This window comes from Zingiber officinale, chromosome 5A, assembly GCF_018446385.1.
Source record: "Zingiber officinale cultivar Zhangliang chromosome 5A, Zo_v1.1, whole genome shotgun sequence".
In the NCBI taxonomy this organism is placed as follows: Eukaryota; Viridiplantae; Streptophyta; class Magnoliopsida; order Zingiberales; family Zingiberaceae; genus Zingiber; species Zingiber officinale.
The window spans coordinates 145,085,393-145,229,571 of NC_055994.1; the positions used below are offsets into that span (position 1 = coordinate 145,085,393).

At 39.2% G+C, this 144,179-nt stretch overlaps 6 protein-coding genes and 1 pseudogene across 7 annotated transcripts; 2 read left to right on the forward strand and 5 right to left on the reverse strand.

The window, feature by feature from the left end:
- Window positions 1-2,799: 2,799 nt before the first annotated feature.
- Window positions 2,800-13,496, forward strand: LOC121982228 (protein LNK2-like). Of its 2 annotated transcripts, none has more exons than XM_042535195.1 (11): window positions 2,800-3,039; window positions 5,934-6,315; window positions 6,399-6,519; window positions 6,593-6,698; window positions 6,815-6,910; window positions 6,987-7,052; window positions 10,332-11,057; window positions 11,150-11,307; window positions 12,722-12,864; window positions 12,986-13,075; window positions 13,180-13,496. In XM_042535195.1, exons 1-11 carry the CDS (start codon window positions 2,845-2,847, stop codon window positions 13,188-13,190), a joined length of 2,094 nt encoding a protein of 697 aa, XP_042391129.1. In that variant the 5' UTR covers window positions 2,800-2,844; the 3' UTR covers window positions 13,191-13,496. The 2 variants fall into 2 exon arrangements, with proteins under 2 accessions (XP_042391129.1, XP_042391130.1); XM_042535196.1 differs by having other exon boundaries at window positions 2,903-3,039; window positions 5,938-6,315.
- Window positions 13,497-15,689: 2,193 nt separating this feature from the next.
- LOC121982229 (pentatricopeptide repeat-containing protein At4g02820, mitochondrial-like) lies at window positions 15,690-20,297 on the reverse strand. The gene is made up of 2 exons (XM_042535197.1): window positions 19,924-20,297; window positions 15,690-17,127 (listed from the first exon to the last, which is right to left on the reverse strand). The coding sequence occupies exons 1-2, from the start codon at window positions 20,215-20,217 to the stop codon at window positions 15,871-15,873; spliced, it is 1,551 nt and encodes a 516-aa protein (XP_042391131.1). The 5' UTR covers window positions 20,218-20,297; the 3' UTR covers window positions 15,690-15,870.
- Window positions 20,298-56,829: 36,532 nt separating this feature from the next.
- LOC121982230 (pentatricopeptide repeat-containing protein At3g26782, mitochondrial-like) lies at window positions 56,830-59,259 on the reverse strand. Its single transcript, XM_042535198.1, has one exon. It carries the CDS (start codon window positions 59,241-59,243, stop codon window positions 57,132-57,134), a length of 2,112 nt encoding a protein of 703 aa, XP_042391132.1. The 5' UTR covers window positions 59,244-59,259; the 3' UTR covers window positions 56,830-57,131.
- Window positions 59,260-61,060: 1,801 nt separating this feature from the next.
- LOC121982231 (sulfite oxidase-like) lies at window positions 61,061-72,063 on the reverse strand. The gene is made up of 12 exons (XM_042535199.1): window positions 71,889-72,063; window positions 70,433-70,545; window positions 70,282-70,344; window positions 70,147-70,183; window positions 69,960-70,041; window positions 67,791-67,909; window positions 67,542-67,637; window positions 64,399-64,509; window positions 64,225-64,326; window positions 63,478-63,525; window positions 63,181-63,396; window positions 61,061-61,470 (listed from the first exon to the last, which is right to left on the reverse strand). Exons 1-12 carry the CDS (start codon window positions 71,961-71,963, stop codon window positions 61,342-61,344), a joined length of 1,191 nt encoding a protein of 396 aa, XP_042391133.1. The 5' UTR covers window positions 71,964-72,063; the 3' UTR covers window positions 61,061-61,341.
- A 13,295-nt stretch (window positions 72,064-85,358) lies between these two features.
- LOC121982232 lies at window positions 85,359-106,975 on the forward strand (annotated as a pseudogene).
- Window positions 106,976-107,359: 384 nt separating this feature from the next.
- Window positions 107,360-108,661, reverse strand: LOC121982234 (ribonucleoside-diphosphate reductase small chain-like). Its single transcript, XM_042535200.1, has one exon. The coding sequence runs from the start codon at window positions 108,611-108,613 to the stop codon at window positions 107,570-107,572; it is 1,044 nt and encodes a 347-aa protein (XP_042391134.1). The 5' UTR covers window positions 108,614-108,661; the 3' UTR covers window positions 107,360-107,569.
- A 10,743-nt stretch (window positions 108,662-119,404) lies between these two features.
- Window positions 119,405-120,593, reverse strand: LOC121983346 (ribonucleoside-diphosphate reductase small chain-like). The gene has a single exon (XM_042536280.1). It carries the CDS (start codon window positions 120,547-120,549, stop codon window positions 119,518-119,520), a length of 1,032 nt encoding a protein of 343 aa, XP_042392214.1. The 5' UTR covers window positions 120,550-120,593; the 3' UTR covers window positions 119,405-119,517.
- Between the last annotated feature and the right edge of the window lie 23,586 nt (window positions 120,594-144,179).

Below are 144,179 nucleotides of genomic sequence, written 5' to 3' on the forward strand. Positions count from 1 at the left end.
ATTAGAACTAATCTAATTGGACAGGGATTTTTGGCCTATGTTCTGTTATTGTTTAAGCTCATTTGAGTCAATCTCAGATTTATTGATTAAACTTATGTTCGTTTGATTCATCCAATTACTCATTGGATTAAGTCTGACCCATTAGAACAAATCTAATCTTTTTGATCAAATTTGACACAACAGAATTAATCTGGTCATATTTGATCAGCCCAACATCTGTAATCAAAATCACCTCAATTAATTTAATAATAAACCGAACTGGTTAAACCAACAAATAATTTGAACCAGTTCTAGGTATTACTGAATCAAATTGGTATGCTTAAAACACCTAATAATTTAAACCAGACTTGGGTTTGATTTGACAAGTTGGTCTGGTTCAATTTTCAGTTAATTGAACCATAAATTAATTAAATATTTATTTGTTAATTAATAATACATTTATATATGTATTTAATTAATTAATAAATATATTTAATTAAAATATAACACATGCATTGTTTGTACACGTGAAGAAAAAAATATGCATGCACTGCTTTCTACATGTTTTTCCTTTTTTTTCACCGTGCTTTGTCAAAACGAAGCACTGTTCACCTTTTTTATTTTTTTCTCTTCAATCGATTCATGAATTGATTGAAGAACTGTGCGCGATTTTGAATCGATTGAAATGAAATTTTAATTGATTCAATTGAATTGAATCGATTGATTAATCGATTCAATTGAATTAATTTGACAGATGAACAGTGCTCACTGTTCATCTTCTTCGCGAAAAAAAAACGCGAGCTTCTCTCACACCGATTTTCACCGGTACTAAAACACGGTCGTCGGCACTCTTCTGCCGCGACTCTATGTCGCCGAGGACTATGCGATTCCGGGTGAAAATTGCAGAAACGGGATCTGGCAGATCCCAGAAATTGCAACTTTGCAATTTCTCAGCCGCAGGGATTTACATGCTTTCAAAACTTGCTCTGATACCATTGTAGTATGTTTGAGAGCATGAAACAGAAACGAAATAAATTATAATCACTCACAGTGATCTCCCGAAGAAATCGCAGAAGAAGACGTTGGTCAACGAAAACGTTGTCGCTGTCGGAAGTACAATCACGGGTAACCGAAAAGTCCTTTAAAATTCACGAGCCAAATCCTAAATGGTCTGCTTTGCTTCTCTGCTGATTACCACCAAAGTTTCTACTTCTTTCTCTTATGGCTTGGACGCACCTTTTATAAGAAGGTTAAGGAAGATGAACAGGAAAAGACACCCCCTTCGTCTGCTTGATGTTATGCAACAAGGAGGGAGATGAAGAGGAAACGATGCTCCTTCATTTCCTCAACGTCTAACATAATTATGAATAAACACATTCTATTCACTCAAAAATCACATCGATTTATCTCCACCGATATGATGAAAGATAAAAGTTAAAATCCTTATGTTTCAGAGATAGATCTAGATGAATTCATCCGATAGGTAAATCAAGAGTTAAGTTAACAGCCATCAGAGTAATAGTGCAATGATTAAATATTACAATGGATAATTAAGTGATATAAAGTTTGAGTCTCAGTTATGGTATATTATAGAAAAAATTTTCCTTTAATGAAAAACAGACCTAAGGACATTGGTAAAATAAAATTTGAGTCTCAATTGTGGTGTATTGTAGGAAATTTTTCCTCTAATGAAAAAAAGACCTAAGGACATTGGTAAAAGAGGTTTTTTGTAGCTCCCAATTAACAACATTAATATCACATAAAAATGAAAACTAACTATTCGTTCTACAATGAAAAATCCTCTATAATTTTTTTTATGAGTCATATATTACAAATCATATCTCTCTATATTACAAATTATAGATCACAAATCACAATGTAACACTAGTTTATTATTAATTATAAGTTTCATTTTCAAGAGAAAAAGTAAATTTAAGTTTTCAACACTATTCTTTAATTACAAACCTTAAATTTTACCTTTACAATGGTTTAAATTTTTTTATTGAGATTTTTTTATTTTACCAACCTTTCATAAAATTTGCATTAAAGATGCTCTAAGAATATTGATTATCTGGAGGAGTTTTTATAATGCTTTTTGATTTACTTTGATGACCGATAATAAATTTATGTGAGACCTAATACTTAGATTATCACAAAAAAAAAAAAAAAAATCAATATAGCAAGCTGGAATAGATAATGTAGTCGTATTATCATAAATAAGTCTAAGATTAATTTTCAATAAATATAAAAATCCCACGTATTGTCTTGATGTGCTTCTATTCCGGAGTAAACCAACACATTTAAACCCAGAGGTCGATAATATTAAACCGGTTTAAAATAAGCATTATTATTTTTTACCCCGTGAAGCCAACACTGAGCTCGAAGACTTGATTCACTCGACAAATACAACTCGTTGATTATTGAATTTTGGTTCATCAGAACGACCTGATTAAGCTGGTTGAGTCGAGCCTAGTTCGGCTCATGCTCCCAGAATTTTGCCAAATTTCTTGAATGAATCCCATCGCAGAATAATATTTTTCTTGGTGAGGAAAAATTAAATAAAAATATTTATTATACATGTGGAGTGGATAAGCACGCAACCAGCGGCTGACGTCATGAAAGCGACAGCCCACTCACTTTCCACCATCAACTGCTTGCGGTCCAAATTAATCTACGTTTAAAAATATAATTTATTTAATTTTAGCAAATGAAATGAAACCCAAATGCCTACAAAATGCCGCCCGAAACCACGGCTCAGCCAATCACGGCGCCGCATTTGATCGACCCGGCGAAGCCACAAACAGAGATGCGCCTTCCACGTGTCGCGTAGCCGATGCACCAGTATCCGTGCCGATACAAGCAGAGATGCGGCGCGTGCTTCCTTCGGCACCCTGGTTCACAGTCTCTTCCAAAGGGGAAAGGAGGCGGGCAAGCTCTTGCGACAGCGCCGTGGGGGTTGTCTTCTCCGATACTGGATCCGCTGGAACTGCCGATTGGATTTGGGGCCGGCCGTCTCTTGTTGCTCGGAGAATGTTTGATTGGGACGACGACCAGGATCAGGTTCTTCATTATTCGCGTCTCTTTACTTTGTAAAATTTGACCTTTTTTTTTTTTTCAAAAAATGGGGTTTTTACTCCCTTTGTCGACTTGGTTCTGGAATTAGGGCGGAGAATAATTGACTGGTTTTGCTATCGCTGTATGTTCTTTAGGTTTCTGGGACTTCTCTTCTGGAGAAGGAAAAGGCCGTATTTTGAGAAGTTTTTTCTACATGTTCATGTCTATGGGCTTTAAAACGCTAGGATTTCGAGTAACTTTAGATCTGCTTCTTCTAGTTGGGCACTAGACGATTGTGCTGGAGCAGGAAGTTTCATACATCATAAACTTCTTTAGCTCATCCCAATTAAATGGAAATGAGGAATATGTGATGTGAAATACAAGAATATGGAAAATAATGTAGGAAATTGCATAGAAGGTCTATTATCTGCTGGAATGATATTTCATTGGCAATATGCTAAAGGTTCTTCTGGAGATATGTTTACTAGATCAAGACTCCTTCTGTCGCCATTAATTTGAAGTTTAGTTTGTTTCTGCAATTAGATCCAATCTTCTACTGCCTTCTTGATGAAACGTTGATTGCCAAAGTCACCTCCTCTATGGAGGGTTGAAGAGAGACCTACTTTCACTCACTAGTCACTGGAAGTAGATAATATTTCCTTTTTATTTTGAGAAGGGATAAATTCCATGTAAATGATGAAGGGATTTGATCCCATGATATTATGGAGCACTACGGAGGCCTGACCAACTAAGTTAGTTTGCACCTTTAATCTACAGAGTTGTTTCTATCATGATCATAGTGTGAAATACCCTAGGCTAAACTAGATCCAGCCGGATGTGATATTAATTTTACTGAGATCTTGAGCAAGCTCACACAAGTCCAAATGAGGTTGAGAAAAAGGCCAGAGTTGCATCATAAATGGCAGAAGTTGATAAGAATCTATTTGAGTCAAGATAATTGGAGATCTAAACTTGTAATTAGGCAAGAAACTTATAGATTAAGATGGGATAGCAAGACTTTTAGTAGTGCTTCCAATATATTGAATTACAGAGGATTTGATTCTCTATCACGCCATTCTTTTGCTACAAAGAAAGTTAAAATCATAAAATAATTACAAATGCGATGGATGCTAAGGTGGATAGTTGTTAAACTCATAGATGTGACTTGTATCTCTTCCCATTCTATCTTGTATAGTCTTGCTCACCTATTCCAATTATGCAAGCCGGTTGTGACCCACTGGAATCACATCAACATCCACTTTGATATCTCCATTCTCAACTTCTTCAAGTCTTTTATCCTAGGGACCAAGATGAAGGCTTTCAAGGTATTGAAAAACATTTTTACCACTATATGGCAAGGGCGTGGTTATGGGTGCTTTGGATACAATAAATTTGGATCATTTGCACACCTTCATTGCTGAGGTGGTTCTATTACATCTCATCATGGATTTGTGGAGCTTCGATGACGAGGTAATATAAGATCCCAAGGCTCTTCTAAAAGATGAAGTTCCAAATAGGCTATTCAACATCTTGAACTAACCATGATGCTGAAGCTTCCAACTGCAACAACAAAGCTTCCACAAGATTTTCAAGATGATGAAGCAGCTGGAGGCTTCTGTTGTCATAGAAAAAGCCACTCTTGGCTTCCTCCTTTGAAGGCAAAGTGGTTGAGACTTCCAATGCTTGAAACGAGGCCACTTGAGGCTTCCACTTTTGAAGATGAAGTTGCTCAGGCTTCCGCCATCCAAAACAAAATTGCTCGAGGCTTCTACTGTCTGAGATGACGAAGCCACTTGATCATAAACTTTATCTCAAATCTTATACCACACTTGCTTGAACTAACACAAAATTATATCCATATGGACTTGATATGTTTGACAAAACTACATGTGTTAGGCACTAAACTTGTTGCACTCCTACAGAACCAAATGTCAAACTATTGCCAAGATGCGAATTCTTATATGATCTAACAAAATTAAAGGTTAGTTGGAAAGTTGAGTTGCCAAGCCTGGCATATCTTTTATTGCGTGTGGTCAGCTAGTTCGTTGAGTCTTTGTTAGGTAATTGGGAGGTTGCATGAGAATTCTTCAGTAGGAAATGATTAACCCAAGCAAGGGCCTCCTTTGTTGAGATCAAGTTCACTTCCAGATCTATTGATGTAGATGGGTAAATTTGCCCCACGGATGGACTATCTACATAAGTTTATTGTGCCCTTTTGGGAGGAAATCTAACTATCTTAGATAAGTAAGATAGCATAACATAGAAGCTAGATCAAGTGCACAGGTATTCAACAATGACTCTTGCCACATTTATGCTTTGTTTGGCTTAAACACCTAGTGATAAAACTGAATGTGGATTGTAATGCACCAATGAAATTATGTCGTGTTCATCAATCTTCCATGCATATGGACTCAAACTTAGTGGTTTATTAGACGACAGAATATGAAGATAAATTGTCATTTTGCAAGATAACAAGTCCAATCTTGACAATCGATTGATAGATTTACTATGTCCTAGAGTAGGATCTAACTGTAATTATGCAAACGTACAAGGGTCTGGATGTAAATGTTGTTTATCTAATACATACATAGGAAAGAGGGGACTGCTTAAGGTATGTGTATTCTAATTCTTCCACTATTGAATTATACACTTTAGTTAGCAAAATGTTGGATGCATGCCTCACTTTGAAATCGTGGCGCAGATTCTTAGCCTATAGTTTCTTAATTCTGACACGTGTGCATACTGAATTTAACAGTATTTAGAAAGCAGTTAATTTTCTCTTCTTTTGTTAGTGAGAATTTTTTTTTTGCAAATGTGATTTCGGTATAATCTTTTCTTGATTCCCAAGTACATTCTTCTTTCTTTTAGTAGTTTTTTTTGGTTAATGTGAGTAATTTCAGATAGGGAATACAATGTGGTGTGAGTTTTCTGAGAATGAAGCCAATATTATGCCTTATCCTAATGGTGCTGACAAGAATCCATTACCTCCTTTGGGTAATTATAAAAGAAAGAAAAATGATGAAGCAAACACTTCCTTAAGGTCAAGTGAACACTCTTCAGGATCTAAGAATGATATTCTGGGGATTAATCAGGACAATAGTTCTACTTTCATTACAAGTGAAGAACTTGTTGCTGCACAACTTGATGTAGATTCATGGCCTGATTTGCCTTCTTTAAGTGCTTCTCTTAGTAAAGAGTACAATGATTCTTGTAATAGAGATGCTATGGAAGCACAATTAATGCTCGATATCAGTGGAACAAAAAAGCTTGACAAAATAAGAGGTAAAATGATGTCAATCTAGCACTATGCTTTGTCACTGAGGTGTAGAATATTCCAATAAAATATAGTTTTTGAACATCTACAGTGCAGTTCGATAGTCCATCTGAAATCTTTAATAATGACAAAGATGACGAAGAGAATGGTACTTTTCTTGATTGTGACTGGGCCAATATTGGAGATATCGAGGATCTTGACAACATATTCAGGTAACTTATTTAACCATTTCTAATCATTTTCACTGGTCAACAGTAGCTCTGTATCTCCCTTTTCCTCCTGCAGTGGAAATGATTCCATATTTGGACACGAAATGGTTGGCAATGTAGATGAGTTCTTGACTGCAACTTCTGATGTAATTAGCAGCACTGTACAATCAATTGCATTACCAGTAAGTTGTCCTTTTTGTTAGCAAATCACACAAGCAAATTATTATGCAGTTTAACATTCTTGATATTGCTTGTCATAGAAACAAAGATCTTAAATTCCTATATATTATGTGAACAGGACATGCCACTGTGCAAGGACCAACCTTCTGGTTATGATTCTTCCTCTTTTCATCTTGATGAATTATCTACTGGAAAGGAAGCATTGGAAGAGAAGGTACATATATGGATAATGTTCTTTACATACCTTGGTATACCTGTTAAACTACCACTTATCTTATTCGCCTCAACAGAGAGGAGATAGTACTGTGAGAACAAGAAGTGAATACTATGAGGAACAGAACCTGTTCTCAAACCAGGTAATCTATTTATTCTTAAATTTGACATAAATTCTAATAAATTTTTCTTTGTTGAAGTATGTACTGTTGTTTATACCATGTTTACTTAAAACCTTAAGTTGCCACTAGCATATAAGCTGTTAAATATAGAAAATGTTAGAGGAAAGAAGCCTAAAGGCCTATGGTGATGCACTAAGAGTCTAAGATTATCTTCAGGTATATGTAGAGTGATAGAGGAATAGGCTGGATGTATTCTATATGCTAGCACATTACAAGGCAAGTTCTTCCAAATCAAAAACAACTAGATCTGATAGTTGAGAAAAACACAAAACGGTGGTACAAGAATCTATTGTTTCTTTCTTGCTATGTGCCCAAGGTCTATCTCAACTTCTCTGTGAATTTTAACTTTGTCAGTTATAAAACGTAGAAGGCTGATAGGACGTGTCTTGAAGTGGTTCCGGAGTCCATGGGTTCATTAGGTTGAACTGGTTCCTGTCCAGGAATACCCTTCTCTAGGACATTCTTAAATGAGGTGGTTTCACGTCTTTTCCTCTAATCAGTATATATGCAGAAGGGATCGCAAATGATGTTTTGGCAGTAGATCAATTTCTGTATGTGCAAAATTATATCGTAAACAACCCATCCAAATATAATGACTTTTAGGGGGACATATACAATAGCATCTCTGTCCAACTGTTTTTGTTACTTCTATAAACTTGAGATGTGTAGGCACTTTTTACCTAGAATTTACCCAGGGATTCAAATGTTCATATGAACTTGATCTATTCATCAATTGTCTGGTTTCAAGACGCTGAAGATTTAATAATGTGGTATAGTTTGTTCTATTGGAAAATTAGTTTTTGTAACCAATAAATTGAATATGGGCATAGATGACTATTTCATGAGTAGACCGTTTTAAGCCAATTTCTCAAGTGAATGAGAAATTAATGTCTAAGATTATTCGAGTAGTGAAGGGTTGGTCAAGTATGATCAAACAAAAGTATTGGCTCACACACGAGCTAGGTTCATGGACGCGAATACATGAACGTTAACTCGAGTATGCGTGAATATCAATTCTTGTGAAACCATTTAAGGGGGCGATGAGATATAGATTAATTAAAATATTAATTGATCAATTAAATGTTAAAAGTTATTGGACAGCGACAACAACAAAATAAATTAATAAGTGATTAATTAACTAAATGATTCATGTTGAAATGTGGGTGTAAGAATTAATTAGTTGATTAACTAATTATCCTAATTAATTAATCAATAGAATGCATGCAAACTAGAATTGATTAATTGATTGCTGCATGCATTTGACGGCTGCCAAGGCCAAAATTAATTGATTACGACGTTGCAACATAATTACAGTAATGAAGATTAATTAGCTCTTGTAAATTTAAGAGAATATTAATTGATTTAATTAATTAAATCAATTAATGGCTCGCTGTTGGCATACCCCTTCATCCCTATAAATAACCACCCTTCTACTTTCTTAATTATCACAAGCAATACAATTTGTGAGCTTTCATCTCTCCCTCTCCTCTCTAAAAGAGTTCCAAGATTTCAAAAGTTCGCCAAAACTCAAAATTTGGAGTGCTACTATTTTGAGTCTTAGATCGCTGTATCTTGGGAGGCGAATGCCAATATATCGTAAGAAAAGAAGATCTAGTCCTTGCCTTGACCATAAAAATCTTATCCGAAGGGATAAGCTTACCCAAAGGAATGTATCGACATCCGAAGGGATAACTCAACAACAGATGCTATTAAGTTGGTGATAGACAAAACCAAGTCAGCGATAATGATACCGACAAAGGTATGTTGAGAATCTAAAGGGGAATAGATTCATGTTGTCATATCAAGCTCCACTTGTTCGAGCTGTTGATTTATCGACAAGCTAACTGATTGAACCCAGGCTATTGCATCAACATCGACAATTTTCAACAAGATGTTCATCTAATGTTATTGAAACAGATCCATCAGAGAACAATAGTGCATTGGTTGTCTCTATAGATTTCCCACCATATTTAGAATTTAAGATAGTGTTGTCCAACATGTGATCTAAGGTTGATCACTTCAAGCTTATTGTCAGATCTTGGTTAGATGATGTGACCATCATATCTTGCATTGGACTACCGAGCGAGATTCAAACTAGTCCACATACATGCTCTTGGGTGACTCATCTAGGAAGCAATGGCGTAGCCAGATTGAACAATTACCCTGGGCTAAAAATGTTGAACCCAGTAAAGCCCAGCCCAGCATAGCAAGGTTAAGGCCTAAAATTGCTGGGCATTGCTTACTAGGTGAGGCTAACCAAAGTTAAGACCTAAAATTGTTGGGCATTGCTTACTAGGTGAGGTTAAAATTGCCGGGCATTGCTAGGCTGCACTGGGCTAGAGCCCAGTAAAGCCCAGCCCTGGCTACGCCATTGCTAGGAAGTTCTAGGACAGGCTTAACAAGAGAACCAATTCTCCCATATGAAGATAACAATCTTGCCTTCAGAGGTACGGATCTCCTATCTACTTTGTTTATGAGGTCAGTGTATTACCCTTCAATCATTAAAAACAAATTGTAAAGATATATAATTTAATACTAGGAAGGATAATTTTTTCATTTGATTTGAATTTAACCAAATGGAAATTGAACTGAAAATTTATTTAGGATTTTGTATGATTCTATATTTGAGAATTTGCCAATCACAGAGTACCTAGCATTGATACCTAGTTCATAGGCTTTATAATGAGATTATCTCCCGTGTATATATAGCCTCTAAGACCCAATAGCAAATAAAAATGTGGGACTGAAGGCAATGTTTCTAACATATGACTTAGCTTTAACGAATATATCTAGTTCCTAGTTCAGTTGTTTCCTTCTTGACTATTTAGATTGTCATCAATCCTTTCACTTTGTTTAAGAAAATGATGTTTATGCTTTCTGTAGCCTCCTTGAGACCTTCCCTTCTCCATATCAAAGCAAAAGAAATCTATAGTTTCTGGTTTAGGAAGGCAGTTATATCGTTGTGATACATGAAGTTCTTGAGTATAAGGCATTAGTTCTTGTTTGAGAAAATTTACATAGTTCTAGATGCACATGTTGTAATGTCTGAACATGGTTCTGAAAAGTGAAAATTGATAGTTTTTTAAAAATAAAATGTATATGATAATATGATTATTATGTTACTGATTGGTTGTATCAACCTTTGCACATTAAATTTTAGTGCTAGCACAAACAATAGAAAGTTTTGCAAACCATCATTACTGTCCCAACATGACCCATTGGGATCATCAATTGTTGCAGCCCAATATCCATAAGAGAACTCTGACGTCTCACAAGAAATCAGAAGAAAAAGGAAAGTGTAAAGAATTAGATGATACAAGTGCCATGTGGTCCTGCAGTACAAATGAAAGCCGGCAACTTCTAAGTTCCACAACAGATGCTCGTACCAAAACAGTGATGGACAGTTTCGAATCATCTACAGAAAGACAAGTTAGAGCTCCTGAAGATGTTGAACAGCTAGACTCCCCAAATCAATTTATGTTATCTGGGTATGCTTACACAGCATATCCTTTTCCAACTATTCCAATTTCCCAGAATGTGTATACTAAAACGAACCAAGAAAAACCACTTTCTGTTGGTCATAAGCTTTTAGCAGATTTCTCAAAGCGTCCGAATGGTCTAAGTAGACTATCTGATTCAGCTTCTAGACCGCTGACTCCCCAAGAAAAAATTGAAAAATTGAGAAGGCGTCAAAAAATGCAGGCAATGCTTGCCATTCAGCAGCAGCAACAACAATTTGCTCATCCAAGTACTAGTGATTCTGGGGTTCCTCAGTCATGCTCACCTAAGAAACAACCTGTAGAATCTAGGACTAACTCTGCAGCTGATCTTATCAGCAATAAGCATTTTCCAGCAGAGCGGAACATACTAGCTGACCAAGAAGAACCCTGGACAATCTCCTCCATAATTGATGGTCAGTCATTGGAAGAGACGATATATTATCAACTTCAAGATGCTATTGAACAGGTAATAAATACTATTCTTGTTTTGGTTTCAATTTCTTGGTTTAATTCCTTTTAGTTTTAATATGATAGCAAATAATTTTTAATTTTACTCAGTTGGATAGTAGAATAAGGCTTTGTATACGAGATAGTTTATTTCGTCTAGCACAAAGTGCTATGGAGAGACAAAGTTCTAGCGACAGAAATAGTACAAACAAAAGTGACAGAGATGAGGATGAGCTTTCAGCATATGATGATACAAAGAAATCGTGCAAGTGAGTTTTTGCTGATATATATATTTACATCTGATTTTTATTAACTGAAACCTGTATTTAAATTAGCCTTTTAAGATTCAATACTTTTGGGCTATTAATGTGCAAGCACTTCTATTCTACCAAGTTTATTCTGCTAGCATCACTTATGGCTGTTAAGAATTTACAATATATGAACTAAACTTTCCTATTGATGCATTCAACCTGGTTAAGTTCTAATTCAATCTTGTTCATTGTTTTCTCTTTTAAGTTGGTAGTTGATTTTTGATGCTATCCACACTTCTCATTATTTTAAAAAGCAGTGGATTCAACCCTTTATCACATGGAGGGTCTTTTCTATATGACATATATACCATGTATCCATATTTAGAATCATACCCATAGTTGTCATATATGGAGGGGCTTTTCTATATATCATATGTGTAATGATGGTATGGAGCATCTAGAGTAGATTATGGAGGAGGTCATTAACTGCTCAAGTGAACACTTCGTGATGCCTAGAATCCCCACGTGACCACTCCGTTGCCAAAACCCTCGCATGAACACTTCACATTACCTAGAACCCTCATATTATCGTCGTCACCAATGTCATGGAACGCTCACTTGATCCTTGCCAACATTGCGAAAGCTCTCGCACAAACTTCACCTGTAGTTGCCAGCTGTGCATGGGTCATGAGGTTGTTTCTCATGTCGGTCGGCAAGTGAAATGAATCACTTTGCTTGTGCTTTCCAACACAATGGTATTTAAAACCTTCTTGTGGGTTGGTATGTCTCTTTGTTTTGAGTTGAGACAAAACAAACTTCTAAGACATGGAATAAAATCTCTTTAAGCACGACTCCATTATTCATTTAGTGCTAGAATGTTGCAATTTCTCATTCTAGTTCCATACAAGTTTTTAATTATTGGAAAATATTTCTCCAAGTTCTCATCCACTGATGGGCACTAGGCCATTATATGAATCATCAGCTAGAGGAATCATAAGCTAGAATCTTCTTGTAGGGATCCAGTTAGTTGAATCCAGAAGGCCATTCAGAATAGCCTCAAAATTATCATTGGAGGCTAAGTAGTATTATGTTGGTCATTAACGACAAAAATATAGGTGGAAAGAGGTTTTAAAGTATAGATTAAGAAGTAAATGTTCCTTGGTAAAAACTAGATTAATATTCATGTCAAAAGGCATACCAAATTTATATTGCATTCAATTCAAGTTTTTGGGTAACCAAAAAGATTAAATACTCATATGAAGCTTTTTGGATAAGTATTTGCCAACTCATTTGCTTGGTTACTATCTTGTTGACTATGACAATGGCATTTTGTTTGTTCCACTCATCAAATGAAAAGTTTCCTATCAAATGGAATGCATCTCTATTCTTGAGGAACTATATATGATGCTAACTTAATTCATGCTGTTCACAGAAATTCAAAGTGGACAAGTGTAGAAACAGGTACAAATCCCATTGATCGGACTGTTGCTCATCTTCTCTTTCATAGGCCATCGGAATTATCGACTAGAGCTGTCAAAGAGGAAATACCACAATCGCCTGCTCTGTATAACCCCGGTAAAGTCTTCTTTAATCTCAGCACTTGACAATGTTTCTTTGATTATTATGCTCCAAAAAACTTCATTTTCGCAAAACAAAACATGCATCATGACTCCTCACAGAAAATTATTAACTGCAGCTTCGGATGCATCTTTACAAGCTCAAGCTTGCATCTCCAATGATCATATGGAGAATGGCAGAGAGATGGAAAGACAACCTTCGAAACAAAGTAAGATATATTAAAAAAAAGTTCATACCGATTTGATTCTAAATCGTCCTCTTTTTGTGTCTATGAGACTTGTTTTCTGTTAATGGATTCTTTCCTTTTCTCAGTGAACCGATAGAATCACAGAAGATGTTGGAGCTATTAATGATCTAGTCTCGGAGCCTAATGCTTATGAGCTCCCCTACGTCTTGTGTTAACTACAACCCTTGTGTGATTTTGAATCAACCTAGATATGTTCCAGATGAATCGACTGGTGCCTAGAAAGTCCAAACTGTTAATTGCAGATTGGTATTTACGAGCTTGTATATTCATTAGTTAAATCCCAATAACAGACGAGTGATTCACTTCATTAGTCTGGCTTCAAGCTGGCCATCGTCAACTTCTTAGAGGAGCATGTCAATGAATACAATTTTCTTTTCTTTTCCCTTGGTAGGAAGTTCCTGTAATTTTGTAGCTTCTTTGGCAAATATAGAACAAAGTGGGACATCCATGTCTATGTCATAAACTCATCTAAGTTTTGATGTTGGGATAATTTACAAAAATGGAGCAGAAAGGTAGGTTGAGAGTTGACTAATACTGAAAATTAAACAAACTAATAAGATTGTGGTAGCAATCTTTTAAAACATATCTTTCTTGGTGTTTATAGCTATTTGGATTTTCTTGACTTAGTTGAGGTGACATGAAGGGGAGCTTTGGTGTACAGTGGTAAAATTATTGTCAAATGATATGATGGTTCAGGTTGCAGTGTCTCTTGTAATGTAAGGTAAAATTATGTATAATAGATTCTTCTTAGGAACGGTATGGATTGCCCTTTTAGTTGAGGTGACATTGTACTATAGTGTTGCTTGTATAATTTTTCATTAATAGTATAGAGAGGTAGTGAGAGCTACCTAGGGTTATGAGGAGCAATTCTCTTTAAATTAACATGGTGTTAGAGCCGCCATTGTTCTTGAATGTAGTGGTTATATGGCTCGTGTGTGTAGCTTCTTGATTTGAGATGCTCATTGATCCATGCAAGCACCAAATACTAGCTTTCAACTCTTCTCAATCGTGTGCCACCGGCAGTTCTTGATGCTTCTTGGTTCGCAACTGTCGGTTCCTGCATTACTGCAGCTAATGTGCACCCTCCACAGGTGCACATAACCCAAGTATTGATTCCCACTTCCACAACTTCTCTTTGAATCTCTTCTTAGAATATTCACGCCAATTTTTCTATTGTTATATCTAAAATTTAAGATAAATAATTTATTTTATTAAATTTAGATAATTATTTTTTACTATGCACTACATCAAATATTTTATAATTTCTATCGTCCTTAATTTTTTTATTATTTTCTTCTCGTTCTCATATTTTTTATTATTATATTTATGGAATAAGTGGAAGGAGAAAGATTGAAAAGATTGAGGGAAAGAAAAGATATTAAAAAGAAATATTATTTTATTTTTAAGATAGGGGTTTCATTTTCTAAATTGAGAGAATCACTATTCATCAAATCTAAATTTAGGTAATGGATAGGATAATTGATGTAGAGGATTTTTAATTACCCTATCTAAAATTTAGGGTAACATCTTTGGATAGGGTAGTTGATATGGATGCTTTTACATAAGGACGGAGCCGGGCATTGATGTACCCGACTGTAATCGGGGGGCCCACCGGATATCTTTTATTTTTTAAAAATTATTTATTTTATCATACCTAATTTTTAAGTCAATTTTTCTTATTAGTTTGGGTTAAATTTTGTCATCAACCCACTATTAGCTCGGTTTCTTTTTTAACTCAGGTAGAATTCAATTTCGGGCTCCGTCACTATTCTTACGGAGCTCCTAGTTATCAAAATCTACCCAAATAATTAGACTAATAATTTACCTCATTCAACTAATCTTAGCTCTATAGTGCTTACAATAGTTAATGACTATTTGAGTTAATTGATCTGTTGTATCTCTTCCTATATTCAAGGAACAAACACTTACACAATAAGATATTTGGTGGATTCATAGAGTACCATAGTTTGAAATCCAATTGAGACAAATTTTATCGTGAATTTTTAGCTCTGGAGGTCAACAGTTAGGGCAAATTGTCATGAACACTTTTAGATTTACTTGATGGACGAATAAGAGGAAAGTTTCTCACTTCTAGGATTAATCGGTAAGAATTTGGATATTAAAAAAAAAGTTTCATTTTTTTTATATATTCTTTGGATTTAGCAAATTCACAAAATATTGGATATTAGTATATGAATATATAAACTAATAAACTTAAACATTAAGCATCTCAAATCATTAATATTCATACGTAATATTGTAAATAATTAATGAGGCTTATATAAAACTTGATTCTAATTTTGTTTTTTAAAAAATTATATATACTAATTTGTTTATTATTTTTTTTATATAAAGCTTGATTATGATGTTATTACATATACCATTTTTTGTTTATTATTTTTTTATACTTTATAAATTTTAAATCATCGGCAATGATAAAATAAACTTCATTTATTGGATTATGCTTTAACTAAATTACAAAGACAATCTTGAGCTCAATAAAAGCTGTCACTTGACTCATTGAACATGCTTTTGTCTCCAATTTATTCTCTAGCATATCAGTAGCAATCAAATATTATTTTGAAGTAATCAAATATTTTAATAACATTATCATTACATTTTTTTTTTCTAGCTTTCTTGGTCTTTTGAGTAAAATAAAGTGCAATACAACAACAACAAAAATAGTTCTTCAACAAATGAATACCTTGGCCTTTTGAGTAAAACAAATCCAATGGAGCAACAGTTAAAAAAGTTCTTCAAGAAATCAATGCTGAAACTTCACCTATACAAAGCTTGCTTGTTAATCTCAGCAAATGTCGAGTGTTTTCATCCATCACCACATTGTCCTTCTCCATGCGTTCTGCAACTATCAGCGGCATCCTGCCAGCTTTCTCATAAGTGCGAAGCAATGAGTTGTAGATCTCAGTTGTCACGTATCCTGCACGGCGGAGAATAACCAAGAAATTCTCTGCATCTTCGATGTTGCCTGTCTCTTCGATCTTGGAGAAGACTGCTTTAACTAGTTTAACATTGGGTTCCCACTTCTCCAAGCTTGACAAAGCTTTCCTTAAGCAATCCAACACCTTGGCCATTCTGTTTTTGTCCAAGTTACCCCAAGCAAATAACTCCCATGTAGTGTAGCTCGGCTTAACACCCTTTTCCAGTATCTGTGAGAGAAACTTCTCAGCCCTTTCGAACATATCATTCGTGATATAATAACCAAGGAGGATGTTTGGAACCCTTGAATCTCGAGTATCAGACATCGTCTCCCACTCACTGTAGATCCTCTCAGCTTCGTCAATGTCGCCTAACTTTGTTAAGGATGAAAGCATGCACTTATACTCAGTGTCACTCATCTTCCTAAATGTTGCTTTAATTTTCCTCCACATTCTGTAAACATTGTCTTTATCCGATAGGCTTGCATGAAGACTAATAAGGGAGCAATAGGCTTCGCGGTCTTTTCTGAAGACCCGTTTCTCCATCTCCGCCAAAGCTTCTCGTGCTTTGTCATGACAAACTGCTTTAACATACATGTTAGCTAATATGCTGTATGTCACCCAGCCAGGCCCTATCTTGTCTTTACTCATCTGATGAAGAACCTTTTCTGCTCCAGTGACATCCACTTTCTTGGCAAAAGCACTTAACCATAAATTGTAGGTGATTTCATCAGGAGATGCATATTTTTTCAGATCCTTGAGTAAATTCGGTATCTTACTCATTTCACCCTTCGATATGTAGAGTGTCAACATATGGTTAAATGGAAGAGAGCATCTAAGTAAACCATGAGACGACATTTCTTCCATTAGAGATTCAGCCTTATCCAACAATTCATGCTGGACATAAGTATGAAGGAGAGCAGTGCAGGTAGATTGCCCCTTCATCCTAATAGGAAGATCTTCAAAAAACTTCTGGGCACTAGCCAGACCGCGAACCTTTGAAACTAAGTCCAAATGGACAGCATAATCGCCAGGAAGAAGCTTAATTTGTTGTTGGGTTGTCATCCACTCACATATCTGCATTAGCCAATGGAAAGTTAGGACCGTCAAGAAATCTATTTACCTTGCAAAGCATAATAAAAAACATGTATTCAACCTCTACTAATTTTGAATCAGAGAGAGTAAACAAGGGATCAGCTTTCCAACAATAAATCAAGATTTGTTCCGACATAGATAATAGATTCATGTTCATCTAGCACAACTGCACAACTGGTAGGAAAAATTCTAGCTAAGGACTAAAATGAAATGAATCAACTGCACTTATTCATTAAAAATAATCAATTGTTCACAAAAAATAGTTCAGAATTGGAAACAAAACCTATAAACAAGAAACAAGAAGATGAATTAAATGAAAAGCACATGATCAACCACTTTGCCTGCTTTCAACCTTCTTCAAGCCTCATGTTTTATAATGCATCTCCTGCAGATCCAAGTACTCTGTGATTTTCAAGTGTAATAATTGAACAAAACACCCACCATAGAGCAGTATTTGTCTACTTGTCACCAAAGGTTTATTCCTCGTATAAAAGATAGAGAGCCATCAAATATCAAAATGCATCATATTTTCCTATAACCGCAAGCCCTATATTTGGGGTTTTAGCTAAATTTCAAAATATAGCATCTATTTTTGGATTTGTTTCAAAGAGAATATATTTTGAAAAGTTACAAGCATATGCACCAAGTTGTATATTGATTCGATTCTAACATTTATTTTAGAAAATTTCTCTATTATATTTTATAAAATGTATTTTATAAGTTTAAATTATATGTGCCAAATTAAATTATCTTTTTAATTTATATTACATAATAGTATGTTAAATATAGTGAACAATTCCAAAAAAATTAATTAAAACATGAATAGTTCTTGAGACAATCAGATTTATAATGTGATTTAAGTTTACAAATGTAAACTAATTCTAGAAATTATTTTATCAAAAAAAATATTTTAATAAAGATATCTTATTTTTCTTATAATTTGTTTACATTCCAATGAAAATTTACTTTATTACTTAAACTTAGCTTTTAATCATATAAAGGAAAAATATTTTTTTATTATTTGGCTAATCGACATATTTACAATATAAATATTACAACAACAACCAAGCCTTTTCCCACTAGGTGGGGTCGGCTGTATGAATCCTTTTACGCCATTGAGCTCTATCTCCTATTATATCATCATCTATATTTAAATAAATTTTATCTTGTTTTATTATTGTTAACCAAGTCTTTTTTGGTCTTCCTCTTCCTCGTTTTATATGCATGTTTATCATAGTTTCACATCGCCTAACTGGAGCATTTATTGGTCGTCTAAGTACATGTCCATACCATCTTAAACGTGTCTCTCTGATTTTTTCCTCAATAGATGCAACTCCTACTTTCTCTCTAATGCTCTCATTTCTTATTTTGTCCATCCTCGTATGTCCACACATCCACCTTAACATCCTCATCTCTGCAACTCTCATCTTCTGCTCATGTGCTCGAGTCATAGCCCAACATTCAGCTCCATATAACATAGCAGGTCTAATTGCGGTTTTATAGAACTTACCTTTACAATATAAATATTAATGTAAAAAAAAACAAATTACAATAAGAAATGAAATTAATCAATGATTTTTGAAACGATAGATATTTAAACTATTTGTTCATTCTCAACTAACAACTAAAATAGATGAATTTTCTATAAGAAGCAAGTAGATGCTGTAACTAAAATTCTGCAAATTCTGTGTTAGCATTTTCTGTTTAGTAGATGCTATAACTAAAAGAACTTTAACATAATTTTATTATTTGAAATAAAATTAAAAATCGGTGTACCTGACTGAAAGAGAAACAACATTACTACGCTCTGCACATAATTGAAATTTCTTAAAGTATATGCTATGTTGGATACAAAACCAAAAGCATGTACTATATTTTGAAATTTACCCAAGTTTTCTGAGGCACGTAAAGCAGGCTTGCTGAATATACAGTTATACATGGAAAATGGTTATCAGATACATCTTGTGTTTTAATCTAAGTGTAGCAAGAATAGTCATCTAGAGGCCGAAGAAACAGAAAATGGGAGAATATGACAATTAACAGAGTTATAAATAGTGGACAACATTTAATCCTGAGTTAGCAGCACTTGTGTCTGATGCATTGTTTTTCCTGTATCCTACATCCTAGATGCTACACTATAGGCTGATGAACCTGCGTGCCTGTGCTAGTCAAGTTGAAAATATAATTATTCTGCGCAGCAGATATACGTCAAGACTAGAGTCTTTCCACTCTAAATTCAAATTGCTTAGTATCAAGCCCAGGTGTCTTTGATGACCAAGTAGGAGAAGGTGGTATATGCGTCCACCCCCATTGTGCAAAAGGTCATTGCAAAATGAGGTCTTCAGTAGACTCTCTTCCATCTACACATAAGACGCAAGTTCCATCATTTGGGATTCCATGCTGCTGAAGAAGAAAGCTTGCCTTCTTGCGCAGTATAATCCAGCTGAGAAGTTTAGCTTTTGGCAAATTGTAGTGAAAGAATTTGTAGACGATGGAAAGAGAAAAAAAAAACATCCTTTGTTCCATCTCCAAGTGACCGGGTCAGTGAAAAATGCAGTTTGCCATTAATCTTGTAGTTCATTTAACATGCCCAATTTGTAGAGGTAGATAACAGTAAGTTCGACCATACTGAGCCGCTGGGCTTTCGACCTATTCATCATATAAGATTATGATGGGATAACAGAAAAACTGACTCCCAAGAAAATATTACGGCGATCAAGCAACGGGAATCAGCAGGAAAGGGAAAAGAAGGAAGATTAGAAGTAGAACGGGGCGTACTTCGAGGGCGTGCTTGTAGCGCTTGTATTTGCGTAGTTCGCGGACGACGCGGTTGAGCTGGTACTTTTGAATGGTCTTGCCCTCCTCCGCCCACTTGCGAAGGACCACCACGGCGCTACGCTTGGGGTAAATGAGGCTGAGCAGTCTCCTCCCGAGGGTGTCGCTCCCGGCGCCGCGTCTGACTTTGGTTGTCGGAGCCACGGGAGGGACAAGGTCGTCGGGCAGAAGCGAAGAGGAGAGAGCGCGAGTGGCAGCGGAGACCAAAGGGAAGCGGAGTCGGCGGGCCGCAAGCATGTCGCCGCCGGCGCCGCGCGTTTCTTCTCGTTTCCGAACAAATGGCCGCCCTGGCTCATTTGAGGGCGGCACATCAGGGATCAGGGATATGCACGAACGTTAGCGCTGATGTAGACCGTCGATGGTCCAGTTTTATATCTATATAATATGGTTTTTTTTTTTAACTTTATACCCTGATATCAATTTCTCAATTCCCAATTAGATTATAATATTCTGTTAAAATAAAATTAAAAAATAAAATTAAAAATAAAATAAATTTAGATATATATGAGTTTAGATTTTTTTAATTAAATTATAGTTTTCAGTAAATAAAAATTTAGATCTTTACGGATATAATAATATTGATCCGGTGGTAAGAGCCCGGGACCCCCTAACGAGGGGTCAACGCCACGTGGAGGTCAAAGGGTCAGGTGGTCCGTCGAAGAAGGGTGAGCCGACCGGACGCATGAAAAAAGGGCAGGCCGATCGGCCTGCCCGTAAACGTCTGATAGTGAAAGACGCCCTGACAGGGGTCGGGGTTCCGACGTTCAATGAAATAGTAAATAATGACCGAACGGAAGACCTAAGAGAAGCAGGACATAATGGGCGTGTCGGCCGGCTGGCGCAGGGAATTAAGACCGTACGGACGACGCTCTTCGCGCCGGCCGGATGGACGTCCCGGCGGGGCGGTGGGTGAAGGTTAGGAACATCTTCTGACAGCCGTCAAGTCCTATGTCTAGGCCATATTCTAAGTATGACAGGTGTTCTGTTGTCCCATCGAAGACGTGATTGGACTGTAGCAGTATGGTGTCAGGTAAGCTCTCTGACAGGTACATACCGAGGTATGGGCTGCGGACACGTATGTGCCTCGGTGGACGTGCATTAGTTCTTTCACCGCTCTATATAAAGAGCCTCTTACTTCGCCGGAGGTACGCATTCTACAAGTTTCGGAGCCACTTTTTCCACCACTCGCTTACCTGACTTGAGCGTCGGAGGGTCGCCGCCTGGAACCCCTTCCCGGGCCGACTTCTGTGCAGGTTCGCCGGAGATTCGTGTGACCAGACGGAGGCCTACACCCTCGACTAGGAGTGCGCCACGTGCCCAGCGTCCTTTGGTTCGGCGATTCGGACAGGATCAAATTGGCGCCGTCTGTGGGAACGCTCCTGCATCCGAACGGAAACAATGGACGAGGCTGGACGACAACACACGATGACGCTTTCGACGGAGGAACTCGACGCTCTGATCGAGATAAGGGCCGCCAAGCTTGTGGAGGAGAAACAGAAAGCCACGGCCGAGCGGCCGGAGAAGCAAGCAACGTCAGCGTCTGGCGGTCGAGCGGGAACACCACCGGCTACCGTTCTATTCCGTCGGGCCCTATTCCGCACTCGGATAACAGAAAAGGCAAAACCCTCCGAGCGGACGCTTCCCCCGAGCGGAAGCACCGACTGCCACAGTTCCATTTCCCTCAAAAGCAGATACTTCATCTCCCGAATTCGACTTATAGCAAGCCCCTCCTTCTGGAACCTCAAGAGCGGGAGTTTGATGTCAGGTGATGAATCGACCGCATACGAGGAAGTTGGGTGGACGAGCCGCCGAGCTGATGAAGATGGATTGGCACTTGGATCCACCATGAAGCGCAAATTATCTCCAGCCTGTCCGGGGCAGGGCGAGAGGTGCACCAATAGAATATGTGTTGTATATTCTCCGTTTGGTTGTATATTTGAATTGCAGAAGGCAAAATGTTATAATGTGCGCAATTGGAATTATCGGTCGAGCGGCCTATCTTCATGGTGTATAAGATCCGAGCCAAGCGCTCTTGGCTCGATGAAGAAGGCCTCGAGCCGTTCGGCTGGAGGTATAGTATCCGAGCCAGGCGCTCGATGACGAAGGCTCGTGGAGCAATGGGAGCAGAAGGCTCAAGTAAAAGGATAAAGTAGCAGGCCGCCTCCACCTCTGGTAGGCCGAGCGGCCATGGAGGACCGACCGGGAAGTTTCGCCATCCTCCTGGCCTTGATAAATTTCGACGAGTACATTGTATCCACCTCACTCCACGGGTATTCGGGAGTTGAGAAATTGAGTCAAATCTTATGTTGATCGGCAGGTTAGTCTTTCAGATATAGTTTCTTTCGGGCATAGGAATCATCGTAATTTTCCGAACGAAGGCCCCGAGCCATTCGGCCGGAGGTATAATAACCGAGCCAAGTGCTCGACGAACGAAGGCCCCGAGCCATTCGGCCGGAGGTATAGTATCCGAGCCAAGCACTCGACGATGAAGGCCCCGAGCCATTCGGCCGGAGGTATAGTATCCGAGCTAAACGCTCGACGATGAAGGCCCCTAGCCATTCGGCCGGAGGTATAGTATCCGAGCCAAACGCTCGATGCCGAAGGCCCCGAGTCGTTCGGCCGGAGGTATAATATTCGAGTCAAACGCTTGACGAGGAAGACCCCGCGCCGTTCGGCCAGGAGTACAGTATCTGAGCCCAGAGCTCGACAAAGAAGACCCCGAGCCGTTCGGCCGGGATGTTATCCGAGCCAAGCGCTCGACGAAGAAGACCCCGAGCCGTTCGGCCGAGAGTATGTCATCCGAGCCAAGCGCTCGACGAAGAAGACCCCGAGCCGTTCGGCCGGGAGTACGTTATCCGAGCTGGGTGAAAGGTGCGCTAAATGTAAATTTATATACATTTCGGTCGCCTATGTCCTTGTAATGCAGGAAGCAAAATTATAAAGATGGCAAATATCTTCGCCGACCGGCTGTGTTAAAAGTAGCCTTAAAGGTCGTCGAGCTCCGACGTTAAATATCGAGAGACGAGCCGGCGTCTATAAACGTCCGAGCGGAAGACCGTCGAGCTCCGACGTTAAATATCGAGAGACGAGCCGGCGTCTATAAACATCCGAGCGGAAGACCGTCGAGCCCCGACGTTAAATATCGAGAGACGAGCCGGCGTCTATAAACGTCCGAGCGGAAGACCGTCGAGCCCCGACGTTAAATATCGAGAGACGAGCCGGCGTCTATAAACGTCCGAGCGGAAGACCGTCGAGCTCCGACGTTAAATATCGAGAGACGAGCCGGCGTCTATAAACATCCGAGCGGAAGACCGTCACGCTCCGACGTTAAATATCGAGAGACGAGCTGGCGTCTATAAACATCCGAGCGGAAGACCGTCGAGCTCCGACGTTAAATATCGAGAGACGAGCCGGCGTCTATAAACGTCCGAGCGGAAGACCGTCGAGCTCCGACGTTAAATATCGAGAGACGAGCCGGCGTCTATAAACATCCGAGCGGAAGACTGTCGAGCTCCGACGTTAAATATCGAGAGACGAGCCGGCGTCTATAAACATCTGAGCAAAAGTTGGTCAGTAGAAGTTAAAAGATATTAGCGTGTAAACGCCGAGCGGCTGCTCAGTCGCATGATAAAAGACATTAAAAACAATCGACTTGTCTGGTAGAGCGTGGTGCCGAGCGGAAGAGTTTTAAAGAACACTTCAGTCGTGACGAGAGAAACTGGTTGAAGGAAAAAGATTATCTACAAAAAAAAGTTGGGCCGAACGGCTGGAATACAGAAAAAACGCTTATCACGCGTCAAAGTCAAAAAGAGTGTCGGGGATGGCGCCCATCACGGTCGCGAGGTCCTCGGGGGGGATGGCCAGCTCGGCGGGCAGGTGGCCCTTGGTCTTCAGGTAATCCACCGCCGCCTTGATCACTTCTTCGAAAGTGAGGGATATCTTGTCGGTAAACTTCTCTCCGAAATCTTCCGAGCGGAGATACGCCTTCCTCACTTCGTCAAAACGGGCCGACTCCCCCTCTTGATATTCTTTGAGCGCGGCGTGGGCAGCGTCGCTGGCGGCTTGGAGATCCTTCAAGTCTCCATCAAATCTTTGGAGCCAGCAGAGCATCCAGATCCTTGATGCGTTGCTCCAGCCCTCGGATCTCCACCTTCATCCGGTCCATATCATCGATGTCCTAGAGCTTCCGGGTGGTCGCCGTCTTGATCTCCTTATCTCGTTGCTTGATCATCGCCTCAAGCCGAACGACCTTGCTCGCCAGATCGGAAGCCCTTTTCCATTCGGCTTCCAGTGACTTTTTGGCCTTCTCCAGAGCGGCCGTCGATTGTTGGTTGTCCCCGGCGGCTTTAAGTTTTCTCAGTTCGTCCTCCAGCTCGGCCAACCGATTGCTAATGGCAATCTGCTCCACCCAGTTCTACGAGCAAAGGTGAATAGGTTAAAAACTTAATTCAACTACACGAATAAAGAAGAAGAGCATACCCCGGGTGGCCTGTTGGAGGTTGCTGTCGCCGAGCTGCCCAGGAGTCATCGCTTTTATGCGACGCCGAGCGTCCTCCCAAGCTTTTGCAAGGGGGCCCGTCAAGGTGATCTGCTGTTCGGGGACCACTGACCGATCAGCAGCAACCATGTATTTCTCTGAGGGGAGGCGCAGAACGGTCTTAATTAAATTCGAGCCGCTCGGCTCGTTCTGAGAGGCATCGGCCTTACCGGTGGACGAGGAGTGAAGCTCGCCCAAACGCCTGATACGGCGCAGAGTTCTAGAAGGGCTGGATGGCGGCACCTCAGAGCTGGCCCTCGGAGAGCCATGTGGGGTCGGAGTACTCTCTGTAGGACCGTTAGATTCGATAGAGGGGGGGTGAATATCGATTCGAAAATACAGAGTATAAGCACAGCGGAAAAAGTAAAATAGACACAATGGTTTTACTTCGTTCGGAGCCTGTGACGACTCCTACTCGAAGGCCCGTACTCCTTGAGTACTTTAGTTGGGCAATTCACTAGCAATTCGGATAATTACAATTTAAGTACAAAAAGATTCTAATGAAAACTGAAAACAAATACCGACAAAAGGGAAAAGAACGGAGCGTAGTGTCGGAGCTTTGTTGGCGTCGCACTGAACGTTGAGCAGCAAGACCAGCAGTAGAAGAGTTCTCAGTTTGATTGATTCTGAAGCTCCTGTCTGGGGCTTCTTTTATATGCTGTTCCAGGCGCCTGGATCCCTTCCGGGCGCCTGGAATGTGACGTAGCTGCACAAACCATGATGCTCCACGTGGCGACGACTCGGCTGGATAGAATTCGCCTTCCGGGCGCCCGGATCCCTTCCGGGCGCCCGGACCTCCGGGCGCCCGGACCACCTTGTTCCAGAAAACTCCCTTTTCCTGCAAAACAAAGTTAGTCCGAGGCAAATGTATATAAGGTTCAACAGATAATTAAAAAGAGTATGACTTAGATTCCGTCTTTCCGAGACCGGAATCTAGTCACGATCTCGACTTAGATATCCGAAATGGATCTAAGCCGGATCGACGCCTAATGTTCCCTTCCCGGGAACGCGTCCTCACAGTCACTCCCTTCCAGTGACTTACCTTGCTTACCTGCCAGACGTCCGGTCAGCCGTCCGTCTCGACTTCGCCAGCGTCCGGCCCGTCGACCGCTTGGACTTCTCGCCACTATCCGGTCAGCCCGTCGACCTAGTCGGACTTCTCCTGCACACTTGACTGGACTTCTCGCCAGCTATCCGGTCAGCCCGTCGACCTAGCTGGACTTCGTGCCAGACATCCGGTCAGCCCGTCGACCTGTCTAGACTTTTCCTGCACACTTGATCAAAGTGTCAGACGACAACACAACTAACTTAACCTATTTGTCATTCATCAAAACCTGGGTTAGACCGTTAGTGCTACCCGCACCAACAATCTCCCCCTTTTTGATGGAATGACAACCTGGTTAAGTTAGTGAAAACATATGCAAGAAACAACATGCATTTATGTGGTTTTAAAGTTTATTAGTTTGTATTTTCAAATTGGTTTAGCTAACTTAACCACCTAACCCTCCTCCCCCTTTGGCATTCATCAAAAAATGAACAAAGATAAACAATCATAGTGAAGAGTTACTGTAACAGGTAATCAAATTTTGAAAGATATCTAGGTTTGGTTCAAAATTTGAAAGATAAAAGTGTAATTTTTAACACCAAGTTAAAAAAATAGTCAAGTTGACTTGGGGGAGACAAGTAGTTTTGAAAAGTATAAATTTAAAGTTAATCAAGTTTAACTCTCAAGCGTGTGGAAATTTTCAAAATAGGTTTTTCAAATTTTTATCTACTTTTCAAAAAGGTAAGTTTTTCAACTTTGATTTTTCAAACCAAAAAAAAGATTAAGTAATTTTTCAAGAAAAATTTTTTTTGTCAAAAACTAATTTTTAAGGCTAATTTGATAAGAACTAAATTTTGAAATAGTTAACTTTTCAAATCAGGTTTGAAAATCAGGTGGGATTAAACTTTCACATTTTTCAAATATTTAGTTAAATTTAACTTTTTGTAAATCAATGTTCAAACATATGTTAGGTTTTTAAAAAGCATTTTTCAAACACACAAAATTTGAGTTAATTCTCCCCCTGAACTTGATACTTAACTCTAACCAGCTGTCTAACCAATTAGGTACTAACTAACTATCAGAAGATAGTAGCTTTCACTTGGTTAGTCAGATTAAGTTAATTATAACCAGTCAGTGTTTGACTTAATCTGATTAATATCTGAATTGTATTTAACATCCAGATGCCGATGCACTGGAATAAGCATCTTAAGTCTAGACAGTTGGCCTATGCATCTCACCCCTTTCTATGTTTATCAAACACACGCAAGGTAAACCTAAGGTGTTGGTGAGATGCTCAAGAACTAGACCTATGGGTACATGCTTTCTAAGGATTCAAAACTAGTCTAAGGCCAAAACTGTTTTTGAAAGTCTAAAAATGGAAAGTTTGAAAACAACCAAGTTTAGCCTATAAGTTGGTAAAATCATTTTTGAAAGTATTTTTGAAAGATCCTAGTCTATTAAGCACATCCCTAATTTTCGTCGTAAGTTGCTAAATTCACTTTCAGGGAGAGGTTTTGTAAAAATGTCAGCTAAATTTGATTTGGACTCAATATATTTGAGTTCAATATCGCCTTTAGTAACATGATCCCTGATGAAGTGGTGTCTAATTTCAATATGTTTGGTTCTTGAATGGTGCACAGGATTCTTGGTTAAGTTAATTGAACTTATATTGTCAATTAATACTTTTACATTTGTGATATTTAAGTTGAAATCTTTTAGAGTATGCATCATCCATAATATTTGTGCAACACATTCGCCTATAGCTATGTATTCTGACTCAGTTGTAGACAGAGCAACACAATGTTGCTTTCTACTAAACCAGCTAACAAGTGATGCACCTAATAATTGGCATCCACCACTTGTGCTTTTGCGGTCTAATTTGCATCCAGCATAATCTGAGTCAGAATACCCTATTAGTTCAAAATTATTTGTCCTAGGATACCAGATTCCTACATTTGTTGTTCCTTTAAGATATCTAAAAATTCTTTTAACCTGTGTCAAATGGGATTCCTTAGCACAAGTTTGGTATCTAGCACACATACTAACTGCAAATAAAATATCAGGTCGGCTTGCAGTTAAGTACAGTAGGCTACCTATTGCACTTCTATAATATTTTAAATCAATTGATTTTCCATTTGGGTCACTATCTAAGATTGTGTTTACAGCCATCGGTGTTTTTATTTCTTTTGTATTTTCCATTCCAAAATTTTTAAGTAATTCTTTGGTGTATTTATGTTGAGAAATATAGTTTCCTTCATTTGTTTGCTTGATTTGTAATCCTAAGAAATAGGTTAGTTTTCCCACTAAGCTCATTTCAAATTCTTTTTCCATTAGATTAATAAATTCTTCTAAAAATTCTGAATTTGTTGAGCCAAATATTATGTCATCCACGTATATTTGTGCAATAAAAATGTTTGTATTTAATGATTTAACAAACAAGGTTGGGTCAATTTGACCTTGTTTGAATCCTTTAGATGTTAGGTAAGATGTTAGCCTCTCATACCACGCCCTGGGTGCTTGTTTAAGTCCATATAGGGCTTTCTTTAATTTAAAAACATAATCAGGATGTTCTAAGCTTTCAAAACCAGGAGGCTGACCTACATAAACTTCTTCTTTGATTAGTCCATTAAGAAAGGCAGACTTAACATCCATTTGGTATAGTTTAAATCCCTTATGGGCTGCATAACTTAGTAACATTCTAATGGATTCTAATCTGGCTACTGGGGCATATGTTTCATCATAGTCAAGTCCTTCAACTTGACTAAATCCTTTGGCAACCAGCCTAGCCTTATTTCTAGTAATTTCCCCAGTTTCACTTAGTTTGTTTCTGAATACCCATTTTGTTTCTATTATTTTCTTATTCTTAGGTGGTGGGACTAGGTCCTAGACCTCATTACGCTCAAATTGGGCTAGTTCTTCTTGCATAGCTATAATCCAATCTGGGTCTAGTAGGGATTCATCCACAGTTTTAGGTTCAATTTTTGAAATTAATGAAATTTGACTTAGGTTTCTAAAAGATGATCTGGTTTGAACTCTTAAGTCTGGGTCACCAATTATTTGATCAGTTGGATGATTTGGGTTTACCCTTATTGTTTTAGGAGGTTGATTCTCTTGATGTTGTTCCTCTTCTTCATGACTTAGAGTTTGGTTGATTTCTGGAACAAACTCCGGTGGTTGTGTAGGTTCTATGTCTTGTTTAGTTTCTTTAAATTTTACATTAGTAGTTTCTTCAATTTTTAAGGTAACCTTATTATAAATTCTGTAGCCTCTACTATTTAGGGAATATCCTACAAAAATTCCATTTTCAATTTTAGAGGTGAATTTTCCTAAGTGTTCTCTTGTATTTAAGATAAAAACTGGGCACCCAAATACCTTAAAGTATTTTATGTTTGGTTGTTTATTATAAAATATTTTATGAGTTTTATTTATTGTTGTTCGGTTCTGTACATAGCAGTCTGTACTAACGCTTCTCCCAAAAGTATTTAGGTAGGTTATACTCATTTAACATTGTTCTAGAAGCTTCAAGTAAGGTTCTATTTTTTCTTTCTACAATTCTATTTTGTTGGGGGGTTTTAGGGCATGAGAACTCATGATGGTAACCGTTTTCTAGACAAAAACTGTTAAAGTTGTGATTTTTAAATTCTCCCCCATTGTCACTCCTAATTCTTTTAATTTTAATATCTTTTTAGTTTTCAATCTGTTTGCAAAAATTTGTAAGAATTTCAAAAGTTTCATCTTTATGTTTTAAGAATTTTACCCAAGTAAACCTGGAGTAATCGTCTATAATTACTAAACAATATAAGTTTCCATTAATGGATTTGACTCCATGGGAGTCAAAAAGATCTAAATGTAGAAGTTCTAAGATTGAGTTAGTTTGTGGTTGATTTGTTTGTTTGTTGGTTGATTTAGTTTGTTTTCCTTGTTGACAAGCATTACATATAGTTGAATCTAAGTTAGGTAACTTCGGTAAGCCTTTTACAAGTCCATTTAGTTTACTTATATTTCTAAAGTTGGTGTGAAACATTCGCCTATGCCATAACCAAGTTTCTTCTTTTTGTGTTAAATAGCACTTAATGGAAGAAATGGTTAAGTTGATGACATAGATGTTGTCTTTTCTAAAACCTTTTAGGCTTATGGTAGGATTATCTAGATGTTTGATTGAGCATTCTGTAGATAGAAACTTGACCTTATACCTAGTATCACACAATTGACTTATACTTAGAAGATTATATTTAAAGTTTTCAACAAGTAAGACATTTGTAATTATAAAGTCTAATTTTAATTCAATATTACCTATACCAATTACCTTGAGTTTACCGTTGTTTCCAAAGGCAACTGTTCCTAGGCTTTTGTAAGTGAGTTGAGTGAACTTGGTGTGATCTCCAGTCATATGTTTGGAGCAACCACTGTCCAAAATCCACTTGGTTTCCTACAGTAAGTAGGATTTTGAAGTTAGTCTTTTGAGCATGCATTAATTTAAGTTTAAAATTAAGATTTTGAAATTAAGTTTTAAGTTAAAATTAAAAATTTTGAAATTAAGTTTAAAAAAATTTTCAAATTAATTTTTTAGGTTAAAATTAAAAATTTTGAAATTAATTTTTAAGTTTAAAATTAAGATTTTTAAATTAATTTTTAAGTTAAAATTAAAAATTTTGAAATAAATTTTTAAGTTTCAAATTAAAATTTTGAAATTAATTTTTTTAGTTAAAATTAAAAATTTTGAAATTAATTTTTAAGTTAAAATTAAAAATTTTGAAATTAATTTTTAAGTTAAAATTAAAATTTTGAAATTAATTTTTAAGTTAAAATTAAAAATTTTGAAATTAATTTTTAAGTTTAAAATTAAAAATTTTGAAATTAATTTTTAAGTTAAAATTAAAAATTTTGAAATTAATTTTTAAGTTAAAATTAAAAATTTGAAATTAATTTTTAAGTTTAACATTAAAATTTTGAAATTAATTTAAAATTAAAATTTTCAAATTAATTTTTAAGTTAAAATTAAAAATTTTGAAATTAAGTTTTAAAAAAATTTTGAAATTAAAATTTAAGCCTTATTCATCTCACCCGATCTATATTATGAATCAGAGAATCTTATGATTTTGTGAGATGAAATTGGTTTGATTACAGACTTTTGGTTTAACTTGTGTTAGATTCAAACTTAGCTTTGGTTTCCACAAATAGGCATTCTTCGGATAAACTTCTAAGCTTGGTGAGTCACAAGGACATCATTAGAAGTAACCAACCTTTCGAGGTTTTCCGAATAGTCCTATCCACGGAACTTAGTACTAAATCTTGATCTAACTGGTTAGGATTCGTTTAAGGGTAGCTTCGGTCAGTTCCACTTGGCCAAATGCACCAGATCGAAGCCATATCTTTCTAGACATGCGATGCCCAAGCTTCCCTAACGTACTATCATCCAAAAATTTCACCAGTACCATGATTCAAGTTAAACTTGGTCTCTTTTTAACTAATCCTAATTACCCTGCCGGGTTAGTTAGTTTTGGAGGTGCTAGCTATTCTGGAGCCTCCCCCTGAATTATTGGCCATTAATTTAGATTTTAGGCTTGTGTCGATTCTTTTATAGTTATAGTTAACTTGGTGATAATTTTGTTGTTTTTTAAACTGTTTAGATTTTGAATTTGATTTAGGTTTGTATTTTGGATTTTGGTTTGGTTTATTTAATTTTATATAATGTATTTTTTCTTTAGGTATATAATATTGATTAAGTCCTACTTGCGTGGTCAAACACGCTTTCGGAACCCAAGCTAGATTGGTTGACTTGTATTGGGTTATTAATGATTTGAAGGTTTTATTTGAATTCGACTTATATCCTAGTCCGGTTTTATTATAACATGCTTTTTGATTATTTAGGATTAAGTCTAAATTTTTTGATCTTGTTGTGAATTTTTCTAACATCTCTTTTAAATTGTTTATTTCATTTTTTAATGATAAATTCTCTTCCTCAAGTGTTAGATCTTGAGTTGGATTCGAATTCTTTGATTGTTCCTTGAGGTTTTGATTTTCCTCAAGAAGTGATTTGTTTTCATTTTCTAATTTAGTTAATTTACTATTTAAACAGGAAATAATTCTAAAAAATTTTTTGTTTAAATTAAAGTATACCTCATTCGGGCCTTCGGAAACGAGTACGAACTCGTGGTTTGTTTCGTCTGCACCTGCCTTCATCTTCCGACTGTTATCTGCTTTCGCGGGCCATCGGCGAGGTGGCTCGATGTTCTCGCTTCTTCCTCCGATTCATCTGAGGAGTCGTCCCACGTTGCTTTGAGTGCCTTCTTTTTGGTTGGTTTTGGTTTGTCGAACTTTAGGTTTGGACATTCGTTCTTGTAATGTCCCTGTTTGTTGCAGCCGTAGCAAGTCACGTTCTTTTGTTCGGAGGGAGAGCTGATCTTTTGAAGATCCTTTTGCTGAAGCTCCTCTTTCTCCTAGTGAACATTTTTCTTACCAAGTTCACTGGTGTTCTTCGTCTTTAATCTTGATCGGAGTCTTATTCAAGTTCAGGCTTGCTTTTTTTTTTTCTTTGGAGGAACCTGCAAATAGTGCTATACCTTTCTCGGCTCCAGCATTAATTTGTTCGTGTAATTCTAATTCACAAAACAGCTCGTCTAATTTTAAGTTAGAAAGATTCTTAGAAATTTTGTAGGCATCCACTATTGATGCCCACAAACTATTACGTGGAAAGGCGTTTAATGCGTACCTTATTAAGTCTCTGTTCTCCATCTGGTGGCCTATCGCATGAAGCCCGTTGAGGATGTCCTTGATCCTCACGTGGAGTTGATTCGCTGTTTCTCCTTCCTGCATTTTTATATTAAAAATTTTATTTAAAAGCAGGTCTCGTTTTGTTACCTTAGCGTCGCACGTTCCCTCGTGCATTTCGATCAGCTTTTAGCGTTTTTGTGTGGACCGACTCTGTTCAGTTCTTCTCTTGTCAATCCGCACTGTAGAGTGTTGATCGCTTTATTTTCTGTTGACGCTTTTTTCTTGAGATCTGCTGTCCAGTCTTCAGGATCCACTAGATTCCCGGCGTTGTCCACTGGAATTTTGTAAGGTTTCGTAATGCTCATCCACTGGTCGAAGTCTGTTTTGAGGTAGACCTCCATGCGCTTCTTCCAGTAAGGGAAGTCGTCCCCGTTGAAGAGTGGAGGTCGCACTGTGCTGAATCCTTCTTGTTGGGACATTCTGTGCACAGGTAAATAAAAAATATCCCAAGACTTGGTCTTGGATTAGTAGTGCGGGAAGAGAAAAATAGAAAAAAAATCTAGATTCGTGTTGCACTAATTTAAATTGATTAGTGAAATATTAAGTTAACGAAACACCAGTTTTAAAATTAATTATAAAAAAAACAAAAACAATTCACCCCCTGTCTGATTGGTGGTTGCACCAAATCAGAGCGGTACCTGCTCTGATACCACTTGTAGGACCGTTAGATTCGATAGAGGGGGGGTGAATATCGATTCGAAAATATAGAGTATAAACGCAGCGGAAAAAGTAAAATAGACACAATGGTTTTACTTCGTTCGGAGTCTGTGACGACTCCTACTCGAAGGCCCGTACTCCTTGAGTACTTTCGTTGGGCAATTCACTAGCAATTCGGATAATTACAATTTAAGTACAAAAAGATGCTAATGAAAATTGAAAACAAATATCGACAAAAGGGAAAAGAACGGAGCGTAGTGTCGACTTGTTGTCGGCCGACCGAACGTTGAGCAAGACCAGCAGAGAAGAGTTCTCGCTTGATTGATCCAAGCTCCCGTCCTGGGATTCTTTTATATGTCGGCGCCGGATCTGGCGCCTGGAATGTGACGTAGCTGCACAAACCATGATGCTCCACGTGGCGACGACTCGGCTGGATAGAATTCGCCTTCCGGGCGCCGGACCTCCCGGCGCCGGATCCCCTCCGGCGCCCGGACCACCTTATTCCAGAAAACTCCCTTTTCCTGCAAAACAAAGTTAGTCCGAGGCAAATGTATATCCTGTAAAACAGATTGTCAGCACAGTTAAGGTTCAACAGATAATTAAAAAGAGTATGACTTAGATTCCGTCTTTCCGAGACCGGAATCTAGTCACGATCTCGACTTAGATATCCGAAATGGATCTAATCCGGATCGACGCCTAATGTTTCCTTCCCGGGAACGCGTCCTCACAGTCACTCCCTTCCAGTGACTTACCTTGCTTACCTGCCAGACGTCCGGTCGACCCGTCTGGACTTCTCGCCAAGCGTCCGGTCAGCCCGTCGACCCGCTTGGACTTCTCGCCAGCTATCCGGTCAGCCCGTCGACCTAGCTGGACTTCTCGCCAAGCGTCCGGTCAGCCCGTCGACCCGCTTGGACTTCTCGCCAGCTATCCGGTCAGCCCGTCGACCTAGCTGGACTTCGTGCCAGACATCTGGTCAGCTCGTCGACCTGTCTGGACTTTTCCTGCACACTTGATCAAAGTGTCAGACAACAACATAACTAACTTAACCTATTTGTCATTCATCAAAACCTGGGTTAGACCGTTAGTGCTACCCGCACCAACACTCTCGAGGGAAACCGTCCCGGACAACATCGGAGCATCCGCGCCCCGCTCGGGGGGTGGCTCATCAAGTGGAGTGGAGGCAGACGCAGATTCCGGTCGGCGACGCTTCCGAGTGACTAGCGGAACATCGTCGGCCGAACGGCCCTCCACCTCGGCTTGGGTAGGAGGTTCTCTGTCGCCCGCTGCCTCCTCGTGGGAGGTAGTAGCTGCTACGGCTTCAGGGGCATTCTGAGTCCCCTCACTTGCTTCACCGGTCGGATCAGTTAGACCAAGGCCCCGCTCGGCGACCTCTTCGTTCGTCACCGCCTCAATCTGAGCGGCTTTCAATTTGAGCTTCTCAGTCGCCTTGGCGCGCCACATGACTTCAGCTGCAGAAGTAAAAAATAAATCAGTTAGAACAAAACAAACGGGAAGATAAGGGAACTTACTCATACTGCAGGGCAGATCGACTGTGGTAGAGGACAAGCCAAATAGGTGCATTACTCCCGGAAGGAGCAGCTTGTCAATATGATAACGCTGACCAACCAACCGTTCGGCTGCATGAAGGTAGGCCGTGTCGCCTCTAAATTTGCCGAGCTCCGGCTGCGCTGGCATCGCCGTCTGCCACTTGGTACGAAAAGTTGGCCGCTCGGGAAAACGTATATAGAAAAAGTGCTCCTTCCAATGTTTGTTGGAGCTCAGCATGCCATCGAAGAGGACGAAACCTATCCTAGATTGAAAAACAAAAGTTCCCCACTCGGCCTGCTTGGGATAGTAGAAGTAGTGGAAATTTTTTGGGTCTAAGGGGATGCCGTTCAGTTTGAACAAAACTATTACTCCGCTCAGCAGCCTAATAGAGTTGGGAACCACCTGGCCGAGCGGAATGCGGAAGTAATTGCAGACTTGCAGGAAAAATTTATGGGTTGGGAAGCGTAGTCCGGCCAGAAATTGGTCTCGGAAAAAAAGAACTGTGCCGATCGGCGGTTCATGAGGCCGATCGGCCGGTGTGGCTAATACTATTTGGTGATCGGAAGGAATGTCGTAAGTCCGAGCGAGACGCAACGCGTCCTCCTCGTCAAAATGGCTTTCCATGGTCAAGTACCATAGACCCGGAGCACCGCCGGTCGACTGCGAGGTGCTAGTCATGGTCGATAGACAAGAATGCGGGACAAAAGGGGAAGGTTCAAGCAAGGAATGGGTGGAAGCCGACTGAAGGAAACGATTAACAGAAAGAAGAAAACGTTGGGAGCGAGAAAAAGGGTCTTACGAGCAAGGAAGATGGTCTGAAGAAGCTGTAGGGTCGCCGGAAAGCCGAAACACAGGGTCGCCGGCGAAAGGAGGAGCAGCGGGATGTCTGGAAACGAGGAGGTCAAAATGCGGCGAAGAGCAGGGGTCAGGAGCTTTATATGGGCGGCCACCATCAATTTCCGCCGTCCGATTCAGGTCACCGATATCAAGGTCGTCATCCAGCCGTTCATTTCAAACGACGGCTGTCCCATCGGAAGTGACGCCACCGCCATACGCTGACAAACGCACGTTCGCCACGTGTCAGCAGGATACTGGTCGCATTTAATGAACTCCCCTTACCGTGCGCAGCGCACGTGATGGGTAATAGGGGAGAGCATCGGACATGGATGCCAAGAAAACACAAGGCATGGACAAGATACCGTCGAACGGATGAGCATCCTTACGCCTGGCCGAGCGGCCCAATGCAGCAATCATTGATCGGCAGTCCAGTCAGTCGGATTTCGCCTCCTTCGACTAGACTCAAGGGAAGGCAAGTGATCCGGTGGTGAGCCCGGGACCCCTAACGAGGGGTCAACGCCACGTGGAGGTCAAAGGGCGTGGTCCGTCGAAGAAGGGTGAGCCGACCGGACGATGAAAAGGGCAGCCGATCGGCCGCCGTAAACGCTCTGATAGTGAAAGACGCCCGGCGGTCGGGTTCACGCCAATGAAATAGTAAATAATGACCGAACGGAAGACCTAAGAGAAGGCGGACATAATGGGCGTGTCGGCCGGCTGGCGCAGGGAATCCGGATGGACGTCCCGGCCGGGCGGTGGGTGAAGGCTAGGAACATCTTCTGACAGCCGTCAAGTCCTATGTCTAGGCCATATTCTAAGTCTGACAACAAGGTGTTCTGTTGTCCCATAGAAGACGTGATTGGACTATAGCAGTATGGTGTCAGGTAAGCTCTCTGACAGGTACATACCGAGGTATGGGCTGCGGATACGTATGCGCCTCGGTGGACGTGCATTAGTTCTTTCACCGCTCTATATAAAGAGCCTCTTACTTCGCCGGAGGTACACATTCTACAAGCTTCGAAGCCACTTTTTCCACCACTCGCTTACCTGACTTGAGCATCGGAGGGTCGCCGCCGGGAACCCCTTCCCGGCCCGACTTCTGTGCAGGTTCGCCGGAGATTCGTGCGACCAGACAGAGGCCTACACCCTCGACTAGGAGTGCGCCACGTGCCCAGCGTCCTTTGGTTCGGCGATTCGGACAGGATCAAATATATTTAGGATTTATATAAAAAAATATTATTTTTTAAAAAATAAAAAATTATATATATATATATATATATATATATATATATATATATATATATATATATATATATATATATATATATATATATATCATTTAAAAAATCAAATATTCAAAATATAAGTTTTCTCACTACTAATAATGACCTTCATAGTGTTAAATGAAAGTATTTAATTATGTTTTACTCAAAATATAAGTTTAAGTAATAAAAAAAGAGTGTGAATCCCTCTTTTTTAATTAATATCAAAAGGATTTCTTGTTCTTACTCCACAAATGTTACTCTAACTAACTATTGTAGTGAAACATTATCTTTAAAAAAAATTGAACACCTTATTTATTATCCTACGTGTTGAAAGCTAGTTCTATTCATATTGTGACGTTTCTTTTGTTCATTAGATTCACTCTTGTTGATCTATTTAATAAATTTGGAAGGAAATCTATGAATAATCTTTTTAATTATTTGTCTCTAGTTTGATGTGTTGTATAGCTTAGAATTTTACGTCTCAAGAAGTTCATGGATTCCATATTTTTGATCTAAAATTGATTTGAACCTTATATAATCATTCGAGTTTTAGAGATAAAACACTAGTAAAACAAAGTATACGTCCATAATTCCGTCGAAAATACATAAACTATCTAAATTAAATGCGTAGAATCTCATAATAGTTGTCTAAAATTATTGTTCCTTTGTGAGATCGTCAACAATTGAATCACCGATGAATTAACATTAAGGTTGACTAAATCATCAATCTCCCAAGGGCAACATGGACTTGTGAGAAGATCCACCAGAGCCTGAAAGAAGAAACAAGGAAATAGAGAGTTAAAATGATGACAGGGGTGTCACGGCTCAACCACTCCAACGCTTAAGTTAGTCTACAGCAAGAGAGAATGGAAAAGAAAAGCAATGGATGTCTCTTAAATCAAGATGGTTACTGTTGAGGGATCTTGCGGTCAGCAAGAAGGGGGATTGAATGGACAACACTCCCAATTCAATAGCTTCCTACGTATTTGTTAGCATAGCGGAATACAAACAATACAAATACAAATACGAAAGCTAAAGACAAAGAAGAAACAAGCAAACCACTACACGTTGTTTAACGTGGTTCGGAGATAAGGCTCCTACTTCACGGCTGTCCATAAGGTGGACGATCCCAATCCGTCGATGGATGACTCCCCGACAAACTCCGGCTAGCTCACGTAGCTCCTTGTGGGTGGAGAAACCTCACCACAACATTCACAAGAACACTTGAGACGCTAGGGCACATGTAGACTACTAATAGGGGTTAACCACCTTTATTTCGTCAACTTTAACCAAACTTCCAAGGCTTGGTTATATAGGCGACGGGTTGGAAAACCCCGCCTATCAGTCGACTGCCAAAATCATCAGTCAACTATCCTATGTGGAGATTCGACCGTTACATCCCAACGGCTCGATACCAATCGACTGCTCCATACTGGTCGAGCGAACAGAAGCATTCTGTTCGCTCCCAATTGACTGTCCAGTCGACTACACCAGTCGACGACCCAGTCGACTACACCAGTCAACTACAGCAGTCGACAGCCCAGTCGACTACACCAGAAGACTGATGAAACCACCAGTTGACTGTACCTGAGTACAATCTCTCAGCACTCGAACCATCACCCTTACGACTCACTTGACTTTTCGTTGCAGCTTTGACCTCTTGTCTTGAAGCCTACTTCCTTTGGCTCTCGTCTCTCAGATGCACCCAAGCCCACGACTCGTCCTAATGTCATCCTTCGCGTATGCCTCGAAGTCGCTTCCCTCGGCCCTTGTTCTTGCTGCCTTGTCCACGGTCCCTCACATGCTCCATCCTTCATCGGACCCGAAGCCATCAACCTGAGTCATATGTGTATCCTGCAAACCTGCACACTCATATACATATATTAAATACAAGGGTGAATCTAACTTAAACTCTTTGCTCAAACACCAAACACATGGTCGCACGAACCATTGGGATTGCTCCAACAATCTCTCCTTTTTTTATGTTTGGCAATACGTTTAAGTTAGGGAAAACATAATAGCAAAACAATATGTTAAAAATAATGGACTTACAATGCCAAGGCTACATACTTGGACTTACACCGCCGAATGGACTTATGTTGCCAAGGCTACATACTTGTATTTACACTGCCGAATGGACTTACGTTGCCAAGGCTACACACTTCAACTTACACCACCGAATGGACTTACGTGTAGGTGCAGCGGAGGCCGGCAAGAGGGGGGGTGAATTGCTGAAAATAAAAATAAAAATACCCTCCTCGGATTTCAACTCAGAACAAATACAGTAGTAAAATAATAGAGGCAGAAAATAAAAGCAGAAACAGAATTTTAACCTGGTTACAACCAAGAGGGTTGTTAATCCAGGGCAGTGAAAAGCACACTAAGAAAATTCTCCTTTGCTGAAGGCGGAGAAGTCTTTTACACTCTAATGGCTTAGAACTACTGCTTGGAAATGCTTACAGAGTTGAATGTAGAAGTTGTTATGAATTTCTAGCTCCAGGGGCCTTTAAATAGCCTCTGGAAATCTGATCTCGAGGGTCCAAGGCGCCTCCAATAGGGGTCCAAGGCGCCTCCAAGAGGTGAGCGGATACAACTTTGTCCGTAGCTTGAAATGGTTACTTTGACCTGTTGAAGGCACCTTCAACAAGGTTGAAGGCGCCTTCAAGCTAGAGGAGCCTCCAAGCCTAATGGAGGCGCCTCCAAGCTGGCAGCTCCAATTCCAGCTTTCTTTCTTCATCTTCCGTCGCTCCGTTCTTTTGGGTGATTGCGGCCAACCGGAATAGGGCTCACCCGAACTCAATTCCCGGCCTTCTCCTCGAGCAGCCTTCCGTCCCGGCTTAACGTCCCTCGAACGCCGCGCACGCTCTTCACGCCCACTGGAGTACTCTTCCGCAGCTCTCTCGTCCTTCGGACGCACCGAGCCCGTCGGCTCCCTTCCCGTGCCATCCTTCTCGCTAGCTGCGTCTTCCGCTCGACTTCCTGTGCTCCTAAGCTCCTGCACACTCAGACACATGGATCAAACACAGCAGAACCTAACCAACTTGGTTGATCACATCAAAACTACCACAGGGTCCAACAATCTCCCCCTTTTTGATGTGCATCAACCCAAGTTCAAGTTAGGGTTTACAAATAGACATAAATAGTCATTTTAAAGGAAATTACTAAACTAACATATTAAGCATAAATTTGCAATAATTAAAAATTGTAACACATTTTCAAAAAATAGGTAAAATTTTCATTTTCCTAACTCCCCCTAAACTTGTACATTTCTCTCCCCCTTTGATCACAGCAAAAATGGGGTACCAATAAGAGAATATTAAGCAAATTAATAAGGTAGAAAAAAAATTCTGAGCAAAAATGAATTTTTTAAAAATTTCTAAGTTAAATTGAACTTTCAGAAAAATTTTCTAAGCAAAAATAAATTTTTAGAAATTAAAAAAAAAAATCTAAGTTAAACTGAATTTTCCAAAAAAAAAATTCTAAGTCAATTAATTAAAAAAATCCTAAGTAAACTAAATTTTTGAATGTTCCAAAAAAATTTCTAAGGTAAATGAGGTTATTTAGAATTTCTCCAGGAAAAAATTTCTAACTAAAAAAAAAATTCTAAGTTAGAATTTTCAAGAAAAATTTCTAAGAGAAAAAATATTTGATAAACTTTCAAAGCATTATTTAATTCTTGTTTTTAATGCTTTTTCAGAAAGTTAATTAAACATTTTCTTTCAATATTTTAGCTTCCAGGTCGTGGCGAGGCACTAGGCCTTTTTGGTTATTGGAACAACAACCACTTCCTTAGACAAAGCTTCCATAAAGAATTTCAATGTTTAATTTTCTCACTGTAAAGCTTTTAACTTAAAAGTAATTAATTTAGTACAGATTTTGGAACCCAATAAAGGTTCTTTCCTACTGGATTAATCAGATATTTAGGGGGTATATAAATTTTGGACACTTTTCTAAGTTGACCCTGATGGTTTCTAATGTACCAGTTCAATTTTCCATAAATACTTAATTTTGAGTTTGGAAATTGATTTAAGCATGCAGCATATTTCAGTTTTTCAATTTCTAATTTTAAACTTTCATTTTCTGATTTCAAATTTTTATTTTTTTTAATTTATCTAATTCTTTAGAAAGAGCTTTAATAAATTTAAAAGATTGATTCGGGGTTAGATTGCGTACCTTACTTACCTGATCTGGTGACGCTCCCCCTTCACTGCTACTTTCTTCTTCTTATGTTCCTCCCCCTTTATCCATGCTCATGTATGAGCTTGAGTCTTCTTCCGGCTGATGGTTCGCCATTAGCGCTAACCCCAAGAATTCTTCGATGTCTGACTCAGAGGATGATGAATCTGACCAAGTAGCCTTCAGGTTCTTGTGCTTGGAGGGTTCTGGTTTCTTGTATTTTGACTTTTCCCTTTCTTTCTCATTTCTCTTTAGCTTTGGGCAGTCATCTTTAATGTGCCCCTCTTCGTTGCAGTTGTAGCAGCGAACCGTCCTCTTCTTTTGATGATGCCTCTGCGATTTAAATTTATTAGTACTGAAAAATTTATTGAAGCGTCTTACCAGTAGTGCCGCTTCGGATTCGTCGACTGAGGCTTCGAAGTTAGAACTGTTCATTTTTGCCTTTAAGGCAATGTTCTGACTAGTCTTCTCTACTCCATTGGACTTTGAAACTCGAGATTCGTGAAGTTCAAAAGTAAAAAACAATTGTTCTAAAGTACTTACCTCGAGGTCCTTAGAGATGTAGTACGCATCTACTAAGGAGGCCCACTCTGGAGTTCTCGGGAAGGCATTGAGCGCGTATCAGATAGAATCCCAGTTGGTTACCTCTTCTCTAAGGTTCGTTAGTTGCGTTATCAGCTCCTTGATTTTCCTCCTTATCTTTTGGAACTGCATAGTCATATTTCATTATTAAAAGAATGTCAAATTCGGTTTTAAAAAATACCTCCATTTTGCGCTTCCATGTGGTGAAGTCTCCGTCGAACTTCGGGGGATGGATGTTCGCTCCAGCCATCTTCTTGATCGTAGTGCTTCAGTTGGCGGTTAGTCATTCTAAGGCGATCACGCTCTGATACCAATTGTAGGTGCAGCGGAGGCCGGTAAGAGGGGGGTGAATTGCTGAAAATAAAAATAAAAACACCCTCCTCGGATTTCAACTCAGAACAAATACAGTAGTAAAATAATAGAGGCAGAAAATAAAAACAGAAACAGAATTTTAACCTGGTTACAACCAAGAGGGTTGTTAATCCAGGGCAGTGAAAAGCGCACTAAGAAAATTCTCCTTTGCTGAAGGCGGAGTAGCCTTTTACACTCTAATGGCTTAGAACTACTGCTTGGAAATGCTTACAGAGTTGAATGTAGAAGTTGTTATGAATTTCTAACTCCAGATGCCTTTAAATAGCCTCTGGAAATCTGAACTCGAGGGTCCAAGACGCCTCCAATAGGGGTCCAAGGCGCCTCCAAGAGGTGAGCGGATAAAACTTTATCCGTAGCTTGAAACGGTCACTTTGACCTGTTGAAGGCGCCTTCAAGCTAGAGGCGCCTCCAAGCTGGCAGCTCCAATTCCAGCTTGCTTTCTTCAGCTTCCGTCGCTCTGTTCTTTTGGGTGATTGCGGCCAACCGGAATAGGGCTCACCCGAACCCAATTCCTGGCCTTCTCCTCGAGCAGCCTTCCGTCCCGGCTTAACGTCCCTCGAACGCTGCGCACGCTCTTCACGCCCACCGAAGTACTCTTCCGCAGCTCTCTCGTCTTTCGGACGCACTGAGCCCGTCGGCTCCCTTCCCGTACCATCCTTCTCGCTAGCTGCATCTTCCGCTCGACTTCCTGTGCTCCTAAGCTCCTGCACACTCAGACACAGGGATCAAACACAGCAGGACCTAACCAACTTGGTTGATCACATCAAAACTACCACGGGGTCCAACATTACGTTGCCTAGGTTACACACTTAGACTTACACCACCAAAACGAAAATGCACCATGGATTGGAACCTATCCCAAGGCTCCCCCTACACCTATGCTCCCCATTGAGCTAGGAATTTCCCACAGGGCTATTTAAGAACCTATCACAAGGCTCCCCCTACACCTAAGCTCCCGAGCTAGGATTTTCACCACCGCAAAGGTATTTTCAAGTTTTCCCAACTAAATCTTACTTCTCCAAACTTATAATCCAAACTGATCCTAAACTTATAAGTTTTCTCAATTGTCAAAACTTATAATCCAAACTGATCCTAAACTTGTATATTTATCCCCCTAGGATCTCATACACATATACGAGCTGACCAGGTCAAACTCCAGCGCTGAAAATAATTTTAGGCTGGTATCAGTCGACTGCCACAAGCATCAGTCGACTGCTCCTATCGAATTCAACACACAGAACTATTATGTGTTCGAAATACACTGTTACCAGTCGACTGGTAACTGTACCAATCGACTGACACACTATTTTCAGCCCATTTCAGCATTTCTCGCCCAATTTCATAAATGCACCAATAGTTCTATTGATCTACAAAAATTTTCAAATTTTAAGGAGAGGTCTGTTTTACTCATGTCACTTGAGAAAAATACATTCAAAAATGTATCTATCACCAATCCCAAGATTGACACAAAATCCAAAACTAGCTAATGGTTCAATTGAGTCTTGACTTAAAGTCCTAGTTTTGGCTTCCTCTTGATGTATTTGCTCATACTAACCCACAATGCATCCCTAGCATTGGTTTATATGACATCCATACATCAAAAATTAATTATCATGCAATATAACCCCAATGTCATATTTCCAAGCATGAAACATAACTCAATTTGCCCAAATCCCTAGATTTGAGACTCAAGTCCGTCTCCAAACCACTTGGCATATTCCATGACCCAATCTAGACTCTCAAGTAATATTCACTTGAGATCCATTGACCATGGATCTCAAATTGACTCTTAGAGCTCCTCCTAGAGCTCTTAACCTTAGTCACTTCCCTAGGTGACTCATCTGCAATTGCTAGGCCACACCGGTGCACCTCGGGTGACACTTGGCCTATAAACTTAACCTTTTTAACGTTGGACACTTTATCCTTGGTTAACTTCTCCTTACCATTAAATGACTTTCTTTTGCCATTTTTTGGCTTCGCCTTGCTTTAGTTATATGTAATCCTAGCATAGGACTTTTCCTTAGCCTTGGAGACACTAGATCGATACTCCAAACTTGATCTATCATTGTTGGATCTTTAGCTACCCAACACCATACCTAATTCCTTAGATCCAACATTGATATATCATTATTAGATTTTTAGCTACCCAACACCATACGTAATTCCTTAGATCCAACATTGAATCTTTTAAGGATTTTTTTTTTTAATTTTCAAGCTTTGCCTTCAAAGTTTGATTTTCCTTTTCTAGGTCTCTAACCTAGAGTCAATATGTCCACATTGGATATTCCTAGACGTACCCATTTTTCTAGGCATGTGTCTTCCCTTCTTTGAATTTTTACCTAGATTCTCCTTAGGTCTACCATTTCTAGATTTATCATGCATAGGTCTCTTAGGGTTATCTCTAACATTTACTCTATTCCTATCATGATATCTAAATCCGAAATTTTGCATGGGTAAATAATGACAATTATTTCTAGCATGCATGGAGGAGTTTAAATTTGAATTAACCTTCAAGTTAGGATATACCTCCCTTACCCTTGAAGCCCCTCCCCCCTCGACTTGAGTTTCTTTTCTTCTTCTCTCATTTCTTTAGATACTCCAACTTCTTGAGTTCTCTCTTCCTAGAGCATTTTGTGTGGTAGTATCCCATTTCACCACACATGAATTATCTAATGTGTTTTTTCTCTTTCTTCTTCTTGGCGCCATCATTTCTACAACCCACATTAGTATCTAAAATAATTGGAGTGGGTTTAGGTTTTACCTTCTTGAGCAAAGGACATCTACTCTTGTAATGTCCCTTCTCATTGCAACCGAAGCACATAATGTGGTTCTTTGATTTGACTTCGATGGAGGTGCTAGCTAGGTTGACTTTCAAGACTTCCTCTTCTTCTTCACTTGTTTTAGATTCTTCTTCAACCTTTGAGGATATAGATGCTACCTCATCTTTCTTCTTCTCCTCGGAAGTTGAGCACTCGTCATTAACTTTCATTTGCTCCTCCTCTACTTGAGCACTTAAACTCATCTCCTTGGGCTCTACCTCTTCATGTGTAGCCAAAAGTTCTTCTCCTAGAACTTTCTTCACTTTGCTCTACAATTCATAGGTGTTCTCATATTTACCTACACGACTCACAACATCATTAGGCAACATATCAATTAAAATTGATATTACCTTTGAATTTGCCTCCGATCGTGTGGTTTGCTCCTCCGTTCAATGTCATGATTGGAGCTTCTTCCTTTCCTTGTCCTTTGAGACTTCGAACGGCTCCTTGACCACCATCATGGTGTCTTAATCTGTGTCGAAGAAGACCTCCATATTCATCATCCAATATGTGATGTCCCATAAGCTTCCTCCTTTGAACTTTGGCGGTTCAATCAAGTCGGTCATCTTTTGCTTCATTGGTGATTTGTCCAATGGAAAGTGTCCTCGCTCTGATACCACTTGTTGGGAAATCTTGCGGCCGACTAGAAGGGGGGTTAAATGGACGGTGGCCCCAATTCGATAGCTTCCTACGTATTTGTTAACACAGCGAAATACAAACAATACAAACACAAATACGAAAGCTAAAGACAAAGAAGAAACAAGCAAACCACTACACACTGTTTAATGTGGTTCGGAGATAAAGCTCCTACTCAACGGTTGTCCGTAAGGTAGGCGATCCTGATCCATCGGTGGATGACTCCCTGGAAAACTTTGGCTAGCTCACGTAGCTCCTTGTGGATGGAGAAATCTCATCACAACACTCACAAGAACACTTAAAACGTTAGGGCACAGGTAGACTACTAATAGGGGTTAACCACCTCTATTTCGTCAATCTTAACCAAGATTTCAAGGCTTTGTTATATAGGTCACGGGTTGAAAAATCCCGTCTATCAGTCGATTGTCCTCTGTGGAGATTATATTCAACCGTTACATCCCAACGGCTAGATATCGGTCGACTGGTAAAAGTACCAGTCGACTGCTCTACACTAGCCAAGTGAACAGAAGCATTTTATTCGCTTCTAGTGGATTGTCCAGTCGACTACACCAGTCGACTGATAAAACCACTAGTCGACTAGTGCCCGAGTACAATCTTTCAGCACTCAGACTCTCACCCTTATGACTCACTTGACTCTTTGTTGCAGCTTTGACCTCTTGCCTTCAAGTCTACTTCCTTTGGCTCTCGTCTCTCGGATGCACCCAAGCTGGCGGCTCGTCCCAATGTCATCCTTCGTGTATGCCTCGAAGTCGCTTCCCTCAGCTCTTATCCTTGATGTCTTATCCACGACCCCTTGGATGCTCCATGCATCCTTCACCGGACTCGAAGTCATCAACCTGAGTCATATGTGTATCCTACAAATTTGTACACTTATATACATATATCAAATACAAGAGTGAACCTAACTTAACTCTTTGCCCAAACACCAAAACACATGGTGGCACGGACTATTGGGATTGCTCCAACAGTTACCTCCTCAACGCCCGTAAGAACAGGCGACCTTTTATAGAGTTATAACTATGCTTTCACTTTTTCTACGTGTTCTGAGATCCATGCTTATGTTACTCAAGTTTTCTGAAATAAATGCTACACTATCCACCTCTTCTGGGTTAAATAGTTGTGTTTCCCACGTTCTTTGGGGGAAATGGTTATGTTGTCCATATTTTCAATGAGTATTCGTTCCATACCTTATCTGTTAGAAGTCAAGTATACCGATTTAGATCTGGAAAATCTGGAGTCGGGGGTGGTCTAAAGTCAGAGACCACCTCATACCACCCCCCAACTTGCTTTGCTGCTTGGAGTCCTATGACCAAAGCCTCATACTTAGCTTTATTGTTGGACGCCCAAAAGTTGAGTCGAACAAAAGTGGAGCACGTCATTCCAAGGGGATATTAATAATATCTCAACATTGTTGCCTTGCCTAGTGGATTATTCATCCATATAAATTTTCCATGTTCCTTCCACTTCTTGGTCAAGAACTTTGGTTAGGAAATCTGACAAGGCTTGAGCTTTAATAGCAATTCGTGGATGATACTGAATATCATATTCGTTCAGTTCTATGGTCCATTTGATCAATCTCCCTAAGGCTTCTAGATTTGTTAACACTCGGCCCAGAGTGTTGTTGGTGATGACTGTAATTGTATGAGATAGAAAATATGGCCTCAAACGTCGAGTGGTAAAGGCCAATTTCAGAGTCAATTTCTCCAAAGTGGTGTACATGCTTTCGGCATCCTTCAACAAGTGACTTGAAATTCAAATGAGATGTTGTAGATTATCTTCTTGGCATAGCAAGACTATGGTGATCGCTCCCTTGACTGTCGACAAGTACACCCATAGCCTTTCACCCGCTATTGGCTTGGAGAGGAGCGATAAATGGGATAAATATTCCTCTAGTTCAGCGAATGCCTAGTCACAGTTCGCATCTCACTCAAACTTGAAACCCTTCTTTAGTACCTTAAAGCATCGTGATGTGACCAAGCAGTCACTGTGCTTTTCTAAGACTGCGAGTAGAAGGCATATTTTGGAGTGTTTGAATCTTCTCGAAGTTAACTTCAATTTCCCATTTGGTTACAATGTATCCGAGAAATCTTCTGCTCTTGACTCCGAATAGACATTTGTTGGAATTAAGTTTGAGCTTGTATTACCTCAAAGTATTGCAAGTTTCTTCAATATCTGAGATTAAGTTCTCATATCAAGAAGTCTTGATTAGGAAATCATCCACATACACTTCAATGTTCCTCTCGATTTGATACTTGGAGACCAGATCCATAAGTCATTAATAAGTTGTCATGTATTGTTTAAGTTGAATGACATAAAAGTATAACAAAAAGTCTCATCAGAGGTGATGACAAGCCAAGTCGAGAATTGGCCTTCTTGGATGTGTCTAGCTTTAATTAACTTATTGATTTCTAATTGGATCATTTTGTTTTGCTCGGGTATAAAACATCTTTTCTTCTATCAGACCAACTGAACAACTAGAAGCGTGTTCAGCTAGTGAGTCATCACAATAAAAAATACACTTGTGACTTCTTAGCCAACCAGGTGAAGACGTCATGGTTGCACGAGAGACGCACAATCAAGTCTTGTTTGAGTTTTGAATGGAGATTTGCACCTACTCGAGTGATTCCCCTTGGCTGATCAGGATGAATTTGTACGTCTTTCTTAACTTTCTGTTGGCTAGGACACCGACACCTCTTGAACATCTTGTATTGAGATACTTTGAGTTCGATGGGTTTTGCATGAGTTGGCCCTGATTATATCAATATAGTAATTTTTTTTGCCACTAAGCCATTCCCTTTCACCTCTTTGACTTGATCTTACACAAGGAACTTAATTTTTTGGTGGAAAGTGGAGACTATTGTTTGGAAAACATTTACATCGATCTCCCTAATATGATGTTGTAGGCGGAGACCGTACTTACAATAATGAAGGGCATATGTTGAGTCTTCAGTTAGCGATTCTTCCTCCAAAGAAAGGGAGAGATCAATTTGGTGGAGTGACTACACTTCATGCCCTGTGAATCCGTACAGGGATGTGTTTATAGGATGAAGCTCTTCTCTATCAAATTGCATTTGGTCAAAGGTCATTTTGAAGATGATTTTGGTAGAACTGCCTGTATTTATGAACATCCTTTTTAGTTGGCAATGAGAGCTTGGATCACTAGGCCACTCCTTCCAAATATTTGCACCCAAAGCTAATTAAAGGGTCACTTCCTTTTCCCCGACTGTTGTTGAGTCCATAATTCTCCAATCTTTGGTCATGAGATTTTCTGGCCCTAGTGGAGTCTTCATTAGTTGGACCTCTCAAAATCATGTGGATAGTCCCTTAAGGATCAATCTTGCCTTTGCCTCTTTTATCTTTATCCTTCTCCTGATTTGCCTCCTTACAAAATTGGGACAAGCCTTAGAGCTCCCTAGAGAGTGAGTGAGTTCGTCGATCTCACTGACAATCAATAGCAACATAGTGTGTAGGATAGCAAGAACGTCGATAAGGCTCAGAAGATCTTCTACTAGGTTAACTCAGATCGACTTTTTGTTGATCAGTCACTCACCGTAACTCCCTCGCATACTATTGGCAATCTCGAGTCGAGTGAGTTTCCAATTGATGATAGACACAATAGTGATCCATCTCCGAGGGGGCCTCGACCTGACTTAGGAGTAGGGGTCGGGGCAATTTCCATCGTCTGCACAACTTTTTCTCCCCTCCGTTAGCAAGTTCTCTATTCCCAAAAAGAAGAGAGGGAGCTTTACGGTCTGACTGAGTGGAGGCAAAAATCAAAGTTAGAACTTCCTTTCTCCTTGTAGATTGGGCTTCCTCCATATGAACATATTTGATTGTCCGGACTTGTAAACCATTGAAATTGATTAGGGACTTCTTTACTAGAGACCTAAAGAAATTTTCATCTGATCCAGTGGTAAGGACGGAGGACCCGTCCAGGAGGAGGTCAGTGACATGTAGGAGTCAAAGGTCAAGAGGGTCGACCCTAAGGTCCTGCCGAGCGGAATCTCCCAGGCCGGACGAAAGATAGCTCGACCACAGGTTGGGTTTCCGACGCAAGGTAAAGGAGTTTCTGTGTCAAGCGGCCAAGCCGCCCGACTGAGTCGCATATCAAGGTGGTGCAATCTCATCCGAGCACATGACCGGGGGCCCTCCCGCTCGGTCCGATACACTCACATCCCCGCGCGCCTAGAGCGCCAGGTGGCCGGCCCGCCCGGCCCAAGAATAGACGAAAGACAGAAAAGGACAAAAGGGACAACTGGGGAGATCAGCCTAGAGACAGCTGCCGCCGACAATCGGCGTGGTCGATGGTCAGGCCGTACATAGAATCGTACGATGGAAGTTTCTACTGTCCCGTTAGGGATATGCTCGGACGGTTGCGGAATGGCGTCAGACATGCTTTTTCTGACATCCATGTTTGAGGTATGTTTGGGGAAGCGTGCACGCCTCGAGAAGCGTGCACGCACCTCCCCGGGGTCCTATATAAGGACCCCTAAGCTTCAGCGGAGGTATGCAATCATCCACACTGTAGCTACAGTTCTCATTATCTTGCTCCAGCTTTCTTCTCACCTGACTTGAGCGTCGGAGGGTCGTCGCCGGGAACCCCTTCCCGGCCCGACTTTGTTGCAGGTTCGCCGGAGGTCCACCTCATCCCGACGTCTACACGAAGCCAGCAGAGAGCGCCACGCCCCCAGCTTTCATCAACTCATAGTTCGGACAGGATCATCATCTATCAAGCCTTGTGAGAAGGGACTGACCAACACATCCAAGGTAATCGAGGGAACATCCATGACTACCAAGTTAAACCGTTATAAATATTCTTTTAATGGTTCTTTGGACTTTTACTTAAGAGCGAATAGATGGAGCAAAGTTTTTTTGATACTTTTGGCTAGTGGCAAAGTGATGCATGAACACAATCTTGAATTCTTAGAAGGTCCGAATGGAAAAAACCAGAAGACAATTGAATCACCTTTGAGCCAAGCTTAAGAGAGTCATCAAACGACTCGACATTTGATGTCATCTATATACTAATGTAATAGAGAGACATTTTTAAATTTACATATATGATCTTCGGGGTCGACTTTTCCAATGTATTCCCAATCTGCAGTGCTCAGAAATATCACGACAATTCTGTTGGCACAGCGGAGACCGGCAAGAGGGGGGTGAATCGTTGAAATCAAAAATAAAAACTACCCTTCTCGGATTTTAACTCAGAATTTAAATCAGCAATAATAATAGCAACTAAATTAACGAAACAGAAAAAGAAACAGGAACAGAAAATAGACTCAGGGATTTAACCTGGTTACAACCAAGGAGGTTGTTAATCCAGGACAGTAGAAAAGAGCGCACTAAGAAAATTCTCCTTCTATAAAGGCGGAGAAGCCTTTTAAACTTTTGAAGCTCACTAGTTGCTTAGAAATTACATACAGATTGATTGCTTGAGTTGTTGTTGAATTCCTAGCTTCAGGGGCCTTTATATAGCTCCTAGAAAGTCTATCCCGAGGGTCCAAGGCGCCTCTAATAAGGTTCAAGGCGCCTCCAGCTCAGTCAGCGGATAAAACTTTATCCGTAGCATAAACGGTCAAATTTGACCTGTTGAAGGCGCCTTCAACAGGGTTGAAGGCGCCTTCATGATGGAGGCGCCTCCAAGCCTGCTGGAGGCGTCTCCAAGCTGGCAGCTCCATTTTTCAGCTTGGTTTCTTCAGCTTCCGATGCTCCGTTCTTTTGGGTGATTGCGGCCATCTGGAATAGGGCTCACCCGAACCCAATTCCCGGCCTTCTCCTCGAGCAGCCTTCCATCCCGGCTTCACATCCCTCGAACATCGCGCACGCTCTTCACGTCCATCGGAGTACTCTTCCGCAGCTCACTCGTCCTTCGGACGCACCGAGCCCGTCGGCTCCCTTCCCGTGCCGTCCTTCTCGCTAGCTGCGTCTTCCACTCGACTTCCTGTGCTCCTAAGCTCCTGCACACTCAGACACAGGGATCAAACACAGCAGGACCTAACCAACTTGGTTGATCACATCAAAACTACCACGGGGTCCAACAATCTCCCCCTTTTTGATGTGCATCAATCCAATTTCAAGTTAGGGTTAAAAATAGACATAAACAGTAATTTTAAAGAAAAAATTACTAAACTAACAAGTTAAATATAATTTTTGCAATTAGTAAAATTGCAACACTTTTTTTTAAAAAAAAAATTAAGTTTTATCTAACTCCCCCTAAACTTGTACTTTTCTCTCCCCCTTTGATCACAACAAAAATGGGGTCTTAAGAATTTTCAAGTAAGATTGAAGTTTTTTGAAAATTGTCTAAAAAATGAATTTTTGAAAAAATTGCTAAGTTAAAATCAATTTTCCAAAAAAAATCTAAGTAAAAAAAAAATCCTAAGTAAATGTTCAAATGTTCCAAAAAAAATTTCTAAGTCAAGTGAATGATTTTTTAGAATTTTCCTGAAGAAAATTTCTAACCCAAAAAAAAATTAAGTTAGAATTTTTTTAAAAAAAAAATTCTAAGGAATTTTTGTTTATTTTAACAAACATTTGATAAACTTTCAAAGCATTATTTAATTCTTGTTTAATGTTTTTTCAGAAAATTAATTAAATATTTTCTTTCAATATTTTAGCTTCCAGGTCGTGGCGAGGCACTAGGCCTTCTTGGTTATTGGAGCAACAACCACTTCCTTAGACAAAGCTTCCATAAAGAATTTCAATGTTTAATTTTCTCACTGTAAGCTTTTAATTTTTGAAAAATTAATTAAACACAGATTTTGGAACCCAATAGAGGTTCCTACCTACAGGGTTCTTCAGATACTTAGGGGGTACATAATTTTTGGGTATTCTTCTAAGTTGACCCTGATGGTTTCTAATGTACCTGTTCAATTTTCCATAAACTTTAATTTTTGAATTTGGAAATCTATTTAAACATGTATTATTTCTTAATTTCTCAATTTCTAATTTTAGATTTTTATTTTCAGATTTTAAATATTTATTTTCTTTTTCTAATTGATCTAATTCTTTAGACAAAGCTTTAATAAACTCAAAAGACTGTTTAGAGTTTAGGGCACGTTCCTTACTTACCTCATCTTGCGATGCTCCCCCTTCATCATTGCTTTCTCCTTCTGATGTTCCTCCCCCTTCATCTATGCTTATTTCTGAGCTAGACGTTTCTTCTAGCTGATGGTTGGCCATCAGTGATAGTCCCGAGAATTCTTCGACTTTGGAGTCGGAGGACGACGAATCATCCCACGTGGCCTTTAGATTGTGTTTGGGTCGAGTGGGCTTCTTGCTCCTTTCCTTACTTTTGCTCTTCAGTTTTGGACAGTCATCTTTGATATGTCCTTCTTCGTTGCAATTGTAGCAACGAACCACCCTTTTCTTTCGCTGGAGCTTTTTCGACTGCAATCTAAATTTGTTAGAATTTACAAATTTATTAAACCGTCTTACCAGTAGTGTCGCTTCGGATTCGTCGATCGAAGCTTCGAAATCGGGATCATCCCTCCTTGCTTGTAGGGCGACGTCGAGGTTTGACTTCACTACTTCTTTAGGCTCTGCAATCCGAGACTCGTGAAGTTCAAAGGTAGAAAATAAACTTTCTAAGGTACTTACCTCAAGGTCCTTAGAGATGTAGTAACCATCTACTAAGGACGCCCATTCCGGAGTCCTCGGGAAGGCGTTGAGCGCGTATCGGATGGAGTCTCGGTTCGTTACAGTTTCACCGAGATTCGTCAGTTGCGTTATCAGCTCCTTGATCCGTGCTTGGAGTTGCGCTACCTTCTCGCCGGTGTTCATTCGGAGATTCGTTAGTTGTGTTCGAAGAATGTCGCGGCTCGCTAGCTTTGCTTCCGAGGTGCCTTCGTGGAGCTCTAGGAATTTCTCCCAGAGGTCTTTTGCGGAGTCGTAGCTTCCGATCCGACTTACCTCTTGGGGCGGAAGAACGCTGAGCAAGTGAAACTTAGCTTTTCCGTTTGCCACGAAATCCGCCTGCTCCTTCTTCGTCCATTGGAACTCTTCTTTGTTTTTAGGAGCTGCAAAACCGTATTTCATTGTTAGTAAGATATCGAACTCGGTTTTGAAGAATACCTCCATTTTTTGCTTCCATGTGGCGAAGTCTCCGTCGAACTTCGGGAGATGGATGTTCGCTCTGGCCATCGTCTTGATCGTAGTGCTTCAGTTGATTGTTAGTCCTTCTGAGGTGATCAGGCTCTGATACCACTTGTTGGCGCAGCGGAGACCGGCAAGAGGGGGGTGAATTGCTGAAATCAAAAATAAAAACTACCCTCCTCGGATTTTAACTCAGAATTTAAATCAGCAATAATAATAGCAACTAAATTAACGAAACAGAAAAAGAAATAGGAACAGAAAATAGACTCAGGGATTTAACCTGGTTACAACCAAGGAGGTTGTTAATCCAGGACAGTAGAAAAGAGCGCACTAAGAAAATTCTCCTTCTCTGAAGGCGGAGAAGCCTTTTACACTTTTGAAGCTCACTAGTTGCTTAGAAATTACTTACAGATTGATTGCTTGAGTTGTTGTTGAATTCCTAGCTCCAGGGGCCTTTATATAGCTCCTGGAAAGTCTATCCCGAGGGTCCAAGGCGCCTCTAATAAGGTTCAAGGCGCCTCCAGCTCAGTCAGCGGATAAAACTTTATCCGTAGCATAAACGGTCAAATTTGACCTGTTGAAGGCGCCTTCAACAGGGTTGAAGGCGCCTTCATGATGGAGGCGCCTCCAAGCCTGCTGGAGGCGTCTCCAAGCTGGCAGCTCTATTTTTCAGCTTGGTTTCTTCAGCTTCCGATGCTCCGTTCTTTTGGGTAATTGCGGCCATCCGGAATAGGGCTCACCCGAACCCAATTCCCGGCCTTCTCCTCGAGCAGTCTTCCATCCCGGCTTTACATCCCTCCAACGTCGCGCACGCTCTTCACGTCCATCGGAGTACTCTTCCGCAGCTCACTCGTCCTTCGGACGCACCGAGCCCGTCGGCTCCCTTCCCGTGCCGTCCTTCTCGCTAGCTGCGTCTTCCGCTCGACTTCCTGTGCTCCTAAGCTCCTGCACACTCAGACACAGGGATCAAACACAGCAGGACCTAACCAACTTGGTTGATCACATCAAAATTACCACGGGGTCCAACAAATTCATCTTGAGGATGTTTCTTAAAAATGGAGGGCCTTGGGGGCCTTCATTCCGCTAGATGCGGGAGCTCTTCCCCTTAGTGGATCTCGATGTAGGGTCTTTCTTGAAGATTCTAAAGATAATATCCGCACAGCTAATGTCTCAATTGGAGTGAGGATTGCAGCTTGAGGTGTTCCAGTTGGTCGGGTCAACCTTTGATGAGGCTCTTGCGATGCTTCAGTTGATAGGGTCGACATCTCGAATGGTGGAGGGTTGGGTATCGACAATGCTAGTTGTTGGGGATGCCCTTACAACACCACTTGCATCGTGGTAGCAACCAACCTGTTGAAATCATTTATTGTCAGGGTGACAATGTTGGGTCTTCAGGTGCCATCCATCTCAACATCTTAGTTTAGCTCTTAACTCAGAGTTCCCATAGACATCGCCAAACTTGATTCGACCTGAGATCATCAACAAATGAGCCATCAGTGATATGAGTTGGCGTTGAGATTGACCAAGTCATCAATTTCCCAGAGACAACAAAGACTTGTGGGGAGATTCGCCATAGTTTGGAAAGAAGAAACAAGGAAGGAGAGCGTTAAAATGATGACTGGAGGTGTTCCGGCTCGACCACTTCAACGCTTAAGTAAGTCTACAACAAGGGGGAATGGAAAAAAAAATAGTAGTAGATGTCTCTTAAGTTTAGCAAGAGCAGGCGACATTTTATAGAGATATAGTTGTACTCTTACATTCTCCACGTATTCCGAGATACGTACTTATGTTATACATATTTTTTAAAATAAATAGCTACGCTACCCATCTCTTCCAAATTAAACAATTGTGTTTTCCACATTCTTCGAGAAAAAATGGCTATATTGTTCGTATTTTCATTAAGCAACAACTCCACATCTTGCCTATAAAAAGTCAAGTATACTGATCCGGATTTGGAAAACAATGGAGTCCGGGGGGGGAGGGTCTAGAGCCGAAGACCACACAAAGTCAAGGGTGGTATGTTGCCAGAGAGCGACTTTCTATTGACTTTGACCACCACCTTAGTAAGACTATTAACTTCCCTTTAACTACATAGCATTCTCCAATTACCTCCCGTATCAACTGCTATAAAATCATATACTTTCTTATTTTGGACAAATAAGCAATCCTATGTACGAGAGTCCTAAGTCATATGGTGTCGTACATCTAGCAATTATTCCAACAATGAAAGTTTATGTAGAAGTTTTGTCCAAAATTATTAGATTAATCTAAATTACTTCCAATTATAAAATTTATATTCATCCATGTTCTCTGCCCGCCGCGAGCACTTCTTGATTCACCCTGATGGCCGGTGAAAAAATTCTGTGAAATCGGGCAGGTCACCCTGGGCTAGTTACTAAGGCTAATTGAATTTATAATTTTTTTTTATATTAATCTATATTCTAATTTAAAGTTGTCTAGACCTTCCTAGTAGTTTAAGTAAACATTACTTTTAATGCATATTCAAATATTATCTTTCATTATTTGATCTCTTAGAGTCGTGTTTATTTTTTAAGTCAACAATTATAATTAAAACTATTATATTGATCTAAATTGTGGAATCATATTCAAACATTATTTTATACACGAAAGGTCATATGTTAACCAGAACATCTTATACAATCGATCTCATAGTTATTTATAGAGAAATAAATCATAAATAATTTTTTAATCTTTTGAATAGTGATCATTGCATGGGAAAAGATATGAACCTGACAAGTATTTTATTATCAGGAATTGACCTCTAAACCTCTTGATGACAACGCCTTATGCAGTGACCATCTGTTCGTCCCGTGGAGACATCCCTGATCTATCGGAGTGGATGGCAAGTCGATCTATTAAACCCATTATAGTAAAAATCTAATTCCCTAATGAAAACTATCTATCTATTAAACCCATTATAGTAAAAATCTAAGCTCCTATTGAAAACTAGACAAGGAAATTTTAACCAATGTTATACACAAAGAATCTCCTTTCAACCATAAGGAAAATTTTGATCAATCTCATTACCAAAGAACCTCCTGTTAAATCGATCGAGGATTAGAAACATACTTTAGCATACTTTGGTTCTCCGTTGTCGAGCAATTCCAACATCAAGTTGGCCACCCAACTTGAACACTAGATCTTGCAATGAGTCGAGGAATCTATTTTTCTTGTTTGTGTTTAGGGTGATTTTAGTGTTTGGATGAGCCACCAAACTCAAATCTTAACAAATTGAATCATATTTAAAATGTATTTGGGGCGATTTTAGTGTTTGGATTACATAAGAAAAAGAAATGTACTCAAACCCCTATTTTGAATGTACTCGAGCCTTAACGAATTGTATCCTATTTAGAATTCAATCAAACCCCTATTTAGAATGTACTCAAACCTAATTAGTGTAACCATTTAGCTGAACGGAAGCTCCATTCACTAGGGTGATCTTGCATAATTACAAAAGATGAGTCATACTTCAACTAATCTCTCATTTCTAATCCATCCTTCAACATATCCCTCCAAAGAAACAAAACCTAGTAGAATAAGAAATGAGAGATTGGAAAATATAGAAGAGTGAATATTCACTTTGATGAAGCTCGAAGGGCAAAAGATATAACATACAAAAACTGCGATCGGTCAGTTACAAACCGATCAAGCTATCAATCAAGGAGATGACAATTAAAATTTGTTGATTGGTGCATAGCAATCGGCTATACAAACACTCTGACTTGAGTGTACCCAATAGCATCTTCTAGTCTGTCTACCAGTTTTCTTCACCAATAATCCCCACAGGAACACACCCCCTCCCTGAAATGGTGAAACCTATGTGAGTCTCTCATCACAATTTCCCTCTTTGTGACCTCTGAGATATACTTGGTAGCCGTATGGCAATCCCCACAAATCCGAAGATTCTTGTGTATACGAATGGTACTTCCTGGCCTCGAGTTAATGAGACCGAAAACGATAGCAAGTTTCTCACTGTGGGCATACAATGACTTCTCCTTTGTCTCCTCTTCAACATCGTGCAACGAGAAGTTTGTATTTGGCACATACCCTGCTGCTTTAATCCTGTCTATCAGTTTCTCGAGCTCCCGATAAATTAAATCTGATTGAGGGTTGGAACGGTCCCCAACTAAGAACTTGTAGAGCTTGTTCTTCAATTCCACTACACTGTAACCAGATGTTTTCTTCATTCCTCTCTTTCTCATCGCAATTCTAATGCGATGGGCTTCTTCAATCTTCCCTAATGAAGTGTAGATATTCGACAACAGAACATAACGACCTGAATTTTCAGGATCCAATTCAAAGAGTGAGTTTGCAGCCCATTCCGCGATTTGTGCATCTGGATGTATTCTGCAAGCACCGAGCAAGGATCCCCATACACTACAATCTGGCTTTATGGGCATTCTCTCAATGAAACCTCTAGCTTCTTCCAGCTTCCCTGCTCGTCCCAGCAGATCAACCATGCATGCATAATGCTCAGTGTGAGGGACAAGCCCAAACTCTGTAGTTATGGAATTAAAACATTGCCAGCCTTCGTAAACCAACCCAGCATGGCTGCAAGCCGATAGCACGGAAACAAAAGATATATGATCAGGTTTCAAAAGGCCTTTCATATGGTTAAATAGTTCAAGTGCCTCCTTTCCCTTCCCATGCATTCCATAACCAGATATCATGGTGCTCCATGTAACCAAATTGCGCTCTTGCATCCTATCAAATATTCTAGAAGCGGTGCTTATGCTACCGCGTTTCACATAACTATCGATTACCGCCGTTTCAACCATTACGTTCTCAACCAGTGAGCTCCTAATCACGTATCCATGGATGAGATGCACATGCCTTAGAGATGCTAATGTCGAATTTGAACAAGCTCGAAGGACCCCAAGAAGTGTGACTCGATCGGGCACAATTCCAAGCAAACCCATATTTCCGAAAAGCTTCAGTGCTTCCTCAAGCATATCTTTCCGGGCATAAGCCTCAATCATCGAACTCCAAGATGCCAAATCCTTGTTGTAAATTTCATCAAACATCTTACGTGCGCGTTCAATCTCCCCGCATCTCGCATACATCCCAATGATGGCATTCTGAACACTCACTTCTGATTCAAGACGATGCCTGATGATCGATTTGTGCAAGGCGGTAGCATCGTCGAAGCTGGAAACACATGGGATCACTGTCAAGAATGTTGCTCTGTTGGGCCTCACCCGCTCTTCCAGCATCCGATGGAACAGTGTGAGCGCTTCCTTTGAATGCCCATTTTGCACGAGAGCCCCAATCATGGTTGTCCAGGTGACCACATTTCTCTCAGGCATTTCGTCGAACAACTGCCTCGCAGTGTCCAAATGCCCACCTTTGCCATACATGGCGATGAGGGAGTTGCGGACAAAGATATCGGAATCAAGGCCGAGGTAAGCAGCATCGCCATGGACCTTGACGCCCTCCTCGAGGTCTCCGAGGAGAGCGCAGGCCTTGAGAAGGGGAGGGAAGGTGAATTTATCTGGGCGTGCGAGCTCGCGCATCCGGCGGTAGAGGGCAACCACGCGATCGTTGGCGCCGGCATCGGCGAGGCCGCGGATGAGTGCGTTCCATAAGAAGGCATCGCGAGAGGTTAGGAGGTGAGCGTCGGCGTCGGCGGCGGCATCAGAGAGGAGGTGGAGGGCCCCGCGGCGGGAGCCAAGGAGAGAGTAGCGGGAGGCGAGGGCGGAGGAGAGGAGGAGATCGCTGGGGTGGTGGCGGAGGGCGGCAGCGTGGAGAGGCTTCAGGGATCGGAGGGAAGCCGAGATCCGGATGGCGGCCGCCAGTGCCCTGGGATCCGGCGGCGCTTCCGGAATGAAGTGGCAGTGATGGAAAGCGCGAACGACGGGGATCCGACGCCGCAGGTACATGTTAATACCTTAAAATGGACCACTATAGTCTCCTTAAGAACTTGGGCTAATTCGGCAAATTACCAAACCCGCCTCTTTTTTTTTTGAAAAAATACCTCTCCATCCACGACAATCGTGAATCGACCACAGCCTCTAGTTCAAAGGAAAAATAACTTTGAATCTTATTTAGAAAGGGAGGGAAGAAAAGGGGGAGGAGTACTTTTACTCTTCCTTACCCCCCCATCTATGTCTTTATATCCTGATTTCGGATGTACCTTCTCTTCTCCTCCTTCTCTTTCCTTTTCCATTAATAAACCTCCTTTCACCTCATCCCAATAGAGGATAAGTTAGAGGCCCGGTTGTTATTAAATAAAATTCTTCATAATTTATCTCCCTTTCATATAGTAAAAGGTCATCATAGAAGGATCACCAAGGTGACGGTTTTACTTTTTACTCAATGATTAAGCCAAAGGTTACATGATTAGACCAATCATAGCTAAGGTGACAATCATCTTGACTGCGATCGCGGTCAAAGACCTCTAGCTTAGTTGCGACCTTTAGTCGTGTGGCCAAGTCAAAGGTCGTGTATACCTCTCCTATTAAAAAAAATTATCAAACGTCCATAATTGAGCCACAGTGACCAACCACGCCCTCTAATCACAAAATCACAATTAAGCCAAAGGTTGAATCTAGTAAAGATTGAAAAATTATTCTCTCACGTGATGACTAGCTTCGATTTCCTAATTACTTCCTCCCAATAGTATGAGACAATCATAAGAGACCGATAGGATGACAGATTTCATTTTTTTGCAGAAACAATTAAGTCAGAGGTCACATGACCAAATTGATCGTAGTCAAGGTGACAATGGTCCTGACCATGCAGCAAAGCTAAAAGCCTCTAGACTAACCGCGACCTCTAGTTACGCAGCCAAGTCAAATGTCGTGTGGCCAGCTTTGGCCATGACCTCTAGCCACGCTATTGGTCTAACCATGATTTTATGGCCAAACGTCGTGACCATAAGCCATTACAATCGATAATTTTTTAATATTTTTAATAGTAGTTTAGAAAAGAGGTATGCAATTTGTTAATTTATCATAACTAATTTGGTAAAACCTCACACCATTGACCCTTTTAACCCTAAACCCTAACCCCTTTTTTATTTCAAAGGAAAATAGAGAGAAAAACCTAGCTAGACCACTAACTACATTGGCTTAGTTTGATAAAAATGATGTCCCTGGGCATAGTGTCGCGGTAGGACATCCAAGTTATCATCTAGGCACTCGTGGTTCCATCCCCAGCTACGACGTATTTGTAGAAATTTTCCTCCAAATGGGGAGCGCAATCAAAGGATGTTGGGCGTCTGGATTGGCTGCGGCGCACGCTTCCCGATTTACCCTGATGGTCGATGGAAAACTTCCGTGGGACCGGACCAATCACCCTCAGGGATAGTCAATCAGGTTAACTTGGATTATTATTATTTTTTTAGTTTGATAATAATGATACATTAGCTTGATGGAGTAGCATATTCCATTCAATGGGACTACCGCTTTGGGGGGAAGAAGATTGCTTGCATACTACTTGCTAGGATGAAGAAATTGGTAGTTAACACTTCGGCCTTATTTATTTTTTTAAAAATCAAACAAGAAAGATAAATTATGCTTCTGATCGAGTCTTATACCTCGTTACTACATAGTCCAGTTGAAACAATTGAATTAGCCAAAGATCACTTACTCTATACTTTGAACTGGCATTGATACTTGCTTTAAAAAGACAAGCATACCAAAGGGACTGGTAACCCAGGCCACGAGGCTAAGAATGAGATTCATATCAGTGTAGCTTGGGGTTTGCAAGAGCAACTGAAGGTTTCCCATGTTGACAACAAAAAAGGCAAATAAATATATGTATGTGTGTGCACGCACAGACGACTGATGACCTTTGCACCAATAAGTAAGCACTTGCATGACAAATTCTGAACAAGAAACGTTTGGCATCTTACGTACTGGTAAATATGAACACTCTAAACTTCTGATTGTGAAAGAACCTAACACTTGCAAGAGTTATTTGCAACAGAAGTTTGGGTGGAGTACTTGAAGGATATCATGTAGTCCTCATTCGTGTTCACAGATTGGAGATTGCCACTTGTGAGGCTCGCCGCACTTGGACCTTGTGCCATGAGGTGTTCAATATACCCCTTAGATTCCACACGACTTCTACGTTTTCTGGTTGGACATTTGAGGCAGTGTCAACCTGAAAATTAAGCAGATCAAACAAAAAATAAACTTAAGCACACTAGCCATGTGAGTAGGAGAGAACAAAAAGAAACTATGCGTCTGAATGGTATTAGCTCCTAATAGCTCAGAATGTTTCCTAAATTGAAGACCTCAAGGGTTCTCTATGATCTACTTTTCCATATTGAGTAGATTTTAGCAAGAGAAGCCATAGCAATAATCCACTGCAAAGTTTTTATTTTGAAATGAATGGAACTTACTTGATTATTACTTTTCTGGTTTGGGATTCAATCTAAAACATGAAGCCAAGTTGCTGCCGTTACGAGAATTCTGAATGGAGTTTGATCTCAGGGTTCATTAGATGTTTTGACAATGGATTTGGAAATAAACAAATCAGTACCTAAGACCTATAGTATTATGTATCGTTGCAACTTGCAAGTACACCAGTATTAACAGTATGCATTGTTTTTTGTTAGCACCCTATAACTATGTGAGAAACATGAAAAGGGTAAGGAAAAAGGAAATACAAACTCAAGACTTGAGGTCGTCAATAACTAGTTCAAACTTTGGGCATCAGCGGTCACCAGAAAAGAATCTAAGGGAACTCTTAAAATATTGTCCTAGATTTTCTATAATCATTCATTACATAAAGATAATCCAATAGAAGAGCTTCACTAGTCATCAGCAATGCAAATAGCATAAATCACTTTAGATTAAACATGTACAATAAATCAATTCAAAATATAAATTAGAATGTTACTTAACACTAAAGAACAAATTTATTTTACATATCTCCAATGAACCTAGTTCTTTCTTTTTCTTTTTGCATGTCTTATGAGTATGTAAAACTAGCATTCTACCCATTGAAACAATAATATAATTTTTTTTTTATATTCGGGTGTCCAGTTCGGTTGACTAATCCTAGAGGCAGGTCTTCCCCCAATTCACCTACTTGATAAATCCAGAGCAAGCTTATGCACACTTAGAGGCTGACCTCCAGAATATTGATCCCTATTGGGCTTCAGACTCTAGTTCTCTTATTTGTTCCCCTACATTCGTTACCACTGCACCACACCTGTGGGGGCTTAACGTGTCCTATTTCATACTTTCTCTTAGGAGATCAAGTGATCAACAATTGAGACATGCTGAGATACCAAGGAACACTGACCTATCTTGTGCTGTATCAAACAACAGTACATTTCCATGCTTGACACATGTTCTCCTCTTAAATAATCAATTTAATAGAATGGTCCAAGACCATCAAATGCAAAAGGTTCAGTAATAACCAGAAAGTCAGAATAAGTTTCTCTTGATATAATCAGGCATCACAGCGATGTCTTCTTAACAACAGAAAGGAACAATAAGCTCCAATGATGTTGTAGTGACTTATCTTTTTAGAATGTGGAATTTACTACCACGATCAGTCATTAAATTCCTGAGTTTCTTGTGTACAGACTCTGTGGATTGAATTATGCAAAATGGTAAAATAAATTTTATTTCAATTCATTTGGCTGCCTAGACTTCCATCAGATTCTCACGATTATAAATTATTTAAACTAATATTCAGAACTGTGTGACTATTAGTACTGGATTGTAGTTAAACCATCAGTTGAATATTTATTGTAAGTGCTAGAATAACAAGTAAAAGATAAGCTAACAGATAACTATTAAAGACATCTGTAGGAATAATAGTTATGTTCATAAGGACAATTGCAGCAATAGTGCATACCGCCTTAGCAATAATCACAGTACTTTCTGGAACATCAACAACCACCTTAAATAGAACCCATGCCCACTTATCATTGTTCAAATCATCAGATTGGTATGGTATATTTCCTCTCTGACACCTCTGAGCTTCAAACCATGTCCTACCCCCATCAACAGATATATCCACTCTCTCAATTCCCCGACCACCGCCAGCTACAGCATATCCAGCAATTGTAACCTATAACACAAGATGCCAAATAATATTGTTGCCATCACCTTGAATTCAGAATGTAAAGTTCCAAGACAGCAGTATATATACCTTTCCTGGTTTAACAAAATCAACATCCTCTAAAGAGCATATTGCACTCTGTCAAAACCAAAAATTGATGGAAGCAAACATTAGGTTTCTGGGGGAAAACACGAAGACAAGCTGCAAAATACAAAAAAGATGCAAACCATGTCTAAATTTATTTGATGTCAAGATTGACATTTTCTAAGTACAAGTTAAGTTCCATTAATCTGTTAATGTGCTATGATCGTATATTGGATTATTTAAACTATCAGAAAACCAGACCAAAAGCTTCACTGTGAGATTGAATTAAAACAGTATTTTTCTTCAATTGAAAATCTTTCAAGGGACCTGCACTAGGATTTAGGCAAAGCAAACAATTCTGAAGTGTCTGAGCCAATCCTAAATCCTGAAATAATACCCCAGTAATGGGAAAACTTAAAAACTTCAAGAATATTGTTTTTGCTTGCAAATTACATAGTCATTAAACTATATCACAAATTAACAGAAAAACAAGACCCAACTAAGGTAAAAAAAAATTAGAAGACATTCACTAAGAATTGCCTCTCTGCATGAGAAAGGACATTAAAGATTTGAATAGTCAGATCAAAACTATGGTGTTAAAATATTAATGCAGAATATCATTTTTTATCTTTTCTTGTTTTTCCTGGTCAGCTACAATGAAAGGATATGTTTGAATGATGAAGCACATGTGATCATTTACAAAAGGTATCAAATTGGGTAGGATTCTGTCCACCCATCTAGAGTTCAATGTACCTGCACTGGAAAGTCCATTTGGGCCTTCCTAGACAACCAATTAATATTATCCCAATTAACTGAAGGCGGAAACATCTTGTAATCCTTTTGCATAAAAAATCCCTGTTCAAAGAAACCACAATAAGAGAATTACCACATTGTACTGAATAAAAAATTCCAAGAGTAATATCAAACCTGGCATTCGTCTTCAATTATGCTGATTCTGTCCAACCATTTAACAGAACGTGCACCAATTACACCAGGAACAATCACCCGCAATGGATATCCATGATCACGATTTAGTGTCTTCATATAGAATAGTCAGAAAAATCTTGTCATGTTATACAATCAAGAGATAAATCAATATGGCTACCAAAGAAATTGATAGTATTGATCCATTGGAGAGAGACAATGTTAAGTCATCTCATATGGAATTATCCAAATATGTAGCAACAAGTAGTATGGGTGCAGAGGAAAAGGTTTAAGTTCACACATTAATGTTTCACCCTCTACTAGACACTCCAACATTGGTCCTCATAGTTGACTACCAACACTCCAATCAACCACGTTTTAGAAGATCTAGGAAAAAAGGAGTTGGATATGTAGATCCATGGACATAAGAGGCACAGAAGTCAGAGTAACATATTAGAGGGCAATAGTGTATGGTAGAAAAACTTTCAACAGCATTTATATATGTATTTAAGCCTAACCACTGATTTGACGTTGTTATCCAAGAATGTGAAAAGATTTTTCACTTCTTACCTGTATTAGAATCATAAAAACTCCCAAGAAGTTAGTTTGATGATGAGAATAAAAATTGACAAAAATATGTTTATTTGGTAGAATTATAAATGGGGAACATGAGAATAGCTTTAGACTCAATCATAAATAACATCTGATAACAATGTAAGGTGAACTTCAAATGATGGTATCTTGATTTCTTTAGAATCAGTAGTTTCTTTCACACTCTGTTACATATAGTACGTCTATACCATTTAATTCTTTTCATATTTTGATTTCAATTCTTTTTAAATGGCTAATAAAGTTGTACCAAACCAATGTTTTCCCCCCCTTTTTTGGGAGACAATTTGAGGTCTATTTTGAGTTTGTTGGGGCTCATCAAGAGGGTCCTGTGTTATGGGTTAAATGGGTGGCTCAAATTGGACTTGATTCAAACTTATTTTGAACACTTTTGAGCTGAACAATACCTTACTTAGTTTGGACTGGTTAAGTTGTGATTCTGTTTGGGTTTAGTGGAGTTTAGGGTTCAGGATTTTCCCCACCAAGGCCTCACTCAACCCTCTCCCCTCTCTTCGTCTCTATCACAATACATCAAGCCACCTACAAGTGGTGGCAGCACCTCCTTTCCCCTGCAACCCTATGTCCATGTTTTTCTCTTTCCCATTTCCAATTTCTCCATGCTATTGTGCTTGAAATAGACAGCAGAGCCACATCCAACAAGCTGCGATGCTCACCTCTTCTTTGGCTGAACTAATGTCCTTCCTCTCTCTCTCAATCTCTCTCTGTCTCTCTTGCTCACGCCCTCTGCTCTGTCACCACTGCCTTGGCCATCCTCTTTCTCTCTGAGTGAGCAACAATCCAAGTTGTCTCCCTACAGAGCATTAGTAGACTTGTTTACCCTTCTGCAGCGATTGTGTAGGTTTAGTGTTGCTGTAATTTTGGGAGTTTAGGGTGTTTTATATTGGTAGAATTGATCCCTAATTATTGTTCTTCATCTATAATGAGTTCAAATGATTGTGAATCCTCTATGAAATCAATAGGGAGAATCGTCATCATGCCCCATTAATGTGGGAGGCGAGTTTACCTAGAGCTTAAAGAATTATAGGGAAAGGAATAAGTAAAGAAACAGTGCCTATATTGGTTGAAGCCCTTGCAGAAAGTGGGATGTCTCAAATTTGTATTTTTGACAAATAGGGATCCCTCAATGGGAAGTGGGGTCAATATAGTGACCCTGAATGGCAGAGAAACTTTCAAATCATGTGGTCCCATAAAAAAGGACTTCATCTCTATGTGATGACACTATGCAAGATCTCACATTATTTACATGAAGAAGGCACCAGCTACACAATCTCACACTTAGGATGAGATTGAGGGAACAATATGTAGGATCTCTTGCGTAAAGCCACACCAAGCTCACAAAGTGCAGGATCTCCAATAAAGAGTGGTGTAAAGGGCACTAGCCACATAATAATGTAGCTAGTGCAGGATCTCGCACTAGCTACATTATTAGAGCACTATGTGCAGAGTCTTTCATCGGACAGGGGCTGGAAATTTACTTTTTCTTTTCACATGACACAGGTGTGTATTGGTTACTTACATTACAGGTTATTTCTAGAGCAAGGTGGTTGCTACAAGCTTACGTTCCTTTTGTTTAGTGCTCTGCTCCGACATGTTTTGATTGTCGGATGTGTTTGACTGTTTCTAATACCCACTTCATTGTCCCCAAATATCAGTCCTTTCTCATAAGCAGTTTTCGCAAAGCACGACTTTGAGTGCCACAAGACCCCTCCACTACTGTGTATTTATGTATATATATCTTTTTCAACTCGTAAACTTTTAATGCTACTGTGTATTTATGTATATATATCTTTTGCAACTCGTAAACTTTTAATGCTTGTGGAGTTTAATTGATGGATGTGTCTTTTTTCGTGTGTAGTTTATTCATTTTTTATCACTTTTATTGTTTTTCCTATGATCTGAGATGTTGAGTGGACATCTTTTAACTCCTAGCAGTTTTATCAATTTTGCAGGGCATTGCACCGTGGACATTTTATTCTATATGAGTTAAATTTCCTTCTTAGTGTTATATATGTTTCTTCAAGTGGACAAGACCTCTTCTATGTATTCAGGGCTGCCAAAATTTTCAATGGCGCCCTCCTATTTTGTGTACGTATCAATGACGAGCTCGAGGTATAGAATGCTGGTCATAACACTTTCACAAACCTATTTCTCACACAGCTGGATTTACATTAGTTATCATGCATGTATTCAAGTCTATGAAAAAGCCTGAAAAAATCTTAATAATTTGTATAAAAATGTATAAAAAGTATAATGAAATCTACTAGAGCAACATATCAAAAGTTTTGTTCAAAAAACTAAGCATTGAAAATAAAACACAACACTATTGAGTATATAGGAGTTGACTCAAAGAATAAACAAATTATGATGGACGAGACAAGGTAAAAGTGACATCAATGAATTTAAGCTCTAAAAGAAGATAGCATTAACATCATATCTTTCATAACATGACAATCATGTGGAAATGAATCTCCTTTCAAACTCAGACACAAAATCTGTAGTGGTCAATTAGTGATTACCTCTCCATTCATTTCATACGCAAGTAAAACATCAGCTTCAGGATTTGTGGCTTGTCTTAAAGGTATTGATGCCTTGTAGGGCCCACCATTTTCCTCCTATGTAGAACATCAATTGAAAGTAAGATAGCAAATACGAACCGTCAGCCAAGAGCTAGTGATTAATAATAAGAATAAGAAGCAAAAAAACTACAACAGGAAGCTATTCTATTATGACCTTACTTGATATATTAAAAAAATAAAACAACTCACTTTGCACTTGTCAATGCTGATGAATTCGACATGCTTCCCACCTAGTGGAGAGGATGAAGTATGTTTGGATATTCCAACCAGCTCAAGAACATCAGCTAACTTTGCTCCTCCCCATTTTGCTACAAAAGATCATCATAAAGTAGTAATTTTTCTACTAATACACATACGTTGGGATCACTCCCAGTTCACTCAAGAAAAAGTCAATCACAAAGTTTAACCAACAGTACTCAGGAAGCAATATTGCAAGAAATTACTAGCATAAGATTTTTTCTTTTTTGGTTTAGTCCATAATGTTTTTAGATAAAGCTCTATTTTATGGTCATAACAGATATACTTTCGAATATCCATGATGTGATCATCTACCATTGCCATATGCATTGGTTATTTGTCTCAACTTTTCCTTCGGAATCCCATTGTTTAGTATTTCTGGCAGCATAATACTTGAGAGCTAGCAGGAAAATAAATTTAAATGGGTTGATTGGTTGGAATGAGCCACTAAGAAACCAAAATGTAAACCTGATTATAAATTCAAGAAAAACAAAATAATTCAGCAGGTTCAGATCATGAGGATTTTTGTTTCTCATGGTTTAGGCTTTTGTGTGAGAATTTTTAGAATCTCCTACGGAGTACATGAGGATTTTTTGATCAACTTGTCCATTTTTTAACTTCTACCATTAAATTATTCATTTCATAGTTGTTGAGGATGCTCTGAGCCCATACTGGGCTTCATACCACTTCTACTTAAGTTAATATTAGGTAAAGCTTTTATAGCAAAATTAAACATGAACAGAAATTCCCAAATAGTAAAACGTGAAATTCAATCACCCAAATAACATACAACCTTGAACTGTACAATAAGGTTAGATTGCCTTAGTTTTTTTGGAATAACCAGTTTTATGGAGCAACCCTATCACCACTTGAGAATGAAACTAAGCCCAAAACCCACTATCTTCTTCAAGAACCATTGGTTATTATAGCAGGTGATGATAGAACATAGTAGAATTGAAAAAAAAAAAAATAGCAGAAAAATAATTTAGATATAAATTTCAAGTGTCAAAAGGGAAAGCCATTTTTCTACCAAATCACAAGAAACTATGTGCAACATACCAACATGCAATAACAACAATCAATATGCTTATTTGTTATTTATTTTACCATGTTAGTTTATATCTATGTTGCTACATGATTTTAGTTTATTTTTTCTACTTTTGCTAGAGTTCATAGTTCTAGAAAGCTAATGCATACGAGGTTGGTACCACATCAATGATGATTGTGTCATTACGGATATGTGATCAATTAAAAGATGAAGATTATGCTGGAGACTATGCAGATTACATTGGAGAAAAAAAAGACAAACCAAATTATAAGGCTCAAGCTAACTCTTTATCTACAAGAATAGGCCTGCATATTAGGTATGAAAATGATATCCGGCATAAGTACTAAATCTAAAGAATTGAAAACCAAAAAAGGAGGATAAAAGGAAAAGTCTTTCAGGTCTCTGATCATAATCACACATCAAATTTTGATGCTTTTTGGTAGCAAAGATGCTTACATGTTTGGATTAAAGTAAAAGATGGGATTATTATCTGCATCATAATTAACTAAGAGTAGATGTAAACTGTAATTCATGGAAGATTGTCTTGATTATTTCAGATTTAAATTATACTTTTTTGAAAAAGAATTATAAAATTTTATAATAAGGAAACATATATGTGGTATACAGGGTTCCTATTATATGCAACTTATAGAGACTTTTTTATAACCTTTTTAACTCAAAACATCTATGAAAGACAAATTGAAATGATTGATCTAATGAATTTATATATTTTAATGCAATGACATAAAAACTAGTGAAAGTTAATAAATTTTTTTAGAATTGTCATTCTACTTTTGTAAACAAACATTTTTATATGTTTTTTCTGTGGTTTCTAATCAGCCTCTTGTCGGAGAAGGAATCTGCCAAAATTTTCAAGAAAATGTTAGCAATATCTGCAAGCACCAAGATAAACATGCAAAACTTAGTGTCGTACATATGAGGCAAGAAAAATATCAACATAGACAAACTTAAATTAAGTTTCCTTGTGTCAAGGAAAACAGTTGTCTTAATCATAGTATAGGTTTACTTTCCCTTAAAGAGGATTGAAAGGTCCAATGAAGTATGATACCTACCATTTCCTACAGCAGCAACATCCCAACCAACACCTCTTACTTTACGAGTTTTGCTCATTTCTGTCCTTCTATTACCTGCACACTGCACTGGCCATTAATAATTTTCGAAGGGTAACAAATGAACTAAAGCCGCATATATTAAATGCATGATGTAGATGAAACCCTGCTACATGGTTTAGCACTCTACCTGTAAAGTAGCAATAACATTGTACTTAGGAAGCTTCCTACAAAATGTAAACCATCCAATGAGTTATTTGTTTTAACCATCCATATGAGAAGCACTCTGAAACACATATATAAGTTTTCTCTCTTGATCAATTACCTAATTTCTGACATAGATATCTCTAAAGGATTCTTCACCAAACCACCTATAGAAACACAATATCTGTTCTCCCAGAAGGGAAAAAAAAGTGTTATACAATACTGGAAATGAGTTCATTTTGGTCTATAAAAAAAACTGAAAAAAAGATAACCTTTCAATGTCATTAACAATGGGAATTGGTCCGTGGTTTCTCTTGTAGAAGAAATCTACAGGTGTAATGTATGACAGTAGAGCTGTACGATGAGGCTCAGCATTAAATGGTTCCTGCATCAGAAACAACTTGAAAAAAAGCCTCACAAACTTTTGGAAAAGAGACAAGATGCAGACTTCTCTTTTGCAATATCATGGAAAAAGGACTAAAAAAAAATGAAGGGATAGAAAAGATACTTACCTTGAAGTGTCTTGTACATAAGAATAACAGAAATAACAATCTTCTAGACAGACAGGTTACCTTGGTGTTTCAAATGTTAATAGTAATTATGGAACTAGCAAACCGAAGCACTCTGAGGGTAATGAATGTTTATTTTTAACAAAATTTTGGTTTCATGTAGGACCATGAAGAGTAGCTTGAAGAATAAGAAATTTCTCAATATGTGCCTGTATGTATTAAAAGTAATCAATGGTTTCTTCATGGTTACAAACATAAAATAACAATATGCTACCTCCCCATGCTACAGAGAAGTTAGAGAATCCATGACATATCTGAAGCACTGTTTTGTTCTATGCACTTACTCTACACCCACCAATAATAGTCAAAAGAAGTTGGACAATCCATGACATATCTGAAGCACCACTTTGTTCTATGCAATAATTCCACACCAATAATTCTCAAACAATAAACGATTGTAATAAAAAACAGCTAAATAGGCTATGTTTTTGACAAAAAGTTGCACGCTATTCTTGGTAAATAGAAAGCATGCGTTCATACAAAATCTAATACCAATAACAAGAAATTACATGCAAAATTTGTAAATGCTTCTGCCCATATCATAATTGGCTTTTAATCTTGAAACAATGAACTATGTGTTTCCTTAACACTACATCCACTCTCAATCTACAATTACTAGTATCTGTAAATGTCAAGTGTAATCAGATTTAAATGATAAGAAAAGAGAAACTTTTTGGAGGAATTCCTTATTCAAAACTTGTAATTAGCTATTTAACCTCTAAAAGGGAACAACCGATCTAAAGCTACAGACAGGGGCAATATATGGGCAAACTAATTTAAACCAACCAAAACCTCAAACACCCCACCTCCCAGGAATTAGGAAAGGTACTTTCAGTGCAAGTACAGCCAAACTGAAAGAAAAGGTAACACATTAAACTGCCTTCGTAAACAATAAAACCAACATAGATTTGTTCAGTAGGTAACATAACCAGAAGTTTTCGAACAATCCAGATTTCTTTTTCAGATCGTAGATAGCGACGAAACTACGATCTTAATGAACGAGTCTCCAGTCTCTTCCTACTACAAAATCAATCACTCAGACCCAAAATCATGAAACGAAAATTCGATTTTCTTCCCGGTTGGATACGGCGAAACTACGACGATACGAACGAGATTTAAAAGGAAAGAACAGATTCGATCAAGAAGTAGAGAGCAACACCTTAGAATTGATCTTGAGAGATGGGTGGCGAGGGGGTTCCTTGGAGTAATCGGAGGGAGCTGTCAGACCAGGCATCTTCTCTCACACACACGCTCTTTCTCCCGATCGATCGAAGAGACGAATCGATTTCTAACGGGGGCGAAGTGGACCTTCCATTTTCTGTGGGACGGTTTTAATATTGAGCGAATGTTTCCGCCGTTGGTCTCTCTAATCAAATTATAGCCTCTACTTATTTGACTCCGCCTGGCACCTGCAGCCGCAGTGGTGGGCCCGATGCCCAGATGACTGTGGTGCCGAATGTGGGTAACTTCAAGTCGGGTGCCGTTGTAATTGAAGAGTTTTGTTTCTTAGCAAGTTTTGCGTCGTTGAAAACTAATGACTAATATGGCATAAAACAATATTTGCTAGTTGACAGTTGTAAAATTCTGCGAAATAGAATGTTTGTCGTTTGATTGAAATTAATAAATTATGAACGTTTGATGATCGACTATTGTTTGTAGTTAGTGATAAGAGCGAGGACGCCTCGCAGAAAACATTTTTATGCTCTATTTATTTAAAGAAGTGAATAATGGACGGATGAAATATTTATATAATCTATTTCTAATATCAATGCGTGTGTATATGATAAGGACATCCTTTTAGTATAGTCGTGATATGATTAGGGGTATTTAGTTGATGGATTTAGAAATAAAAGAATGGAATGATAGTTAAAAATAATATTTGGATTGTGAAGTTAAGAATGATAATTTGAAAATGATTTTTGAATTTTTGAAAATCAATTAAACTCATATAATTAGGTAGATTCCTATTTCATCTTACTATTGAACGTATGTCTATAATCATTCTCATTATTTAACCAAGATAGTCAAGTTATTCTATCAGCGCACTCTTTCAGATATGCTTATATCTAAGAATAGATTATATTGTGAGAAAATAATCCCTCCACGTCATTAGTTTTTTTTTATTTTTTATTATTTTGATAATTGGTTATTACTCGGTCTACCTATTTTTATGGATCTAGATCCTATTTTTATGGATCTCATCTAGATCCTATTTTTATGGATCTCGTGGTTCGTGCTCTTATCATTTGTGATGCTATATAAAGGGTCGTAGAGACATGTAGAAGGTATCTCTCGGTGTAAGATTTCCTTTCATAAGTTTAATTTCTATTTTGTCCTATTTTTCTTGTGTATTCCTGTGTGCTGTGTGTTTTGAGTGTGATATTCATTAATTCTAAGTCAACATTTGGTATCAGAGCCTTGGCAGTATAGAATACCCAAGAATCCACGATTCCACAAAAATGTTTGGCATCCCACAAGTTGCTGCGAAGAAGAACGACGGAGTGTCATTTCCTTATCCGATGCTAAGCCCTCACAATTATACTGTGTGGGCAATAAAGACAGAGGCGATTCTTGATGCCCAGGGAGTCTGGGAGGCGGTGGAGCCAGTGGAAGGAGCCCAGGTGGATGCAAAGAAGGATAAAAAGGCACGTGCATACATCTTGCAGTGTGTCCCCGAAGACATACTTCTCCAGATCGCAAAAAAGAAGACGGCGAAGGAAGTCTGGGACAGCCTCAAGACGAGGTACCTTGGTAGTGATCGAGTGAAGAAGGCACGCGTACAAACGTTGAAGAGCGAGTTTGACGCCCTCCGGATGAAGGAGACCGACACGATTGATGAGTTTGCTGGCAAACTCAGTGCTAAGAGCAGCAAGTTCTCCGCCCTTGGTGCCACGCTTGAATATTCATCTTTGGTAAAGAAGTTACTCGATTCTGTCCCTGATAAGTTCTTCCCTATTGTTGCCTGTATTGAGCAGTTTCACGACCTTGAGACGATACCATTTGAGGAGACTATTGGGCGACTGAAGGCGTACGAGGAACGAACATTACGATTACGCGGCAACACCAACGGCACTGAAGAAGAGCTCCTACTTACTCATGTCGAATGGCAAATGCGACAGAAGGGGAGCAACATGGACATTTCGTCAAGAGAAAAGGGGCGTGGGTCCAGCATCCCTAGTCGTGGCAAATGGCGTGGACGTGGGTGAGGGCGCGGTCGTGGCTGTGGTACGCCGAGCCAAGACAGTGCAGGAGGCACTAGCAGCAACAATAGTGGCACTCGAGACAAGAGTCATATAAAATGTTTCAATTGCGAAAAAATGGGGCATTATGCGTTCGAGTGTTACAACAAGCATCGTGATGATGAGGCTCACCTCACTTACGCCACCGATGAAGAGCCAGCACTGATGATGATCGTGTCCCACGAGGAGTCTCACACTAGGCGTGAGTGGCAGGATATCATTCTACTCAATGAAGATAGGTTCCTACCGGAGATGTATCGCAGCGTTGAGAAAGGAGAAGATAAAGATGTCTGGTACCTTGACAACGGTGCCAGCAACCACATGATTGGCCATCGTGAGAAGTTCTAAGAACTAGATGAAACCATCACCGGGAGGGTGAGGTTTGGCGATAGATCAACCATTGAGATCATGGGCAAGGGGACGATTGTGTTTGAATGCAAGAATGGCGACCAGAAGGCTCTCCACAAGGTATACTACATTCCGAAACTTTGTAGTAATATCATAAGTCTTGGTCAATTGACAGAAGCTGGGAATGAAGTGCATATGAAAGGAGATACCATGAAGGTGATTGATAGGAGTGGGAAGCTCTTGATGCTGATAAAGCGAACACAAAATCGCTTGTACAAGATAACCTTGAAGATATTCAAGCAAGCATGTCTCCTAGCAAGACTAGAAGACCCAACCTGGCTAGGGCACATGCAAAGCAACGAACCAGCAGTGCGCGGGGCACTGCCTATGTGCAAGTCTGCAGGAGGCAGACTTGGCATACATCCAAGTCGGGCATGCACGCAAGGCATGCAAAGCAGAGCGACAGTGCAGGGTTGCCCAAGCCCAAGTCTTACAGGAGGAAGACTTGGCAACTAGCAAGTGTAGCATGGGCGCAAGCCATACCAAGCAGAGGATTGGCAGTGCGCTGGGCACATTCCAAGCCCAAGTTTGCAAGAGGCGAACTTGGCAGCGAAGCGGGCGTGGCAGGTATGCAACATATGTTAGGATGTATACTAAAAGCCTAGCTTTTGGTATAAACATTTATCTAGAAATAAGAATCACATTGGTCAAATATCTACATTTATGATAAATGTAATTGTTCAATTAATTTATATTGTAGATAACATGGTGTGTGGTGTCACACACAGAAGATCATGTTATCGATTCCTTATAAATTATAAACAGTAGCTCACGACCAAGATGGAAAGGAACAAACCATTGGAAGGTCGTAATGTAATTAGGTATTAGTTTATCTTAACTATATAATTACACTAGTACACTTAGAGTGTATTGAGTAGGACCAGGGAAGTACAGCGTTTGACCGGTCGAATAATCGCTCTATCCAGATTCATCTCCAAAACCGTCGACCGGAGCCTTCCTTTTTTCAAGATCTTACGAAAGGCTACAAAATTTCACTGGGATGAAGAATGCGACCGGGCGTTCGAAGATTTAAAGGCATATCTGAATTCGCTCCCGGTATTAGCCAAGCCGACTATTGGGGAGCCACTTTGTATTTATCTATCATCGACCGAGCAGGCAATCGGCTCAGCACTTGCGAGGGCGAGCGGAGAGGAACCTATGTATTTCCTTAGTCACATTTTAAAAGATGCTGAATCTCGCTACACTGGACTCGAAAAGCTAGCTTTCGCTCTGGTCCTCGCCGCTCGGCGCCTTCGTCCATACTTTCTGGCGCATACGATCATTGTCAAAACCAATAGCCCGCTCGGACGTGTTCTACTAAATTCAGAGGCATCCGGACGGCTCATCAAATGGACGACGGAGTTAAGTGAATTCGATATCCAATACCAGCCCCGCTCGGCGATCAAAGCGCAGTCCTTGGCGGATTTTGTGACTGAAGTTCAGAATTCAGAGCCGGAAGCTATGTGGAGAATATATGTGGATGGGTCGTCCACTCGGCTCGGAAGCGGGATTGGAATATTGTTGCTCTCCCCTCAAGAAGAAAAGATGCACTTATCCGTCCGGCTGGATTATAAAGCTACCAACAATGAAGCAGAGTATGAGGCCCTCATAGCTGGCTTGCAGGCCGCCCGGCATGTGGGAGTCGGTCGGGTAACACTTCACTCAGATTCGCAGTTGGCCGCTCAGCAGCTTTCTGGTACCTTCGAAATCAATAATGCTCGGCTCAAGCTCTACGCTGAAGCCTTCGAGAAGCTCAAAGCCGATTTTAGAGAAGTTGTTGTCCAGAAGATACCCAGAGCAGAAAATCAAGCAGCTGATGAGTTAGCCAAACTCGCGAGCTCAATAACGCCGGTCGCCATTCAGCAGCCGATTGAAAAAGTACTGTTGGTTGCGCACGTCGACCGGATGGAAGGCCTCACACTTCCAAGCGACTGGCGGACACCCATCATAGAGTTCCTCCGTTCGGGCCCCACACCATCCAATGAGTATGAAGCCCAGCTGCTAAGGAGGAGAGCCGGTCGGTTCACACTCATAGGCGATCAGCTTTACAAAAAGGCTTTCTCACGTCCGTTGTTGAAATACGTGAGCTCGGAGGACTCGGCTTACATCCTCCAAGAAGTACATCAAGGATCGTGCGGACGACATCCGGGCGGACGATCGTTGGCCAAGAAGATCCTCTTGGCCGGGTACTTTTGGCCAACCTTACAAGCAGACGCCGCTCGGACAGTATCTACGTGCCTTTCGTGTCAGAAGTATCACAACTTCTCCCACCGACCGGCAGAGGAAATGAAGGCATCAACCGTTTCATGTCCGTTCGATCAATGGGGAATGGATATTGTCGGTCCATTTCCGATGGCGACCGGGCAGCGGAAATTTTTGCTAGTGGCGGTTGATTATTTTTCCAAGTGGGTGGAGGCCGAGCCGCTAGCCAAGATCACCGAACAGATGGTCAAAAAATTTATCTGGCAACACATCATCTGTCGGTTCGGCATCCCTCGCCGATTGGTTTCCAACAATGGGCGGCAATTCACAGGGAAGATGCTAGAGGATTGGTGCAAAAGCTATGACATCGAGCAACACTTCACGTCCGTGGCTTATCCCCAGAGCAACGGTCAAGCCGAAGTAGCCAATCGGGAAATTCTTCGCATTCTGCGCGCCCGGCTGGACCATTTGGGAGAAAGTTGGCCGGATGAAGTGCCGGGTGTCTTATGGGCCATCCGAACGACGCCGAAGGAAGGCACGGGCGTCACGCTATTCCATTTGGTGTATGGCGGCGAGGCGGTCATTCCGGTCGAAGTCGGCGTCGAGTCCGCTCGGATCCAAAATTACGATGAGGACAATGCCGAGCGGAGGAACATGGAGCTGGATCTGGTCGAAGAAGAAAGAGCCAAGGCGTCCGTCCGACTGATGGCGTACCGGCAACGGATGAAGCAAAATTACAACCGCCGTGTAATCCCCAGATCATTCCAGGTCGGCGATCTTGTCTGGAAGAAAGTCAAGCCGGTCGGCGACGTCGGCAAACTGAAGGCACCGTGGGCGGGCCCCTTTAAGGTTATTGAAAAGCTCCGCTCGGGCGCATATTATTTGGAGGATGAAGACGGGCGACAGCTGGATCGACCGTGGAGTGAAAATCATCTCCAGCCTTATCGAGCTGGATGAAAGGTGCACGAATGTAACTCATTTTTGCGTATATGCTAGTAGCCCGTATCCTTGTAATGCAGAAAGCAAAATTAATTCAAAGGATGTCCAAGGGATCCGCCGATCGACAGTATCGAAGTTAGCCGTAAAGGCCGTCGAGCTCCGACGTTAAATATCGAGAGACGAGCCGGCGTCTATAAACGTCCGAGCGGAAGACCGTCGAGCTCCGACGTTAAATATCGAGAGACGAGCCGGCGTCTATAAACGTCCGAGCGGAAGACCGTCGAGCTCCGACGTTAAATATCGAGAGAGGGTCGGGCGTCTATAAACGTCCGAGCGGAAGACCGTCGAGCTCCGACGTTAAATATCGAGAGACGAGCCGGCGTCTATAAACGTCCGAGCGGAAGACCGTCGAGCTCCGACGTTAAATATCGAGAGACGAGCCGGCGTCTATAAACGTCCGAGCGGAAGACCGTCGAGCTCCGACGTTAAATATCGAGAGACGAGCCGGCGTCTATAAACATCCGAGCGAAAGACCGTCGAGCTCCGATGTTAAATATCGAGAGACGAGCCGACGTCTATAAACGTCTGAGCGGAAGACCGTCGAGCTCCGACGTTAAATATCGAGAGACGAGCCGGCGTCTATAAACGTCCGAGCTGCTCGCATTGCGAAAATCTAGCGAAAACCCCTTTGAGGTAAGGCGCGAAGCAAAAGATGGTTAATCAGAATTAAAAATGCGAGCAAGTGAACGAGTGACGTTCGCGCGCCGAACGGCTACTTAGTCGCATGATGAAAGACGTTATTAAAGACAATCGACTTTAGTCTGACAGAGCGTGGTGCCGAGCGGAGGAGTTTTAAAGAACACTTTAGTTATGGCGAGAGAAAAATTTCTTGCCAAAACAAAAGTTGAAGGAAAGGAAAAGATTATCTATTAAGCACAGGGCTAACCAAAAAAATTACAGCAAAAATAAGTTTGGCCGAATGGCGGGGATACAAAAAAGTTCATAAGAAACACTCCTCATGCGTCGAAATCAAAAAGAGCATCAGGGATGACGCCCATCACGGTCGCTAGGTCCTCGGGAGGGATGGTCAGCTCGGCGGGCAGGTGGCCTTTGGCCTTTAAGTGATCCACAGCCGCTTTGGTCGCCTCTTCAAAGGTGAGGGAGATCTTGTCAGTAAATTTCTCCCCAAAGGCATCCGAGCGGACGAATGCCTTCCTCACTTCGTCGGAGCGAGCCGACTCCCCCTCTTGATACTCTTTGAGCTCGGCATGGGCAGCGTCGCTGGCGGCTTGAAGATCCTTCAAATCTCCATCAAATCTTTGAAGATCGGCCGAGCGGCCCTCCTTCTCGGTGGCCAGAAGGGCATCCAGATCCTTGATGCGTTGCTCTAGCCCTCTGATCTCCACCTTCATTCGGTCCATGTCATTGATGGCCTGGCGCTTCCGGGTGATCGCCGTCTTGATCTCCTTATCTCGTTGTTTGACCATTGCTTCGAGCCGAACGACCTTGCTCGCTAGATCGGAAGCTCGTTTCCGTTCGGCTTCCAGTAATTTTTTGGCCTTCTCCAGAGCGGCCGTCGACTGTTGGCTGTCCCCCGCGGCCTTGAGTTTTTTCAATTCATCCTCTAGTTCGGCCAACCGATTGCTAACGACAATTTGCTCCACCCAATTCTACGAGCAAAAGTGAACGGGTTAAGAACTTAATTCAAATACACGAACAAAGAAAAAGAGCATACCCCGGTGGCCTGTTGAAGGTTGCTGTCGCCGAGATGCCCGGGAGTCATCACTTTTATTCGACGCCGAGCGTCCTCCCAAGCTTTTGCAAGAGGGCCCGTCAAGGTGATCTGCTGCTCGGGGACCACTGGCCGATCAGCAGCAGCCATGTATTCCTCTGAGGGGAGGCGCAGGACGGTTTTAATTAAGTTCTGGCCGCTCGGCTCGCCCTGAGAAGCATCGGTCTTATCGGATGGCCCACCGGTGGACGAGGAAGGAAGCTCGCCCAAACGCCTGATACGACGCAGAGTTCTTGAAGGGATGGACGGCGGCACCTCGGAGCTTGCCCTCGGAGAGCCATGTGGGATCGGGGTACTCTCTAGGGAAACCGTCCCGGACAACATCGGAGCATCCGCGCCCCGCTCGGGCTGTGGATCATCAAGTGGAATTGAGGCAGATGCAGATTCCGGTCGTCGGCGCTTCCGAGTGACTAGCGGAACATCATCGGCTGAACGGCCCTCCATCTCGGCTTGGGTAGAAGGTTCTGCGCCGCCCGCTGCCTCGTCGTGAGAGGTAGTAGCTGTTAAGGCTTCAGGGGCATCCTGGGTCCCCTCGCCTAATTCGCCGGCCGAATCGGCTGGATCAAGGCCCCGCTCGGCGACCTCCTTGTTCTTCACCGCCTCAATCTGAGCGGCTTTCAATTTGAGCTTCTCGGTCGCCTTAGCACGCCACATAACTTCAGCTGCAGAAACAAAGATTAAATCAATTAGAACAAAAGAAAAAGGAGGGATGAGAATCGCTTACTCATGCTGCAAGGCAGATCGGCTGGGGTGGAACACAGGCCAAATATATACATTACTCCTGGGAGGAGCAGCTTGTCAATGTGATAGCGTTGACCCACCAACCGCTCGGCCGCATGAAGGTAGGTCGCATCGCCTCTAAATTTGCCGAGCTCCGGTTGCGCCGGCATCGCCGTCTGCCACTTAGTGCGAAAAGTTGGCCGCTCGGGAAAACGCACATAGAAAAAGTGCTCCTTCCAATGTTTGTTGGAGCTCGACATATTATCAAAGAGGACGAAGCCTATCCTAGATTGGAAAATAAAGGTACCCCACTCGGCTTGCTTGGGATAAAAAAAGTAGTGAAAAATCTTAGGGTTGAGGGGGATGTTGTTCAGTTTAAAAAGGACTATCACTCCGCTCAGCAGCCTAATGGAGTTAGGGACTACCTGGCCGAGCGGAATGCGAAAATAATTACAGATTTGTAAGAAGAACTTGTGGGGTGGAAAGCGTAGCCCGGCCAAAAATTGGTCTCGGAAGAATAAAACGGTGCCGGGCGGCGGTTCATGAGGTCGATCGGTCGGTGTGGCTAACACTATTTGGTGGTCGGTCGGCAGATCATAGGTTCTAGTGAGGCGCAAGGCGTCCTCCTCGTCGAACCGGCTTTCCATGGTCGAATACCAAAGACCCGGAGCACCGCCGGTCGGCTGTGAGGTGTTGGTCATGGTATAAGGCTAGGGATGGACGCGCGATGGAAGGAGGGAGAAATAAAAACAGGGAAAGAATGCGAGATGATGAAAGAAATAGCTAATAGAGAGAAAAAAGGAGAGGCAGCAAGGAAAAGGAATCCTTACGGGCAAAGAAGATGATCGAAGGGGGCTGTAGAGTCGTCGGAGAGCTGAAACGCAAGGTCGTCGGAAATAAGGAACAGAGGGATAGCTGGAGACGATAAGGTCGAAATGCGGCGAAGAGCTGGGGTCGGAAGCTTTATAAGGGCGGCGGCGATCAATTTACACCGTCCGATCCAGGTCGACGATAACGAGGTCATCATCCAACCGTTCATTTCAAACGGCGGATGTCCCATCGGAAGTGACATCACCGCCATACTCTGACAAACGCACGATTGCCACGTGTCAGCAGGATACTGGCCACATTTAATGAAGTCCCCTTACCGTGCGCAGCGCACGTGATGGGTAGTAGGGGAGAGCATCGGACATGGATTCCCAGAGAACACAAGGCACGGACAAGATACCGCCGAACGGATGAGTATCCCTAGGCCTGGCCGAGCGGCCTAATGCAGTGATCATTGCTCAGTCAGATCGGCAGTCCAGTCAGTCGGACTTCGCCTCCTTCGACTAGACTCGAGGGGAAGGCAAGTGATCCGGTGGTAAGAGCCCGGGACCCCCTAACGAGGGGTCAATGCCACGTGGAGGTCAAAAGGCCAGGTGGTCCATCGAAGAAGGGCGAGCCGACCGGACTCATGAGAAAAGGGCAAGCCGATCGGTCTGCCAGTAAACATCTGATAGTAAAAGGCGCCCTGACAAGGATCGGGGTTCCGACGCTCAATGAAACAATAGCTATGAGCCGAGCGGAAGGCCTAAGAGAAGGTGACATACTGCTAACAGTCCTTACGTAGCACCCGCCCGGAAGTCTCCCCAGCATATCAATGCAAATGACAGGCGGGACGTGATGGGCGTGCCGCCCGGCCGACGCAGGGGATGAGGGCCGTCCGGACCACCGGTGGTGGGTAAAGAAGGACAGGAACATCTTCTGACAGTCGTCAAATCCTATGGCTAGGCCATACTCCAAGTCTGACAACGAGGTGTTCTGTTGTCCCATCGAAGACATGGTTGGACTGTAGTGGTATGGCGTCAGGTAAGCTCTCTGACAAACACATACCGGGGTATGGGCTGCGGACACGTACGCGCCTCGGTGGGCGTGTAGAGGCTCTTTCACCGCTCTATATAAAGAGCCGCAGACTTCGCCGGAGGTACACATTCTACGATTTTTGGAGCCGCTGCTTTGTTGCTTGCTTGCCTGACTTGAGCGTCGGAGGGTCGCCGCCGGGAACCCCTTCCCGGCCCGACTTCTGTGCAGGTTCGCCGGAGCTTCGTGAGACTAGCCGGAGAACTACATCGGCGACTCGGAGAGCGCCACGTGCCCAGCGTCCGTTGATTCAGCGTCCGGACAGGATCAACTATAAAAGAGAGTTTTCATCCATAAGCGAAGGTATGTTTTACTTTAGTATTCAACACGTCCATTGCTATAACTTTTCTATTATTCTCCACTATATCAAAAATTGACTTGAATATCAGAAGATCAACATCGAAAATCTCTTCCTGATCCAATACTAATATTCATTGTCTCATAAGATTATGTGAAGTCTTTAATTAGTTAATTGTAAAGTCATGTACTTAGTCCATTATCTTTTTCGTTTTTTAAATAGGATCAATATAAATAGTAATAATGGTAACAAGTGATTTCACAGGTTTCTTACAGTTAGTTTATGACTATTTACGAGCAGATAAATCTCTAATTCATTTGGCGTCAGGATTTTTTTATATGGATGATAATTGAATTTTGCAGTAGCATGATATTCTATGCACGCAGCAATTAATACGTACTTGTACGTGTAGTATAACGATAAATATTCTAAGAATTAATTAAAGGGATTAGAATTTAAATTTAATAAAGAGAATATTCTAAAAATTAACCTTTAATGCTTTAAATTGACTTAATAGATGGATCAAAATCTATTATCAAACCAAAAAAACCTAATATTGATCTCTGCATTCCTTATATTAATTAGAAACTAGCAAAAGCATACATATGTTACATGTGTTATATAATGGGATGAGAATCTAAATGGAAGTGTCGTCCTTCTCATATGATTATATGACTACGTCTTCTCAGGATGATTCAGTAATTAGCGCATGAGATATTATTATTATGAGGTTTAAATTTCAATAAAGTTAAAGTAAATATTTTTCTTATATGTTAATCAGTATTTCAAAATTTAGTAGTCGCTCGTGATTTATCTCCTCTGTATTGGTCCTGGGATGAATTGACGGAGGTATTAATTTATCTCCTCTATATTGATCTTGAGACGAATTAACAGAGGTATTGAAGACGAACGTATTCATCTTATTTTTTACCACAATTATATTTAACGTCCAAGAATTTAAATAGCAAACTAGTGCTCTTGATGCTCGAGTTTCATATTATTCTTATAAAAATTAATTTAATTTTTTATAGCAAATATTAAATCAATAAAACTTGATCTTAGTTAAAATACTCATAAATTAGAATAAATAGGAGTACATTAGATTCATGCAATTTTAAAACGTAAGGATAATGCTGAAGAATTCCAACACCAAATTATTGTAACGACTTTCCTTAAAAAAAATTTAATTTAATATCATGTTAGCTAAAATTTGTTTTTGAGAAAGTATATTTTTTAATATCATCGATTTAAAATATTTATAGAATCTTTTCCGCTCTTATCACTAAGATGTGAGACTAGAAGTAATCATAATTTTTATTTATAAAATAATTATAAAAAATTATTAATAAATTTTAAAATTATTTTTAATGTGAAAAAAATTTATAATTTTATTTTGAGTTTCATACAAATGAGTTGTTAAAGGGTGAGATAGTAAGATATCTGCGTGGAGGTAATATTGTTCCGTATGTGAGGGGGTGTTTGGTATGAGCATGGGAATGAGAATGAGAATCGGAATGAGAATCATTGTATTGTGGAATGAGAATGAGTATGAGCATGTATATCACTCTTAAAAGCAATGTTTGGTTAGTTGCATACTTTATATCGGAATAAATCAATATTCCCTTTTTTACCCTTAAAGGACAATAAGAGAAAAAAATTAGATATGAGAGAAAGATGAATGTGAGAGAAAAATATGATGAAAGAGAATGATGAGAGAGAAAGTATGATGAGAGAGAAAGTGTGATGAGAAAGAATGAAGAGAGAGAAAGTGTGATGAGAGAAAATGAGAAGAGAGCATGATAAGAGAAGATGAGAGATAAAATATGATGTGAGAGAAATTATGATGGGAGAGGATGAAAAGATAGAAAATGTAATGAGAAAAAATGAGGGGAGAGAGAGTGTTTATGAGAGAGAAAGTATGATGAGAGAGAAAGTGTGATGAGGAAAAAAGAGAACAGTGAGTGTGATGAGAGAGATTGAGAAGAGAGAAAGTATGATGAGAGAGAAAGTGTGTTGAGGAAAAAAAAGGAGGGAATGTGACAAGAGATATTGAGGAGAGAGAAAGTGTGATGAGAAAAAAAAGAGAAAAGAGAGTGTGATGAGAGAGATTGAGGAGAGAGAAAGTATGATGAGAGAGAAAGTATGATGAAAAAAAGAAGGAAGAGAGTGTGATGGAAGAGATTGAGGAAAGAGAAAGTACGATGAGAGAGAAAGTGCAATGAGAAAAAGAGGAAAGAGAGTGTGATAGGAGAGAGAAAGTGTGTGATAAAATGATGAGAGAGAAAATATGATGAGAGAGAATAAGGAGAGAGAAGTAATATGAAGAAAAAATAAATAAATTTTGATATTTGATATTAAGGGAGAAAATTTTAGTTTTAGGTCAAGGGTATTTTTGAAATAAGAGAATATTTTGATTGATGAAAATAGGGTAATGACTCAGTGAAGGGGAGGTACATGAGAATGAGTTATTACTCAATTTCAAGGATTCATTCTCTTATTTGTATTCCTATTCCTATAATCTAAATATTAACAATGACAATCAATGATTTTCAATACCATTCCTTATTCTTATTCCTCTAAATCAAACGCCCCTTAAGTTGTTTTGTGATTTTAGGCGTAAAAAAATTCCGAAGGTATTACCAGTTACTCGATTCATACCTTATTCGCGGTTCGCAGATAATAAGGGTAAAGTAGGTCAAACTGGATGAGAAAAGTCGATAAAGAGACTCCGTAATCTAAACGATTCTCGTCTCATTGACACGTGGGGTCGATACACCGAAAAAAGATACGATGACAAAAAAAAAGATGAATTACTTATTCTAAAAGTAATCATTTTTAATTTTTATCACTGATAAATAGAATAGTATATATATTTTCTATCAATTAAAAATTGTGATAATTCTGTTTTTAGAAACAACTCTAATCGAAACAAGTGTCGCTGGATTCGGCTTTCAATTTCACAAGTTCCTATTGCTACAACGCGTTGAACCATGGCTGCTTATACTCTGTGAACGCCGACCAATAGACAATCTCCACTGTTCGCCTCGTCCTGCAAACAGCTAGTGGGAACACGTGGACGGAGATTATCAAGTCTCGTAATAATTACTATGCGGCGGTATTGCTGCTTAACCGGCCGCAGCGTCCTTTCCCTTTCCAGACGCGAGTTCATGGTAGAAGCGAAAGCCAAGGGGAGCGCGGGCGCGATGCAGAGAGGAAGAATCTAGCGCTAGAGTTTTCCCATCCTCCCCAATCCGATCCCACGCCCGTTGGATCGTTCGCGGATCTCCCTCGCCCAGCGTTGCTTTTCCCCGATCGTGGGCGGAACCTAGGTCCGAGCCGCGCTGATGCTCTCGCTGCAGGGTGATGCGCGGCAGCTGCAGCCGCAGCATCATCAGTTGCAGTCGCCTCCGCAGCTGCAGCAGCTGTTTGAGCCGAGCGTGCCTGGCGGATTAGGGTTGCACGTCCCGGAGGTCAGCGATGCGGAGGAGACTCTGTTCGCTTTGCAGTTGCTTGATGGCTCGGCCGATATCAAGGCCTTGATCCCGAAGCCGGTCGAAGGTTTGGATTCGCTCTTCTTGTTCCAATTCCGACTTATCTGTTATTAAGACTGGAAAACTTGTCCTTCTCGTTTTCGCTCGTTGGGACTAATTACAGTGTCTGACTAGATCAAGATCATTTATTTATGATTCAATCTGATGGTTTAGGTAATGAGGACATCCACCTGAACCTTGCTCACGAGAACTACAAAGCCGGAAACTATAATAAGGCATTGGAGTACAGCAACGTCGTTTATATGAAAAATCCAAAACGAACTGACAATCTTCTTCTTCTTGGTGCAATATACTATCAGGTCTTACAGTTCACTCTTCTCAAATATACATAGCTTTTGACGTATTATTCCATGTTTGTTCCTTATGCTTGACTTTTTGATTCTTATCTCCAGTAGTTCGTGTCAGACTTCTGTTTACTTGGTTTTATGTTCTGATTGTTGTATATTGTGTCATTTTAGCTACACGATTTTGACGCTTGTATTGCAAAGAATCAAGAGGCTCTTTCAATTGATCCTCATTTTGCAGAATGTTATGGTAACATGGCAAATGCTTGGAAGGTAAGAGATTATTTTTACTGAAACTGATGGGTAGCAAGGTTTATTGGTCATTGTTAGCAGTATCAGAGTTTGCTCTAATCTAGATATATTTGCATGGGATACCTCAAATTAGAAATGACAGATAATGTTGGCACAGGAAAAGGGCGACATTAATCTTGCTATACAACTTTATCAAGCTGCTCTGAAGGTTTGTTTCCTTGACTGAGACATCTACTGTGTTCTTTTTTGTTGGCTACTTATTCTGCTTGTTAGTTCTTAGCTTAACAACTTCACACTGTTTTTCACTAAATGTGCCCGTGTAAGTTGGTAGGTTCTTTGGGTCCCAAGTTCACCTCTTGGAGTCCGGTACATTTTCCATATCTGATAATTTTGTAACAGATTCTATTGGTGCAACTTGTTTGTGTTTTATTTCTTTTTTTTTACTGAATAGATTTCTCTTTTTTTTTTTTTTTTTTTTTTGTAGTTTTATATCTCATCTTTGTTAAGTAGTTGCTATGTTGCTCATAAAGAGGTTGCAGAATCGTGTAAGAGTGTATTCCTCTATGCTACCTCAATTATTCACATGGCATACCCATGATCTTTAACCAACAAATTGCTTACATGTTTGTGCTTACATTCCTTATATTTTCAACATCCAAGCCATGTGATTGTTCTTTTGTTTAATATCACCAGTATTGACTCTATATATCTGTTGATTGGTATGTAACCAACCATTTTGGCATTAACATTGTGACAATTTCTTGTAAAATTTAAATAACTAAGTTATTATGGCTTTAAAAGATCGTTAACATCTAAACTTTATTGGGTGAAAATCAAAAGGGCATCCTTTATTTTTATTATCATCAAAAGGATGCCCCATATTCCAAAAATCCCCTTGTGCAACATTGTTGTAGTAACTTTGACTAAAGCCGCTCCAAGCAATTTTAGTCAATTGCTCTGCATTGTAGTATTTTTATTGTACGTTGCAATTTTGGTCAAAATAATTCCATGTTGTAGCAATTTTGGTCAAAATTGCCACCATTTAGAGCACTTTTGACCAAAACTATTCTAATAATATTTGACTAGTTTTAATTAAGTTGGATTAGTTGACCCAATCAGAGCAGTTTGAACTAATATTTGCGAATTTTTTTACCAATGTTAAGACTATTTTTAATATAATTATGTAGTAATTTTAGTCAGTCGTTCTCATTGTAGTAGTTTTGATCAAAACTACTCCACGTGTAGTAGTTTCGATCAATACTGCTCCACATTGTTGTAAGCAGTTTAATCAAAACTGCTCCTTAACTAAGTTGGACAAGTATTGCCCAAATTGGAGTAGTATTAACTAATATTTGAGCATTTTTTTTTCTAATGTTAAAATAGTTTTAAATCATTAATTTTGAGCATGTTGGAGCATCTTTGGCTAAAGTTGCCACAACTGGAGTAGGGGTATTTTCATGATGGGGGTGCTGGAAAGGTAACTAGCACCGTTAATGAACTAGCCTTTCAAATTTGTCAATGTTCTTTGGATTGAAAGTTCAACTAGTGATGTTTCCATGCACAAAATCTGATCTTTGTTGTCGTTTCTTCAACTTGAACTCTAAAATCTCTTGACCCTTGACTTGCCGATTTACTTAGGCCCACTCTCCATTCTGGTGATAGTATTACTTTGGACAGTTGTATTTTTCAATAAGTTGTTGACCTTATTATCTTGTTATCTGAAGCATACCTAGCATGTGCCATAGTTGGTGGCAATGCTTCATAAGACAAGATGTTTTTAAGGCTGCATCAAGTAGGATATTTTGGCATCATCATCTTTTTCCTCATTGAATGCTGCTTGTGATTGGTTGATGAACATTTCATTTCAATCCTCTATTCAAATCCATTTGTAACAGGCCTTAAGATGCATTAAGATTGTTTTGCACTGCTCTTCAAACTCCTATTTGACTCCTCATGTTGCCTACTTGCCTCCTTGTTGAGGCATGGAAAGAAGCATTGCTGTCGTGTACTCTGTCATCCTGGAAGCTTAACTGTGTTGCCACTTTGGAAAAATTTGGCCAGACTGGAAAAATCCTAATTTGGCAAAAAATTCTTATTCTTATCATGCTTCATTGTTTGCTAAGTTAACAATATAGCTTTAGCTTTCTTTGAGTGGTTCCCAGGACAAGAAATTGCTCTGTTATGAAATTCAGTGTTTTCCAATCTTAATGTCTCTCTAACTGTGTTGTTTGTGGTGCCTACTGCACATTATGGCACGGGCTCGTGTAAATTTGGCACTGCACATTTTCCTTTCTCCATAATAGTTGACCAAAGCTATATGAGAGGCAATAAAAGAAGAGTTGATCAACATTAATGTTTCCAGTTGTCTTTCTCCAAAATAGAGTTATTTTAGTCTAGTTGGTATGCCCTTTGCCAATCTGTTTGCTCTATTGGTGATGGACAGGAATAGGGTTTGCTTGATAGCTGGCTTTGATATTGATGGAAGGATGGAACATTTGATTTTTTCCCCTCTATTGAAATTAATGTAGCAGAAGGGGAGCCTTGGCGCAACGGTAAAGTTGTTGCCATGTGACCAAATGGTCACGGGTTCGAATCCTAGAAACAACCTTTTGCAAAAAGTAGGATAAGACTGCGTACAATGGATCCTTCCCCAGGGCCCCGCATGGCGGGAGCTTCGTGCACTGGGTTGTCCTTTATTGAAATTAATGTAGCACTAGGAACAAATCACATACAGAATTTACAATGAAAATTTTATCAAAGTTGCAAATTGAATCACATGAAGGGTTGAGAGACCCTTATATAAAATGGAAAAGACATTCTCCTGATATGATCTTTAATTTTACCAAAAAAGAACATAATAATGAGTTTATAGTAAACTTTTAAAGCTTAACACCTTAAAATATTTTCAACAACAAAACTATCTATTATATTATTCTCCACACCAAGAAGAACTCAATTCTGTTGAGCAAAGGAACAACATGATCTATATCACGCTATGGGCCACCTAGCATAACTGCAAAGACAGACACTTGTCATTAGATCTCAACAAACACCTTGAGGGTAATTTAATAAAGTTTACCTTATGTAATCCATTCAATATTGGGAATCTTTTCAAAGGGATCAAGTATCTCAAGTGTTTCCATGAGGAGAGTAGGATCATGACTTATGTGCAAATAAATAGGCAACAAAGAGGGCTTGAATGCTCTCTATATGATAATAACCTCTATATTGAAAATAAGCACTTCTGTTTTAAAACTTTTCTGGTGCCATATGACTTATTTTAGATTTTCCTTACAACATGAATTGGGGTGAGCATAAAGATTCTAGGAGCTTTTGGGAAAACACTTGCCATGAATGTGAGCATAACATAATCTTATATATTTGTACTCCTTGGATCTATAATGTTTACCAACATGAATTTTGTAAATTTCATTATTTAGTATGATTTTCTTTATTAGTAGGCATGAATCTGAAGGGGAGCCTTGGCGCAATGGTAAAATTGTTGCCGTGTGACCTAGAGGTCATGAGTTTGAGTCTCGAAGACAACCTCTTGCAAAAGCATGGTAAGATTGCATACGATAGACCCTTCTTCGGGAGCCCACGTTGATAGGAGCTTCATGTACCGGGATGCTTTTTTTTAGTAGGCATGAATCTCTTGAATGTGCTAGACTAACCTCGACAAATTCAGAGAATTGATAAGTGAATGGTCAGAGAATCTAATCTACTAATTGACAATTTTTAAACCCATGAAGGACTTTGAAGGAACACAATCAATTCATAGAGTTGTATGTAAATTTATTTATTGACATAATAGAATCCCGTTTCCTAGGTTTTTCTCTCTCTAGACGCCTATCTAATATTCTTAAGTTATGATTTACAGCCTTGTTTGTCTATCAGGATAGGGATGAAATGTTGATGATTTATTGTGTTCTTAATAATTATTTAGATTTCTTCAAAAGAAATTAATGAATTTAATATCCCATGCAATTTAACTATTTCCTTGCAAAACAATTTGACTATATGAGAAACCTTGTTTGTTTTGTTAAATTAAATTAAAGTGTTATCTTAGAAAACATATTGCCAACCACTAAAATAATATCATAACTAATATTGGTTTGAGGAAATTCTAAAACAAAGTCAATTTTAAGGACTTTCCAAGGATCATGAAAAGATACTAAGATGAGTAATGGAATTGATATCAAGTGTGGTGTAGGGCCTAATTGTTTTGGTCTTGCTTTAGGGCTGAAAAAAGTTAAAGATGATGCTTCTGTTCAGGAGTCTTTGTGGACTTAAAGTAACCATCAAATTTGCAAATGTCATCATCTCAATCTTTTGTTTTGATATGACTTTTTGTGATTCCTATCATGATTACACAAACTGTTCAAATCAGAAAATTTTGAAGTTGTAGTAGTTTCATATTTGAAAAAGCAAAAAGATTATGTATCCTATTATACTGTAGGCTATTTTCTGTGCCTCTGCGTTGTTATTCACTTTCTGAAAATAAACTTTTTGGTTCTTCAGCCGCTATATAGATAATCAATTTTACCCTTAGACACTTGAATATTGACATCAGATTGTCAGCACACACGTTTCTAAAATTGAGCAACACCTTGATTGTAGGTGCATCTGACTTTCTTAACTATAGAGCATTTGTTTTTGGCCAATACTAAGCAAATCATCTATATTTTGCATCCATCTATTTGAATTTGCACTGCGATTTCCATTTGCAGCTGAGACCAAGTTTCTCTGATGCATGGTCAAATTTAGCTAGTGCGTACACTAGAATTGGAAGACTGAATGATGCAGCTCAATGTTGCCGCAATGCTCTTGCACTAAATCCTCGATTGGTAAAAAATATCTCATAGCTCTGTGCCTATGTTACTTCTAATGGAATGAATTTAAAAGAATTTTTAACAAATTAGGTTGATGCTCATAGTAATCTCGGAAATTTGATGAAGGCTCAAGGCTTGATTCCAGAGGTTAGTTATTTGAATTTACAATTAGGTATTTATCCAATTAATTTGTTATATTCAAGTTACTGCATTAATATAAGTTTATTTCAATGATCCAATAATTTTTTTCAATAACAATTTAACTTCTCTTTATTCTGCATTCTATCATATGCTTGTTTTTGACAATTCTTCACTTCTTCATCTAAATGTCAATGTCCAATGGGACAACATCTATTTTTTCATTTGAGTTGGAGAATATTGAGATGTTGTGATCTTAGTTTACATGAAACATGTTAAAATTTTCTGGATGATGCTTAACCTACCTTTTTTTTGGGGGCATATACAGTCTTATAATTGTTACTTGGAGGCTTTGCGAATACAACCTACATTTGCAATTGCTTGGTCCAATCTTGCTGGGCTTTTTATGGAGGTAGGAGATCTTAACAGGGCACTTTTATATTACAAGGTAAGTAGCCTACCTTTTTGCATTAGCATCATTTATTCTTGTTTATTGTTAGACGAATTCCTAACCGTTCAAGGTTGCTAGTTCTGTTTCATGATTAAAGCTGTGAAATGTAGGTTTTCTCTTATGATGGAAGTCTTTTTATGCTTTTTTTTTTTTTTTTGCTTTCTTATGCCTTGAACTAATTCATCCTTACATCAGTTTCTGATTTCAATGTTGCATGAAGAATAGGCCTAAAATCTAACTTTCGACAGAATAATTATTCCTTTTTTATTTGACCTTAATACTTCCTCTCATCAAACTAAGTAAACTTCTCTTTGATTAAACTTAGTTATTGCTCTCATCAACCTAAGTAATGTTAGTTCGACAAATCGGATTGCCTTTTTATGGATTTTAGATTATTTAGTTGCAGGAATATTTTGGTCATATGATTCTCTATTATTACAGAATCCCTTCAAACCGAACATAGAAATGAAGAATGTGAATGCAACATCTTCCATTAAAGTCCATTCCATAAACCAAATTATGAATACATATCCTAATTCCATATTCAGTCCAATTCTCTAACTTACTATATTTCATTCTGGGGCAATGACGTAGGCAAACCAAGATGCCCTAATGAATTCAAGGCATGACTTTGATTGTGAGCTCTAGCATAATTGCAAGGGATGCACTACGTCGTGTGAAGATGGGGGAGGGGCTCTGAGTGGGGTGTGCCAATCAATAGAAATGAGAGGAGTTTTGAGTTCCTCGTGTTGAGCAGAGGAAATAGGGAGCTTCATGCGATTACAGATAAGGGCAGAGGAGAGATAAAAAGGTTATTTAGGACACCCAAAACCTAAACAAATTGGATCTGGTTAACTGAACTGCTTCGCCACTAGTTCAACCATAAATCATCCAATTTAACTTTGAATCGAGCTCGGTTCAAGCCGAAAGCAAGATTAAATCAATTCCCACACAGTTATACCTATTTTAGCTATCATGTTCATTGTAAAATCCCTATTTTGGTCCTATTAAATCCTAATAATCTCTAATTATATTTATTGGAAACATTAGATTTGAAGAGTGACAATTATACCATGTCAAGAAAATCAAAGATCAAAATCATAGCTGATGATACATAGTGTTCTTTGGAAGAAGAGAATACTGATCTTCCTGTAAGAGGACATAAAGAAGGGAGAATAAGGAGAGCAAACAACTTGCGATTAAGTTTATTTTTTGTTTTTTTAATGCAAAACATCACATATAACTATTATAACGTTTTCTGATTCCCAGATATTTAGTCTATCAGATTATTTGTTTGGATAAATGCTTCTAATAAAATAAACTGTTGCTAATGCCTTGGTCTGTGGCAAATTGAATTCATACTAAAACTTTCTTTTTCACTGATGGCACAAAGCCTCAATTGATCACTGATGTAGTTGAGCAATCATTGCAAGCAATATTTTTGGAAGAATGCTTCCTTCCATTTGTACAATTATCTATCAGGAGCTTGTGTGGGGATTTTTTTTTCTATACTAGTTCTTTGTTTGGTGGATTTTCGAGCTTAGACCTGGGAATCATCCTCTTATGTGGCCATATTTTTCTAGCTTATGTAGCACGGGCCTTGGAAGTTGTTACTGAGGTGTTCGTTCAAAACCCGCCTTCATAAAAAAATGGATCTTGAGGGGTTCCTCCATATATAATATTTAGAAAAGAACTTAGGAATCATCCTCTTATATCCTCTTTTTAACTAATAAGGACTACTTCATAGCTCATATTTGATATGTTGAATACTTTAAATTTGAAGGATAAAAGTTGATGAAGTTATTCTGGATACTGAAACTAGATTCTGAAAGGTTGTAATACATTTCTTGCATGTTTACCCTATATGAATGTTCACTTGCATCATGATTTAGGAATGTAAATTACAATGTTTATAATTAGAAAAGAACATGCATACGTGTACTTCACTTTTGATTTTTTCTCATTACTCCTATATCAATGGGAAAGCAATTGTTTGGTGAATTAATCAGGAAACATGTTTTAAATGCACAGTATCTTGTATCTTGATCTTTACAGTACTATTCAATCTCAGGAAGCAGTTAAGCTTAAGCCAAAATTTGCAGATGCCTACTTGAACCTAGGGAATGTTTACAAGGTAAGTCCTTGGGAGTTGTTCAAACAATCTTATATTCTGGTGTTGGAGATAGACATTAATGGTCTTTTTATTTACTTTTCCAGTCATTGAGAATGCCTCAAGATGCTATTTTGTGCTATCAGCATGCTATACAAGCACGCCCAACTTACGCGATGGCATATGGTTAGTCCAAACTATTCTAGTTACATGAAATAAGATAATTTTTTTCCCTAGCTACTCTTAATTTGCTTATGGCATGTTTATTTGCAGTGGAAAATTTATAGACTGTTTCTTGGAGACCAGACAGGATAAGTAGATTGGTTTCTTATGTATTTTTGGCAGGGACATCATAAACAAATCTCAGTTGCTTGTTATGAAGGACAAAGTAAAAGCCCTCTCCTATGCTGGAGAGAAATTTGTTACCAATCTGTCATTCTTATTTTCTTTAACTGAATTTTGGTTGAGGGAAAAATGTTTAATCTGTTAGATAAGTGAAGGCACTTGCAAGGAGGAAAAGTTACGTTTGTGATTATGCTGAGAAGTTAAACCATTTCTATCTCTAGTTCAGTTCACTTCTAATTTCCCAGATAAAGCTGGCCTTAGTGGTTCATGTTGAGGTCATGGTGGTTATCAAGGTAATATTATCCGATAAGCATTTATCCCAACAAGATAAATAGGTGCAACTTTAAGCATTACTACAAACACTTATGAGAATATTCTTGATTGTTGTTTTGAAAGGGGTTGTCACACAGAATACCTTCTGGATCTGTTTGTTATTAATAGCTTCCCCCTCATTTGATACATTCTGGTTGAGAACCTTTTCCCATCCTCAGTCTTCCTCCATTCTGTACTGTCATTGTCCTATTTCCTACGACTCTTCATTTCCGTGTTCTTGGATGTTTCCCAATGCTTAGGTGTTCCTGAACCATTAGCAGTTACTACATGTGCTGGCATGGTACTCTAGGAAAAGTGTCGATAGCACTGCAGCACAGAAAAAAAATGATCCCGAGAGTGTCAATTCAAAAATGATCCCGACAGTGTCAATTCTTTTACTTATTGGCACGTGACAATGTTAATCTGCCAAGTGCTAGTTAAATTTATAAGCTAGAACATGGCCAAGTGGCAGTTAAATTTATAAGCTAGCATAACTTCATCATTTGTCAATTTGAGCCTGCCTGGACCATACAACAATTTTGCTGTCACAGTTATCTTGTGCAAATAAATGCCTTCCCCTGGTGGAGTATAGAGGTTAAATGAAATATGCTACGTGATTCAATAACTCCTATTTTTCCACTGGACTGTTAATCTCTTTTTGATTTTGTGGATAACTTTGCTGCAAACTATGCTTTGAAGAGAGTTTATTATGTCAACTATGCATTGGGGATATCTGGACGCAGGAAACCTTGCTGGCATCTATTATGAACAAGGTCAACTTGACATGGCAATTCTGCATTACAAGCAAGCTATCAACTGTGATTCTACCTTTATTGAAGCTTACAATAATCTGGTAAGTTGATAATGGTCTAATATGTCAAAATGTGGTATCCTCTTGATGGTGAGCCAGGTTAGTTAATGATGGACTTTCTTGCACCTTAAAAGGGGAATGCTCTCAAAGATGCTGGACATGTGGAAGAGGCTATCAACTTCTATAGGGTGACTGTTTAATTTGAATATTTTATTCTCTTAAGTTTTTTTTCCTTGTTGAATAACTTCGTTTTAATAATTTTTCCCAAGTCATGCCTTGCTTTACAACCTAACCATCCACAAGCTTTGTCAAGTCTTGGCAACATATACATGGACTGGTAAGCTCTAGAAATGTTTGATGACAATTGTGCAGATAGTTTATTTTTGTTCCTTAATGAAGCTTCTCTTCATGTAGCAACATGATGAGTGTTGCTGCATCATTCTATAAGGCAACTTTAGCAGTTACAACAGGGATCTCTGCGCCCTTCAACAACTTGGCTATCATATACAAGCAACAGGTAGAGTACTATATCTGCCTTTTTCATTGCTAGTTTGAGAGTTACTGCATATTGCCTCATTTAATGGAAGATAGTCATATAATTTGTCTATCATCTTCTTTGCTGTCTTTGCCCCTAGTTGGAAATTGATAGTTCTCTTGTATTACACCAGGGAAATTATGCAGAAGCGATAGCCTGTTACAATGAAGTTCTTCGCAGACTGCTGCTGATGGTCTTGTCAATAGAGGGAACACATTTAAGGAGATTGGTAGAGTTACTGAAGCAATTCAGGATTATATACGTGTTGTGAATATCAGACCAACTATGCCTAAAGCCCATGCAAATTTGGCTTCAGCTTACAAAGATAGGTAATTTCTTCTTTGAATTTGTGCTGGTGTTGGACTGTATCAGTATCTTACTTCTGTGCTTCTTCATTCCATTGTATAGTGGCCTTGTGGAAGCAGCTATAAAGAGTTATAGACAGGCATTGATGTTACGTCCAGATTTTCCTGAAGCAACTTGTAATCTTCTACATACCCTACAGGTAAATCTGCAGTTCTTGAAACTGTTGATATCTTTCAATGCTCTTTTATAGCTTTGTTTGTTTTAATGGTCTATTATTCAGGCCATTTGTTTGAGTTAAATTTGTTTGAATGAACAGTTGTTAAGTGCATCTCCAGACTGCTACTGCCATATGCAGCTGTATCCAGTCCCTTTCAAAACATGCCCAAGTGCGCACATATTTGGGCCCCAATCAAAGGCTTTTAAAAACCATGCTCATGTAAATAAAGTGTGTGGTCTGATGTAGTGTCTAAATTCCTGTCTCAACTAATCTTGCATTCTTCGAGATTGCTATACATTGCACTGTATCAAGGGTTAAATGTTGTTCTTGTTCTGATTTTTGTTCCAATTGGGATCAATTTCAACTCACTTCCTAGTTTTACCGAAACAGTATGTAGGTCAACACTAACCCTATTCCACTTCACTTCTTTTGATCTTCTAGTGCCTTCTTCCTCTTTCTGTGTCTTCTTTTTCTTACTGTACTTCTTTCATAGTTGCATTGCCTTCTTCCTCTTCTCCTTTGCGCACCACCACCACCTTCTGTGTGCTGAGAGAGAATGCTTCTGTTATTGCCTTGTATCTTCTGACTCATAATTATTGGTTGAGGATTCTTTGTTTGTTTCCTTCACAATCTTCTAACTCTAAGCATTTTATGGACTATGTCCATGTCATGGAAATTGTTTGAATCTATACATCTCACTCTTCTCTCCATTCTAATTTCTCACCTGTGCTTCCCTCCACATATTTTTACCTTTCAACTTGCCTGAGTCCGCTATAACCCACTGACTTATATTATCCACACAGTTTTTTCCAGTAGATTTTCAGAACTTCGTCTGGTTTAGTTTCAACTAAAGATCTCTTCGACCACCAGTACCTCCATTAATAGGCTGCCTGTTACTCTTTGATAAGTTAAATACATCACCACTCTCCATACAATCGCGTAAACCATATCAACCTTTGATCTGGTCTTTTTGTGTTTTTTTCCTTTTCTTTGTTACTAATTGTTGGTGATCCCTGTCAGAAGCTTGCTACAAAGAAGCCTGCCCTACTATCATGTGGTATGCCAGAGCTTGTTTGTGATTTGTTGGAGTCATTGTGTTTCATATTACTCATCCTCCCTTGTAAATGTGTTCCAAAAGCTAAAGTTATTCACCACACAACATACTTGGATGCAAAAGAATTTATCTAGATTTATAGTATAAATTGCCTTCAGAATTTGTTTTATCCAACACAATATCATCAATATTTTCTTTTCTTTGGCAACAAATCAAGGTTATCAGAACTGCTCCAGATGGATGTTAATGCACTTTTTCTTATATTGGCAATCTTGTTGAGGTTTATATGGAGCAAGCTATTAGGTTTTTTTAGGAGGAGATCAAACTATGCAAATGCAAGATGACAATCTATCACTTCAAAAGAAATCCTCAGCACAATACAAATATTAGTTTCTACTCTACGGTGCAGTAAGGCTGATCATTCAGCTTCTATTCAACACAAATTCATTGACCCAATATCATGTTAGCTAAATTCCTGATTGGAGAAATTGGGGAAGTCTTGGAATTGATGTTCCTTATACTTCTGGAGGGATCTTTCAAAGTATGTTGTTGATATGTATGATAGACATATCTACTTGGATGTTAAGTAGGAGGTTATTTCATGTAGCGTGGTTGTAAGATAGTGATGGTTTTAAAGGTTGTTTATGCTATTGATGTATATGAGAGATTCATCTACTGGATATCCCTACATTTGGTGCGATAAAAGAAACCATGCGAGAACCAAAAATCTAATATTGGGAGCAGTGTTAACATAATATTCTTGGGAACACTTTCTAAAGAACTTAACATTTGAGTATTTGACTATCTTAGTCTACTATTTACTAAAGGTTTATTTCAGAATCTAGGACTTGCATTGCAATTCATTTTCTATGTCGTGTCATATACAAGATCTCATGGAAACAAATTATTAATGCCTTCATGTCTTTGTGCAACATAATTATTTTGTTTTCTCAGGTAACCTAGACCTTATTGATATATGTCAGTAATCACATGGAGCCACATTGCCTATTTGTTAATTTAGTGTTGTGTTTGTATCTTCTACTACATACAATCTTTTTCACACAGGACAATTACTTATATTTTAACAGTAGTGGTACCATACATTTGAACCTCCAAAGTATACGAGCCATATTCATTCTTTGAAATTAAACACCTATGCTCTTGTGTAACTCTGCAGTCTCTTATTCCTTTATCTTCTTCTGATTATTCTTGTGAATTCATTTTGCAGTGTGTTTGTGACTGGGATGACAGAGAGAAGAGGTTTTCAGAAGTTGAAGGCATCATTAGAAGGCAGATAAAGGTTTACTATTTTATTCACCGATTCTCTTATGCTATTACTTCCGTTCCAAATGATCGTAATGCGTGCACAAATTCAGGCGTCGGTTCTTCCAAGTGTGCAACCATTTCATGCTATTGCATACCCAATTGACACAGTGCTTGCATTGGAGATAAGGTGACTATTTCCTGAATTCAAAATATTGCTGTCATTGTTTTCCCATCCGATTCTTACTTATTGTTTCATTTGCTTCTAGTCGAAAATATGCAGTACACTGCTGGTTAATTGCTTCACGTTATGCACTACCTGCATTTGTCCATCCACCTCGTATTCCTCTGATGGCTGACAGTAAAAGTGGGAGGCTGAGGATTGGGTATGTTCCATATATTTCTTTGTATATGCTATGTTGGTATAGTTGTTTACCATATTTACGAACTAAGAACCAAAGAATGACCTGGTTGGCTTTAGGCCGAGCTATTAATTAGACTGATGGGTCAATTATATGGATTTTTCTTTTATTTCATAAGTATTTAAATGTATAATAATTTTTTTAAATATTTTAAAAATCCAGACGATTCAAAAAAAAAATAGAGAACTGATGGATTGTCAATCTAGCGTGCTAACCATGTTAGCATCGACAGTTTAGTCGATCCATTAGTTTCTTGCAATTCTAGACCATTAAACAGGCTAAAGGTTTGATTTTCATGGTTACCAATCAATTGGTCTGGTCTTTGTAACTATTTTATTCACTTATTTTTGACAATCTTTCAGGTATGTTAGCAGTGACTTTGGCAATCACCCACTCTCACATCTTATGGGTTCTGTATTTGGAATGCATAATCGAGAGAATGTTGAGGTTTAATTGCCTACACCATTAGACATTGTTCCATGATACATAGTTTCATTTCTCTTTACTAGAAGTTATCATCTACAGGTTTTCTGTTATGCATTGAGTCAAAATGATGGCAGTGAGTGGAGGCAGCGTATCCAATCTGAAGCAGAACATTTTATTGATGTGTCTTCAATGTCATCTGATTTGATTGCTAGAAAGATCAATGAAGATACGATACATATCCTAGTAAACCTCAATGGTTACACTAAGGTATTTTATTTGGTTGATTTATGGCTTCAAATTATGTTTCTGTGGCAATTGCAAAAATGAATGTACAAACTTGTATGTTTGTACCTATATCCTATAAAAACACAGAAGTGGAAATGTCCATTTTTCTAGAACCTTAGGAAAAATCTAATTTTTGCTTTATCCTTGAGTGACCATGTATATTACATTGAGATGCTAAAAGAAGTCATGTTGAGTCTCAAAAAGGATGTTTGGATAATATAGTAAAAGGATGGGCAGCTATAGATAGTTTTGGTTTATAGGCAATGGTTAGTTAGATGCACGCGTATGTTTTATTGAACCTTAACTATCAGTCCCATGTTTGAAGAGGAAAATATTTGACAGCTGATAGTTCTTTGTCAATGGTTTGTGCTTACATTTTCTGTTGCAATTTTCATTTTTAGGAGGGATCAGACATCATCCACATGCATGAGTTCACTATGAGAGATGAACCATAAACTTTAATAATACCTAGTATAATATATATACTACATAAGCAATATATGAATTCATGTTTGTGTAGCAGGCATGCCTACTGTTGTAAAACACAAAAGCACAAAAAATTAACACTTGAATCATCTACTAAATCAATCTGCAAGAACATCAACTATAACAACCATGCCTATCAAAGTGTTAAATAACATATATCAAGTTTAGCGTCCTTTGACATTTTAACATCGTTCTCTTCTATAATTCTGTGAAAGATCATAGTGGAAATACCAAATGTTGGTTTGGTCAATTTAAACATGTACTGATAAGGAAAAATGAAATATATATACATATACAAAAGAAAAAAAGCACATAAATATGCCATTAATAATATGACTCTTTAAGAGAGATGTTTGAAAGTGTTTTGTAATTTAGTTTCTTAGTTGCAATATTTTTCCACACTGAAACTCTACTCCATTCAATTATTTTTTGTACAAAATTGAGTACTACTTACATTATTTTCAGTATTGTTCATGGTTGGAGAAATTGGCCGATCCGGATTGGCTGAGTTGGAAGAGAATCAGACTCTGATTTGATTCCTCCAAGATCTTAGGTGGGCTAGAAAAACCGTAGATTGTTTAGAAAGCACCATGTAATTAACATATTTACTGAAATCAGCAAACATAGGAGTTTTACAAATGAATCGGGCAATATGGAGATAAGGAAAAGAATGGAAAAACACAATGCCTTATTTGAAGGAAGCAATGAGTTGCAGGGATTGTGGAGTACCAATTTGAGGCAAAGGGTGAGTTCAAGGAAAAAGTTTGTGGAATTCCCGTTAGCGATCATTAGTTTTGATTGATCTCCAATGGCGTGGTGGCATGTGAGGCGTGAGGTGCGGTGGTTGGTTGTGAGTTTGAGGTAGAATGACATAAGTTAGACTTTAGAATCTTTTGGTAATGTTTATAATTGAAATAATGATTAAAGTATTAATGATAATAAGTTTTTCAATAAAATTAAATCAGATTCGAAGTTAATTATTAATCACATTTTAATATCATATTGATTAAACTAAATAATATTTCAACTTAATTTATTTAATTATAATTTAGCAAAATTTAAATTGAATAAAAATCTACTAATTAATTTAAATTATTGAAAAAAAGGGTAGCTCGGTGCACGAAGCTCATCCCATGCGGGGTCCCGGGGAAGAATCCATTGTACGTAGCCTTACCTTGCTTTTTGTAAGAGGTTGTTTCCAGGATTCGAATCCGTGACCTTTTGGTCACATGACAATAATTTAAATTACTGAATTAAGTGAAATTAATATAATTAAAATTAAAATTATTTTAATCAAAATTAGATTAATTAAATTGATTTAACAAAAAGAGATATGGCTAATACTGGAAAATCTTGGTACTAAACACCAATATCATCAACCATGGCATCATCCATTAACTCCTATCTTCCATAAAACGCAGAATATTTTTAGTACTTGCACTCTATTTTTTTTTTATTGACATCTCTAATAGTTGCTTAATAGATTGGACTCTACGTCAATCCCAAACTCACATTCATCTAAGTGTATGTAACCTGACCACATCGAGTTGCTGACCGTCAATGAATCATTCCAAGTAAAGTAAATCTCTGATAATGATGCTGCCACACTCCAACTAACCTATTATAGCATTAAAGCTGTTTATGGTTATGGTTTCTTATTTATACACTTTTTAACCTAGTTCCATTATTCAGGGTGCAAGGAATGAAATTTTTGCAATGAAACCAGCACCAATCCAAGTTTCATACATGGGTTTTCCAGGAACCACAGGTGCAGCTTACATTGATTACTTAGTCACTGATGAGGTAACCTGAAGCCATTTTCCATCTTTATTTATTTATCTTCTGAAATTTAATAATATAATTGCAAATTTGCTTCTGATATCCCTTTTTGTTTTTTTATAGTTTGTTTCTCCTACACATTTATCACATATCTATTCAGAAAAGCTAGTCCATCTTCCTCATTGTTACTTTGTGAATGACTATAAACAGGTTAGACTTGGAATCTGTTTGTCTTTAAGTTTTTGGTGGAACATTTTGATAATGCTGTTAACTTTGCATATGGCAGAAAAATCGTGATGTTTTGGTTCCTATCAGTCGGCATAAACGAGCAGATTATGGTTTGCCAGAGGATAAATTTGTTTTTGCATGTTTTAACCAGCTATACAAGATGGACCCAGATATATTCAATACCTGGTAATTCATGCATATTGTCAATCTTTGAATAATTGGCTGCATTGGTTGTGTTCTGCAGTAGTCAATTCTCTATATAAGTGAATAATTGGGGTTGTTTTCTTTCTCTTTGTTTTTATCCGGTGTAGGTGCAATATTCTGAAACGTGTTCCCAATAGTGCATTGTGGCTACTGCGATTTCCTGCAGCTGGTGAGACGAGACTGCGTGCATGTGAGTATGTTTGTTGTAATAGTTGAATTTGATTTTTGGTCTATTTGGATTAAGTTCGTTGTCTTTGCAAAATCAGTATGAAGTATACTTGTCGAATTATGTTTCAATCTAGTTTATCAGGTCAACTATTTAAAAACCACCAGTCTAGTTTTTGAACTCTTCAATCCTGGGATGGATAGTTGAAAATAGGACCATGTAATATGCACTTGATGTTACATATGTCCATATTACTAAATGCCCATACTACATTGTAGCAAACGTTACGTATGCCCATATTAACCCATACTAAATTGTAGCAAAAGGTGACGACCCTCACCCTGGGGCCTCCAGGACTGCCCCATGCGATCTGGAAGGGAGGTAAATTACGGGGGCTTCACCCAGCACAGTGGCCCTTTGCATGGGATCAGATGACCCGCGATGCATTTCGCACACACTAGGAATCGATCCCATGACCTATTGCAGCAACACCACATGCAAATATTAATTGTACCAATCTGTGGGGACCACCCATACTACATTGTGATTATAGAAGTGATTGATTGATAGTGAATCATTGCATCCTATAAACAGTTCTTAAGTTTATTCTAGTAGCTATAGTTATTTGATGTTTGGTGCATTTTGGTTTTAACAAAAAAAACAAAATCTGAACTAAACCATTTTGGTTCCAGAATACATCCACAGGATCCTTGTCCCTAGTTCACTTAATTTTTGCAACAATTGTAGACCCTCAAATCTAATGTATCAACCTAAATATTTTACTCTTTAAGTATTTGGGTGATATTGGTTTTTGTAATTATTGATTAGGGAGAGGGGGCTATGTACCTTTTTGATTCTTCCCTAAACGACTCACATAATATCAAACTCCTAATTCTTGTCAGTGTCAACTTCTTTGTGTGTTTGCATTATCTTCTTTGTCTACACCAAGAAAAGCTGCTATCACACACATTCAACCAGTGTCCTGAACAATTAACAACTCGCCAATTCATGCAGGTGTGCTCCTCCCCTTCAAACGAATCCAACCTTGGTTTATATTATCTGCTGTTGCTGGCTCAAATCACTTGAGCTCACTCTTGTTGAGATGGTAATATAATCCTGACCACCACCACCTGTGTTGATCCGTGGAGATTGGGGTCCTTTGCTCATAATGTAGATTGGTGGAGATGAGTTATGAAAACATTATCTAAGTTATTTTCGATAGTTTGTTTAGATTTATTGCCTTTCCCTAAACTCAAATGGGGATAGTGAATAAGAGTTTACATCATAACTTGCTTTCTTACTTAAGGGAGGACAGAAGTTAAATCCTAGCGTTGCTCCATCTTATCCATTGTCATCCTTAGTTTGTCCACATTAGGACATTGTTCACAAAACAAAACTTTTTTTTCTTCACCTGTTTGCAAGCTTCTGACATCTCACCTATTATGTGGTCCTTTGCAAGTGCTATCCACTAGTCCTCACCCACTAGTGCTATCCCATATCAGCCATTGCCGACTCCATCAAGAAGGCATCCCCCGATGTTGTGGGGTCAGCATGTGCTTGACCCACTCCACAGATTACTTCAATTATGTGTGAACCCTTAGAACTACGCCCCTTTCCTTATGATGGTGTTTTTCTAGCCTGCAAATCACATCACTGCTCCCACTCCCTTCATAGCAGGCTTCATTCTTCCTTTCATCAGGTCTTGTCTTCCCTGCAGAACCTCCACTAGATTGTGCATGAGACCTTCATGACCAGAAGGTGGTTATTGTTCCTTTCCCAGATTAACAGAAGCAACATTGATCTCGTCTTCCACTGCCGTGGCTCTTCTTCCTCGTAGATCAACTGCAACCAATGCAACAGATTGTCAGTATTTTGGTAGATATGGGCTGGTGTTCACTTTTGATTTGATTCTAGGTTATTGCTGCGAAAATCATCTAATCTTAGAAAGAGTATAAGCTGTTTATATAGGCAGTCTGAAGCCATCCAGTGGCTTCCATTCCGCTTACAGCTTTGCTTCAGCTCAAGGTGATAGTAAGATCCGGCCAACTTTGCTTCCATGGTCTAGAATCCCAAACCTTTAGTTGCAATTGCCTGCAACCGTTTTAATACTAGAACACTTTTCTATCCAAAGACTTCTTATGATCTTCCTGGCTGTAAGCCTTTGTGTACTCTTTCATGCTATATTTCAGTCAATCATGATTGATATTATGCTCCAACTCTATCTTGAATACCATATTAGTCCCACTTGTCTTCATTTTGTTTGCTATAGTTATGAGACAACTAGTTTGAGGTCCCGGTATATAGATCTTATCCCATCATTAAACTTCGTATAAGATTATATTGCTCCTAATATCTAGATCGAGTTAATCAAATTTTAGTTCCTCTTCAATTTTATTTAATATGGTTCTTTATGAAGTTCTGTGTTGCAATTACTCCCTTTCATTGCACTAGCTGAGCCTTTCTTGTCAACTGGTTGTATCATTGGAAATAAAAAAAAGGACAGCCCGGTGCACGAAGCTCCCGCCATGCGGGGTCCCGGGGAAGGATCCATTGTACGCAGCTTTACCCTGCTTTTTGCAAGAGGCTGTTTCCAGGATTCGAACCCGTGACCTTTTGGTTATATGGCAACAACTTTATCGTTGCGCCAAGGCTACCCTTCTCATTGGAAATAAGGGATAAAATAATATAGGGAATGGGAAAGATCTGACAGATGCACTTAGCATCAGGTGAAGACTTATGGTTGCCGGGCTGGTGTCTTGAACGCCTTAAGAATCCATGAATGAATGTGGATCAACGAAGAGATGAAAACTTTTCTAGTATGATTATTGTTTAGGGACAAGAGTAAATGAATTTTCAATGCTGGTTCATTTAGGCTGTCTAAGGGTAATTGGTTCTGTTCATTTCTGATGATTGGTGTCAATAGACATTGGTGCGGGGACACAAGAAAACCTGCATGCATGCCCACTTTTTAAGTCTTGGTTATTATGATTTTGGATGTGCAGATGCCGCTGCTCAGGGAGTTAAGCCGGATCGGATCATATTCACAGATGTTGCTGCAAAGAATGAGCACATCAGACGCAGTGCTTTGGCTGACCTATTTCTTGACACGTATGTGATTCCTCTCTCTATGTGATTCCTCTCTCTGCTTCTGCTTTATTTGTGCTTTATGTTCCTCAAACATTAATCATAAGATAAAACATCAAATTTCAGGCCCCTATGTAATGGGCACACAACTGGAACTGATGTGCTCTGGGCTGGTTTGCCAATGGTAACACTTCCCTTGGAGAAAATGGCTACCAGAGTGGCCGGGTCTCTTTGTCTGGCCACTGGAGTAGGGGAGGAGATGATTGTTGACAGGTGATTCATGTGGTTCTACAATTTTCTTGTTCTACTAGTTAAGACTGAGTCACAATTCACTAACTTTGATTTTGTGTTATATTATTAGCTTAAAAGAATACGAAGAAAGAGCAGTAGGTTTGGCAGAAAATCCTGCAAGGCTTCTGGCGCTTTCTAATAGGCTAAAGGAAGTTCGGATGACTTGCCCACTGTTTGACACTAAAAGATGGGTAAGTTAAATCCAGCCGCACTTATCATGCTTGTAGATTATATTATATGCACAGAGATAGGCAAGATTTTCGTATCACGCACCAACTTGCTGTTTTTATCGTTAAAAATTTTCAAAACCTATACATTTTCTTGTCAAACCCAGAATACCCCATAAGGCGTTTTGACACGAAACACCTTGATGGAGCAAAAGAAGTCTAAATTACAAACTAAGATAAAGTTGTTTTGGTCCATTAAGGTGTTTCAAGGCAGAACACTAAGGTACTACAATTCGGGGTTGGCTATAAACTGGGTTGTGTGATTTGGTAAAAAAAAAAGAAAAAGAAAGTTACCTTTTAGGCTCGTACAACTGGCTTACCATGTTATAATGATGTAGGCTAAACTGTGGAACTACTGCAGGTCACGAATCTGGAGAGGTCATACTTCAAAATGTGGAACTTGTACTGTGTGGGCAATCATCCTCAGCCCTTCAAAGTGACAGAAAACGATAATGAGTTCCCATACGATCGATAGACCAACAATGAGAGTTGCTTAATCCCATTGGATTTGTTTTCCAAATGCACTGTAACACTTGAGTTTGCCCGGTTATTAGCTTAGGTAGAGATTGTTTTATGAAGAGGCAAAGTTTGTAGTCGAGGGAGGCGGGCTTATGTAGTATTAGTATACAGTGTGTTGTTGGACCTAAATATATATGGCGCTCTACCTGTTGGCAATTTCTATCGTAATTAAGATGCATAAGCCATGGCTGCCAGTGGAGATGCATGTCAAGAGATTGATCCTATCCACCACATCAAATACATTATTTAAGTTAGTCTAATTGGCCGAATGACTTGCCTAGCATGATGGAATGAATCATGGAACCTTACTAGCTTGTCGGCTACTCGACAAGCTATCAAGTATAGAAAAGAACTCAAAGATTGTGTTAATTTATTTTAATCAAATTTGCAAAAGTTTCGAAAAGTCAATCGATCATTTGTTAAAACAAATTGTTTTGATGCATCATTTCCTTGAGCATTTACAACATTATCTAACACCGATCATTTCCTCAAGCATTTACAACACATTAGAATCATAGGCAGCACTAAGACAATCATTTAACATACACGATAAACTTAACAACCAGAACCAAATCATTTCCTCAAGCATTTACAACACGGTAGAATTATAAGCACACTTTATTTTGACTAATCAGATAACAAACACCCAACTTTTTACAGAGCATAACATAGATCATAGACATGTCCAAAGGCCTAAGTTTATGAGCAAAAAAAAAGCATATACATAACAGCAAAAGGTAGGAAAATACAACATGAAGCTTTTTAAAAATCCTCATCCAGCTTGAACTCATGGTTAGCTTCGTGGCTATTCAAACTCGACATCACAGAAGCCATCTGGTACTCCCCCACTCTCTTTTCAAAAAAGTTGGTCTTCCCTTGCAGCGAGATGAGCTCCATCCAGTCAAAAGGATTGCTTACCATGTACATATTTTCATACCCTAAAGCCCTTAGAAGATGATCTGCAACGAACTTAATGTACTGGCTCATGAGTTCACTATTCATCCCAATAAGGGCAACAGGAAGGGAATCACAGACAAATTCCCGCTCAATATCAACAGCGTCGGCAACGATAGACCGCACCCTTTCCTCTGAGAGCTTACTACGGAGGAGGCTATAGAGGAGACAAGCAAATTCACAATGAAGACCTTCATCACGAGATATGAGTTCATTTGAAAAGGTAAGGCCCGGCATCAATCCACGCTTCTTTAGCCAGAAGATAGCACAGAAGGAACCAGAAAAGAAAATGCCCTCGACGCAAGCAAAGGCAACGAGTCGCTCGGCAAAGGATTCGGATGATTCAATCCATCGCAGAGCCCAATTAGCCTTGCGAGCGACGGAAGGAATAGTCTCGATAGCATCGAAGAGATGCTCCTTCTCATTGTTGTCCTTGATGTAGGTATCAAGAAGAAGCGCGTACATCTCAGTGTGAATGCCCTCAATCGCCTTCTGGAAGTCATAGAAGGTGCGGGCCTCGAAGAGTTTCACCTCTTGAGAGAACCGAGCGGCAAGGTTCTCTATCACGATGCTGTCGGAGGCAGCGAAGAAGGCCAGAACACGGGAGATGAAGTGGCGCTCATCGGAGGAGAGGCGATGGTGCCAGTCCCCGAGGTCCTGCGAGAGATCAACTTCCTCCGCAGTCCAAGAAGAGGCCTGGGCCTTTTTGTATAACTCCCAAATGGACGGGTAGGCGATGGGAAAGGAACGGAAGCGTTTGGACTTCGGTGCCAACAAGGGCTCGTACTCCGCTTCTCCTCCGACGGCGGGGACGGGGGCGGCAGGGGCGAAGGAAGGTGGCACCGACGGCATGGTAGAGAACCGAATTATTCGAAAAGGAATCGGAGAGAAAAGTTGGGGTGTGATAGGGCAGAGAGAGAGAGGTGTCGAATTTATATAGAGAAGATTTCAGTGAAATTTTTTCTTAACAATTTATTTAAGAAATACTGTTAAAAAAAAAAAAAAAAAAAGAAGAGCATCTAATCGGATCTAAATTAAACTTCCTTTTTTTCGTTTTTAATTACCAAACCAAACTATTTTTTTTCAAGAAATTTGCGTTTTTGATTTGTAAATATAACAAATAATTATGTCAATGTAATATATACAAAGAAATAGATGTCTTCCATGTTTACGGTTAGCCTTTAAATTTAAGAGAATACGAGGTGGAAGTGCAAATAAATGCAGGAGGAAATGCATAACGTGATGCAATGTAATACATGTTTTTGACTAGAAGCAAATGAAATAATAAGCAAAAAGAATTAGGAGGGGGAAATTTGATAATAATACATTGAATTCAGCGAATAATTACTTTATCTCCAACGCGAGCACCGTATACAGATTTGTACATAGGAATCATTCACCAAATTAAACACAATGATTCTACGCATAAGATCATGTTATTAGAAAAAAATATGGAACCGTCACATCAACGGCCCCCTAGAGCCGGTCCCACGGATATGGAGGGAGGTAAATACAGGTACACAGCTGAAAGCGCATAGGATCATGTTATTAGGATTGGGTGACGCTGAGGGCAAATGTATTCACTTTTTACCACCATGTTATTAGTCACCAAATGTTCCTGATCTCATCCGGAAGCTGAGTCAGACAGAGGCCGACCGCGCTGTCCACGGTATTGACGAAAAGTCGTTGAAGCGCTCTGCTGACCCGGCACCTCCCGGAAGGGTTCCCACGAGCGAATGACGGGGGATGATGACTGGGATGGCGCGGCGAGGCTTCTGCACACACTCAGACGAGCCCACCTAACGTTAAAGGCCAGAAACTCGGGAAAAAGTCCCCGGAGCATGCTCTCCGACGCTCAAGTCAGGTACTTTTTCCCTAGAAGAACAGTAAAGCAGAAGGAAAAAGGTAAAAGACTGATGCGAAAAAGTGAGTGAGCGTACCTGCGTAAGGGAGAAGACCTCCCTTTTTATATGACAACGCATACTTCTGGAATCTGATGGGTGTTAGGGAATGTCGCGCATCAGAGTTTGTCTGGCGGTGAATGACACATGTCATCTTATGAGAGGCCTAAGGAAGGTTCCGTTATCATCAAGCTACAGACCGTTGACATATTCCCTGACATGCCCCAGTTATTCCCTGACAGGTGGTTATGATCCTCTAGCTTGATTGTCGTGTAGTGCTAATACTGTCCGGGTGTAAGGGGAAAAGCTCCTGATGACTGGCAGTCTGAAACTCTTTTCTTATATATCCTGCCCTGTAAATCCAGACTTGTAAGTCTCGACTTGTACATCCGTAATCACTTACCTGTAGTCCTTAATCCGCAATCCCCGATTTGTAATCCCTGCTCTGTAAATCCTGACCTGTAAGTCCGTAATCACTTACCTGTAGTCCTTGATCCGCAATCTCTGATCTATAATCCCTGCTCTATAAATCCCGACCTGTAAGTCCCAATCTGTATATTCGTAATCACTTACCTGTAGTCCTTGATCTGCAATCCCTAATCCCTGCTATGTAAATCTCGACCTGTAAGTCCCAACCTGTATATCCGTAATCATTTACCTATAGATCTTGCGTAAGTCTCGTCCTATGAACCCTGACCTGTAATCCTGATCTACATATCCCGCCTTGTATGCCCTGCCAGACCTATAAGTCCCGACCTGCTCATATCTTACCGACTTGTACTGACCTGTGTGTCTCTTACCCTATGTGTCATACCCTGTACGACCGGACGGTATTTGATGAACGGTCTTCGGCGATACACCCCTTCTCCTTTTGATTTCTAACTGCCATGTCCTCCTAACTTTGGACTACCACGTCTTTTGACTTTTGACTGTCATGTCCTCTCGACTTTTGACTATCATACCCCTTTGATTTTTGACCGCCACGCCCTTTTGACTTTTGACCATCTCGTCCACTTGACTTCTGACCGTCACGTCCCCTTGACTTCCACCTGGCTAGCTTCTCTGGGCCTACCCTTATGCACCGTATCAGTTCCCTTGGGATGGTGCAGCGGTTGAGACATGAGTTGTTATCACATGAAGTCTTGGGGTCGAAATTTGGCGTGTCCGAGCATATTTTCCCCATGTCTTAGCCGCTTACACTAATGATTAGTAACTACTCATGATTTGCCTCCTCTGTATTGGTTTAGGGACAGATTGACGGGAGTGCTAAAGATGAGCAAATTATTTTTTACCACATGTTATTAGTTGAGTTACGGTCGTGATTTCTCAAGTCTCTCTCTCATCGAATGAGTAGAGATTCTGATTAATCTTAATCCAGCGGAGATCCACCCCTTATAGGTAGAGATTGTTGTTTTATGAAGAGGCAAAGTTTATAGTAAAGGGAGGCCGGCTATATATATATATATATATATATATATATATATATATATATATATATATATATATATATATATATATATATATATATATATATATATATATATATATATATATATGGCTGCTAGTGAAGGTGCATGTCTAGAGATTGATTCTATCCTCCACATCAAATACCTTATTCAAATTAGTCTAATTGGCTGGAATGACTTGCCTAGCATGTTGGAATGAGCCATAGAACCTTATTGGCTTGTCAGCTCCTACATATTCCTCATCAAGTATTAGTCTATTTGGATTGTCCAACTACTTCTTCTACTTGTCAACTTAATTTATTAGTCTATTTGGAATGTCCATCTGCTTCTTCAGTTAATTCGACTTTACAAGGCAGTGCCCCACTCCTAATATTGGGATAGTGAGGCCGTACACTCGAGGTCGGTGGGATTCACCACTCTAATGTGAAAGATAGGGGCATTGCTTATACAGACAGACTGAAATTAATCCTATTTCTTCTGTTTGGCCACTTCAATTTGCATAATACATTTGTCCGATATATATGATTAATTGATTAGTCAAAACATAATAAGAAAAGAATATAAAATACATAAATATAAAAATACTGTGTTCTTTATCATATTTATATGCATCTTCATTATTCTATGGTATGCATTGCTCTTTAGGACCATAAGATTGATGTTTGATTTAGGAGACAAATTTTCATCTTCGTCCCTTTTAGATTTTGATTTTTTGATAATGTAACTTAAATCAAATATGTCTTTGAAGATGTTGCATGGAGTATGCACGACAGTAGTCATAAGAAACTTCAAACTTGAGTTGGCCATTATGTTTAGAAAAGACCTCAAAGATTGTGTTAACTTAAAACAAATTGTTTTGATGCATCATTTCCTTAAGCATTTACAACATCGTACATCATCTAACATCGATCATTTCCGCAAGCATTTACAACACATTAGAATCATAAGCACCACTAAGGCAATCATTTAACATACATGATAAAATTAACCACCACCGATTTGTAGATGATAGCGGGTCCCACCTAAGGAAGGTCAAAGTCATGAAAATCAGATGATGTGGAGGACGCGGTCCAGCGTATGGTCGAACGGATAAACGGGCTAGCGCATGGTCGAGCGGACCACTGAGCCAGTGCATGACCGAACAGACAAATGAACCAGCGTATGGCCAAACGGACCAATGAGCCAACACATGGCTGAGCGGATTGACATACAGTGAAACACAGGATAGCCAGAAGGAGCAACGTGCATTTGAGCCGATTGAGGATAAGTCTGTCGGTGCAGGTTGCACTAATGGTCTAACTCAAGTTTTGATAAATGACAAGTGAGTTGAGTTAGGTGTTGTTGTGACCTAACCACTTTACCAAGTGTGCAGGAGTTGACATGTCTGAGGAAGTCCAGATAGAGCAACGGGCTGACCCGATATTTAGCAAGAAGTCTAGCTAGGTCTCGGAAGAAGCTTTTAGTGGATTATCCATCGATAGGTCCGCAGGACCTGGGTCTTGGAGTAGGAGTTGTCGAAGGCTCTGAACCAAGCAAACCGCCTGTGTCTTTTATTCTTGGTTTTCTATTTTCGACTTCGTACGTATTTTCCGATGCGCGCACTAACGATTTTAAACCCGAGAAAAGTAATTTTTGAAAACCACATGATTCACCCTCCCCTCACGTGTGTATCGATCCAACAAAGCCAAGTGGAGGGCGTAAGACCGGGCTAGCTCGGGTCGGACCCGCTTGGCCCCCAAGAGACCAGGGACGAGACGTTGCGGAAGAGTACACCGGCGGACGGGAAGGAAGCATGCGGTCGTTCTAAGGGACGAGAAGCCGGAGCGAAAGACTACTCGAAGAGCAAGAGACGCAGCTAGCGAGAAGGTCAGCACGGGGTGAGACCGAGGGACGAAGACTGCGGATGAGTACACTGGCGGATGAGAAGGAAGCACGCGACGATTCTGAGGGGCGAGAAGCCGGAGCGGAAGCCTGCTCGAGAAGACCGGAAGTTGGGTTCAGGTGAGCCCTATTCCGGATGGCAGAGATCACCCAAGCGAGCGGAGTCGGAGTAGAAGACCCGGACCGAGGCGAACTGAACCGGAGCAGAGGGCTCGGACCAAAAGTCAACTTGGTTGACTTTAGTTGTCTGGGCGTTCGGATCGTCTGGGCGCCCAGAATCATTCCGGGCGCCCAAGATTGACTTTTGACCAGGATCGTATTAAACATGATCCGCTGCGTAGGGGATAAAATTTTATCCCTCCCAAGGTGCTCGGAACCCTTCGGGGCACCCCGACCAAGGTTATAAATAAAGCCTTGGTCCAGAAGCTTTCAACAAGAATAAGAATTATAATTCCAACATTTGAGTGGTTTCTATTAGAGTTGAGCTTCTAGTTTCTGCGCTGTCATTGCTATAAGAGGCTTCTCCACCTGAAGGAGTATTTAGTGCTACACTTTCTTTGGATTAACAACCATCTTAGTTGTAACCAAGTAAATCCTGATGTGCCTCTTCCTTTCTGTGTTTTGTTTTAGTTAGTTACTCTATTATATGCAAGTGTTAGTTTAAGAGTTCGAGAAAGGGTTGCTTTTCGTTTTGCAGGAATATCCAACCCCCTTCAAGCTGACCCATCAGACCAACAGAAAACCCTAGGGGGTGGTAACCCTAGGTCCTAGGGGGTGGTAACCCTAAGCGAAAAGTCTTGGCGGATCGAGTGATTCGGGCAAAACCCTAGAGTCGGGGACTCTAGGTGGAAAGTCCTGGTGTTGCGAACCAGGTGGAAGACTGGAGGAGTCATAGAGCGGGCATCCAGCGGAAAGTCCTGGAGCCTCGCGCGCTGAGCAAAAATCCAGTCGGTTTGGAGGGTCGGTCTGGCAACAGGTAAACTCTCCTGAGTGGAGTAGGTGAGGACACGCTCCCCGGTGAGGGAACAATAGGCGTCAGTTCGATCTAGGGTTTCCGGACAGTAAATCCAAAGTCAGAACTGAGCAGTCCGAAGACTGTCAAATGCTTTATTTATCATGTCTATATTGTGCTAACTTTATTTTGCAGGGTATGGTTGGTTTATTGGACTAACATATGTTGCAAGAAGTGAATTGGACATGTTTGCCTCAGATGAATAGTACCCGAGGCGCCCTCCATGGAGCTTGGAGGCGCCTCGGGCATCCTCGTCGACAGCTCCGCAACAAAGGTGTGAGGGCACCTCCATGAATCTTGGAGGCGCCATGGACGTAGGTGGAGGGCGCCCGCCGTGCGGTTGGAGGCGCCCTCGGGCGGATAAGTGGCGAAGAGTCAAAGTTTATCGACGCTGCGATTTTGGCGAGGTTGAGGACGCCCTCCATGGTGTTGGATGCACCCTCCGCAGGCTACTTAAGCCCAGTTCGAGCAGCATCCAGAAGACAATACAATTTGACAGCCCTTCTTTCGTGTGCTGCTTAAAGAACGATCCGACAAATGTATAACAAGACTCCGACGACTAGAAGCTTCAAGTTTACTGTTTTTGTTGTCGGTATAATTTTATTTCTGTTTAATCTTGTACTTTAAATTGTAAAGATTTTTCGAGCTTATAGTGATTGCCCACTGAAAGCGATCAACGATTACGGGCCTTGGAGTACGAGTCGCCACAGGCTCCGAACCAAGTAAAAACCCTTGGTGTTTGTGTTTGTTATTTAATTTTCCGTTGTGTATTACTCGAAAGTTTTCCAAAATGAACATAAAAGTCATGAACGCTATTCACCCCCCCTCCCTTTGGCGCTTTCGATCCTACAAATAAGTCAAGAACCTACAATTTGATCGATAGGTGATTTATTTCTCATTTGTTATAGTTTATACATTATAACTATATCATTTATTTATATATTAAATCTAATATATTTATTTAATTGGCAGGTTAATTCACCTTGTTTTAACTCTTTCCGTTTCTACAGTAACAACGGAACAACCATTTTCAGCTATGAAACTTGTTTAAATAACTCTTCGTAACAAGATGAGAGAAGAGTTTTTAGCAGATTCTATGGTCATCTACATCAAACGGGAGTTGGTTGTAAAAATTGATAATGATATAATAATTAATTATTTTAATTTTAAGAAGAATCTGTTGGTGTAATTTTTCTATGTCAAGGTTGGCTGGTTTGACTAAACTTGAGTTGACTCAATTTTGAATCTTGATGTTTGAGTTTTGATGTTTGGCAATATATAGAGATTGCAGATGTAATTTTTCATTTGGGGAGATTGTTGGTGTAATTTCTCTCTGGTCAAGGTTTGACCAGTTTGATGTGAAGAAAAATTAAGTAGGTCAAGGTTGACCGAATACTTGATTGGAAAGTTCTAACTAGAGGTTAGGTAAAGGCAAGTCCAAAAGAAAGGTTGACAGAAGATAAAAATCCAAGTGAGTTAGTGTTGACCGGACACTTAGTGTGAAAAGTCCTGGTGAGTGAAGGTAGGTGATGAAAAGTCTTGGTGGGTGAAGTCAGGTGAAAAGCCCTAGTGAGTAAGCTAGGCAGATGGAAATCCTAGTGAGTGAAACTAGGTGATGAAAAGTCCTGATGAGTGAAGCTAGGCAGATGGAAAATCTTGGTGAGTGAAGTCAGGTGAAAAGCCTTAGTGAGTGAAGTTAAACAGTAAGAAAGTCCTGGTGAGTGAGCAGACAGATAAAAATTCAGGTGGGTCAAAGGTTGACTGGATGTCTGGTGATGGGATATCCAAGTAGGTCAAGGCTGACCGGACACTTGACATGAGATGGTAAGTCCAAGTGGGTCAAGGTTGACCGGACACTTAGCACGAGGAGAAAAGTCCAAGTGAGTCAAGGTTGACCAGACACTTGGCACGAGATGGTAAGTTCAAGTGGATTAAGGTTGATCGGACACTTGGCACAAGAAGAAAAGTCCAAGTGGATCAAAGAATTGACCAGATACTTGGTGAAGAAATCCCAACAGGTCAAAATTGACTAGATGCTAGGCAAGGAGGAGTTCCAATAGGTCACGGTTGACCGGATATTGGGGAAGGAACCCTAGGACTCGAGTTCAGGAGTTAGGGTTGCTGAATCGCTTAGGATAAGCGATTCAGCAGGCTATAATCGATTACTGCATGCTTAATCGATTAAGCTAGTTTTACGCGAGTGCACAGAGAGGTGCCTAATCGATTAGGTGCATCTTAAACGATTAGGGCAATCGTTTAAGAGGCTTTCTCGCGTGAACAGAAAACTTCCTAATCGATTAGCCTAATCAATTAGGAAAGCATAATCAATTAGGGTAATCGATTACGCTTGAAAACTAGCCGTTATGAGCTCGATAAAAGGGTTTTGGCATGCACTATTTCATTGTCTCTTATCTCCCACACTCTTCACTGAGCTTAGATCATCACAACCAATTTTTGAAGCTTCTTGGAGACAAGTCTTGTTGCACTTCCAAGGTCAAGAAGCATACCCAAGCAAGAAGAAAAAGCTAGCTAGGGTTTCATTTGTATAAATCTTGTAAGATTTGTATTGTACTAGCTTCCCTTTTATTCTTGTTGTGTTGTGAGTTTATATGTGGTTTCTCTACCTCCAGAGTGTTTCCGAGAATGAGTGTATTCATATGAATATGTGATAGTTAACTATCAACATCCCAATGTTTCTAGCTAGTGAGAAACAACTGCTTGGCCGAACCAAGGAGTATAATCCGTGCTAGTCTTATAGAATTGATGATGTATGAATGCATCAATTCAACGACTAGAGAAATTCCAATACGTTCATAATTGCACATGTAGAGATAACCACAAGTTGTGATCCAATCACAAATTCTCTCTTACAATGAATTGTATTGCGGACATTCAGTAAATGAGTTTAAGACTATTCAAACATATAATATGCATTCAAATAATGAATCTATATTTATCAAATAAATAGTAAAAATAATAAGACGATTGTCTTAGGACATCCCTCCAAACCTAACATTTTTCACTCTATGCTATAATTTTGCATGTATTGAATATTAAATATTTTTGTTATATAGTTTTAAAAAATTAATAATCATATTTTTTTGTTTATATTTTTGAATTATTTAATTTATTATAACTCGACCGTTAGCCCCTGGTAAATTTAGATCATGGCTACACCCCTAGCCGACGAAATCTTCCACTGGAGTTACGACCATGATTTCTTGAGTATCTTTCGGATGTGATGAGCAGAGATTCTGATTCACCTTAATCCAGTGGAGATCTATCCCTTATAGGTAGAGATTGTTTTACGAAGAGGAAAAGTTTGTAGTAGAGGGAGGCCGGCTTATGTAGTATTGGTATACAATGTGTTGTTGGACCTAAATTAATGTATATATTATGGCAAAAGGTGAATATGTTCGTCTCTGGCGTCCCCGTCAATCCGTCCCAAGGTCAACACGGAGGAGGTAAATCACAGACGGATACTATGCGGGCTACTAGCCTTTGGAATAGTGACTAGCACATAAGGGAGGTATTTTATCTCGACTTTGTCGAGATTTAAACTCCAGACTTCATGATAGTAAAACACCTCATATGTTAACCACTAGATTATTCCGAGAAAACTAAATTAATATATAGATGGTGCTCTACCCGTTGGCTATTTCTATCGTAATTGAGATGCATAAGCCATGGCTGCCGGTGGAGATGCATGTCAAGAGATTGATCTTATCCACCACATCAAATACGTTATTAAGTTAGTCTTATTAGCTGAATGACAACCTAGCATGATGGAATGAATCATGGAACCTTGTTAGCTCGTCGGCTACATGTTCCTCGTCAACTAGTAGTCTATTTGGATTGTCCATTTGCTTGGTCACATCAATTTGCACGATGCAATTGCACATGTTTGATCAACTTGCCAGACCGATTAGTCAAAACATAATAAGAAAAGAATATAAAATACATAAATATAAAACTACCGTGCTCTTTCGAAAATATTTCATCTCCCGACCCATTAGATTTTGATTTTTTGATAATATAACTTAAATCAAGTATGTATTCAAAGATGTGGCATGAAGTAGGAACAACCACCACCAAATCATTTCCTCGGGCATTTACAACACAGTGGAATTATAAGCACTTTATTTTGACTAATTAGTTAACAAACACCTAACTTTTTACCGGGCATAACATAGATCATAGTCATGTCCAAAAGTCTAAGGGTGCGTTTTATTCAAAATTATTCTTGATAATCTTAATTATCTATTCAAGGTTATCAATAAAAATCTTACTTGGTTTAAGTATTCGATGATTCCCTAGTAATATTCCATGTCCGACACGTCAGCAAAAGGGTCATGCAACCTGGAATCGGAAAACCTCAGAAAACTAAGGGGGCGTTTGGTACGCGCGTTTTCCATTTTCATTTTCTGGAAAACGCGCGTTTTCTGGAAAATGGTGTTTGGTTTGCGTTTTCCGCGCGCGTTTTCTAAAAAATTGGCTATCGTTTTCTAGAAAAACAGAAAATGACAAAAAGTCGTTTTCTGTTTTCTAGAAAACGCGCGTTTTCCAGAAAATGAAAATGAAAATGGTGCAAACCAAACGCACCCTAAGGGTGCGTTTGATTTGCCTCATTTTCATTTTCATTTTCATTTTCTGAAAAAACGTGCGTTTTTCATTTTTTAGAAAATGATTTTTACGCATTTTTCGTTTTCTTAGAAAACACTCTCATTTTCTTAAAAATGAATGTGGAAAATGCAAACCAAACGCGTTTTCTATTTTCTCAGAAAATGAAAATAGAAAACATCATGGAAAACGTAAACCAAACACCCCCTAAGATTTTTCTTGATTCCGGGGTTAACGAATTTTTTTTACCAAAAATACCCTCCGATAAGAAAAAACATGGAAAAAAGAGAAAAAATGTAAAAAAAATAAAAAATGTTTAAAAAATTTTAAAATTTTTAAAAATAAATAATTTTAAAAAATAGAAATTAAAAATTTTAAAAAATTTAAAAATTTAAAAATTTTAAAAATTTAAAAATTTTAAAAATTTTAAAAATTTTAAAAAATAAAAGATAAAAAATTTAAAAATTTTAAAAATTTAAAAAATAAAATAAATAAATAAAAATAAAAATTTAAAAAATATAAAAAATATAAAAATATAAATATAAATAATATAAAAAATATAAAAACATTAAAAAAATAAAAAACACATAAAAAGTAAAAAAATATATCAGAAAAAGAAAAGTAAAAAAACATAATAAATAATAATAATAATAATAATAATAATATGTATAATTGATTTTGTAATTGAGGGTAATATGGTAAAATATTAAACTAAGTATTCATTAAAACCTTCAAACAAACAAGTTTAGTTGAACCAAATAACATTTGATTATGTTTTATTCCCCATAATCTAAATTATGTGATTATTTAGTAATATAAATATGATAACTTAAATCAAACGCACCCAAAGTGTAGAAAAATACAACATGAAGCTTCTTAAAAATCCTCATTCAGCTTGAACTCATGAATAGCTTCGTCGCTATTCAAACTTGACATCGCAGAAGCCATCTGGTACTCCCCCACTTTCTTTTCAAAAAAGTTGGTCTTTCCTTGCAGCGAGATGACCTCCATCCAGTCAAAAGGATTGCTTACCATGTACATATTTTCATACCCTAAAGCCCTTAGAAGATGATCTGCAACGAACTTAATGTATTGGCTCATGAGTTCATTGTTCATCCCAATAAGGGCAACAGGAAGGGAATCACAGACAAATTCCCGCTCAATATCAACAGCGTCGGCAACAATAGACCGCACCCTTTCCTCTGAGAGCTTACTACGGAGGAGGCTATAGAGGAGACAAGCAAATTCACAATGAAGACCTTCATCACGAGATATGAGTTCATTTGAAAAGGTAAGGCCCGGCATCAATCCACGCTTCTTTAGCCAAAAGATAGCACAGAAGGAACCAGAAAAGAAAATGCCCTCGACGCAAGCAAAGGCGACGAGTCGCTCGGCAAAGGATTCGGATGATTCAATCCATCGCAGAGCCCAATTAGCCTTACGAGCGACGGAAGGAATAGTCTCGATAGCATTGAAGAGATAGTCCTTCTCATTGTTATCCTTGATGTAGGTATCAAGAAGGAGCGAGTACATCTCAGAGTGAATGCCCTCAATCACCTTCTGGAAGTTATAGAAGCTACGGGCCTCGAGGAGTTTCACGTCTTGACAGAACCGATCGGCGAGGTTCTCTATCACGATGCCGTCGGAGGCAGCGAAGAAGGCCAGAACACGGGAGATGAAGTGGCGCTCATCGGAGGAGAGGCGATGGTGCCAGTCCCCGAGGTCCTGTGAGAGATCAACTTCCTCCGCGGTCCAATAAGAGGCCTGGGCCTTTTTGTACAACTCCCAAATGGACGGGTAGGCGATGGGAAAGGTACAGAAGCGTTTGGAGTTCGCAGCCAACAAGGGCTCGTACTCCGCTTCTCCTCCGACGGCGGGGATGGGGGCGGCAGGGGCGGAGGAAGCCATGGAAGAGAACCGAATTATTCGAAAAGAATCGAAGAGAAAAAATTGGGCGTGATAGGGCAGAGAGAGAGGTGTCGAATTTATATAGAGAAAATTTCAATTAAATTTTTTCTCAACGATTTATTTAGGAAATACTGTTTTTTTCTTAAAAAAAAAAAGCGCATCTAATCGGATCTAAATTAAAAACTTTCCTTTTCTTTGATCAATTAACAAGTAAGCCCGCTAAAATTTAAAAATTAAATCCAACAATTATGAGCATATGTTACGAAAGCTCTTGAACTTCAGTAAATATAAAATATTTTATTTATAAGACAAAATACTTATGACATCATTTTTATAACGATTAACCTAAACTTATCAACTTAATGTATCAAAGTACATAAAATAAAATAATTAACATCGAGCCAATTGAGTAAGTAATTAATTGGGTGGACAAGCCAATTAGGGAAGGTAGACTAGTCAGAAGTCATGACAAACTAGCCAATCGAGCATTGAGGTTAGTGGATTGATGGTATCATACTAATTAAACATGTATGCTAATATATGAAAATTTAAATGATTTTATTTAATTTTAAATGAGATCATATTCAAATATTCAATTTCAATTGACTCGATCAATTACGTAGGATTTTTGGTATTAAAATTCCTTCTAAGTTGACCATAGCCAAGTTCGTTACTTGACTTTATTATCATTTTTACGATGGCCAAGTAAAGGTGATATTATTTCGGTTTATTGGGCTAATTTCATTGATTTGTAGCAAGGTAAATATTCTTTTAGATTTTTAATTTAATTGGTACAACTAGTTTAAAAATGGAAAGTTAATAAATAAATTATTATTTGACTAACAAGTGTAGCTCAAGGCATAGGCCTATGCCTAGGATCCCAATTTTATTAGGGCCCATTAATTAATTAATTAATTGAAGATATTGAAAAAAATTAAATTGGATCATTAATATTAATTAATTATAAATGTTAATTTATTAATGATATCTTATTAATAAATTCATTATCTATTCTACTTCTATTTATACATTACACTATCTTTATTTCTACATTAATTGTCTTCCATAATTTTATATGAAATTCTATTCTACCTTAAATATAATCCATTTCTTAATTGACATATTTCTTATTTTATTATTATTACTATTATTTTACAATTAGTAATATTATTCTATTCAATTATATGTTTACTTTTTTCTCACCGAGATGATACTATCAGAGAACGTTCTTCTCCTCCCTTGCTGATAATATTTTTTCCTTGCTCTTTCTGTTTTTTCCTCATAATAACATGAATTAGAGATTTTTTTTTATTCATACAAAAGTAAAATACTTTAGCAAAAATAAAATTTTAAAATTAATAAAGTCTTATTTACATTCTAGCTAAAAAATTAAATAATTTTAAAATTTTATTAATAAAAATAAAATTATTGTCAAAATATTAGCTAGAAAATTAAATTTTATAAAAAATTTATTTTTTTTAAAAAAATAATATTTAATTTTAAAAAATTTTAAACCTTCCCAAATTCAAATGAAAAATATTAAAAAATAATTTTAAAATATATTAAAAAACTTTATTTTTTATTTATTTATTTTATTTTTTTTTGCCTAGGGCCTCAAGTGACCTTGAGTCGACCTGGCTTAGAAATTGAGATTATAGCATGGTAGCAAGGTCAAACATAATCAATCGACTAGGAATTTCTATTATTATTTAAAATTTTATTTTATTATCATTATTGAATTTTATTTTAAGTTTTTTAAATTATTTTCATATTGTATCTTTCGATAAGAATTTTACATCATTAAATAAAGAAACTTAATAATGGAATGAGAAATTATAAAAGAAATTAAAGGTAAAACAAACACTAATATACACTTATAAGAACATAATTTTTTTTTAAAAAAATATATAATAGTTAAGAAAGAAGTTTAAAAAAATATTGAATGAAAACAAGGTTGCTCAAGTGGTTGCATTTACGAAGATTATAGTAAAAAAGTGAAATCTGCTATCCTAGTGGTCCCACATGACCGGCCCCACAATTATATGTGACGAGGTAAATCAGAAAGTTGTAATTAGTTAGTGCGGAGGAGGTTTTTTTTTCTTGATTTTACCGAGATTAAAATTCTTGTCCTATTGTAACAACTCTATCCTGTACTAGCCAACTCAATCTTACCTCGGGATGATTGCATCGATAAAGATTAACCGAGTAATAATCGAGAAAGAAGAGGAAGAATTTTAAGATGGGTAGGGCAGAGAAGTAGGGATGACGAATTTATAGTTGTCGTTCTCCTTACACCAAAAGATCGAAAAGCTCGTTGTCTTCATGCCGGGCTGGATCTGAGAAAGGTGAAAGAGAATGTTTGTAGTGTGGAGATTTGGAGCCTAAACTAGCGGGTTGTGGGATGCAGTTTTGGGTCGATCCTACCGAGCTGACGCTTAAAAAATTGTCCGATTTTTTGGGCCAAGTCTAGGACAGGAAGTTTTCTAGGTTGCTAGGTCGAGTTATACTTAACGCTTAAGTAGATTGTGTTGGGTTGTAAGGTTACAAATAAAGTTTTATATTAAAAACATAAAGAAGAGATCATAGATCTATAAAAGAAAAATATATCCATTGGTATTATGTATTTTGGGTAGAGCTTAAAAATAAAACTATGAGTGTTTAGATCCAAAGCGGATAATATCATGTCATTATGGGGATATCTAAATTCCTTTTAGTCATAACAATTGGTATCAGAGTCTGGACTACCAGAACGACTAACCACTAACTGTGCACAAGAGTCATGGTCCAATTGAATCATGTGGGTGAAATATTGACCTTGAACGAAAGAAATGAGGGCTCCCATATCTAGATCAAGAGGATCATACACTAGGTAGAAAGCCCTAGTTATGACTGACAAGGAAGTCCTAATAGGTCAAGGGAACTGAGGGATAGGAATACTTGATGGGTCGAGAATTGGACGTCAGGAAGTTTGTGGTCTTTCATTTGAGGAGATGATTGTTGGGGTGTAAGGTTGTAAATAAAGCCTCACATTAAAAATATATGGAAAAGATTATAGGTTTATAAGGGAAAGATATCTCCATTGATATGAGGTATTTTGAATAGAGTCTAAAAATAAAATTATAAATAATTTAAAATTAAAATAGATAATATTATAACGATATTTAAATTTATTTTTTTGTAATCTTGCTGAATTCGGCTACTAAAGAACTGGGCTACTCTCCTTGCGGAGAATGAGCTCAATTTAGTCAAACATGTTTCTCACCTGTTAGGTCATAACTCATAAGTTTGACAAACTCCTGCGCCATGTCAACGACATCCAAACAATATACCACCGTACTGTTTTCTCCTTGTATATAGGATTTATGCAAAACCGTACTTTTTTCTCCTAGCACAGGAGATAGGCAAAGTCTAGGAGATAGGCAAAGTCACAATGGAGGCGCTTATCACGAGATAAGTTCATTTGAAAAAAAAAGTGAGGCGTATCAGTTCTGAGTTCTTACTCGCATATGGGAATCTTAGTTAATCTTATGGACTATGTTAAGATGATCGATTTGATCCTATAAAAAATTTTTACTGATAACTAGAATAAATCAAGAAGTGTACTTAGTGACCAGTCTAAAAACTCATCATCCTTTGATTGCGCCCTCTCATTTGGAGAAAAAATTCCTACAAATACGTCATAACTGGGGATCGAATCTGGATGTCCAGGTGACAACTTGAATGTCCTGCGTCACTATAGCCCCGGGGACAAAACTAAGATAGGATAAATGTTGAGTTTAATTCAAACTATTTTTCTTATTTTTTGTTGTTGTTCTGGTAATGCACATGTGTATGTATTTAGTCCCACATTGCTAAGCTAAGAAGGTTGGAATACCTTATATATGGAGTCCTTCCATCCTTGCTTAGCAAATTTAAGGGGGCCTACACGCATGCGCGGGTCGAGCCCAAATCAGGTGGTTTCGGGGGTTTGAGCCGGAAATCCATAAATAGGGTGGGGGGTGGGGTGCAAATCTCCAGCTTGTGGGTCTCACGCTTGCAGGCGGCCTGGTTTGTTTTTGCCAGTCTTTGGTTTGGTTTGGTTCTATCCCGCGCGCGTGAGGAAGCGACGCACGGTTTGATTCTGTTCAGCGTGTGAGGGAACCGACACACGCTTTGGTTCGCCGGTGAAGCAGTGCTTCAAAGTGAATAAATGTTGCACCTCTGTTCGTCGTTCGAACTCTCTCTAGCAGTCTGCTTTCTCCTCCTTCCCTCTCTGTGTCTGCGTGCGCTGCCTTCTTTTCCTAGAGTTTTCCTTGTCCTGAGGCTTGGTGTTAAGTGATCTGAGGTTGGGTCCAGAGCTTCAACCGGAGGATAACAATTTCTGGACCTTACTCTTTTATTTACCTGTTTATTGCATGCTTGCTATTTTGGTGCAAATATATTACTGTGTTAGTGCTCTCATACAACAACAATTTTAGAGAATATAGTGCCAGCATCAATAGACATGATGAATGATAGGGTAACGGGGTCTGATGAGGCTAGCGCCAGACCCGAGAGATTTTTCGGGCAAAACTTCATACGTTGACAACAACGGATGAAATTTTGGTTTACTACATTAGGGCTATTCTTTATTATAGAAACAGATCTATCCCGCGCGCGCGAGGAAGTGACGCACGGTTTGATTTTGTTCAGCGTGTGAGGGAACCGACACACACTTTGGTTCGTTGGTGAAGCAGTGCTTCAAAGTGAATAAATGCTGCATCTCTGTTCGTCGTTCGAACTCTCTCTAGCAGTCTGCTTTCTCCTCCTTCCCTCTCTGTGTCTGCGTGCGCTGCCTTCTTTTCCTAGAGTTTTCCTTGTCCTGAGGCTTGGTGTTAAGTGATCTGAGGTTGGGTCCAGAGCTTCAACCGGAGGATAACAATTTCTGGACCTTACTCTTTTATTTACCTGTTTATTGCATGCTTGCTATTTTGGTGCAAATATATTACTGTGTTAGTGCTCTCATACAACAACAATTTTAGAGAATATAGTGCCAGCATCAATAGACATGATGAATGACAGGGTAACGGGGTCTGATGAGGCTAGCGCCAGACCCGAGAGATTTTTCGGACAAAACTTCATACGTTGACAACAACGGATGAAATTTTGGTTTACTACATTAGGGCTATTCTTTATTATAGAAACAGATCCTCCTTCACCTGATGAAGAGGGATCTGCCCATAGTGCTGCCTTACAGAAGTTTAAGCAAAGGGATTATCTTTGCCATGGGAGGATCCTGTCTGCCCTCTCAGACGTACTATTTTATGTATACTGCTCAACGTCTTCGACTAAAGAGCTGTGGAAATCTTTGGATAAAAAATACAACTCCGAAGATTCTGGTTTAGAAAAGTATACTGTGACAAAATTCCTAAACTTCAAAATGGTTGAAGGCAAATTTGTGGTTGAGTAGACACATGAATTTCAAGTTCAAATTCATGGTCTTGCTGAAGGAGATATGTCATTACCCGAAAAATTTCAGGTCTTGTCTATCATCGAAAAATTGCCTCCGAGTTGGAAAGATTTTGGCATGACTCTTAAACATAGGAGAGGTCAAATCTCTCTAGAAGATTTGATGATTGCCTTAAATATCGAAGAAGAACATCGGAAGCAACATAAAGATGATGATAAAAGAATGTCTATGAATTTTATTCCAAAGGAAAACGTAGTAGTCTCATCTGACAAGAATAAATTCAAAAATCAGGAAATGAAGAACAAGATGAAACCCAAACCAAAAGTTCAAAAGAAAAATGGAATCAAGCCGTGCTGGGCATGTGGACAAGTTGGACATTATGCCAAATTCTGCCCTAAGCAAAAGGACAAGAAGAAAAACCAAAGCAATATGTCCAACACCAAGGCACAAGCAAATGTTGTGACTGCTAGTGACGACACCAGCAATAGGGTTGTTACCTTCAAACCTGAACTAAACTTGATCTATCAACCCAATGAATGGTTAGTTGATACAGGTGCTAATGTGCACTGTTGTGCTGATCGCTCTGCTTTTCTTACTTATCAGGTAATTGAATGTACTTCCGTGACCATGGGGAACCATTTTGCAGCCAGGGTGTTTGGGATAGGACAAGTTGACTTGAGGTTCACCTCTGGAAAAGTCCTGTCACTGCATGAGGTGCATCATGTTCCAGCGGTCCGTCGGAATTTGATTAGCGAGTCAAAGTTAGTCCGCGCTAGTTATGAGTTGAACTTTAAATGTAATAAAGTTGTAATGTTACATTTAGGAATATTTATTGGAAAAGGTTACCTTAATGAAGGTTTATTTAAACTCAATGTAGAAAATGTTACCTTAAATAAATCTACTGATATTGGTTGTTCATATAATATTGAGTCTTATGATATATGACATGATAGATTAAGACATGCCAATTTTAATACCATAAAAAGGATGATGAATCTATACATGATTCCTAAGCATTCTATAAATGATAATAAAAAATGTGAAGTTTGTGTGCAATATAAACAACCTCGTAAACCCTTCAAATCAGTTGATAGAAATTCTGATATTTTAGAATTAATTCACACTGACCGTTGTGAGTTTAACGGTGTAATAACGAGAGACAATAAAAGGTATTTCATTACCTTCATTGATGATCACTCTCGTTATTGTTATGTTTATTTGCTGAAAACTAAGGATGAAGCTTTAGATAAATTTATGATTTTTAAATCTGAAGCTGAGAATTAAACAAATAAATCTATTAAGAGGTTAAGATCTGATAGGGGTGGAGAGTTTACCTCGAACCTGTTTCAAAAATTTTATCAAGATACAGGTATAATTCACAAGGTAACTGCTCCATATAGTCCTCAATCTAACGGTATAGCAGAACGAAAAAATTGAACCCTTGAAGATATGATTAATTTCATGTTAGGTAGTTCTGGGTTACCTAACTTCATGTGGGGGGAGGCTCTATACACTGCATGTCATGTGTTAAATAGAGTCCCCATGAAGTCAAGGGATAAAAATCTATATGAGCTTTAGAAAGGCCGGAGGACAAGTTTGAAATACCTTAAAGTGTGGGGGTGCCTTGCAAAGGTACTAGTACCTGAACACAGAAGGAAAAAACTTGGTCCAAAGACCGTAGATGGTATCTTTTTGGGTTATGCTCAAAATAGTATTGCATATAGGTTTCTGATTATTAAATCAGAAATTTCTGGAATAGATGCAAATACTATTGTAGAACTTCACGATGCTATATTTTTTGAGGATATATTTCCTATGAAGACAAGAACACCTCAATCTATATCTGGTATTCATACTAAAGATAAGTCTGCTTCCGTAGAGGTCCCATTATTTGTAGTAGGTACACCTTCCTCAAGTCACTCTAGACTAGATGAATCTAGTGAGTATACAGAATTGAGAATGAGAAAGAGGCAACGTGTGTCTACGGATTTAGGCCAGAACTTTATCACCTATAATATAGAAGGTGACTCTGTGACATATAGAGATGCTATGGCTTCTCCTGAAGCTAAGCACCGGAAAGAGGCCATTAAAAGTGAAATGGACTCTATTATCTCTAATGCCACTTGGGAGTTGGTAGATTTACCTCCTGGGTGTACCACTATAGGATGTAAATGGGTGTTTAAGAGAAAACTAAAACCTGATGGGTCAGTAGATAAATTCAAAGCCCGCCTAGTTGCTAAGGGATTCAAACAGAAAGAAGGGATTGACTATTTTTACACTTATTCTCTTGTTACCAGAATTACTACAATCCGAGTGTTAATAGCATTGACATCCATATATCATCTTAAGGTCCATCAAATGGATGTCAAAACGGCATTCCTTAATGGAGATCTTGAAGAAGAGATATATATGGATCAGTCTGAGGGACATGTAGTTTCTAGAAATGAGAATAGAGTCTGTAGGTTAGTCAAATCTTTTTATGGTTTGAAGCAAGCCCCAAAGCAGTGGCACGAAAAATTTGATAGAGCTATGCTATCATTTGACTTTGAAATGAATGACTCTGATAAATGTGTGTATGCTAAAATGAAAGGTGATAATTATATTATCTTATGCTTATATGTAGATGATATCCTATTTTTTGGTTCTAACCTTTCTATTATTAATGAGACTAATGCCCTCTTAAGTGCTAAATTTGATATGAAGGATATGAGTTGTGCTGACATGATTTTAGGGCTGAAGTTGACTCGTTCAACTGATGGAATAGCAATTTCTCAGTCACTCTATGTTGAGAGAGTATTAGAGAAATATGGCTATAGCCAAGTTAAATTTGTCGTCACACCCTATGGTTCTTCAAAAACTCTCCACAAGAATAAGAGTGGTGTGGCAGTGTCTCAATTAAGATACTCACAAATAATATGTAGCCTAATATATTTAGCAAATTGTTCTAGACCTGATATTTCTTTTGCTATAATGAAATTGAGTAGGTTTACCAGCTGTCCGAACATAACACATTGGGATGCATTAGACAGAGTACTCAGATACCTAAGAGGCACTATATCCTTGGCTTGTGGTATGAGAGATTCCCTGCAGTCCTGGAGGGATATAGTAATGCTAGTTGGATAGCTGACACTGCTGAGTGTAAAGGCATTACTGGTTATGTCTTTACACTTAGAGGCGATGCAGTTGCTTGGAGGTCTGTTAAACAGACGATTATAACCTGTTTTACATTTGAGGCAGAATTGTGTGCTTTAGATACCACAGTAACTGATGTTGATTGGCTTATGAGTCTTCTTTCTGAAATTCCTTTGATGATGAAGGCAATACCTTCTATTTCAGTACACTGTGATAATCAAACAACAATAGCTTAGATTAGAAGCTCCAAATATAACCAGAAACAGAAAAGACATGTACGAATAAGACTAAAGTCTATTCGTGAGCTAGTGTCTCTTGGAGTGGTGTCATTGGACTTTGTAAGTTCAAAGGACAATATTGTTAATCCACTTACTAAAGGACTTGATTCTGATAAAATCAAGAGATCCAGTAAAGGAATGAGACTGAAGCCTATCCTGGTTTCATCTATAGCGGCAACCCAACCTATCTGATTGGAGATCCCAAGAAGTAGGTTCAATGTGGTATAAACAAGTTATAAGGGTGAACTGTAAGCATCAAATTGATTGAGATGTAATCTCATAGTCTCTTCCCTGGATAGATACTTGACTGCTAGTAAGGATGAGCTTAGGAGCTCTTAATGAGTTCAAGGTCTTAATGACAGGATGCTCGTAGTAAATCCTTGGAGAACTCACCTATGTAAGTGTAACTGTGGGGCCGCAGTGTAGGGGGTCTAGGCAACTCTCCTTAGCACTTATGAAACAAGATTCGGTGGCATGGTCGCAATGCACCAACCCAGAAGGATTCAACCGTCGCCCGTGATGAGTTGTTACCAATTGATTTTCACATATAAAAGGTTTAAGTTCAAGACTGAGTTCTCTTCAAACCTATGTGAATAAGATTGATATACTTGAGTGAAAATTCAAACTGGAAGGTATTTTCACTAAAAGCTCATTGCAACCAAGCCTCAAAACATATCTTTGTTTTCGACCAAAATAATTTGAATTAGTGGGGGATTGTTGAGTTTAATTCAAACTATTTTTCTTATTTTTTTGTTGTTGTTCTGGTAATGCATATGTGTATGCATTTAGTCCCACATTGCTAAGCTAAGAAGGTTGGAAGACCTTATATATGGAGTCCTTCCATCCTTGCTTAGCAAAGTTAAGGGGACCTACACGCATGCGCAGGTCGAGCCCAAATCAGGTGGTTTCGGGGGTTCAAGCCGGAAATCCATAAACCGAGCGCGATGCACGCGATCATCGCGCGCAAGGGGGGGGGGTGCAAATCCCCAGCTCGTGAGCCTCACGCTTGCAGGCGGCCTAGTTTGGTTTTGCCAGTCTTTGGTTTGGTTTGGTTTGGTTCTATCCCGCGCGCGTGAGGAAGAGACGCACAGTTTGGTTCTGTCCAGCGTGTGAGGGAACCGACACACGCCTTGGTTCGCTGGCGAAGCAGTGCTTTAGAGTGAATAAATGTTGCGCCTTTGTTCGTCGTTCGAACTCTCTCTAGCCGTTTGCTTTCTCCTCCTTCCCTCTCTGTGTCTGCGTGCGCTGCCTTCTTTTCCTAGAGTTTTCCTTGTCCTAAGACTTGGTGTTCAGCGATGAGGTTGGGTCCGGAGTGCGACGTTCGTCTTGGAGTGCACCTACGGATGACGCAAGTGGTTGTCGGATCTTGGGAGAATTTTGCCGGAGAGCCTCTGCACCGTGGGCGGCAATATATTCTCTAAAGATAGTCGGCACGCCGACGCTTCAACCGGAGGATAACAATTTCTGTACCTTACTCTTTTATTTACCTGTTTATTTCATGCTTGCTATTTTGATGCAAATATATTACTGTATTAGTGCTCTCATACAACAACAATAAATATTTTATACTGACTGGCCCCACCGCTGAGAGACCCCTTATCCCAGAAACCCCCGAAGGGATTTTTTGGGGAGGCACAGTTCCACTTTGCTGCTAAGAGGACTCGAACACAGTACCTCAGATAATATTATATATGCAAATATTATATTTTTATTTATTACTAAGGGGGCTCATATATGACACCTTAGGTAACATGATATCAACGTACTAACCACTAGGATAAGCAACGCCAATTCTGACTTCTTAGCCACATGATAGTGTCGAAGCCTCAACTAAGTAAAATTTTAGTTCAATCAAGATAATTGATTGAATTTAACTAATTAGTAAACTCAATTTGGTTATTTTGATTAAATGGGTATAATTTTGATTTTGAATTTTGAAAATAAATTAAATTAATAAACTAATTAAAATGTTTTATCAAATACTATTTTTTAAAAAATATATATATATATATATAAAGATTTTTTAAATATATTTTTGAAAACCGATTAAGTTTTTATTTTAAAAAATAATATTTTTTTTTTAAAATTGATTAATTCTGTTACCAACAAAATTAACCGATTTTGTATATGTTTGGTTTCACTAAAAAAAATACAGTTTTACCGAAGGAATTATCCGTCGGTATAATAGGTTACCGACGGAAATGAAGTTGTCGGTAACCGATTTGTCGGAAAGGTCAATACCGACGGAAGTTCCTATTTCCGTCGGATAATATACCGACGAAACATAATTCCGTAGGAAACATTGCCGGAATAGTGATTTTGGCCAGAGAATGAACTACCGACGGAAACAGTCTTCCGTCGGTAATATATCGATCTACCGACATAAAAAGGTGTTTCCGTCGGTAGATTTTTCTGATATTTACCGACGGATTACTATTTCCATCGGTAAACTAAAAAAAAATTTCCAGGATCCATCTGTTTTGGCAATTTCCATATATACAAATTCCAAATATACAAACCATCATAAATATAATTCATTACAATCAATCCACACAAATATATATAATCCACACAAACATATATAATCTACACATAAATTAAAACATTACATTTACACAATCCACAGTTAAACAATCATAACATTCTAACACTTCATTGATACAACTGCATACAAACATATAATCCACACTTACTAACTTACATCATATATATATATATATATATATATATATATATATATATATAACAATCACTTTTACACGATCGACACTTAAACAATCATAATATCATAACAATTCATTCATATTATTAGAAACAACTATAATCATCTAAAACAAACTAAACAAAACAAAATATCATAGTGCATATATAAATCCTGTCAAAATGATACATACCATAGTGCAAAGTTACAGAATACATACCATAGTGCAGAGTACGCAAAATAATACAAGCATGAAAGATAATGCTAGAAATCCTATCAAAAGACAAATATCAAATGATCATGTTGATATATAAATAAACATTTTTGCATATATGTATATCAAATTTTATTTATAATAAAATGATACCTGAACACAAAAAGGAGCATATGATCATATGAAGAGCTAGTATGTAAATAGAACCGAACATGATTCCTGAAATATATATTAATAAAACATTTAGAAATTAAATGAACATATTATACGAAATATAAAAATGGAATAAATATATTACCACGGTCTATCTATGATAAATAAAAAACTAATAAAGTGTAATTGAACATACCTAAGAAAATGCTAATCATCATCGGCTTATGGATCTTGAGTCTCCTGTGACTCAGAACCATGTGACCCCTAGGTGAAATTAGCCATGATCTAGCGCATCCGGGCCATGAGATCATCATTACTCTTGTCACGTTCGGCTCTCCTCTTCTCCTCATCAGCTCTCCACTGATCCATATCGGCCATCCTCTGATCCATTAATTTCACTTGAGTGGGCAGTTCTTGATTTTCACGTCTTAAGGACTGCATCTCACTAGATGAAGAGCAACTAGCACGACCGACCGGATTTCTCAGACAATCAAATGCAACTTTTGCTTGAGAGCCCAGGCCGTAGAGGGTAGAGTTTTTTGTCCTTCCACCGACAACATCATAATAAATCTCATTTAGAGCGTCGGTGGATAGAGACTGTGAATCTCCCCCCTCTACTAATGGCTGAGATGTCTGAGCCACCCTTTCTGTCATTTGTTGCTGTAAACAAATAAATAATATCCAATTTAATCAGTATTGCTGACTACTAATTAATATAAAAATGAACAAATGTAATAAAGTTAATAATCTTACATGGAGAGTCTGAGATCGAGAATCAACAAATGATCCATCCTTCTTCTTATGGGTCTTGAGAAAGACCTCCATACATGTGGGCTGTCGGGCAAGCTTGCGTTCCTACATACAAAAAAATTTTGGATAAAATTATACAAGTTTGCTAATAAATACATAATTTGTTACAATGTATAACTTTAAATTTTACTCACAAGATCCATGGTATGCTCTACAATAGATTTGGATCTTGACGTATGTCGAGCGGTTCCGGTGCTCGGACCACCTGGTTCTGTATTTCTATTTGCTTTTGCCTTTTCAACATTTGTCTGCCATCTTTCTGCAGCCCAGGTGGCCGTCCATACACTCCATATCGCCTCGGAAACATACGCAGGTCTAACGCCCTTCTTTCTCATGTAATACATATGATCTCTGTTGGACCCCGTGGTAGTTTTGATGTGATCAACCAAGTTAGTTAGGTCATGCTGTGTTTGATCCCTGTGTCTGAGTATGCAGGAGTTTAGGAGCACAGGAAGCGAGCGGAAGACGCAGCTAGCGAGAAGGACGGCACGGGAAGGGAGCCGACGGGCTCGGTGCGTCCGAAGGACGAGAGAGCTGCGGAAGAGTACTCCGGTGGGCGTGAAGAGCGTGTGTGGCGTTCGAGGGACATTAAGCCGGGACGGAAGGCTGCTCGAGGAAGGTCGGAAATTGGGTTCGGGTGAGTCCTATTTCGGTTGGCCACAATCACCCAAAAGATCGGAGCATCGGAAGTCGCAACAAGCTGGAAACGAAGTCAAAGGAGCTGAGCTGCCAGCTTGGAGGCGCCTCCAACCTGACTGGAGGCACCTCCAGCTTGAGCGCCTTCAACCAGGTTGAAGGCGCCTTCAGCCAGGCTGGAGGCGCCTTCAGCCTGATTGGAGGCGCCTTCAGCCTGATTGGAGGCGCCTTCAACCAGTCAAAGTGACCGTTCTGCGCGCGGATAAAGTTTTATCCGCTGACTCCCATGGAGGCGCCTTGGACCCTCGTTGGAGGCGCCTTGGAGCCTCGGGATAGAATTTCTAGGACTTATATAAAGGCCCCTGGAGCTAGGAATTCAACAACAACTCAAGCAATCAACTGTATACTCATTCCTAGCAATAGTTCTAAGCTTCCAAAGTGTAAAAGGCTTCTCCGCCTTCAGCAAAGGAGAGTTTCTTTTAGTGCGCTTCTACTGCCCTGGATTAACAACCTCCTTGGTTGTAACCAGGTTAATTCCTGAGTCTCTTTTTATTGATTTATTATTTTGTTAACTATTGCACTAACTGAGTTGAAAGTACGAGGAGGGTTTATAACCATGATTTTACTGCATTATTATGATTCATTTATGCATGGTTTTGATGTTGGTTTCCTAGTTTAAATCATGGTTACATTACATTTTGTGCATTGTGTGCATTTTTGGACCTAATTGCAAATTATCTTATTTTTGGTATTATTTGATGCTAATATTTGATTCTTATTTTTAGGCATCAAAGGATATTAGATTTGGATCTATTTGAACCGAAATTGGGCTCGAATCGGAGTTCAAACAAGAAGATCAAGCTTTGGAGCATTATGGGCCGTTCATCAAGAATAGGACAGATCTGGACCATCCGTTGAAGATATGGCCGATCCAACTTAATGGGGAGTAGATCTAAGCCATTGATGAAGATCCAGAAGTTTTGATACAGATCTAAGTTCATCCAGCCATTGATCCAGCTTAATTAATCTGGGTCGTTCATTGAAGATTGTGCAGATCCGGGCCATCCAGTGATGATCTGATCGATCCAACCTACGGGAGGGCAGATCCAGACCCTAGATCAACATCAGTACCTTCGGATCGGAATTTGGATGACTTTTCACTGTTGATTTAGCCCGGAATCATCTCAGCCGTCCATTTTAGATCCAGATCTGATTTAAATCTGAGAAGCTACACTTCTTCGTCGAGTCCTCCACACACTGTTCGCGTCCCGCGGCGCATCTTCTTCGGATTCTGACCACCATCTCCTCTTCTCGATCTATTTTCCGGCGAATTCTTCGGCGACGACGTTCTCAGTTGCTTGCGACCAGCTTTCGGCCATCTGAGCTCGTTCAAAGGTGGTCCTGCGGCGAGAATTGTGTCCGCAAACCTCTGCTTCTGTCGCTGCCGATTGTGAGGTGTTCCTCCAATCGGTGGTTCCGCTTCCATCAGTGAGCTTTGGCGGTGTTCCTCCACTGCTACTGGACCATTCCCGACGACCTTCCATCCATCATCATCTTCTCCACATCAGATCTGAGGTTGCAGCTCACAGATTTCCCGAGTTGGGCGGCACCGATCTTCATTAGCTTCGTTTGGAGTGGTCTCCGATGGTGCTGGTGAAGGCTGAGCTGAGTGTAGCTACTGAGGTTGTCTTCTCTGATTACAGTTGGAGTGTTCTCCGTTGTTTCCTTGTGTGACGGCAAGGAGAAATTGCCGTGAGAAGAGATTTGGAGTTGAGATGGTTTAGGGTTTAATTTTTGCATTCATTTTATTGTTGAAAGATTTAGATTTCAGTTATGCTATTTTGATTCAGTAATCATAGTTTTTAGCTTAATTGTTTTAATTCAAGTGTCTTAGATAATTAGTTTCAATTGAGTTTGAAATTGTTCTTAATCTTGCTTAGCTTAAGTTGTATCACTGTTAAATATTTTAGTTTCTATAGTTAAGGTTTAATTTCTGCTTTAGAATGTATTCATTCATGTCTTGTTGTTTATGCTTAGTTTAAGAGTGTGTCAATGATTTAATCTCAATGTAGGAGTGACAATGCGTTAAGGTTTGATTGTTGGCACATAGGTAGGTTTTATTTATGCATTAGAATAATTTCTTAATTACTGTGTTTTTCAGTTGTTAGATTTAGATTCAAGCTTAAATCCCCCCAACTCCATTTTTATATCGAAAACCCCAAAAATAGGAATAAAATACGATCCTAAGATTACATCCTACCGTTTGTTCCTCGAGAGATCGATCCTGGGCTCGTTACTACAACGTTAATGTGAAATTAAGGGATTCAGTGAATATACATTGTTAATTTGATTAGCGGATGTGACAGATTCCCTTATCAAGGGTATAGTTACTTTTTGTTTACAGCAATTCACCCCCCTCTTGCCGGCCTCCGCTGCACCAACAAGTGGTATCAGAGCCTGATCGCCTCAGAAGGACTAACCGCCAACTGAAGCACTACGATCAAGATGATGGCCGGAGCGAACATCCATCCCCCCAAGTTCGACGGAGACTTCGCCACATGGAAGCGCAAAATGGAGGTATTTTTTAAAACGGATTTTGATATTCTTATTACAATGAAATATGGTTTTGCAGCGCCGAAAGACAAAGAAGAAAACACATGGAGCAAGAAGGAGCAAGCCGATTTCGTCGCCAACGGAAAGGCAGAGTTCCACCTACTCAGTGTGCTGCCACCACAAGAAGTAAATCGGATCGGAAGCTATGACTCAGCGAAAGATCTCTGGGAAAAATTCCTGGAGCTACACGAAGGTACTTCCGAAGCGAAGCTAGCGAAGTGTGACATCCTCCAGAACAAGTTAACGAACCTCCGGATGAACCAAGGCGAGAAGGTAGCGCAACTCCAAGCGAGAATCAAGGAGCTGATAACGCAACTAACGAACCTTGGAGAAGAGGTAACCAACCGGGATTCCATCCGATACGCGCTCAATGCCTTCCCGAGAACTCCAGAGTGGGCCTCCTTAGTAGATGCGTATTATATCTCTAAGGATCTCGAGGTAAGTACTTTAGAACAATTATTTTCCACTTTTGAACTTCACGAATCTCGAGTTTCAGAACCCAACGGAGCAGAGAAAACAAGTCAGAACATTGCCTTAAAGGCAAAGATGAACAGTTCTGACTCCGAAGCCTCAGTCGACGAATCCGAAGCGGCACTACTGGTAAGACGCTTCAATAAGTTTTTTAGTACTAACAAATTTAAATCGCAGAGGCATCATCGAAAGAAGAGGACGGTTCGTTGTTACAACTGCAACGAAGAGGGGCACATCAAAGATGACTGCCCAAAGCTAAAGAGAAAGGAGAAAGAAAGGGAAAAGCCAAAATACAAGAAGCCAGAAGCCTCCAAACACAAGAACCTAAAGGCAACATAGGATGATTCGTCATCCTCCGAATCGGAAGTCGAAGAATTCTCGGGACGAGCACTGATGGCCAACCATCAGCAAAAAGAAACGTCCAGCTCAAAAATGAGCATCGACGAAGGGGGAGGAACGTCAGAAGAAAGCAACAGTGAAGGGGGAGCGTCACCTGATCAGGTAAGTAAGGTACGCAATCTAACCCCGTCTCAGTCATTTCGATTTATTAAATCGCTTTCTTAAGATTTATTTGAATTAGAAAAAGAAAATAAAGAATTAAAAATAAAATTAGCAAAAGCATGTCCACTTGAAATGTACGATAGTATGAAATCAGAAAATGAAAATTTAAAATTAGAAATTGAAAAATTGAAAAATGATGCATGCTTAAAGAAATTTCCAAATTCAAAAATTAAAGTTTATGGAAAATTGAACTGGTACATTAGAAACCATCAGTGTCAACTTAGAAGAATACCCAAAAATTATGTACCCCCTATGTATCTGAATAATCCTGTAGGTAGGAACCTCTATTGGGTTCCAAAATCTGTGCTTAATTAATTTTTCAAAAAATTAAAGCTTACAGTGAGAAAATTAAACATTGAAATTCTTTATGGAAGCTTTGTCTAAGGAAGTGGTTGTTGCTCCAATAACCAAGAAGGCCTAGTGCCTCGCCACGACCTGGAAGCTAAAATATTGAAAGAAAATGTTTAATTAACTTTCTGAAAAAGCATTAAAAAAAATAATTAAATAATGCTTTGAAAGTTTATCAAATATTTGTTAAAATAAACAAAAATTCCTTAGAAACTTTTTTAAAAATTCTAACTTAATTTTTTTTGGGTTAGAAATTTTCTTCTGGAAAATTTTAAAAGATCATTCACTTGACCTAGGAATTTTTTTTGAACATTTACTTAGGATTTTTTTTACTTAAATTTTTTTAACTTAGCAATTTTTTTTAAAAAAAAATCATTTTTTACTAAGAAAATTTTCAAAAACTTCAATCTTACTTGAGAATTCTTAAGACCCCATTTTTGCTGTGATCAAAGGGGGAGAGAAAAGTACAAGTTTAGGGGAAGTTAGAAAATTTTAAAATTTCTGTTATTATTTTTATAAAAAGTGTTGCAATTTTACTAATTGCAAAAATTATGCTTACTGACCAATTTCTTTGTATTGTAAAAACTATCAGTCATTATGTTATCAGCAGGAAGCAATTCTGACATCAATTGACATATGTCATCATAGCATCTTTATGAAAAATGATATTCTGCTTTCATATTCAATAACCTAGCAATAGCTGATAACTGAGAATGACCAGAGGGAATTCCTTCCCACACTTCTCTTTCACTAGCTTTTAACATTTCATATAGTTGCTGATATTCAGGTGTTGATGTTTCATCATCTATATTGGAATAATCAACTGCAGTATTCATCGCATCGTGAACCATTGACTGCATTGCAATATCATTAGTTAAGATATCAGGAGCAGTATAAGTTGTGGCAGATGACGTCCCACCAGAAGGTCCAATTGATTCATACACATAAGGCTCCCCGTGACAATACCAATTATAGTAATTTGGTACAAAACCATTTCTGCATATGTGAACCTTCACGGTATCCTCATCACGAAAAGCTCTATTCCTACATTTCTTAAGATTACACGGACACCGTAACTCATCACCATTCATACATTCTGGATGACTCTTAGCAAAGTTCACAAAATTTTCAACTTCAGCAATAAAATCATCTCTAATAAACCCATTTTCCAAACGATTGTACATCCAAGTTTTGTTCATAGACATTTTGACCTTAACTAATAAATTGAAAATTAGCAAATATTAATGTACAAACACATTACAAATGAAATAACTATATTATGTTACAGAATAATATACGAATATATCTAAATTAAATCATGCTAAATAATATCAAGTACAATTTACTAAAATATATCTGAAGATGTGTAGGTCAACCGGAGAAGAACAGCAAATACTATCTGTTTACAAAATAAAAATACCTTAGTATAAAATTTTACTAAAAATTAACAAGTACAAAGCATAAACTATTACTGCCGACAAACACAGCAGTGTCCAACGCAGCAACGATCACCAAGGTAGTGTCTGGAACAGTCGGCTCACAAGCAACCGGCAAAGCGGCCAGCGGGCCGCTGGCGGCCGCCACAGCGGCCAGCGGCCCGCTGGCGGCCGCCACAGTGGCCAGCGGCCCGCTGGCGGCCGCCACAGGGGCCAGCGGCCCGCTGGCGGCCGCCACAGGGGCCAGCGGCCCGCTGGCGGCCGCCACAGGGGCCAGCGGCCCGCTGGCGGCCGCCACAGGGGGCTAGCAGGCCCCTGGCGGGCGGTGCTGGCCGCTGGCGGACGGTGCTGGCCGCTGGCGAACGGTGTTTGCGTCTGGCGGCCGGTGAGACGGCCGCTAGCGCCGGCCGCCACAAAGGGCAACAGGGAGAGGAAAAAAAATCGAGGGAGAGGAGTTCTTACCGGTGAAATCGGGGAGGAGGAAGAAGCTGCCGCCGCGCGCGCGTGGAAAGAAAGAAAGCTAGGGTTGGAGTTTTAGGCGGATTTATCGACGGAATCTGTATTCCGTCGGTAAAAACGTAATAAAAGACATTTCCGCCGGTGGAGATTTTTTTTTTTTTAAAAAAAAAAAAACCTTTCCGACGGAATATAAGATTCCGTCGGAAATGGAAATAATACCGACGGAATTTTTAATTCCGTCGGTGATTAAGAATAATACCGACGGAAATTGTTTTCCGTATGTATGGCCGTAGGTAAAATTATATATTTTTTGTAGTGTTTGTTCGATTTTAATGGCAAAATTCAACCGATTTGATTGTAAAAAAAAATGATTAGTTCGATTTAATCGTAAAATTCGATCAATTCTATTGCTCCAAAAAAAAAATTAATTCAGTTTTGAATAGTTTAATTCGGTCATTTTTACCCAAATTCCTAATGAATGTTTTTTATGACTATCTAAAAGCCGAAGAAGGCGCGGGCCTTGGAGAGTAACACACAAACTTCAGCTCCATATCAATAGCATCAGAAACAATGGACCGCACTTTTTCCTCCGAATATATTGAGCCAAATGATAGCAGAGAAGAAATCAAAGATGTCCTCAACCAGGGGTGAGCAAAACTTCAAAATAATTACACAATTTTGATATACTTACCTAAGATTACAATCCTTGCTCCTCCTGTCATCCTTTATACACGTAGTCTAGTCACATGGGTTGGTCTTCTTTAGCACATTGTGAGGTTATCTTTCTTCTTACCAAATAAAACCTACAAACCTGTCATAAGGCTTGGCCCTTAGCTTCCTTTTGGAGATCCTTCAAATATAAAGGAATCAAGTTTTTGTCAGGTTGATTTTCATAGAAACGGACCTCAGTGAGAGTTCATGGTGCAACCTAATAACAAAATATAGCCAAATTTGATCTCTCTTTGAGTCCCGAGGCTTAAGCGAGCACTGTGGTTGTGTACCGAGTTTGATGTGTCTAACAATTAGCAAGTTCTAGTTGCCTTCATGTCGATCATTGCTTCCCACAAACTTAATTAAGAAAGGGTTTAGTATATTGATTCTTCCTTGTAATTAGGGTTAATCACAGCTTTTGATGTTTGCCAAATGATCCGTCCAGAGCGGTTGGCATCCTTAGATTTGTCATTTTATTAGAGAAAAAATTTAACGGCCTCTCCAGGGTAGCCCTAGAAAAAAATCTAGCGACCTCTCCAGGGTAACCCCTCGTTGTCTACAAAGGAGGTAAATCACGGAGGACTTCGCCTAATAACAACAACACAAGTAAGGAGTTGAGGAATCGACCTCGGACCTATTGGTTACAACATTATTGACCTGGGACTCCAATCACTTCTCCGTGACTCCATCTCATGTTACAGTTCGCCCGAATGCTACTCCTGACTCTGAACTCACTGAGAGTGTCTCAGCGGCCACTTTGCCGATCAACCCACCGAGGAGGAACGCGAATTCTATGCAGGACCATGTGGAACTTTCCCTCTTGTTCAACTTTGATCCATCCAACTTTCTCGGGTAGAACAAACAATTGGTTGATAATCAACGATAAAAGTAATTGAAAGACCTTTTCCTGTCGGAATCCACCACCTTCACGATCACGCCAGTTGCACACGGGCGTAAAATCTCGGTCTGCTGCGCTTTAAATTCCACTCGACCTCCAGTCACCCCGCCCGCCCAGCTTAACCGTGATTTACTCCCTCTGAATATCTATGGGGCCGGACCCAGGGGGCCGCTAAGGTGACGGTTCTACCTTTTTGCAACGCGGTAAGTGCAGCGGCGATAGTGCCGTAGTGCTTCACAGACAAAGCCCTACGGCGTAGCTCCCGCAACCTCAACCATTAAAGTCACTGCAGGAGGATTTAATTTAGAAATTGGAGCAGCTAAAGAGCAATCGTTGGATGAGAAGAATAGACTTCAATTTAATTAAAATTGCATTAATCATGAAATTTTGAACCTTAATTGTACTTTGATATGTTATTAGATTGTTGTATTAATTTTTTATCATTTTAGAAAAACTTGTATCAGGGACATTATTAATCTGCTTAAATTATTTTATCATTCGTCAAATTTCACAATTATCCAGTGGGCATGTGATCAGTGACATGATTATCTAGAAAATTTTACAAGCGACAACACATAATTTTGATTATTTACAAATTAGTGTTATTTTGGTCGAGATTTGAAAGAAAGCAAATGACTTGGAAGTCATGGCGAGCTACGTCAAGGATACCAAGCTGTGACTTGGTATATCGGGCTCTAATGCGTCGAAGAAGCTGGTCATGAGGGGCAGAAAATGAGCGCTTCTGGAGGATGAGACTATCTTCGTCGATTATTTGCCAAAGGACAACTCCGGTCCTAGGAGTGTCGATGTCTCTCTTGTGGTTAATTAAGTTTTTGATTTTGGATCAAATATGTAAACTTTGTGTTTAGAGTGGTTCTATTTTATTATTATTTTTTTTACCGATAGTTGTTTGATGAAATGTTAAGACATAACTGAAGACAGAGACCGAGGAAGACGCGTCACCTGTTTGTTTGAAAAGGTTATCCTTATTTGAGGAAGATTGACCTCAAGTTTATAAGGGGTACAAGGAGCTCAGGGAGGCCTTGGATAATATGTTCAAATGATTTTTTTTCTAAGTAAATAAGCATGACTTAATTGCTGCTACCATAAAAAACTGATATGTGTTTGTATTTCTCAGTAATTATTGTTGTAAATTATTGATATTCACATCTCTTGCCGAATAAGTATAAAAAAAGAATGTTACAATGGAAGTGAATATGTCATCACTTACATAGACAAAGATGGTAATTTGATGTTGGTTGAAGATATTCGTTTAGAGTGAGTGTGATGCACTAACTTTGTGTGTTTGAGGAGTTATTCCTTATTCTTATGAATTACATGAATCTCTTTAATTGTTATTTGTAAAATATTTAAATCTTCTTGTAAAAAGATTAAAGATGATGAAAGGACTAAAGCAAGAGGCTTGGAATGAAGATAGCAAGAAGTCAATTAGTCATACAAAGAGATACAAATGGAACTTGAGCGTTTACTTCATGAAACTAATTATTTTGTCTAAGTTCATAGACGTTGAACAGAGAAAGGAAAGATTAGAGGTGGATTTTAGATCACCTTATCATCCCTATTCATACAATAAGCTTAAAATATGAAAGAAAAAAAATTGCAAGACAAGATGTTAAATATTGTTCAAGCATGCATTTAACTGAGAATATCTTGCATGTTATATATAAAATATGTTATTGTTGTGCGAAAGAAGAGGAACTATCAACTTGAGATTTATTGTTGTTTGTCTATTGTAAATTGATATATGGTATGTTATAAAATGATCTTATTCATTTATTGAGAAATATTTCATCTTAATTGATGTTGGTATTGAATTCTTATTGTAAATTGATATTTGAGAAACTATCATATGATTACTTTTGTAAAATGATCTTGATTTTGATATATCAATGAACTCATTTATGGTGTTGGTCAATAAGTATGATTATCATAGCTTTAATAATTGTTGACGGATGACTCATATTTGGATGAATGTTAATATGAGGGATGTTATTAAAGAAAAATCTGTTAAGATTTTTCATAATAAAAAACTGTTAAGATTTTTTGTAATAAAAATCTGTTAAGATTTTATATAATAGAATTTTATTATGATTTTTCATAACAAAATTCTGTTATGATTTTATCGGTCTGGGGTTTAGCATTATTTATATTTTATAGGGATCATTATAAACCTATTGTATAACAATAATTATAAGAATCATGTAATGTGATTCTCTTGTGTAAAGAGAATTCTAATAAAACTTCGACTTTTTTGTGGAGTAGACACATCGCCGAATCACGGTAACTCTTCTCCTTTCTCTTATTCTTCCCCTTCCTCGTATTTGCTCTCTTTTTGTGTGTCTTTGTCTTGTTACTCTGCGCGATCTCTTTTCTCTCTTCCTCTTCTTCCGCATTAGAGGTTGAGAGGTGTTGTTGCCCCCGTCTTTGTGCAATAATTGGTCTCAGAGCTACAGATTTTTGGCGGATTTCTTCAACATGTCGGGGATGACTTCTGTGAAGTTTGATATGGTGAAGTTTGATGGAACCGTAAACTTTGGATTATGGCAGAATAGGGTAAAGGAGTTATTGATGCAACAAGGCATGGTGAATGTGCTAGGAGAAAGAAAACCAGAAAGCATGAAGAGGTCAGATTGGGAAGAACTTCAGGCAAAGACAGTAGTACAATCATGCTTTGTCTTATGGATGACGTGATGTACCATGTCATGGACGAGGAGTCACCAGTGGCAGTTTGACAAAAGCTAGAAAGCCGGTACGGCGGTA

Coding starts and splice junctions, on each gene's coding strand:
- LOC121982228 (XM_042535195.1), top strand. CDS start 2,845: ATGCGGCGCGTGCTTCCTTCGGCACCCTGGTTCACAGTCTCTTCCAAA. Junction 3,040..5,933: donor GGGACGACGACCAGGATCAG/GTTCTTCATTAT, acceptor GAGTAATTTCAG/ATAGGGAATACAATGTGGTG. Junction 12,865..12,985: donor GCCTGCTCTGTATAACCCCG/GTAAAGTCTTCT, acceptor TATTAACTGCAG/CTTCGGATGCATCTTTACAA.
- LOC121982229 (XM_042535197.1), bottom strand. CDS start 20,217: ATGCTTGCGGCCCGCCGACTCCGCTTCCCTTTGGTCTCCGCTGCCACT. Junction 17,128..19,923: donor GCTACAAGCACGCCCTCGAA/GTACGCCCCGTT, acceptor TGGCTAATGCAG/ATATGTGAGTGGATGACAAC.
- LOC121982230 (XM_042535198.1), bottom strand. CDS start 59,243: ATGTACCTGCGGCGTCGGATCCCCGTCGTTCGCGCTTTCCATCACTGC.
- LOC121982231 (XM_042535199.1), bottom strand. CDS start 71,963: ATGCCTGGTCTGACAGCTCCCTCCGATTACTCCAAGGAACCCCCTCGC. Junction 70,042..70,146: donor ATGTTATTGCTACTTTACAG/GTAGAGTGCTAA, acceptor TGGCCAGTGCAG/TGTGCAGGTAATAGAAGGAC. Junction 61,471..63,180: donor CTGTGATTATTGCTAAGGCG/GTATGCACTATT, acceptor CTTAATTTTCAG/GTTGACACTGCCTCAAATGT.
- LOC121982234 (XM_042535200.1), bottom strand. CDS start 108,613: ATGCCGTCGGTGCCACCTTCCTTCGCCCCTGCCGCCCCCGTCCCCGCC.
- LOC121983346 (XM_042536280.1), bottom strand. CDS start 120,549: ATGGCTTCCTCCGCCCCTGCCGCCCCCATCCCCGCCGTCGGAGGAGAA.